Source organism: Bufo bufo, chromosome 2, assembly GCF_905171765.1.
Source record: "Bufo bufo chromosome 2, aBufBuf1.1, whole genome shotgun sequence".
NCBI lineage: Eukaryota > Metazoa > Chordata > Amphibia > Anura > Bufonidae > Bufo > Bufo bufo.
In genome coordinates, this window is record NC_053390.1 from 210,555,140 (window position 1) to 210,677,035 (window position 121,896).

The following is a 121,896-nucleotide window of genomic DNA, read 5'->3' on the forward strand; positions in this document are numbered from 1 at the left end:
GACGGCTGAGGGAACGCAGAGCCGAGAGAGTCTCAGGCTTCACACCCAACCCAAGACCGTCCAGCCAGGGTCCTGCTGTAGAGATGATGGAGATTGGGGCGATCCGAGGACCTCTGACCGAGAGAGAGAAAGCCAGGAGACGTAACCTTAACCTCTGTTTATACTGTGCATCTGCTGACCATACCGTTGACGGATGCCCCGCGATACGTAAGAAGTGCGAAGGTAAGAGCGGCACGTCTTGTACCTTAGGCAGTTCAAATAATAGTACTGGTGGTTACATATATACGTCTCTCACCTTACAGTGGGACCAAAACCGGATTATCGTTGAAGCCATGGTGGACACGGGAGCTTCGGGGAATTTTATCGACATGCATCTGGTTGAGCGAAATAAAATTCCCCACATGAGAAAAAACGTTCCTATATCCGTGAGTTTCATTGACGGTACCACGTCTAGTCCTATCCACAGTCAGACTCATCCCCTCATGATGACATGTGAAAATAACCACACAGAATTCTTATCCCTTGATATCATACACTCTCCATTGTTTCCCGTGATTCTTGGGTTGCCATGGTTGCAACTACACCAGCCAGCCCTCCTATGGAAACAGGGGAAAGTTCAGTTTACGTCACCTTATTGTATGGAGACCTGCTTTCCTCTCAAAACTCTCATGCACGTGGGAGTGAACCAGGTCCCCAGCCAATACGCGGACTTCGCTGAGGTATTCAGCGCAAAGATGGCGGAATCTCTTCCGCCCCATAGATCTTACGATTGCCCCATTGACTTGCTGCCGGGTAGTGAGATACCCACGGGTAGAATCTATCCATTGGCACAACCAGAACTTGTTCACCTCAAACAGTACCTAGAAGAGAACTTACGAAAAGGTTTTATTCAGCCTTCAACCTCCCCGGCAGCAGCAGGGATGTTCTTCGTGAGAAACAAAGACTCAAGCCTAAGGCCCATCATAGATTACAGAGCCTTGAACAAAGTAACAATCAAAAATCGCTACCCCCTGCCGCTAATATCCGAACTCATAGAAAGATTACAAACAGCAACAATCTACACCAAGTTGGACTTGAGAGGCGCATACAACTTAGTTAGGATCAGAAAGGGTGATGAGTGGAAGACAGCTTTCCGCTCTCGGTACGGACTCTTCGAGTATACAGTAATGCCTTTCGGGTTGTGCAACGCCCCTGCCACATTCCAAAATTTTATTAACGACATCTTTAGGGATCTACTGGACGTATGTGTAATCATCTATCTTGATGATATACTGGTGTATTCTGATAACTTACACGATCACAGGAAACATGTCCGTTGGATTCTTGCACGGTTAAGTGTCCATCGCTTATACGTCAAACAGGAAAAATGTGTATTCGAGACTACTTCTCTTCCCTTCCTCGGATACATAATCTCACCCAAAGGTATCCAGATGGATCACTCGAAAATCACTTGCATCCAAAATTGGCCGATTCCGGATTCCAGGAAAGCTCTTCAACGGTTCCTGGGGTTCTCAAACTTCTACAGGAAATTTATTAAAGATTTCTCCGCTACCACTAAACCACTAACTCGCTTAACTAGTGTCAACATGAAATTCGTTTGGTCCAAGGACGCCCAATCAGCGTTTGATTTATTAAAGAACAGGTTCACTATGGCACCGATACTGACTCTCCCAAATCCGAACCATCACTACGTGCTGGAAGTAGACGCATCCCAGGCAGCCATAGGAGCTGTTCTGTCCCAGCGAAGCTCCTTTTCAACTCCGTTACATCCTATCGGGTTCTACTCCCGGACGCTAAATACAGCCGAATTCAATTACCCCATAGGGGAAAAGGAACTCCTCGCCATAAAATGTTCCCTGGAAAATCGGAGGCATTTACTTGAAGGATCAATACACCCCATCACAATTTATACGGATCACCGTAATCTACAATACCTGAAAACCAATAAAACACTATCAGGACGTCAAGTACGGTGGAGTTTTTTTTTTGACAGGTTTAATTTCCAAATTACATACCGACCAGGCTCAAAAAATGGGAAGGCCGACGCCTTGTCACGACTGGCTGAAATTCGCACCACAGACACGGCCCCCACATGGATCATTCCACCGAAGAAACTCGTCCTTGCCACCATAACGTTGGAAACCCAGCTCAAGGATGCTCTAATTAATGACCATGCTAATACCCCCCCTGGTCCTTTGCAGAACCAACAGGGTCTCCTTTACAAGGACAGCCAACTGTACATACCACCCTCCCTCACCAATCAGGTGATCAAACTTTGCCATGATTTACCCCTCGCAGGACATCCCGGCATTGCTAAAACCACAACCCTGATACGCAGGAACTTCTGGTGGCCAAAGATGACCAAACAAATTGAGGAATACGTTTCCACGTGCGAGACCTGTGCCTCATGTAAAACTGACAGGAACCGACCTTATGGTCTCCTAATGAGTCTTCCCATCGCCAATAGACCCTGGGAATGGGTCTCGATGGATTTCATAGTTGAACTTCCCCTTTCCAGAGGAAACAACACCATCATGATGGTAGTGGATTTGCTGACTAAGATGGCACACTTCGTACCCCTCAAGAAGTTACCCTCCTCCAAGGAAAAGGCCGTGGTATTCCTGTCTAATATTACTAAGTTACATGGAATTCCTAGCCAGGTCATATCAGACAGGGGTTCGCAATTCGTATCCAAATTCTGGAGAGCACTTTGTTCCAGACTTCAAATCGACCACAGAATGTCTACCGCCTATCACCCCCAAACTAATGGGCAGACTGAAAGGGTGAATCAGTGTCTGGAACAGTTTCTCAGATGTCACTGCTCATTTCTCCAGGATGACTGGGAGGGCCTACTTCCTCTCGCTGAATTCGCCTATAATAATTCTACGAATTCCTCCACATTACATTCTCCATTCTTTGCTAATTACGGATTTCACCCTAGGTCTCTTCCTCAAACCAGCCTTCCCACAAACGTTCCAGCCACAGACGATTATCTGACTACTTTGCAAACTACCCTTAAGACGCTAAAAGACAGGGGGCGTGGCCTGACCGGCATGGAGTGAAGACGCAGGTCGCTTCAGCTCCGGCTTTATCCTGCTCATATCCTGACCATCCGCTCTGGTGGACCCTGTTTTTTTATCTAAAGACCCTCAGTGAGTCTCTGTGACTGTCCCCCCTAAGTTTTGTCTGACCCTGTGACCTGCGGCGGCTGCCGGACAATACCCTGGGGCCGGGCCTACATACCAGACGGCTTCCCTGCCTGCTGGCCGGATCTATCGGTGGGGGACCTGGTGAAAAGGGATTCCCTGCCATACTTATCTGCTCCGGAGGTCGAGAGGAGCCGGGAGGCTTAATCCGGTGGGTTCCTTGGCTTCTTCCCTGGCTGGACGGTGACCCGGCGTATCCTGCACGTTTGGCGCGGCGGGCGCCATCTTGGCCGCAGCGCTGAAGAAGGCGACACCTCTCCCTCTGTAGCCAGCGTTCCAGGTAGAGAATCTTCGCTGTTCCTGTACCACCATAGAGACTTACCTGGGGCGGTGTGACGCCGGTTGGGGTCACTGGGCCTACGCTATCCTCAGCGCTGAGAGGTACATCCTTTATACTAGGCCACAGGCGCTGTTTGCTGGAGTGCTGCTTTCTTCTCCCCCCCTTTTTTATAATATCAAAGCGAGGGGTGTACTGAAGATTTTATGGGCCGCAAAACGGGCACCTCAGGGCCTGCTATCCCTCCTAAGCTGATGCTCGACAATATGAGCCAAATAGATAGCCGCGATGCTGGGGCTTCTTCTGAACGTCCGGAGGTGGATCTTGCAAAAGTCATGGCGGCCATTACTAACTGCCAAACGACACTCACGGTCAAAATTGACCATGTACAGGCCGACCTAACTCTCCTCAGGCATGATATCGATAAGATCCGTGAGAGAACAACTGAGGTGGAGAGAAGGCTGGGAGAGGTGGAAGATACGGTTCAACGTGAAGATTCGGTGGTCCGTGCCTTGCAGAATCAAGTTAAAACCCTAGCGGCAAAAGTGGAAGACGCTGAAAATCGAAACAGGAGAAATAATATTAGGATTATGGGCTTACCGGAGAGGGCAGAGGGTCCGTCCCCTGAGGAATTTACGGAGCGCCTTATCAAACAAATCCTGAACCCAATCACCTTATCGGGGACTTTTGCAGTGGAGCGGGCGCACAGGATCCCTACTCGTCCTTTGCCCCCTGGAGCCCCGCCACGTCCTTTTATCTTTAAAGTGCTAAATTATAGGGATCGGGACGCTATTCTGGCTACGGCCCGTCGTATGAAGGACATTCATTTTGATAACGTCCGGATTTCCTTCTACCCGGACTTCTCTACAGAGTTGCAGAAACAACGCAGGCAATTCACAGCAGTGAGAGTTCGGTTGAGGGAGAAAGGCCTTGTCTACGCCATGATGTATCCAGCACGTCTCAGAGTCCAGGATGGAGAAGTGGTGAAATTTTTTGCCACCCCAGAGGAGGCGTCCGACTGGCTCGACCGCAGGGGCTGAGTATAATGGGACTTGTGTACTGAGAGTCTTATTTTATGTTCAGGATGGTCACTTTATATGTGGGAGCTGAATGTGCTAAAATTGTGCTGCCCTACTGCCTAGGTTCAGTTTTTGGGTTTACCTAGAGAGGTGGGTGGCAGCACGGGCCTCCCCGTCCTGATCTACTAGAGAGGAGATTGTTCATGGGTTATTTAAGCTTGAATAGGTTGGGGTTATCTGGGCAGGGTGGGGGGTTTTGCCCGCTGTTCTGGGCAGCTTGGGATGTTTTTACTGCATTCTTGATGTATGGGTATGACTGTGTGTATGTATGGCTTGGGTGGTGCATTTTCCTCGTATGGTATAATTTTGACACTCCGCCGTAATGGCTATCTGTCGGTTTGTCTCCTGGAATGTCAGGGGACTAAATGATAAAATTAAAAGATCTCTTGTCTTCAATTTTATAAAGAAGCATAACCCTGATATGTTGACTTTGCAGGAGACACATCTTCAGGGGCGGAAGCTGCTAGCGTTGAAGAAGCCTTGGGTGGGAGCAGCTTATCATTCGGTGTATAGTTCCAGAGCGAGAGGTGTGTCAATTCTGGTGGCGAGGTCCCTCCCCTTCCGTTCCTACTCTGTTCAGATTGACATGATGGGACGTTTGGTGATCCTACACGCTGCAATCAGAGGCATCGATTATCTTGTGATAGGAGTATATGTCCCCCCCCCCTTTTCAGAGGGATGTGTTGGATGAAATTATGAAACGAGTTGCAACGTTGCCTCCGGTGCCTCTGATTGTGCTTGGGGATTATAATGGATAGGCTTTGCCCTGGGGGGTCACATACTGAAGCGTTGAACTCCTGGGCAGAGGTATTTGCTCTTACAGAGGGATGGAGATATATGCACCCTGATATTCGGCAATACTCTTGCTATTCGGCTTCATATGCAGCGCTCTCCCGGATAGATTTAGTGTTTCTCAGTAAGGAACTGCTGCCCTCACTAGTGGCCACGGAATACTTGCCGAGAGGCATTTCTGACCATGCCCCCCTGTTGGTGGTTCTGAGACAACCGCTTGCACCTGCCGAAAGGCAATGGAGACTAAATAGTAAATGGCTTGAGGTGCTACCGGTGGCTTGGGCTGCGCAACAGGGGATGAAAGATTATTGGGAACTTAATGAGGGTTCTACTAACCCTCTCGTGGAGTGGGAGGCTTTTAAAGTTGTCCTGCGTGGTATGTTGATTCAGGCAATTGCATCTTACAGGAAGGAGCTGAGTGCCACCAGAACTAAACTAGAAGATGAGGTAGTGGGAAAGGAACAGGCTTTCATCTCAGACCCCAATGATGTGAACCGTGGTTTATGGGATGAGGCACAGAGGAATCTTACCCTGCATCTCACTGAGTATACACAGAAGAGGTTGCTGTTCCAGAGGCGCCTGGTCTTTGCAGATGGTGACAAAAATGGGAGTGCCTTGGCTTTCCTGGCTAGGACTGAGGCACCGCAGACGGTAGTTCCGCACATTACCTGTGGGGATGGCTTGAAGGTATATCGGCCGGCGGATATTTGTGAACAGTTTGTTCAGTTCTATACTGACCTGTACAGTTCTAAATCCGCCTCCTCCCCAGATGGGATCCGTTCATTCCTTCAATCCATCCCACTTACTCCTTTGGCTGCGGCTGATAGTAGATATCTAGGGAGACCTATTGATGATGGGGAGGTCAGGGCAGAAATCGAGGACATGGCACCTGGGAAGTCACCTGATCCGGACGCCTTCCCGATTGAATGGTACAGGTTAGACGTTAATTTGCATTCTGCACGTTTACTCAGGCTTTTTGACTATGCATGTGATTCCGGGATGGTTCCTTCTTCCTTTGGGGAGGCGACCATCGTGGTAATTCACAAAGTCGGAAAGCCTCCGGACCAGTGTGCATCATACAGGCCGATTTCCCTTCTAAACACGGACGCGAAAATCTTAGCCAAAGTCCTGGCTAGGCGTCTTAACGGGGTGATACTGTCCATTATTGACCCAGATCAATCTGGTTTTATGCCCGGGAAGACGACCGATATAAATCTTAGGAGATTATTTACTAACTTACAGGTCAGGCACGATAATGCAGGTTCAAGAGCCTTGGCGTCCCTGGATAATGAGAAGGCCTTTGACTCGGTGGAGTGGCATTTTATTTGGGAGACAATGTTCTGTCTGGGTTTCCCTTCCTCCTTTATCAAGTGGGTCCAATTGTTATATCAGACACCTATAGCACGGATTAGAGTGAATGGAGTTATATCCCGGCCCTTCAGGTTGTATAGAGGCACTAGACAAGGGTGTCCTTTATCCCCATTGTTGTTCGCCCTGATAATGGAACCGTTGACACAACTGATCAATAACAGCTCTCTGATAGAGGGGTGGACGGTGGCAGGGATTCAGGAGAAAGTATCACTATACGCGGATGACCTGTTAGTCTATTTGGCCGACCCTGGCCCCTCCCTAGAAACTCTGCTGGATGTGGTGAATGGTTATGGGAGGTACTCGGGATTACGGGTAAACTGGGCGAAGTCTAGTTTATGTATAATAGATGTAGATGAAGCTGTAGATATTTCCCCGGTATCTCCCCTGAGAGTAGTGGATATCTTTCTTTACCTAGGGATACATATTCATAGGGACCCTAGACAGTTTTGTCAATTGAACTTGAGGCCTACCATGGAATATGTCACGCGTAAGCTGGAGGCCTGGGAAAATCTTCCGCTGACCCTGGTGGGAAGAATTAACATTGTTAAGATGGTGTTGCTACCCAAACTTCTGTATATTTATAGAGCGGCGCCAGTAAGGATCCCTAAGTCCCACTTTGATATTTTGGATAGAACCTTGTCCCGTTTCCTGTGGCTCCATCGGTCCCCTAGACTGGCGAGAAAGACGCTGAAGGCCTCCTACGTACAGGGGGGTTTGCAGCTTCCAGATATGTATATTTATTACATAGCTACGCGCCTAATGTATGCATCTTGGTGGATTAGGGCAGATGCCAATAACCCCGCGGTGGTATTAGAGGCGGCGCTGGTTGGATCATATGAAGCTTTAACTAATCTGGTATACAGGAGGGGAAGACCCATAGGTCCTGGGATTTATACGGACTCTATGATGACAGTTAGCGAGGCTTGGGTGAGGTTTGTGGAGATACATATGGAGGGTTTGGAGGGGGATACCTGGTCCCCTTATATTCCACTATGGCGTAACAAGCTCCTTCCAGAGCTCTTGCACCTTTCCGATTTTGAATTCTGGCCTAGGAAGGGCCTTAAATATCTGACACAATTGTTTCATGAAGGGAGCTTCCGCTCCTTTGAGAGCCTGCGAGCGGAGTTCCAGCTGCCCCAGACGAGCTTTTACCGCTTCCTCCAACTGAGATATGCCTGTGAGAAACAATTTAAAGCCCTATCCTTAAATTTAGAGTGCGGCCCACTAGAGTCAGTAGCCAGGAGGAAAGTCCCATGTAAACCTATTTCTTCCTTTTATGCTGAAATTGTTAAAATGCAAGAATCTCCTATTAGACGATCCTTTGTTAAATGGGCTGAGGATATTCCCGAGTTTGAAGGTTCTCATTTGGAGGAGTGGCGTCTGAGATGGAGGACGTCGGTTATAAGTGCGAGAGATCAGCTCATTCAAGCGAAATGGATGCACAGAGTGTACTTGACCCCACTGCGTCTCTATCAGATGCGGCAGTTGCCGAATCCAGGATGTGATAGATGTGGGGAGGTGAGGGGCTCTTTCTTCCATATGGTGTGGCTCTGCCCGGTGATGAAGACATATTGGAAAGGAATTTGTAACTTTATTAATGTTAAGTTGGGGCTCCCAGGGATCTGTAATCCAGTAATATGCTTACTAGGTTTAGTTTCTGAAGTTACTCCTTCCAAATATAATAGAATACTGTTAAGATTGTTGATGTTCTATGGGAGGAAGAATATACTTTTGAACTGGAAACCGCCCAAGTGTCCTACAGTGAGCCAATGGGTAATCCTTATAAATAATGACCTGCAAATGTATAAATTGATATACGAGGCAAGGGGATTGACTGATCGATTTGATAATATCTGGGGCCTTTGGGTCCGGGCGGAGGGTACGACTTGAAGTCATTGACGATGGCGAATGTATCACCCATTGTATGTTTGTGTGAGTGTTTGTGTATGAGTGAGTTCTAGAAAAATCTTAATGACAACAGCGACACCTTGTATTAAAGTCATTTATATGTCTTTTATGGTCAAGATACATGTTAATGATGGACTTGCTGATGTGAGTGCATGTTTCATGGAAGATTGTGTCTTCTTTGTTCTCCCTCAGGGAGTGTTGTATTAAATGCAAAAATGTTAAATAAACACTATTAAAAAAAAAAAAAAAGACAACCTTCAACGGGCAAAGGAATGACAGAAGTTTTACTACGACCGTCGTAGGAGAGAAAATCCTCCCTACCAGGTCGGGGACTCGGTTTGGTTATCGACAAGAAACCTTCGGTTGGGGGTACCTTCCAAGAAATTGGGAAGACAATTCCTGGGTCCTTTTCCGATAGAAAGGATTATTAACCCCAACACGGTGAGACTCACCCTTCCTCCTCGATTACAGGTACATCCCACATTCCACGTGTCACTACTGAAGCCGTTTAGACCTAGACCGTTTCCATCAAATGATCCTCGACCCTTGCCCCCGATAGAGGTCCAAGGAGAAGAAGAATTTGAAGTTGAGCAGCTCCTTGATTCCAGAAGAAGACGGGGGAAGATCCAGTATCTCGTTAGATGGAAGGGGTATGGTCCCCAGGATGACTCTTGGGAAGATGTGCAAAACGTTCATGCTCCCAGACTCCAAAGATTGTTCCATAGAAGATTTCCCAACCGACCCTCTCCTAGTGGGGTACCCCGGAGGGGTCCCTTAAGGGGGGGGGGTACTGTAATAGTACACGGGATTGCGCTCCAGCCTGGATCGCAGCGGCTCCCTGTGACGATACGCTGGCTTGCACTCCAGCGTGGAACGCACCAGCCGTCTGCGATGATACGCTGGCTTGCGTTCCAGCGTGGAACGCAGCGACCGCCTGTGTAGTTACGCTGGCTTGCGCTCCAGCGTGGAACGCAGTGGCCCCCGGGCCGTCCTGTGACTCCGCCCACTTACCGTCCGGCTCTTAAATAGAAGACAGGTGCTAAGCAGGGTGTTCCACTAATGGAGTGCGCACCCTGCTAGCTCCATTGCATCTGAGGACTCTGTCCCCATATCCAGACCAGGATCCCTAACAACGTCGTGAAGGATTGCTTACCTTTTGCCACTGGCTTCCCACAGCTGGCTCCCAAGCCAGGAACAACTAACCGCAAGTATATGCCTGATACCTGTTTTGATTAATATCCTGGAACTCAGAGTGGGGTGGTTCCCTGCTGGTGAGAGGCGGTATTCCCAAACCAACTCTGAACTCAGGACATGCTATACTAACTCTGAACCTGTGGCATACTATATACTAAACTGAGGACATGCTATATACTAACTCTGAACCTGTGGCATACTATATACTAAACTGAGGACATGCTATATACTAACTCTGAACCTGTGGCATACTATATACAAAACTGAGGACATGCTACATACTAACTCTGAACCTATGGCATACTATATACTAACCTGAGGACATGCTATATACTAACTCTGAACTTATGACATACTATATACTAAACTGAGGACATGCTATATACTAACTCTGAACCTGTGGCATACTATATACTAAACTGAGGATGTGCTATATACTAACTCTGAACCTATGGCATACTATATACTAAACTGAGGACATGCTATATATTTACTTTGAACCTATCGCATACTAGATACTAACTCTGAACTGTGCACAAGCTTATACTATCTTGTGACTCCTGGATACTGGGAGATCTTCCTCTCCATCAGTAAAACTAACTAGATGGATAGCGGTAGATGATTTTGTTACCCCAAACTCTCCGCCCAAGACTGAGAGAGACGCCTGGGGTACATACTGAGTAACCGCGAATCCCACACCCAAAAACAAGGGCGGTAGGATAATAGTGGATGTCCATTGCTTCCGCAGTTGAGATCCTAACCGATCAACTAGGTGCGTGACAATATGCATGTCTTAAAAGCAGATATGTATCCAGAAAGGGATAGCGAAGCCGCAGCAGGGATATGTATCTCTCGTTATGCAGACTTCACTTTTCTAATGTGTATAGACATTTGAAGGGAAGAAGCCCAGTGCATTGCACTTAGTGCTCACAAACCGGCAAACACCCCCCTACACACTGAGAACACGTCTCCAAGCCCATGAGAAGGTTTTCATACTGACGGTTTTACCACTGGTCCCGATTCAACCCAAGTACCCTCTGCTAGAGCGTTCTTTGGTTAAATCCGACACAGGGAAACAGATGACAATATATAAAAACACACACACATCCTAAGATAAAATGTCTGCATAATAAAATTTCCACAACAGGCACAACTGTCTTCACCAATGGTTGGCCTATGTTGTGCCATGTGACTGTTCCCTATCAGCATCAATAGGAGCTGTCATTTCCCTTACTTTGTCTTGTAGCCATAGACTAAAGACCACAACACGCAGAAGGGTTAAAATAATGTGGCAACAGAAACTGGTCCTGAGGCAAACCGGATAAAGTTATTTAAAGGGAGTCGGTCCCCAGGAAATTCACTGTTAAATCAGACGCTGGATGTAATGCTGGGTGCAATCCACTCTGTGCACCCTTGTTCCTCCTGCTTCCTCTGTCCGCCTCTCCTTCTCCTCCTTAATTGAGAGTGCTCCGGCACAGTCATCTTGCCTGGCCCTGTTAATCGTGGGGAGGGAGGGATTGGCAGAGGAAGCACAATGGGCAAGGGTGCATAGAGTGACTTGGGTGGGCCCTCGGTCCACTTAAAGGGGTATTTCAGTTACAAGTCCTGTGGACAGAGGATAACTATATCAGTGTCCATTCCAAGCCTGACACTATTCAGACAGTGTGTGATAACTATGTGGACAGAATCCTGGGTTTAGTAATGAAGAGATGCAAGCTATATTATTGTGTTGCCATGTAGGCAGTACTACCAGCTGTCATAGAGACACCGAACATATAACACCAGCTGAAATACTTGACATACGATACATTTACATATAACTGAAATGTCTTTTTCTCTCCTCTTTAGAGTCAATTATACCGGTGCTGGATTTTGTAAGATTACCAGTGCTGCCATTCTGAATGTGCTTCAAGGACAACAGTTTCCCAACTATGTGGCCCAGTTTGGGAGTTCTCAGCCAGAGAACGTACTAGACTGGGTACCAATTAATACCATTACGACGAATCAAGCTGAGGTTCAGGTAACTTTACATTCCCTGTGTAAAATAGCATTGAATATTTATATGATAAATTTTTAAAATCAAACGTTTCAGCACATGAGTTCCGTTTACTAGAAAGAAAGAGATCTGTAATTCATGGCCGGACTGAGTCATTCGCAGTGGGAAACAGTGCATCTTTGCTTTTGCTAACAGACGTGGGAAATTCCTCCCCCTCTATGACATCCACATGTTCTACCTGGCCATATACACTGACAAAAAATATAAATGCAACACTTTCGGTTTTGCTCCCATTTTGCATGAGCTGAACTCAAAGATCTGAAACATTTTCTACATACACAAAGACCCATTACTCTCAAATATTGTTCATAAATCTGTGTAAATCTGTTAGTGAGCACTTCTCCTTTGCTGAGATAATCCATCCCACCTCCCAGGGGTGGCATATCAAGGTGCTGATTAGACAGCATGAATATTGCACAGGTGTGCCTTACGCTGTCACCATTAACGACTACACCCACTTCACACCTACTTTCTACTCAACCAATAGGCAGAGGTGGAATAGATATTCAGAATGAAGACATTACAACCCTGTGGTTTAATTGATTCATTGATTTTGATTTAAAGCCCTGCCTGGTGGAATAGGGAGAGATCTCTGCCTATTGGTTGAGTAGAAAGTAGGTGTGAAGTGGGTGTAGTCGTTAATGGTTAGCTATTGGTGGAATGACACCATGTGATTAGGGAAAAGGTTATGAATCAAGTTAAAAGAATATAGGAGGGATATTGGATATGATCTGTTCTGATGTTCTTATTTATTCATGTATGTTTTATAATTATTTGTGGTCCTAAGGAAGAATATGTAACATGTGCTAATGTATCAGAAGTTTTAAAGAATATAATTTATAGGGTGGGTGTTGCCTGCAAAGGAAGGGGAGGGGATGAAGATTAACCCTATATATAAAAGCAGTGTGTAGAGATAGGTGGCACGATCGCCCCTGAGGAAGCCTTATCGGGGAAACCTAGGTCGGGCATTGAATTTGATGGACCTGATGGACCTGATTGTATGATTTTATAAGGTGTGTTATTCATGATTTTATTGTGAGTATTTTAAAAAAAAGTTCCATTTACTCAACTGTGCGGCCCTTCACTATGTACCCGAAACTTTGATTCCGTAGGAAGGTTGCTTTAAGGAAAGGCTACTACCCATGGGACTAGGCCCTTTTCCATGTCAGTGTTACACAGAATTTTGCCATTTATTATGCACTGGTGACTTATGTGCATAACCTTGCATTCATCAGTCAGCAACCCATTCCCGGCCAAGGACGTATGCCATAGGTCCTGGCAGGGTGGTAATTCAGTAGCTGCTTCTCTAGCGATACCCGTTACACGCTTCAGTAATAGTGGTAACGATGATCACTAGAGAGGAATGTCTGATATATGGCTGACAGATGGAATAAAATATAATCAGTCAGAAAAGGAATTTTCTCTTATTGTCGCCATAATAGTTTTCTTTTACCATTTTTTTTTTAAAGAAAAGTACTCAACAGAAGTAATACAGGTTTTGTTTAGTTTTTTTGTGCCCATATTATGGATGTAACACCAGGACCACCCGCGGTTCACCAGCAACAGTGCTATGATGCTCAGACATGTTTTCGGATGAACTGCAGGAAGTTCAGGTGTTGTGTCCATAATAAGTAATAAAGCCCCTACACATTATACCCGTCTGAACGCGGCCTTAGTTAATGCATTATATGAGGTTCAGGGATTTATCTTTGTTACATATTTACATCGTTCCCAATACTTGCATGCAAAAAAAATGGTTGCTGCATTCCTGCTGGTTCTGCATTTCTTTCACACATGCAGCATTGAATGTTTGAATTCCTCACATCCTGACTATATTTTACTCTGCTAGAGTACGCATTTCAGTAGCCAATGTAATGTTTTGTCCAATTTTTGTTAATCATAGTTTGCTGCAAAGTTGCATGAAGGTTGTTGAGTGTATTCATTATTAGGATATTTTACACATAGTATATTTTTTGCTCTCAATAATTGTAGATTTTGGTAACCTACAAGCGGTTTTGTCGTATACAGTAATATATGGTCATGTGGATGATGACCGTATATTACATGGCCTCTGTACGAGTGTTTTTAAAGGGAACCTGTCACCATGAAAATGCAAATTAATCTGCAGGCAGTATGTTATAAAGGAGAAGCTGAGCAGATTGATATATACAGTAGTTTTGTATAATCTGTATTTCATTCATTTAAATTCCTCCTCATTCTGGGCTTTGAAGTCGAGGAGTCTGTCCTATCAGTGATTGACAGCCTTCCCTCTATGACTGTGTATACAGAGATAGCTGTCAATCACTGATAAGACCGCCTCCTTGACTTCAAAGCTTAGAATAGGCAGAAATTTAAATGTATAAATTATAAGTTTTACTGAATCTTTTCCCATTAAACTATATATCCGTCTGCTCAGCTCCTTCTGCTCGATAACACACTGCCTGCAGCTCAGCCAATGTTTAATGTGACAGGTTCCCTTTCAGAGCACAAGCTCTTGTTGATGTATATGAGATCTGCACACCTCAATCTGTTATTATTACAATGTATTTATGTGTAAACCTTTGTGTAACGGACATGTGGAAGCGGAAAGCACACGCATGACTTCCGTGTGCTTTCTTCATCCATGTTTCTGTTCCGCAAAATACAGAACATGTCCTATGCTTGTCTGCAAATTGAAGTCAATGGGTCTGCAACAAAATGCGGCATGCACACGGACCGCATCTGTATTGTGTGGATCCGTGAATTTTGGACTGCAAAACGGACACGATTGTGTGCATGAAGCCTCATTTGCAGTAAAGGCAACTAAAGTCCTGACCTAGTTACCAAATGGCTAAATAAGTACTAAAGGGATAGCACTAGTATGTTCTGGGCCAAGTATAACTTAATGTTTAGATTATTTATTAATATATTTAGGAAGTTTGTTTCTGGAAGTTATGTGGCACCTCTTTTTTATGTTGACCAATATAAGTGCACTTTTTAAAAACATTCTGAAAGTTACATTTTATTCTGGATTTTAAGGATATGTGCAAAATTCCAGTTTCTTTAAAGCTGGAAGTTAGGTGGACAAAATATGGGTCCTTGGTGAACCCACAGGCACAGATAGTGGATGTGGTGGAGAATATCGCCTATGCTTCTTTCCCTGTAAGTATCTGTAGCTCTTGATATATCAGATAAATATTTCACAGGACGCACAGACAGCTGATTATTCTAATGGTGAAGCAGAGACTGCCCGCTCCCAGCTTCACCATTCATAACTCCATCCAGCATGTAGAAGGGGCCCCCCCTGGCAATCTGTGTCTCACTGTCTTGAGTCTGAGGACGTGCTGTGCCGTCCACAGCTCTGAGCAGCAGGGCCTGGGCAGCCCGTCCTGAGCTGTATCTGTGATCGTCCTGCCTCCTGTGGCAGGCCTGTGCTGCTGAGCCTCTTCACTGCATCGGTAGCTCCGCCCCCGTCTAGTGATGGCGGTAGCTCCGTCCCCGTCTAGTGATGGCGGTAGCTCCGCCCCCGTCTAGTGATGGTGGTAGCCCCCATCGGTAGCTTCACCCACATCTGGTCCTCTCCTAGCTGTTCAGCACCTCAGAGTTGGTGCTTAATGTGTGAGGCCTGCAGCAAACCAGCAACTCAGGAGAAAGTGAGTAAGGACTGGAGGTGGCCCCTGTGCCCACTGTCCCTGCCAGACACTGAACTTGACACTTGGTATGTTATTTTTGTTACTCCACCCATCACCCCTGTCCCCCTGTGGCCCTCCTGTGACTGGCCCTGGCCCAAACTCATGTATTTTGCGGTCCGTGGATCGGCAAGATATGGATGTGGTCCATGTGCGATCCGCATATTTTTGCAGACCCATTGACTTAAATGGGTCTGCAGTCCGCATTTTGTAGAGAAGTATAGGACGTGTCACATTTTCTGTTTTGTGCAGAACGGACATACGGATATGGAAAGCATATAGAAGTAATTTGCTTACTGCATCCTTGTGTCTGTTCCCCAAAGGATAGAAAATGTGACATGTCCTATACTGGTCCCCAACATGCAGGCTAGTTAATGGGTCTGCAAAAAAAAGGTAGATGGCACATGGACGTCATCCGTAATTTGCAGATCACAAAATGCATATGGTTTGTGTCGTGTAAATTGGTTAAAAGTGTTGCTCAGACACTCAGGGGGTCATTTATTAAGACCAGCGTTTTAGACCTCGATCTTAATAACCCCTATATTTGGCGGTGCTTCCGCTGAAGTTATGGAGAGGCGCCGGCCTCTTCATAACTTTGGCGGATCCTCCGCCAGTTCTACATGTTATAGATGTCCCAGTTCTAGATGTAGATAATTTTCTACCCCTAAACCAGGCGTAGAAAATGGTGAATGAGACGGGCCTGTCGGCCCCTCCCCTTCCATGTCTACTCATTTAGACATGGCGTGAGCGGGGCAAAGTCGCAGATTGCGGCGACTGCACTTGAAATATAGGCGTATTTCGGGATAATAAATGACCCCCTCAGGTTCTTCTGATCAGACACGGAGAAATGGCAAAAACATTACCGACACCCAACAATTATCAAATCAGAAGGGTCCACGTACGATACTTGCTGAGCGTCGCATGGTTGCTTTGTCTGGTGTCGGCAGATGGCATGCACCGGTGTCCGTCCACGTGGGATGTCCGATTAAATCCTCTTTCAATAGCGAATTTTCCTACTGGATGCGATGTGTGCAGCAAATGCATATCATCCAGACTGAATCCAGACCCATTCATTTCAATGGGTCTGTGTGAGGGGGCACATATCAGGGCATAGTACTGTGAGGGGCACATATCTGGCATAACTACTGTGACAGGGCACAATGTGGATATTACTACTGTGTGCTGGCACAAATGGGCAATAATTACTGTGTGAGGGCATTAATATGGACCACAGGATCTGAACGGTCTCCACCATCTTTGATGCCCTTGATCACCCCTTCCTCCCGCTGAAGGATCGGGAGGAGCTGACAATCTGGTGTGCCTTCTGCTATCACACATCACTATGTATTAATCTTTGCCTATGGCCTATGTTTATTTCTGTATGTGTGGTTGCGGGGGGGGGGGGGGGGGGGGGCTAGGGGAAGGGGGCGGGGGCAGGCCCTCTGCTTTCTGTTTCCACCCCTAGGGGGCACATATCTAGATATAAGTACTGTGAAGGGGCACATATCTGGTCATAGCTACTGTGAAGGGGCACATATCTGGTATAACTACTGTGAGGGGCACATATCTGGTATAACTACTGTGAGTGGCACATATCTGGTATAACTACTGTGAGGGGCACATATCTGGTCATAGCTACTGTGAAGGGGCACATATCTGGTATAACTACTGTGAGGGGCACATATCTGGTATAACTACTGTGAGGGGCACATATCTGGTATAACTACTGTGAGGGGCACATATCTGGTATAACTACTGTGAGGGGCACATATCTGGTATAACTACTGTGAGGGGCACATATCTGGCATAGCTACTGTGAGGGGCACATATCTGGCATAGCTACTGTGAAGGGGCACATATCTGGTATAACTACTGTGAAGGGGCACATATCTGGGCATAACTACTGTGAGGGGCACATATCTTGATATAACTACTGTGAAAGGGGGCACATATCTGGGCATAAGTGCTGTGAAGGGGGCATAGAGTGGGCGTTACTACTATGTGCTGGCCTTGGGAGGAGTTAGAGGCGTGACCTAGTATGAAAAAAATATATAAACATATTGACCCATATTATCAAGATTTTTTTTATTTTGCACGTATATATTTATATCTGTATGTTGTTGGGGGTTTTTTTTGGGGGGGGGGGGGGGGGGGGGCAGGTACATACTTTGCACAGGGGTCCTCTGCTGTCTGTGTCCGCCCCTGGATCTCTTCCTCTGTGACTTTTGTAGATGTCTCACAGCCAGCAAGTCCTGGTTACAAAGCTCAGCCCATCATTGATGCAAAATTGCCCTTTGATTTCTTCCACCCATTCTTATAAATACACTGGTAAAACATTACTTGTTTATCTGGCTTACGTCTTCACATAATAATTGGCTCTGTAAATGATTGGGCAGTTTCTTGCCTTCTGGTGTTTTAACATTTCTGCAGTGAAACAGAATGAGGCAGATTTACCATTGAAAATGCACCAGTTTTTGGTGCAATTTGCACCAACTGGCTTTCATACTTTGAACTGCATTTATCAGACACTTTTCTAACCTTTTATGCTGAATGTGACAAAGGGGTGTGGCATATTAGAAATGGGAGTGGCTTAAGTGCGCCTCCATGCGCCAACTTATAAGTGGTGTAAATTTTAGGGCCCTTTACACTGCCCGATGTTTGGGCATATTGCTAATGTGCATTCGTACAAAAGCTTGTTAGCGATAATCTGCTGGTGTAAAGGTGCAGCCGATTACCCAATGAACGAGCTAAACATCTGGTAATAGGATCATTTGTGTGGACACCTAAATCATCGTTTGCGGACAGAAGATCGTTCCGTCTAAACAGCCTCTGCTGCCAGAAAACAATGGTTCTGTATGGGGACGAGTGATGACATTAGTCAGGGCCGGGCCGACACAGCCGGGCCGATTTTTTATCACTTACTTGCTGCCGGGCGCCCTCCCCTCCCCTCCCCAGCCAGTGTTCACTCTAAGCTGCGCTTGTAGATAGGAGCAGGAGGCTGCTGATTGGCCAGTATCAGCTAGCTGCCCTGCCATTGGTCCATCCTTTCACACCCCCTTCTCTCTGGAGCTGAACACAGCAGGAGGCAGGTGTTCTCACAGTGGATCATGTGACCATGAAGGAGCATGTGACCAGTGACATCACAGACCTCCTTCTAACAAATCCATTCTAGCATCTACCCAGCATGTATGGCAGGACTCTGCTGAGCAAAGACCATGTGCCCAGGTGAGGTGACCACAGAAGTGCCCTGGCATCTGTCTGCTGCTGGAAGCTCAATGTGGAGCTTTATGAATGTAAAAACTAATTCCCAAGAGGCTAAACAAAACCCTGCTTGTCTGCTTCTGACCCTAATCTTAACACATAACGTTCATTTGATTGCAATTTACCCTAACACCTAAAGGGATTTTTTTTAAAGCCTGCTGTTTCTCTAGAAGATGACCTTATGCTGATAGTAGTGTTAATAGAGTCTCAAAGGTCTGTAAAAATAGGGTAACTGCTTTTATAGACCCTTGAGACTCTATTAACACTACTATAAACATAAGGTCACCTAGAGAAAGAGCAAGTTTTTTAAATTATCTTTTTCCTTTAGGTGTTAAAACATAACTTATTTGATTGCTTGAACACCTAAAGGAAAACAAATTAAAAACCTGCTGTTTCTCAAGATGACCTTATGTTGATAGCAGTGGTAATAGAGTCTGAAAGGTCTATAGAAGCAGTTACCCTATTTTTACAGACCTTTGAGGCTCTATTAACACTACTATCAACATAAGGTCATCTAGATACACAGCAGGTTTTTAAAAAGATTTTTCCTTTAGGTGTTACAGCAATCAAATGAAAGTTATGTTTTAACACCTAAAGGAAAAACATAATTAAAAAAACCTGCTGTTTCTCTAAATGACCTGATGTTGATAGTAGTGTTAATAGAGTCTCAAAGGTTTGTAAAAATAGTGTACCTGCTTCTATAGACCTTTGAGACTCTATTACCACGACTTTTAGCATAAGATCATCTGGAGAAACATCAGGTTTTAAAAAAAATAAAAAAAAATCTTTAGGTGTTAGAGCAATCAAATGGAGGGGGAGAAATGTGACATGGGTGAGCTGAAGGGGGAGGGGGGGGGGTCGGGGGCGCCAAAATGTAGGTTCGCTTGTGTTGGTAAAAAACCTTGCACCGGCCCTGGGCGCAGGCAGGGGGGGGGGGGGGGGGGGCGCACTTGGGCAGCTCAGCCTCTGTTGGTGGTGGACCTTGTCCCAGCCCTGACATTAGTGATCGCTCCTCTCCGTACTGGGGAGGAGATCTCTGTATGTAAATGCATCAGTCTCCTTCACTGATGAGCAGGAGTTGCCAGGAAGGAACACTTACTTCCCGACAATCCTCGATACATCAGGCCATGTAAAGGGGCTTTTGGCCTAGTCTAAAGATATGACAGATTTATCATCAAGCATCAGTCAGTGTGATAAATCTGGAGCAGTTTAATGGTCCTTTCAGACGTAGAGATGATCTCGCAGATTATCAGGAACGAAGCAGACAATCCTGATATCTGTCAGATGATCGGTGATGATGAGGGTTTTATTTACATGCAACAATTACCTGTATCACTGTATGGGGACAAGCGATCAACATGTTAACTTTTCCCCATAGAGAATCATTTATTCCTGCACAGCAGATGGTTCTTAAAAGTCCCTTTTAGATGGGACGATACAGCAGGCGATTGTCGGCAAGACATGGTTCCTTCCGGGTGATCGCCTGCTCGTCAGCAATGGAGACCGCTGCTATTACATGCTGCCATCACTCATCCCCATACAGACTCACATCCCCATACACAGCACAATCTGCTGCCAGCAAATGGCGATTTTTGTGTCCGCACGAGCGTTTCACTCGTTCATCAGGTAATCAGTGGCACCTATAAACTGCCAGATAATCGCTATCAAGCGTTCCTCTGAACACTCATTAGCGATTATCTGGCAGATTCTAGGCCTGTGTAAAGGGCCCTTTATACAACAAGATCTACTGCACAGGAACGAGGATTTTCAGTGCCAGGAAAATAACAGGATCACCCAATGAACAAGTGTTTGCCTGTTCATCAGGTGACCGCCAGCACCTTTTACACAGGCAGATGATTGGGAACGAATGTTTATACAAATGCTCATCCCCAATCATTTGCCTGATAATCGGTCTGTGTAAAAGGACCTTAAAGAGGACCTTTCACCGATTCTTACCCTATGAACTAAGTATACAGACATGTGGAGCGGCGCCCGGGGATCTCTCTGCACTTACTATTATCCCCGGGCGCCGCTCTGTTCTCCTGCTATGCCCTCCGGTATCTCCGTTCCCTAAGTTATGGTAGGCGGAGTCTGCCCTAGCGCTGGCCAATCGCATTGCAGAGCTCACAGCCTGGGAGAAAATAACCTCCCAGGCTGTGAGCTCTGCGCTGCGATTGGCCAGCGCTAGGGCAGACTCCGCCTACCATAACTTAGGGACTGGTATCTCTGCCTACTATAACTTAGTGAGCGGAGATACCGGAGGGCATAGCAGGAGAACGGAGCGGCGCCCGGGGATAATAGTAAGTGCAGTGAGATCCCCGGGCGCCGCTCTACATGTCTGTATAGTTAGTTCATAGGGTAAGAATCGGTGAAAGGTCCTCTTTAAGACTGCCTGTCTGAGCTTACAGTGTCTTACTTTTAGACACTATTAGTAAATCCGCCCCAAAGTTTGCGGTATACACAAAAGTGATTTACAGGAACGTGAAACCTAGAAATAAATGGTAAAATAAACCACAGATAAACTTGCTACACAATCTGCAAAACTTTCCATATGTTCCTATGTTATGTCTTGTAGAAAACCTGCATTCAGTGGATTACTTTTAATTAACAGTGATTATTGGGCCTTTTATGGACAAATATCTGAAGATAGTTCTACAAAAAGACTTTGCACTGTTGAGAGTGAGGCCTAAGACCGCATTCACACAGTCAGTGTTTGGTCAGTGATTTCCATCAGTGATTGAGAGCCAGAAACAAGGAATGAGGCCTACACAGACATAAGGTATAAGGGAAAGATCTGCACCTGGTCTGTGTTCAGACCTGCACCTGGTTTTGGCTCAAAATCACTGATGGAAATCACTGACCAAACACTGACTGTGTGAAAGCAGCCCAATACACACATCAGTGATTTTCCAAACTGTTTGTGAGATAAACTCAGGTGTGGGTTAAAAACACAGAACAGATGCAAATCTTTCCATTCTATCTTCTTTGTGCAGGCTGGAAATCACTGACCAAAACACTGACGTGTGAACTAGGCCTTACTAGTCTTCTGGAAACGATAAAGAACCCGCACCTACCCTTTGCATTTGCTTGTTATAAATAACAGTTGGATAGACTCCAGTCCTGACATCATTCATGAAGAGTAGTGCAGACAAGGACCTGCCTGTAGATTAAGAATTTATTTTGTATCAGTCACTTCCATCTTAACCCCTTAGAGACCAGGGTAATTTTGGAGACTTTTTTTTTGGATGAGTAATACATTTTAATGGCACAATTTGGCGGCGTCTTACACAACTCTAAAAACATTATAGGGTGAAACAGAAAAAAAGGGCAATTCTGCCATTGTCTTTTAGGGTTTTTGTTTTTACGATGTTCATTGCGCAGTAAAAATCTGATGAAAAGCATATTCTGCAGGTCAGTACAATTATGGTGATACCAAATTTATATATTTGTTTATTAGGTTTTACTGCTTTTAAGGAATTAAAGGCAAGTGGCGTGGGGGAGGGGGGGCATGGCTAGCAGCCGACATGAGCGGACGCGTCTGAACATCGCTCCGGCTCCTGATCTGCATCCTGTTTAATCCTGCACGCGGACATCATCTAAAAAGTCCTCAGTACGGTGCAGAACAGCGGGGGAACTTACCGAACGTAACCATGAGCCCCAGCAAAGCACAAGCGGCGGTGGAGCGCTTAAAATAATATGCCCGACAAGATGCCCAAAATGGCGCCGATCCCGCTGCCACACCGCACGCTCAACACCCTCGCGGGCAAGCGGCTCAGCAGGCGAACACTGGAGAAGCAGAAGCGCCTGAACTCACTCTGAAAGAGGTATATGAACAGCTCATGTCTGCAATGCTGTCATGTCAGACCTCCGTCACTACAAAGATAGAGGAGGTGAGAGTGGATCTCTGCCTACTCAGGCAAGATGTACAGCAACTTAGAGAAAGGGTACGAGGTGCAGAGGAAGGAATCTCTGTTTTAGAAGACCTCACGCGACCCTTATCAGCAAAGATTTAAAATCTAGAGGGATCAGTTGCTCTATGGAGACAAAAGTGCGATGACTTGGAAAACCGTACCAGGAGAAATAATTTTCGCATACTGGGCATGCCTGAAAGAGCAGAGGGTTCTGATCCATCCACTTTCCTGGAGAATTGGTTTAAAGCTACTTTTTCGGAGGCGGCCTTCTCCATGGCGTACTCGGTAGAGAGAGCCCATAGGGTTCCGGCACGACCACCACCACCCGGTGCTTCTCATAGACCTCTACTGGCACGCATGTTGAATTGGAGAGATAGAGACCTTATTCTCAGCCAGGCAAGAATCAAGCACTCTATAATGTTTGAAAACGCAAATATTTCACTATTCCCCGATTTCTCGGCCGAACTTCAGAAAAAGAGGGCGACCTTTGTATCCGTAAAACTGCGTCTTCGTGACCTGAACTTACCATATGCAATGGCGTATCCGGCTCGCCTATGTGTGACGGAGGATGGGAAATCGCACTTCTTCAGTGACCCGAAAGAAGCAGATGACTGGGTGTCCAGGAAACTGCGCAGGACACCGCCGACCTGAAGTCACTGGACTTAATTATCCTTTCTTCTTTACCTTCATTTGACTTGAAGAAGAGGACTCTTCCATCAGAAGTTACTTACCGCTAGTTCCTTATTATAGTTAAAGGAAATCCGCCGATGCTGATTTTTTGAAACGTTATCCACGATCGGTTCAGAGTGAGTCGCAATGCCTTTGGCAGCAGCTACTAATAATTTGTCAGCTTAATGTATAACACACAAGGAGCCAGTCAGACGCCTGCATAGAGTTTGAACAACCTGAACTATGCAGGTCCCTGATCACATAGCTACAGGGAGATTTATCTCCCATTACTGTTGTTTCCATCACAATGTTATAATGTTTTGGATAAGGCAAGATGTAATAATAGAATGTACGTGAACACTAAGGTACACTCTCTGGAAAATCTAGGAGCAGGTTGCACTCACATAGTGTTAATGATGTATGAACATCCGGGAAAATATAGACTGACAGCACTATGGCCACCCTGAGTGTTATGTCCTGGAATGTGAGAGGGATGGGTAATCCGGGAAAAAGAATTGCAATATTCTCACATATCCGTAAATATAACCCGCATGTCCTCGGCCTACAAGAAACCCATTTGACAACAGACACAGCAGGCAGAATCAAAAAGCCTTGGGTACAATGGATGGGAAATGCCTTTGGTAACTCACACTCCAGAGGGGTTTCATTACTAGTGCACCGTACCATTAGATGGGAGCCTCATAATGTGGAGGTGGACCCAGAGGGAAAATATATTTTTGTTTTTGCCCATATAAACAGTGTCCCATATGTACTCTTGAACATATATTGTCCCCCTCCAGCTAATATCTCAGTCCTTCAGACCGCAGCAAGTTTTGTAGTTCAATATCCGCATGCCAGGCTGCTATGTATGGGAGACCTTAACCCTTTCATGACCAAGGGTCATTGATGCCCCAGTGTCCAGGTCAAAATTTACAAATCTGACATGCGTCACTTTATATGGTAATTGCTTTGGAACACTTTTATTTATCCAAGCCATTCTGAGATTGTTTTCTCGTGACATATTGTACTTCATGATAGTCATAAATTTGAGTCAATATATTTCACCTTTATTTATGAAAAAATCCCAAATTTATAAAAAAAAAAGAAAAATTCACAATTTTCAAAATTTCAATTTCTCTGCTTCTAAAACAGAAAGTCATACCTAATAAAATATTTACTACTTAACATTTCCCATATGTCTACTTTATGTTGGCATCGTTTTGGAAATGTCATTTTATTTTTTTAGGACGTTAGAAGGCTTAGAAGTTTAGAAGCAATTCTTCAAATTTTTAAGAAAATTTCCAAAACCCACTTTTTAAGTACCAGTTCAGGTCTGAAGTCACTTTGTGGGGCTTACATAGTGGAAACCCCCCATAAATGACCCCATTGTAGAAACTACACCCCTCAAGTTACTCAAAACAGATTTTACTAACTTTGTTAACCCTTTAGGTGTTCCACAAGAATTAAAGGAAAATGGAGATGAAATTTCAAAATTTCCCTTTTTTGGCAGATTTTCCATTTTATTACATTTTTTTCTTTAACACATTGAGGGTTAACAGCCAAACAAAACTCAACATTTATTACCCTGATTCTGCGGTTTACAGAAACACCCCACATGTGGTCATAAACTGATGTAAGGGCGCACGGCAGGGCGCAGAAGGAAAGGAACGCCGTATGGTTTTTGGAAGGCAGCTTTTGCTAAACTGGTTTTAGATGCCATGTCTCATTTAAAGCCCCCCTGAAGCACCCATACAGTAGAAACTCCCAAAAAGTGACCCTATTTTGGAAACTAGGGGATAAGGTGCCAGTTGTATTGGTACTATTTTGGGGTACATATGATTTTTAATTGCTCTATATTAAGTTTTTTGTGAGGCAAGGTAACTGAAAAATGGCTGTTTTGGCACAGTTTTTTTTTTTTACAAGATTCATCTGACAGGTTAGATCATGTGCTATTTTTATAGAGCAGGTTGTTACGGACGCAATGATATCAAATATGTCTACTTTCTTTGTTTGTTTGTTTCAGTTTTACATAATAAAGTAATTTTGAAAAAGAAATTATGTTTTTGTGTGTCCATTTTCTGAACGCCATATGTTTTTTATTTTTCTGCCGATCGTCTTGTGCAGGGGCTAGTTTTTTGCTGAAAGAGTTGAGGTTTTTATTGGTACCATTTTTGGGTACATAGGATTTTTTGATCATTCATTATTACACTTTATGGGGCAAGGTGTTTTGGAACAGTTTTTATTTATTTATTTTTACAGCGTTTATCTGAGGGGTTAGGTCATGTGACAGTTTTATAGAGCAGATCGTTACGGACGTGGCAATACCTAGGATGTATACTTTTTCTTATTTATTTAAGTTTTACACAATAATAGCATTTCTGAAACCCAAAAAATGATGTTTTAGTGTCTCCATAGTCTGAGAGCCATAGATTTTAAATTTTTTGGGCGATTGTCTTAAATAGGGTATCATTTTTTGCGGGATGGGGTAACGGTTTGATTGGTACTATTTTGGGGGTCATAACCCTTTTTGATCGCTTGCTGTTGCACTTTTTGTGATGTAAGGTGACAAAAATGGCTTTTTTTACACAGTTTTTTTTTTTTAATGGTGTTTATCGGACGGGGTCTATCATGTGATATATTTATAGAGACGGTCGTTACGGACGCGGTGATACCTAATATGTGTATTTTCTTTTCATTTTTTATAGGAAAAAGCTATTTATTTTTTTATTTTACATTTTTTTTTTTTTTTTTACTTTTATTATTTTCACTTTTTTTTTTATCAAGTCCCTCTTGGATCTTGAAGATCCAGTGGGGCTGATGGCTGTACTATACTTTGCAATGCTCTTGTACAGGGTGGGCCATTTATATGGATACACCTTAATAAAATGGGAATGGTTGGTGATATTAACTTCCTGTTTGTGGCACATTAGTATATGTGAGGGGGGAAACTTTTCAAGATGGGTGGTGACCATGGCAGCCATTTTGAAGTCGGCCATTTTGAATCCAACTTTTGTTTTTTCAATAGGAAGAGGGTCATGTGACACATCACACTTATTGGGAATTTCACAAGAAAAACAATGGTGTGCTTGGTTTTAACGTAACTTTATTCTTTCATGAGTTATTTACAAGTTTCTGACCACTTATAAAATGTGTTCAATGTGCTGCCCATTGTGTTGGATTGTCAATGCAACCCTCTTCTCCCACTCTTCACACACTGATAGCAACACCGCAGGAGAAATGCTAGCACAGGCTTCCAGTATCCATAGTTTCAGGTGCTGCACATCTCGTATCTTCACAGCATAGACGATTGCCTTCAGATGATACGAGATGTGCAGCACCTGAAACTACGGATACTGGAAGCCTGTGCTAGCATTTCTCCTGCGGTGTTGCTATCAGTGTGTGAAGAGTGGGAGAAAAGGGTTGCATTGACAATCCAACACAATGGGCAGCACATTGAACACATTTTGTAAGTGGTCAGAAACTTGTAAATAACTCATGAAAGAATAAAGTTACGTTAAAACCAAGCACACCATTGTTTTTCTTGTGAAATTCCCAATAAGTTTGATGTGTCAAATGACCCTCTTCCTATTGAAAAAACTAAAGTTGGATTCAAAATGGCCGACTTCAAAATGGCCGCCATGGTCACCACCCATCTTGAAAAGTTTCCCCCCTCACATATACTAATGTGCCACAAACAGGAAGTTAATATCACCAACCATTCCCATTTTATTAAGGTGTATCCATATAAATGGCCCACCCTGTATAATACAATCAGATGCCCTGTAGGTGGCAACAGCGGACGCTTTTGCAAAGCGTCCGGTTGCCATGGCAACCATCGGGCGCTGCAATCGCAGCGCAGCAGCCCCGATGGTGGAGAGAGGGAGCCCCCTCCCTCTATTAACCCCATGGATGCCGCTGCCGCGGCATCTATGGGGTTACAGCAGAGTGTTAGCCATGGGGGCAGCGCTGGAAAGGGGGGGGGGGGTCACGGCCAGCATTGAGGGAGCAGGAGGAATGTATGGGGCGGGGAAGGGGCGGACCGCAGGAGGCAGGAGATAAGCGCTTCAGCGGCAGGCGGACACAAGGGGGGGCTTGGAGGGGCACAGATGGGGGCACACATGGGGGGCACAGATCAGGGAGGGGGGGGCACGAGGACACATTACCTGATTTCAGGCTCTGATCTGCAGAGTGCAGATCAGAGCCTGAAACCGGCATTTTTTCACTGCCGCGATCCGATTGGTTAGTCTGCACAGACTAACCAATCGGATCGATTGTCAGCAAGGGGCCACTCTGATTGGTCCCTTGCCAGCATTACTGAACTGTATGCTGTTCGTGACAGGGGCTTTGCAGTGCTTGGATTAATGAGCTGCCATGACGTCTATACACGTGGTAGCTGCACGGGGTATGTGCAGCAATCACGTATATATACAGATTGCAGTCGGGAAGGGGTTAATATGGTAGTGAACAACCAATTAGATAGATTTTTTGCTGGGTCCACATCCTTTTCACATAACACAACCACCGCCTTATCTACTTGGATTGAGGAAATGGGATGGATGGACCTCTGGAGGGAAAAACATCCAGATCTTGTAGAGTACACATGTTTCACCCCCTCAACAGGGGCGTTATCACGAATAGATTATATGATAGGCACTCCCAACATTTATATGGACCTAACAGAAATCTTTTATGGCCCTCAAGGTACTTCAGACCACGCACCGGTGATAGCCAAATTGAATGTACCAAACACTACAGTCGTGGCCAAAAGTTTTGATAATTACATAAATATTGGAAATTGGAAAAGTTGCTGCTTAAGTTTTTAAAATAGCAATTTGCATATACTCCAGAATGTTATGAAGAGTGATCAGATGAATTGCATAGTCCTTCTTTGCCATGAAAATTAACTTAATCCCATAAAAACCTTTCCACTGCATTTCATTGCTGTCATTAAAGGACCTGCTGAGATCATTTCAGTGATCGTCTTGTTAACTCAGGTGAGAATGTTGACGAGCACAAGGCTGGAGATCATTATGTCAGGCTGATTGGGTTAAAATGGCAGACTTGACATGTTAAAAGGAGGGTGATGCTTGAAATCATTGTTATTCCATTGTTAACCATGGTGACCTGCAAAGAAAGGCGTGCAGCCATCATTGCGTTGCATAAAAATGGCTTCACAGGCAAGGATATTGTGGCTACTAAGATTGCACCTCAATCAACAATTTATAGGATCATCAAGAACTTCAAGGAAAGAGGTTCAATCTTGTTAAGAAGGCTTCAGGGCGTCCAAGAAAGTCCAGCAAGCGCCAGGATCGTCTCCTAAAGAGGATTCAGCTGCGGGATCGGAGTGCCACCAGTGCAGAGCTTGCTCAGGAATGGCAGCAGACAGGTGTGAGCGCATCTGCACGCACAGTGAGGCGAAGACTTTTGGAAGATGGCCTGATGTCAAGAAGGGGAGCAAAGAAGCCACTTCTCCCAAAAAAAAAGATCAGGGACAGATTGATCTTCTGCAGAAAGTATGGTGAATGGACTGCTGAGGACTGGGGCAAAGTCATATTCTCCAATAAAGCCTCTTTCCGATTGTTTGGGGCATCTGGAAAAAGGATTGTCCGGAGAAGAAAAGGTGAGCGCTACCATCAGTCCTGTGTCATGCCAACAGTAAAGCATCCTGAGACCATTCATGTGTGGGGTTGCTTCTCATCCAAGAGAGTGGGCTCACTCACAATTTTGCCCAAAAACAGAGCCATGAATAAAGAATGGTACCAAAACACCCTCCAACAGCAACTTCTTCCAACAATCCAACAACAGTTTGGTGAAGAACAATGCATTTTCCAGCACGATGGAGCACCGTGCCATAAGGCAAAAGTGATAACTAAGTGGCTCGGGGACCAAAACGTTGACATTTTGTGTCCATGGCCTGGAAACTCCCCAGATCTTAATCCCATTAAGAACTTGTGGTCAATCCTCAAGAGGCAGGTGGACAAACAAAAACCCACTAATTCTGACAAACTCCAAGAAGTGATTATGAAAGAATGGGTTGCTATCAGTCAGGAATTGGCCCAGAAGTTGATTGAGAGCATGCCCAGTCGAATTGCAGAGGTCCTGAAAAAGAAGGGCCAACACTTGTCACGAGGGTATCAAGAGCCACGTCTGACTCCGTTATACCCGGGGTCAGGAAGTCGCAGCGGGTGGCTGCGCGCTCTATATCTAAAGATCACGTTGTTTCTTAGTGATTGTTTTCTGTGTTTGCCTTGCTATCCTTTTTGTCTCTCTCAGGGATCCGTAGCTTCTCCTCCTCAGCTGTTTCTTGTCTGCCACTCCCTACCTCCTTATATTCTCCCCTCACACTTCTCTAGTTGCCAGTTATAGAGCTTCCTGCCTGGACATCTATACTGACCCACTGGAATGGTTAATCCTGGTTGTCGTTCCTGAGTGCTACCCTCCGGATCCCTGTTGGGCTTATTGTTGTCTCCTGTTGTCGCCCACCTGGGAATATATGTTGAGTCTGTGTTGTCTGTCCTCCCCTTGGTGTTTTCCCTTAGAGTTAGTGGTGCGGACTAGTGTTCCCATCGCCCTGTTCACTACCTAGGGCTCAGCTCAGGGAAAGCCAGGGCTTTAGGCACGTGATCGGCGTACGGGTGAGGAACCCGTCTAGGGACGTCAGGGCAGCCAGGTGCCAGCCGCCAGGTGAGTCAGGGGTCACCATCTTCCCTCTCACTTGGGCAGGGCCTTCCTCGTTCCCTCCCTCTGTGTCACGTATGTGATAGCCACGCCGACCGTGATAACACTGCAAATACTGACTCTTTGCATAAATGTCATGTAATTGTCGATAAAAGCCTTTAAAACGTATGAATTGCGTGTAATTATATTTCACTACATCACAGAAACAACTGAAACAAAGATCTAAAAGCAGTTTAGCAGCAAACTTTGTGATAACTAATATTTGTGTCATTCTCAAAACTTTTGGCCACGACTGTACATACTTCCAACCTAAAATGAGAATACACCCGTTTTGGCTCGCTATCATGACAAACAATGACAGAGTACCAGACCAACTTAGGGTGTTTCTAGAGTTACACGATGAAGAATCAAATACTCTGCTATTGTGGGACACTCTGAAAGCATATCTTAGAGGTTGTCTCAAATCCTAAATCTCATACATCAAAAAAGATACACAGCGGAAAGAGAAGGCACTGAGTATTAGTGTCAAGGAATCGGAAACCCGGTTCACCTCTGACCCTTCTGAGGCAAACTGGAGGGATTGGTTACAGAAGGGGAGATTATATATGATTCATCTTAAGGAAAAAAGTAGCTGTAAATTGTTCCTTATTAAACAGCAAGCATTTGAGATGTGAGATAAAGCTGGGAAGATCTAGTCCCATATTGTTAATATAAACATAGCTGTCCACCGGTTCTCCGTATACAAACCTTTGACGGTACCATACAAGAAAGTACAGAAGGTATAATGGCAGGTTTTCGTGCGTTTTACCAAGTCCTATACCAATCTAAAGTATGTTATTCAGACAATGACATAGCATTAGAAGAGATTCAAGAAGCTGTCAGAGGCTTAACAAATGGAAAGTCACCCGGGCCAGATGGGCTCCCCCTAGAAGTTTATTCTAAATATATAGATATTTTTGGACCACAATTATACGAGATGTACAGAGCGGCTCAACAAATAGGGGAGCTCCCAATTTCTCTATATGATGCTTCTTTAGTGGTACTGTTGAAACCAGACAAGAACCCACTGGATTGTGCGTCATATAGGCCCATATCCAATTTAAATCTAGACTACAAAGTGCTCACAAAAATCCTGGCCAACAGATTAAATAAAATAATACCCAACATCATTCATGAGGATCAGACTGGATTTATTCCAGGTCGCTTGACATCCAATAATAGTCGCAGAGCACAAATCATAGCACAAATAGGAGTACAAAACAGCAGACAATGGGCTATGGCATCATAAGATACGGCTAAAGCTTTTGATTCCTTAGAGTGGGGATTCTGAAAAGTTTTGGCTTTGGAACAGTGTTCCTTAAATAGATCCAAATAATATATAAGAAACCCAGGGCCCGTAGGTTTCTTCATTCTTGTATGTTCAAAGATTGCTTATTAATGCACCCAAATTGGGTATGTAATTGTTTACTTAAATGTACACATGCTGGATTTATAAATGTACTTATCCGAAAATCTTTAATAAAAACGACTTGATTTAAAAAAAAAAAAAAAAGAAACCCAGGGCCCATATACTGATAGATGGTAATGCCTCATCCTCTTTTCCACTGGAGCGGGGAACAAGGCAGGGATGCCCTCTCTCCCCCCTATTGTTTGCTATTGCCATAGAACACCTAGCCCTTAGAATACGTCCAGATCTTGTATTTCAGGGGGTGGCGATGGGGGAGAGGGAGGACAGAGTTGGTTTATATGCGGACGACCTTATATTATTCATGAGCGCAGTGGAGATCACATTACCAAGGGCAATAGATCTTATAGAGAAATTTGGACAATTCTCTGGATTACACATAAATTGGACTAAGTCGGCACTCATGCCTCTCTGGCAGACTACCTGGCCTGCGGTTTACCATAACCTTCGGGTAGTGGAGCACTTTAAATACTTAGGCATTTTTATTACTAAAGACCCGAAGGAATCTTACTTCCAAAACATTGCTCCTATAGAAACCATTTTCACCAATAAATTTAAGGTATGGAAGACCCTTTCCCTGTCAATAATGGGAAGAATAAACCTCATAAAAATTATCCTACTGCCTAAGGGGTTATACTTATTGGAATATACATGTACCCCGATATCCCACAGTTTCTTTGATCGCGTTTACTCCCTGATGGTTAACTTCGTCTGGGGGGATGCTAGACATAAACTTGCACTCACAACACTGCAAAGATCAAAACAACAAGGGGGAGCGGCATTACCAAACTTCCACTTATATTTTTTGGCGGATCAATTGAGATATTTATCTTCATGGGTTACAGGAGAGTCGCATCAGAATGCAGAATATTATCTACAATATTATCTAGGACTTTCCTCATTGTGGCCAGTCCTGGAGAATATCAGTTTAATCTCTGGGCGTGCGTTGCAGATACATAGGTTGGCTCACCAGGTGTGGAGGGATGCAAAACTCCATCAATACAAAGATTGGGCAGACGTGATACCACTATAGGATAATCCATTGTTCTCACATTTACAAAACATTGAAGGGATAAATATCTGGAAAGAGCATGGAATAACCACACTACGAGATATTTATCAAGATGGAGCTCTCCGATCCTTTTCTCAACTAAAGGAACAATTTGGATTGATACGCTCCAAATTTGTTTGATATTTACAAATAAGACATGCCATCAGGGAACAATTCAAGAACCGTGTAAGAGCTACAGTCAGGTCCATAAATATTGGGACATCGACATAATTCTAACATTTTTGGCTCTATACACCACCACAATGGATTTGAAATGAAACGAACAAGATGTGCTTTAACGGCAGACTGTCAGCTTTAACCCCTTAAGGACCAAGGACGTACCGGTACGCCCTATTTCCCGAGTCCTTAAGGACCAAGGACGTACCGGTACGTCCTAACTTTTAAATAGGCATTCCGGCGCCCCAGGGGTTAAACGGAACGGGATTTCGGCTGAAATCATTCAGCCGGCATCCTGTGACAACGCCAGGGGGGGTCATGTGACCCCCCCGTGTCGGCAATCGCAGCAAACCGCAGGTCAATTCAGACCTGCGGTTTGCTGCGCTTTTTGCAGTTTCTGATCCCCGCGGTCCCTGACCGCGGGGATCAGAAACTTTAGAGTCGCTAAAATCAATATTTTTCACCCCCCCCGAACCACCCGCCGGCATCAAATCGTGCAGGGGTGCAGGGGGGGGGGGTGAAAAATATTGATTTTAGCGACTCTAAAGTGTCGCAGGCGGTGGGGGCGTTGCGGGAGGCGGGCGGTGCGGCAGGCGGGATCGCGATCCCCCGCCCGCCTCCCCATGAATGATCGTTGGCTTCTAGTGGTCATACCAGTGTGCCAGCACATTGCTGGCACCCTGGTATAAACAGCTGACATCTGTGCAGATGTGCAGATGTCAGCCGTTTAACCCTTTCCATACCGCGGTCCGTACGGACCGCTGTATGGAAAAAGTTAACTGTCATCGGTCAGGGAGCTCCCTCCCTCTCCATCGGGGGGCTGCTGTGCCTTTGTAGCCCCCTGATGGAGAGGGAGAGAGCCCCGAGACAGCCCCCAGAGAGCCCCCCTCAGCCCTGTGCTTACCCTTCCCCGTCTGCGAAGTTGTGGCAGACGGGGAAGGTTCCCATGGCAACAGGATGCCTGCTCAGGCGTCCTGCTGTCCATGGTGCTGAACAGATCTATGCTAAAAGCAAAGATCTGTTCAGTGTAAGTAAAATACAGTACAGAACAATATATATTGTACTGTACTGTATTATACAGACATCAGACCCACTGGATTTTCAAGAACCAAGTGGGTCTGGGTCAAAAAAATGTAAAAAAAATTGAAAAAAGTTAAGATAAAAAAAAACATTTATCACTGAATAAAAAAAAAAAAAAAAAATACACTACACATATTAGATATCGCCGCGTCCGTAACGACCTGATCTATAAAACGGTCATGTTACTTTCCCCGCACGGTGAACGCCATAAAAATAAAAAAATAAAAACTTTGAGAAAATTGAAATTTTGCCCACCTTACTTCCCAAAAAAGGTAATAAAAGTGATCAAAAAAGTCGCAAGTATGCCAAAATAGTACCAATCAAACCGTCATCTCATCCCGCAAAAAATGAGACCCTACTCAAGATAATCGCCCAAAAACTGAAAAAACTATGGCTCTTAGACTATGGAAACACTAAAACATGATTTTTTTTTGTTTCACAAATGAAATCATTGTGTAAAACTTACATAAATAAAAAAAAGTATACATGGGGGGCGGAGCCTGGCTGTGTAGCGTGATGGCTGCAAGTTGCTGAGCTCCTCATCCTTACCGGTGAATTAACCCTTATAATACGCTAACAGCACCGCTCTGATGGGCAAAACGGGCAAGGATCGATCCAGGGATCAAGCGGATCCTACTCCTGTGAAATCCAGACAGCCCGACATGGATCAATTCCTTAAAAAACATGCAAAGCTTCGGTCGGCTGAGACCCCCAAGATGGCGCCCGCTTCGGCCCAGGCATCTGACATGGAGGAAGACACAGATGGCGGCAGTGTCTCAGATGCCTCGACTTATAAATCTAGGAAGCAGAGGGGCTCATTTACTAAAGCGGCACTCCTGGAGGTGCTGAATTCGGCACTAGCCCCTATCAAGAGGGACCTGTCCGAAATTAAAGAAGACCTCCGGAGCATGGGTCACCGGGTGTCAGACCTGGAAGGCGCGCAGGAGGCAGCTCTCCGGAGGGAAGAGAAAACCTATAAAGCACTCAGTTCCCACACTGACCTGCTTAACGAGGCGCTCCTGAGGGTCGAGGACCAGGAGAATCGGAGCCGCAGGAGGAATCTGAGGATTCGCGGGCTCCCAGAATCTTTTGCTAGTGAAGCGCTGGAGAAAGTGGCGCATGAGATATTCGCCGACCTGCTGGGCCCTGAGAGAGCGGATCGTGTAATCATAGAAAGGATCCACCGGGCGCTGAGGCCTAAGCCTAAGAATACTGATCCCCCGCGTGATGTCATCTGCGGCCTCCTCAGTTTCATCGATACCGCAGCGCTAATGAGAGCCGGCAGGGAAACAGATCGTCTGCAATATGGAGGTGCGCCGATCATGTTTTTTCAGGACCTGGCCCCGTCCACCTTAGCTAAGCGGCGCATCCTCAAGCCGCTTCTGGATGCGCTCAGAGCAGCAAACACCCCGTTCCGGTGGCTATACCCGTTTGGGATCGCGGTCATCAGAAACGGACGCCAGATATCCATCCGATCGCCAAAAGATCTGCAGGCTAGCTGGGCTCAGCTGGGGGTAAGCCCGATCGAGATCCCCTCATGGATGCCGGCCGACATGGCGGACCCACCTCTCCCGCCACCCCAGGCTACTGAATGGCGCCCTGTGTTTAATAGAAAGTCGCCCAAGGCTAGGGCTGAGAAGGCTGATCACCCTCCTACCTGAATATGGAGATCTCTTAGGGGACCTTTGTTCTGTTTCCTGTTCTAATCGGTGTGCCTGGGACTTACTGCCTTATGGTGAAGTGCCCTGGAGCTTACCTTTTGCCTAAAGGCTTTTGGCCTGATGTCAGGTCAGTTATGTCCACCTGTTGTGGAGAAGATAGTTCCGGTGTGCAGCTGAAGGATACCCAGTGCCAGACTTTCTTATGGTTCACTTAAAGCTTTGGACCTTGCCTAATCTTTGTTCCTTGTTCTTTGTTTATTTTCTAATATGCAGGGGTTAACCCGGTATTACCTCTGGGTCGCCTCCTTTTCCCTGTGAGATGGCCAGTATTTGGCCCTCTGTAGCTCTGCGGGACCCCCCACCTGATAGACCCCGGCTGGTTGCCGTGATGAGAAAGGGTCGTATTGTCAGGTGCTCAGTAGAGCTCCCTGTGCAAATTGTATTTGCACCATTGTTATGTGGCTTAGGGCTCTTTCACACCTGCGTTATTGTCTTCCGGCATAGAGTTCCGTCGTCGGGGCTCTATGCCGGAAGAATCCTGATCAGGATTATCCTAATGCATTCTGAATGGAGAGAAATCCGTTCAGGATGCATCAGGATGTCTTCAGTTCCGGTACGGAACGTTTGTTGGCCGGAGAAAATACCGCAGCATGCTGCGCTTTTTGCTCCGGCCAAAAATCCGGAACACTTGCCGCAAGGCCGGATCCGGAATTAATGCCCATTGGAAGGCATTGATCCGGATCCGGCCTTAAGCTAAACGTCGTTTCGGCGCATTGCCGGAGCCGACATTTAGCTTTTTCAGAGTGGTTACCATGGCTGCCGGGACGCTAAAGTCCTTACAGCCATGGTAAAGTGTAGTGGGGAGCGGGGAGCAGTGTACTTACCGTCCGTGCGGCTCCCCGGGCGCTCCAGAGTGACGTCAGGGCGCCCCAAGCGCATGGATCACGTGATCGCATGGATCACGTCATCCATGCGCATGGGGCGCTCTGACGTCATTCTGGAGCGCCCCGGGAGCCGCACGGACTGTAAGTATACTGCTCCCCCGCTCCCCGCTCCTACTATGGCAACCAGGACTTTAATAGCGTCCTGGGTGCCATAGTAACACTGAAAGCATTTGGAAGACGGTTCCGTCTTCAAATGCTTTCAGTACACTTGCGTTTTTCCGGATCCGGAGTGTAATTCCGGCAAGTGGAGTACACGCCGGATCCGGACAACGCAAGTGTGAAAGAGGCCTTACCTGTTTGTCTCCCCTCCTTTCCTCGTGTGCCTCCCTCCCTCCCCCTTCCCCTCCATCAGATGTCATATATTGCATTTTCAGATGCTGATTGCTTATTTTCTATTTCAGAATGTCGTCTATTGTGATTTCTTCATTTAACGCCCGGGGAATGAACGAGCCTTGCAAGCGGTCCCAAATCCTGGCCCTTTTGCAGAGGGATAAAGTGTCTATAGCATTCTTCCAGGAAACCCACTTCCGAGAGGGTAAGATCCCCAAATTGCCCCCCAAGAGATTTTCCCAATGGTTCCATAGCACGTATAGTTCGGCTAGCAGGGGTGTCAGCATAGCGATCCACAAGCAGCTCCCCTTTAAGCAGTCTGCCGTCTCTGCAGACCCTGAGGGTCGTTACCTGTTTGTTAAGGGCACTATCGCTGACACTCCTGTTACCCTGGCAACTGTATATGCTCCCAACAGAGGGCAGGTTGCTTGGCTCGTTCAGACCCTAGGCCTACTATCCTCCTTTAAGGAGGGAATGGTTATTCTGGGAGGTGACCTTAATGCTACCCTTGATCCTGCATTAGATTCTTCTAATGGGAAGTCTGCCATTACACATGCCCGTTTGCGGCGCCTTAAACTGGCCCTACAGAGGTTAGGGGTTCTAGATATCTGGCGCACCACAAACCCTACTGGTAGGGATTTTTCCTTTTATTCAGCTGCCAAACTATCTTACCATAGACTAGACTATTTATTTTTATCCAAATCCTGGGCTAACAGAGTTATCAATTCCCACATAGGGAACATCACCCTGTCTGACCACGCTCCGGTATTTTTGAGCGTGTCCCTGCTGGACCTCCCAAAGAGGGAATGGAATTGGCGCATTAATGAGACCATTATCTCTGACCCCTCCCATGCTGCTAAATTATCTTCTATCATAACGGATTTCTTCACATCTAATACTTCAGGCCCTGACGCTCCCTCCCCTTCCATTATTTGGGAAACCCATAAAGCGGTCCTGAGAGGAGAACTAATAGCCTTAGGTGCACATATTAAAAAAACAACGGAATCAGGCTGTGGCGACACTTCTTTCCCAGATTCAGGCTCTAGAGCTAACGCACAAATCCTCCCAGGCCCTTAGCTGTGCCTTGGAGCTCTCAGAAGCCCGTACTAAGCTCAAGAACCTGCTAAATGTCACGTCAGCTAAGCTTTTACTTAGAGCCAAATTCCGCTCATATGCGCACGGGGATAAAGGGAATAGGCTAATGTCCGCTTTAGTTAAGAAACAAAAAACTGACTCCTTTATTGCTGCAGTTAAAGATGACAAAGGCGTCCTTCATAAAGGGACTGCAGACATAGCAAAGTCCTTTTGTGCCTTCTATAGGGACCTATACAACCTTAAAACACCAGATAATATGTCACCAGCTCAACTAGGTGAGGCAACTGAGAAGTTCCTCTCCTCCCTCCAGTTACCTACTATTACCCCAGCTCAGTCAGCCCAGCTCTTATCTCCTATCACAGACGATGAAATTGGTAAGGTTCTCTCCTCCATACCCTCAGGGAAAAGCCCAGGCCCTGATGGTTTTACCATCTCTTATTACAAAACCTTTAAGCAGACCCTAATTCCCCATTTTAATACCTTATGTAACCACTTACTCCAAGGGGGCTCCCTCCCTCCCCAATCACTTTCAGCCCATATTACGGTAATCCACAAGGAAAATAAGGACCCCCTAAATTGCGGGAGTTACCGTCCTATCTCGCTTCTAAATACGGATGTGAAGTGGTGGGCCAAAATTTTGGCTCAACGGATTCAGTCGGTTCTCCCTGGCATTATCAACGAGGAGCAGGTGGGGTTCGTCTCTGGCAGACAGGGGAGTGAGAATACGGTCCGGGTCATACAATTGATCACGCATGCTCGTCAGCACTCAATACCTTTAGCTCTTCTCAGTACAGATGCAGAAAAGGCCTTTGACAGGATCAGCTGGCAATTTATGTCTCGGGCACTGTCGAAGTTTGGCCTTCCGGACCAGTTCATCCAATCCGTTTTCTCACTTTATTCGCTTCCCTCTGCCAGAATACGGATTAATGGAACACTCTCTCCAGCTTTTCCCATTACTAATGGGACGAGGCAGGGGTGCCCACTCTCACCTGCCCTCTTTGTTATTGTCATGGAGACCCTGCTGGCCAGGATCAGGCAAGATCCGGACATTAAGGGGATCACCTTGGGGTCGCATACCCATCTAACGGCCGCTTTTGCAGACGACCTTTTGGTCATAACGTCCAACCCTCTAACTTCTTTCCCCAGACTTCAAGCCCTTTTTGAAGAATATGGAGCGGTCTCAAATTTTAAGATCAACTATACTAAGTCACAGGCCCTGAATATTTCTTGCCCATCTGCTACTGTAAACACGCTTAAAGGTTCCGCTGCTTTTTCATGGGCCAATAAGTCAATCCCTTTTCTAGGTACCCATGTCTCAGCAAAACCAGAAGATCTTTTTGAGTTAAATTATGTCCCTTTAATGAAATCCATTAGAGCACACTTACACTCTCTAAAACTTCCGTTTATCTCTTGGATTGGGCGGAAAAACTTCATTAAAGCTTTTATTGTCCCCAGACTGCTCTACCTCATTCAAACACTCCCTATCTGGTTACCCCATTCCTTCTTTGTGGAGGTCCGCAGGGTCATCTCAACCTTTGTTTGGTCTGGTAAGTCTCCCAGGTTAGCTTATGCCACTCTCACTCGGGAGAGGAGGTTGGGAGGCTTTGGCCTACCCGACATCTACCTCTACTATAAAGCATCAATGCTGAACAGAGCTTTGAGTCTCATCTCTTGGCGCCCTCTCGGCCTTGTCTCCCGACTGGAGTGTGACTTGCTTTCATATAGGGACAAGTTAGTTCTATGGGGCGTACGCAAATGTACTGCTAATAATAAGTTTACCTCGCCCTTATGGAAGGGTCTGTTACTGGAATGGACTAAACTTTATAGGTCCTCGACCCTTAGGTTCCCAAGCTTGAGTCTCCCCTTAGAGCTGCTGCAGGCATATGTTCACCCTACCACCTCTGATGCAACAGGAATTTGGGCTTTACTATCTAACTTTAAACTGAAAGACATCATAACTGCATCAGGTGCCTTAAATTGGAGTAAAATATATGAAATCCCTAGGGTTCAGGGAGCCTCCTTCCTAGCGCTTATGGCTTTTAAGAAAGATTTGGCGCTTTTGGAATCTTTTCCCAGGCCTACGGTAGATCCCTCTTGGTTGGAGGAGAAAATCTCTAACGCCCTTCGCCCCAAGAAACCTCTCTCCACATTCTACAGGGAGCTACTCTCCTCCGCACCTCCAGATCTGTGGTTCCTTGCAGCCTGGGAGAAGGAGCTGTCCCTGTCCCTGTCAGAACCTGAAAAAGCCTTCATCCTCACACACTCACATGGTTTCAACCGTTGTATTAGAATACAGGCAAACTCTTATAAATTACTTACAAGATGGTATAAGACACCGGAATTCCTTCACAAGCTTAATCCCGCTATCCCAAACAGTTGCTGGAGGTGTGGAGGAGATATTGGTTCTTTATCTCACATTTGGTGGAGCTGCGAGAAAATAAAACCGTTTTGGGTTGAAGTAGAAGCAGCTATAAACAGGATATGTAATAGCCAGATTACCTTAGATGCAAAACTCCTGCTGCTCTGGTGTCCAAATGGCACGCTAACCCCCTCAAAGTATAATCTACAAACCATGCTTATCACAGCAGCTCGACTGCTGATCCCTCTATTGTGGAAAAGTGAACCAGCTCCCTCGTTCTTGATGTGGACGGAAAAAATTGACCAACTATATCGGTTTGAAGAATTAGCCCATTGGGAAAATCACTCTAGAGCAGTTTTTGTAAAACTATGGTCTCCTTGGAAGCTATACCGCAAATTCTAGGCTTAGACATGTCTTGACTTAAGATTTTGATTGGCATCCAACTCTCCCCCTCCCCTCTCTCTCCCAACCCACCTTCCTTTGTCTTGTTAGCCCCCCCCCTCGTCAGATATTTGTTTACATATGTCACTTTATCATTTGAAGTCGTGTATGCAATCATCTTGAATATATTGTGTTTGCTGATTATGCACTTATCCAGCTGCGTCTGGACACAAGATGTATGACTTTCTACATGACTGTGTATTTTTCTCAAATAAAAAGAAATTTGATAAAGAAAAAAAAAAAAAAAAAAAAAAAGTATACATATTAGGTATCGCCACGTCCGTATCGACCGGCTCTATAAAAATATCACATGACCTAACCCCTCAGGTGACCACCGTAAAAAAATAAAAATAAAAACAGTGTAAAAAAAGCCATTTTTTGCCATCTTACATCACAAAAAGTGTAATAGCAAGCGATCAAAAAGTCATATGCACCCGAAAATAGTCCCAATCAAACCGTCATCTCATCCTGCAAAAAATGAGACCCTACTCAAGATAATCGCCCAAAAACTGAAAAAACTATGGCTCTTAGACTATGGAGACACTAAAACATTTTTTTGGTTTTAAAAATGAAGTTATTGTATAAAACTTACATAAATAAAAAAAATTGTATACATATTAGGTATCGCCGCGTCCGTGACAACCTGCTCTATAAAATTACCACATGATCTAACCTGTCAGATGAATTTTGTAAATAACAAAAAAAAAAAACGTGCCAAAAAAGCTATTTCTTGTTACCTTGCTGCACAAAAAGTGTAATATAGAGCAACCAAAAATCATATGTACCCTAAACTAGTACCAACAAAACTGCCACCCTATCCCGTAGTTTCTAAAATGGAGTCACTTTTTTGGAGTTTCTACTCTAGGGGTGCATCAGGGGGGCTTCAAATGGGACATGGTGTCAAAAAACCAGTCCAGCAAAATCTGCCTTCCAAAAACCGTATGGCATTCCTTTCCTTCTGCGCCCTGCTGTGTGCCCGTACAGCTGTTTACGACCACATATGGGGTGTTTCTGTAAACTACAGAATCAGGGCCATGAATAATGAGTTTTTTTTGGCTGTTAACCCTTGCTTTGTAACTGGAAAAAAAATATTAAAATGGAAAATCTGCCAAAAATTTGAAATTTTGAAAAATTGTGTCTCTATTTACCATTAAATCTTGTGCAACACCTAAAGGGTTAACAAAGTTTGTAAAATCAGTTTTGAATACCTTGAGGGGTGTAGTTTCTTAGATGGGGGTCACTTTTATGGAGTTTCTACTCCAGGGGTGCATCAGGGGGGCTTCAAATGGGACATTGTGTCAAAAAAACAGTCCAGCAAAATTAGCCCTCCAAAAACCAAACGGCGCACCTTTCACTCTACGCCCCGCTGTGTGCCCGTACAGTAGTTTACAGCCACATATGGGGTGTTTCTGTAAACAGCAGAGTCAGGGCAATAAAGATACAGTCTTGTTTGGCTGTTAACCCTTGCTTTGTTAGTGGAAAAAATGGGTTAAAATTGAAAATTAGGCAAAAAAATGAAATTCTAAAATTTCATCCCCATTTGCCAATAACTCTTGTGCAACACCTAAAGGGTTAACAAAGTTTGTAAAATCAGTTTTGAATACCTTGAGGGGTGTAGTTTCTTAGATGGGGTCACTTTTAGGGAGTTTCTCCTCTAGGGGTGCATCAGGGGGCTTCAAATGGGACATGGTGTAAATAAACCAGTCCATAAAAATCAGCCTTCCAAAAACCAAACTGCGCACCTTTCACTCTACGCCCCGCTGTGTGGCCGTACAGTAGTTTACGGCCACATATTGGGTGTTTCTGTAAACGGCAGAGTCAGGGCAATAAAGATGAAAAATTAGACAAAAAAATGAAATTCTCAAATTTCCTCCCCATTTGCCAATAACTCTTGTGCAACACCTAAAGGGTTAACAATGCATGCAAAATCAGTTTTGAATACCTTGAGGGGTGTAGTTTCTTAGATGGGGTAATTTTTGGGTGGTTTCTATTATGTAAGCCTCGCAAATCGACTTCAGACCTGAACTGGTCCCTAAAAATTGAGTTTTTGTAAATTTCTGAAAAATTTCAAGATTTGCTTCTAAACTTCTAAGCCTTATAACATCCCCAAAAAATAAAATATCATTCCCAAAATAATTCAAACATGAAGTAGACATATGGGGAATGTAAAGAAATCACAATTTTTTGGGGTATTACTATGTATTACAGAAGTAGAGAAACTGAAACTTTGAAATATGCAAATTTTTCCAAATTTTTGGTAAATTAGGTATTTTTTGTGCAAAAAAATAAAATAATTTTTGACTTCATTTTACCAGTGTCATGAAGTACAATATGTGACGAAAAAACAATCTCAGAATGGCCTGGATAAGTCAAAGCGTTTTAAAGTTATTAGCACTTAAAGTGACACTGGTCAGATTTCCCAAAAATGGCCTGGTCCTTAAGGTAAAAATGAGCCCGGTCCCTAAGGGGTTAATTTGAGGGTATTTAATCCAAATCAGGTGAACGGTGTAGGAATTACAACAGTTTGCATATGTGCCTCATTTTATTACTAAAGACCCGAAGGAATCTTACTTCCAAATATTGCTCCTATAGAAACCATTTTCACCAATAAATTTAAGGTATGGAAGACCCTTTCCCTGTCAATAATGGGAAGAATAAACCTCATAAAAATTATCCTACTGCCTAAGGGGTTATGCTTATTGGAATATACATGTACCCCGATATCCCACAGTTTCTTTGATCGCGTTTACTCCCTGATGGTTAACTTCGTCTGGGGGGATGCTAGACATAAACTTGCACTCACAACACTGCAAAGATCAAAACAACAAGGAGGAGCGGCATTACCAAACTTCCACTTCTATTTTTTGGCGGGTCAATTGAGATATTTATCTTCATGGGTTACAGTAGAGTCGCATCAGAATGCAGAATATTATCTACAATATTATCTAGGACTTTACAAGGGACCAAAAGTAATGGGACAATTGGCTTCTCAGCTGTTCAATGGCCAGGTGTGTGTTATTTCCTCATTATCCCAATTACAATGAGCAGATAAAAGGTCCAGAGTTCATTTCAAGTGTGATATTTGCATTTAGAATCTGTTGCTGACAACTCTCAAAATGAGATCAAAAGAGCTGTCACTATCAGTGAAGCAAGCCATCATTAGGCTGAAAAAACAAAACAAACCCACCAGAGAGATAGCAAAAACATTAGGCATGGCCAAAACAACTGTTTGGAACATTCTTAAAAAGAAGGTCAGCAACACCAAAAGACCCGGAAGACCACGGAAAACAACTGTGGTGGATGACCGAAGAATTCTTGCCCTGGTGAAGAAAACACTCTTCACAACAGTTGGCCAGATCAAGAACACTCTTCAGGAGGTAGGTGTATGTGTGTCAAAGTCAACAATCAAGAGAAGACTTCACCAGAGTGAACACATTGGGTTCACCACAAGATGTAAACCATTGGTGAGCCTCAAAAACAGAAAGGCCAGATTAGAGTTTGCCAAATGACATCTAAAAAAGCCTTCACGGTTCTGGAACAGCATCCTATGGACAGATGAGACCAAGATCAACTTGTACCAGAGTGATGGGAAGAGAAGAGTATGGAGAAGGTAAGGAACTGCTCATGATCCTAAGCATACCACCTCATCAGTGAAGCATGGTGGTGGTAGTGTCATGGCGTGGGCATGTATGGCTGCCAATAGAACTGGTTTTCTTGTATTTATTAATGATGTGGCTGCTGACAAAAGCAGCAGGATGAATTCTGAAGTGTTTCGGGCAATATTATCTGCTCATATTCAGCCAAATGCTTCAGAACTCATTGGACGGCGCTTCACAGTGCAGATGGACAATGACCCAAAGCATACTGCAAAAGCAACCAAAGAGTTTTTTAAGGGAAAGAAGTGGAATGTTCTGCAATGGCCAAGTCAATCACCTGACCTGAATCCGATTGAGCATGCATTTCACTTGCTGAAGACAAAACTGAAGGGAAAATGCCCCAAGAACAAGCAGAAACTGAAGACAGTTGCAGTAGAGACCTGGCAGAGCATCACCAGGGAGGAAACCCAGCGTCTGGTGATGTCTATGCCTTCCAGACTTCAGGCTGTAATTGACTGCAAAGGATTTGTAACCAAGTAATAAAAAGTGAAAGTTTGATTTATGATTATTATTTTGTCCCATTACTTTTGGTCCCTCAACAAGTGGGAGGCACCTATGCAAACTGTTGTAATTCCTACACCGTTCACCTGATTTGGATGTAAATACCCTCAAATTAAAGCTGACAGTCTGCAGTTAAAGCACATCTTGTTTGTTTAATTTCAAATCCATTGTGGTGGTGTATAGAGCCAAAAATGTTATAACTGTGTCGATGTCCCAATATTTATGGACCTGGCTGTATATCCTCATACCCATTAATAGGAATTATTAAGTCACAGGGACCCAAAGGAATAATTTCTGCACTTTATACACACCTTTTGGGGAATCACATGTCGTCACAACCACTGATGGCTGAAACTAGATGGAGGGGGGACATTCCTCATCTTACTGCAGAAGACTGGTCAGAGGCACTAGAGGCCACTACAAAAGTCTCACCCTCTATAAACAATAGACTCATACAATTATTTATACTGCAAAGGAGTTATTTAACTCCCACCAGGCTGCGTAAGATGGGCAGGATGTCTCACTCCAGGTGTCTTAGATGCGCACACGCAAATGATGATTTTTGGCATATGATGTGGGATTGTAGTTATATCAGATTGTATTGGCAGGCAGTGCTTGATGTACTCTCAACCATGGGCTTAGGACCTATACCATTGTGCCCCAAGGTGTGCTTATTGGGCATATTAGGAGGACGGGTGGACACACTACAATAAAATATTTTTGGGAGAAACCCTGTTCCTAGCTCGACAGGTTATAGCTCTTAAATGGATGGCAGACGACCTGCCTACAATAGGGCTTTGGAAAAAGTTAGTAAATCAAGTGATACCTATAGAGCATGTGATGTTTATACATAGAAAATGTCCTCAAAAATTTCTGAAAGTATGGGGCACTTGGTGTGAACGCCATTGACACTGCCTAACAGTATCTCAATACCTGATATTTAGCCCTATAGTAAAAAAAAGACAGCCAATACACTCCTTTGTAGCATTCACCTGCTTTATTGTATTGTATTTGTACTGCATAAAATGAACAATGATGCTCTTATACATATACATATTTATCATTGACTGTGGAATAACTATTGTTCACGTCCTTCATGTATAGTATATTGACAATATTGTACGATTCTATATGTACTGATGCCTTGACTTGTTACTTTTCAATAAAACGAGTTTAAAAAAGCAAGTGGCGTATCTTCAATGAAGGCAGACCACAGACTGCTATAGAGCGGGCGGGTAGGGGGGGGGGGTCGCATTGCAAAGACATTATAATAGCTTCTGTTGCACTGTATAAATTCTTATGAATTGAGCTCCCCCTGGTGGTAGCTTCAGGCATCCAGCTTTGTAATATGTGAAGTGAAGCTTGAGAATTTATCAATGTATTTGTAGTTGTCTGCTGTAGGGACTCGTTAAGGGTCTATTCATACATCCGTAGTGTATTGCGGATCCGCAATACACCCGGCCGGCACCCCCCATAGAACTGCCTATTCTTGTCCGCAATTGCAGACAAGAATAGGACATGTTCTATTTTTTGCGGAGCCGCGGACCGGAAGTTTGGGGCCGCAGCACGGAAATGCGGATGCGGACAGCACACTGTGTGCTGTCCGCATCTTTTCTGTCCCCATAGAGAATGAACGGGTCTGCACCGTTCCGCAAAATTGCGGAACGGATGCGGACCCATTTGCGGATGTGTGAATGGAGCCTTAATGTATTACTGCACTAATGCTCTTAGATAAGACAGATATGATTGCATAACTGGTCAGACTGGACTCACATGACACAGCAGCCTATAATCAAAAGGTTTAAATTGTATGGATACAATAGAGCTGGGAGGGAACAAATGGCATTGCTAGAATATTGCTGGAGAGCTAGCATACGTATTAAAAACAATGCTAGAGTACTAAGTGTTTGCTATAGGCAACACTTCCATGGATTTCAACCCGGTTTCATCAAAGAGTGAGTAGCAGCATAATATCTGACCTGAAAGTACTCTCCGAAGCCAAGAAAAGAAAGTAAGAAAACAAATTCTATCATGCTTCATTTTATTCCAATAATAATAAAATAATTGATATTTTCATACTTAATTTTGAATGTGATTAACGATGTATGTTTTATACTGTCAGAGATTAAACAGTAACAAATTACCTAAAATCTTTCTTTGCACTGCACTCGTGCTACACAAACACAACCTCTATTAAAAAAATCTTTCAAAATAGATATTTTCAAGGAAAGTAACAATCCACTTATTAATTTCAAGCAGTGGCTGGGTTGTAAGGCTCGGGGAATATGTTGTTTTGCAGTAATATAGTCTGGAGTCTTGAAATCTCTTGTTCCTGGAAAATATAAGAATATCTATTTAGATTGAACTCTTAGATGGGATCAAATCAAGAGTCAGTGCAATTATTAGTACAGAAAATAAGATTCCCATTCCATTACACGGCCCCCCTAACAAATCCGGTCACTACTTTCAATTAAGCAACATCACATTTTTATTTTCCGACTGTTAAAAACAAATAGTGAAATATTTTCTAATCTGCTTTTACTTTCTGACTGTAGTTTTTCTTTTATTCCGTTTCTTGAACATGATTATGGGGGCAGCCATATTGCCCTAGCTGCTGTTAACAGCATTTTTAGAGAGATGCTTTAGAACAGCGAACATGGGCCATAAACACAATGGACAGGAGGGGACTTCACTGACTTCTATGGGAGCGTTTTCTAGGCATGCTCTGTGACCTGTGCAGAGGTCATTGTACAAGTAGTAGATAAACATTGTTCATCACCTACTGCGAATAGAGGATCCTGCATTACATATACATACAAGTAATATCTGTCGTTGTTATCCTGCCTGTGATGATGGACTACTGAAGTGAACCAAGACGTGGTTCCTATTAGTAGGCTTAGTGGTCAGTGCAAAAACAGCAGGATTTTTTCAAACACAGTGACATGGAAATTAAACATTTTTAAAGAATTTTTTATGTTATTTTTAACAAAATCTTGATGTAAGTAAATGTTCCTTTTCTGAAGACACATTCCCTTTAAACTAGTGCTAGTCTTTATTGTGCTACAGACAGACCATTACTTAGGCCTCTTTCACACGGGCGTTGCGGGAAAAGGTGCGGGTGCGTTGTGGGAACATGCACGATTTTTCCGCGTGAGTGCAAAACATTGTAATGCGTTTTGCACTCGCGTGAGAAAAATTGCGCATGTTTGGTACCCAAACCCGAACTTCTTCACAGAAGTTCGGGCTTGGGATCGGTGTTCTGTAGATTGTATTATTTTCCCTTATAACATGGTTATAAGGGAAAATAATAGCATTCTTAATACAGAATGCATAGTACAATAGGGCTGGAGGGGTTAAAAAAAATAAAAATAATTAAACTTACCTTAATCCACTTGCTCGTGCAGCCCAGCATCTCTTCTGTCTTCTTTTTTGCTGTGTGCAGGAAAAGGACCTGTGGTGACGTCACTCCGGTCATCACATGCTCCATCACATGATCCATCACCATGGTAAAAGATCATGTGACGGACCATGTGATGACCGGAGTGACGTCACCACAGGTCCTTTTCCTGCACACAGCAAAAAAGAAGACAGAAGAGATGCGGGCTGCGCGAGCAAGTGGATTAAGGTGAGTTTAATTTTAATTTTAATTTTTTTTAACCCCTCCAGCCCTATTGTACTATGCATTCTGTATTAAGAATGCTATTATTTTCCCTTATAACCATGTTATAAGGGAAAATAATAATGATCGGGTCCCCATCCCTATCATGACCTAGCAACCGTGCGTGAAAATCGCACCGCATCCGCACTTGGTTGCGGATGCTTGCGATTTTCACGCAACCCCATTCATTTCTATGGGGCCTGCGTTACGTGAAAAACGCACAAAGAGGAGCATGCTGCGATTTTCACGCAACGCACAAGTGATGCGTGAAAATCACCGCTCGTGTGCACAGCCCCATAGAAATGAATGGGTCAGGATTCAGTGCGGGTACAATGCGTTCAACTCACACATCGCATCCGCGCGGAATACTCGCCTGTGTGAAAGAGGCCTTAGTGATGTTATAACAACAAGAACTTTACACAATAACATGTTTTCCCTTTGTACTAATTGTCTGTAAATATGTTCACACTTTGTCCAGTAAATAAATATTCTTCTGTACGTGCAGGAAATTCTTTTAAATAATACAATATCCAATACTCACCTGTTTAACCCCTTATTGGCATCCTCTGTACATGTATAGTTCTCTAACTAGGTTTAAAGAGTAAAGGCTACTTTCACACCAGCGTTGTTGCTGGATCCTTCATCAGCAAAAACGCTTCTGTTCTGATTATACAACCGTCTGCATCTGTTGTGAACGGATCCGGTTATATTATCTTCAAAATAGCCAAGACGGATCCGTCATGAACTCCATTGAAAGTCAATGGGGGGGGGGACGGATCCGTTTTCTATTGTCAGAGAAAACGGATCCGTCCCCATTGACTTACATTGTGTGTCAGGACGGACGTGTCTTGCTCTGCATCACATGGCAGACAGAAAAATGGGGACGCAAGCAAACGGAACAGAATGCATTCTGGTGCACTCCGTTTCGTTCAGTTCAGTTTTGTCCCCATTGACAATGAATGGGGACAAAACTGAAGCGTTTTCCCCCGCTATTGAGATCCTATGATGGATCTCAATAGCAGAAAGGGAAAGAGCAAGTGTGAAAGTAGCCTAACTAAACTTTTATACAACTTGCTTTTAAACTCTCCTAAATAGGACCAAAATAATTTTTGTAATATACCTTATTAATGATTTTGTTTTGCAACTTAAAAAGGTACCAAAGTTCATGATAGCACCGCTTCTTAAAATCATCATTCCCATACAGCGCTGGCTTGTCAGCGCTGTACAGTGTACAGATTTTTGCTGCTGTGGAGAACTCTGCACAGGAGGGAGCGCAGATCGCTGTCCTGCCTGCGCTCCCCCGAAGCTAATTCTGGCACAGCACATCGCTACCCTGTGCCCTATACCGATGTGCTCTGCCTGGTTTTAGCTGATTGGAGCAGGCTCCTGCCTGTGCAGGCGCTCCTCTCAGCTCAAGCCTCTCATACCGATTATAGGGCAGCCATCTTGCCTGAGCTGCTGTTAACAGCATTTAGAGATATGCTTTATGACAGCCACATGGGCCATATACACACTGGACAGGAGGGGACTAGTTGACTTCTATGGGAGAGTTTTCTAGGCACGCTCTGCGAGGTGTTGATGTATTAAGGGTACGTGATATTACTATTTTATAGCTTTCTTGTGTATATATATTGCGTTTTGCAGCCCATAGACTTCTATTATGACGGAATGAATAACGGAAGGCATTCCGTTATGCATTCTGTCATAGAATTACGTTATGGTCCGTGGTAACAGAATCCATAACGCAATTCACCTTTTACCAGTAAACAAAGCGTAAATGAATTTCATAATATGAAATTCGCTCATCTCTACTTATATTGTGTTCTTGCACACACACACACACACACGATAATAATGGTACCTTTTTTGTTTTGGTCCGATTCTGTAAAGCTGAAGAAACAACGTTATAATAGTATGCAAATGAGGGCTCGCTGTAAGTCCCTAGGCGTTTTGCTCGCCTATCTCCTCCACAGTGTATCGTCTGGCCAGCCCTTTCATAATATGTGTGCACAGTTCACGGTCCAGCCCAGGCATGCGCATTCCGATAACCACTGAGAGCATAGCTTTGTTTGCAGCAGTGTGCATGCATCGACTACTGGCAAAGAAGGAAGCGGCTGAGCGGGAAGAGAGAGGGCTGGCCAGGCGATACATTGGGGAGGAGTTAGGCATGCAAAACGCCTAGGGGTCTTGCAGGGGCGTAGCAAGAGGTGCAGACGGGGCATGTGCTCTCCTTGCCTGGGCTGTCAGTTTAGGTGGACGGACATGTATTGGTAGGTTTGCAGTTGTGCTGTACTCCGGCCATTTTCAGATGGTGGATTAAACAGTACTAAGTGAGATATTCAGAGCTTGAAATATTTTTTTATAACCTAACCCTGCTTTACACTTCTCTACAACTTTATCCCTGACCTATCTGGTGTGTTCCTTGGGTTTTTTATGTTGTTTGATCACTAATGTTCACTAACAAACTTCTGGGGCCTTCACAGAACAGTTGTAGTTAGGGCTCGTTCACATAAACATTTTTTGCGTTCCGTATATAGGCCGTTTTTTGCGTTCCGTATACGGAACTATTCATTTCAATGGTTCCGCAAAAAAACTGAATGTACTCCAGATGCATTCCGTTTCCGTATTTCCGTTTTTCCGTTCCGTTGAAAGATAGAACATGTCCTATTATTGCCCGCAAATCACGTTCCGTCGCTCCATTCAAGTCAATGGGTCCGCAAAAAAAATAGAAACACATACGGAATGTACTCCGTATGTCTCCTGTATCCATTCTATTTTTGCAGAACCATCTATTGAAAATTTTACGCCAAGCCCAATTTTTTCTATGTAATTAATGTATACTGTATATGCCGAACAGAAAAACGGAACGGAAACACTACTGAAAAAAACCCAGATCCGGGAAAAACGGCCCGCAAAAAACTGAAAAAGACATACGGTCGTGTGAACGAGCCCTTAGGCTGAGACTTCTGAAGGCAATTGGTCACACTGGATTTTATTTAGGGGTATCAGAGGAACAGGGAACTAAACATGCATGCATGCCACACTTTTCAGATTTTTATTTATTAAAAGTTTTGAAATTTTGCTACTTTGTGTTGGTCTATCACATAAAATCCCAATTAAATACGTTTGTATTAAATACGTTTGTAAGTTTGTGGGTGTAATGTGAAAAAATGTGGATAAGTTCAAAGGGTATGAATACTTTTTCAAGGCACAGAATATTTGGATTATTTCTCGGGGCTGATACCTAATTTTCTCATAGGTGTTATTCATTTTTAAATATTTTATTCCTGTATGTATAAATAAAGATTTTTTTTCTATACGTTGGGCTGTAATGACTCTTGTTTGTTGGTTTTCCTATCCTGTGATATTCGATATTGCTTTTGAGGGGGTTTCACTGGAATGTATTTTGAGCCTTTGTTCCTCTGTTTACTGTATTGGTGCTTATTAGCTGGTAATATATTACAGTACCGAGTTGCCATATACAAATCCGCACGTAAAATACGTGTGCACGTGGCCTTTAAGAACCGCTTTGCAGATGGCATGGGCAGCATAACAGCAATCAATGGGTTGAATGGTTGTAGTCAAAAGTGAAATTCTGGATATGATTTATCCAAAGCCATAAATCACCATGTATAATAGTATTAGAAGACAAAAAAAAAAAAAGTTTATAACAATTTACAAATATTAAGTCGCTCCGGTGCCTTCAATTGGATGGCACTAATTTTTGTCACAAATCTATTGCTATAGTGTTTCATTTCAGTACCGGGTGGAGATGAACAGTACCTGCTGGGTGCACTGCTGCTCTAGCTGCGAGACTCTGGCTAATAGGGTCTCCTGTTTCTCCTTTAACTTGTGGATCTTTTCATCTGCTCTGCTCTTTACAGACAAAATGGCACCTGTAAAAACAACCAGAAAGTAATCCTTACTCATACACAGTCTAGCAGACTCTCGCAAAATGCTTTATTACCATGACTCTTAGGCCTCATGCACACAACCGTATTTTGTTTCCGTGTACGATCCGTTTTTTTGCGGATAGGGTGCGGACCCATTCATTTCAATAGGTCCGCAAAAAACGCGGACAGCACACCGTGCTCTGCAAAAAAAATAGTGCATGTCCTATTTTTTTCTAGTTTGCGGACAAGGATAGGCATTAATACAATGGATCCGCAAAAAAAACAGACGCCATACGGAACGTCATCTGATTTTTTGCGGATCCGCAAATTGCGGACTGCAAAACACATACGGTCGTGTGCATGTAGCCTTAATAAGGAGGAACTGTGCTACAGCTACCACTGGTGATTACTAGCGGCTGCTTACTGCTGGTGCTCACCTTTCTTACTTCTTGCATCATGGACATCACAATGCTCCACATTTACAAGTGTGTGATATGTTCCAGCTTGAAAAAATACTCTTTGGTAGCTTGAAAGGTTACCTTTGTGATGTACATGATGCACATTTTTTGGACTGGATTAATACAATTTACACATATTGAAGCCATACAACCATTAAGTGCTGTCATTCATTGGAATACAATATCACAGAAACCCGGCAGCGGATTGATAAGAAGATGAGCGCCCATAAAAGCATTGGGTTGAGTGTAGTTGCCCCTTGGAGATGAACACCAGCTCACATATGTTATGGTTAAAGACCTCCATGCTCTTACAGTAATTTCCCGGTCCAGCTCAAATTAACCTTCATAACATACTGTGGCAAAGAGATCCATTGTCTCACTACTCTTAGAATATATTCTGCAGTTCCGTTACTTTTTTTGTAAATGTGGCAATCGGGCAGAATATACACTTAGGGTCCATTCACACGGATCCGCTAAACACGGACACTGGCAATGTGCATTCTGCAATTTGTGGACCGCACATCGCCGGCACTATAATAGAAAATGCAATTGCGGACAAGATTATGACACGGATACGGAATTGCATGGATACGGAAACACGGATGCGGAATTGCAAATGCGAATGCGGACAGCACATTCCGGCCCCATTGAAAATGAATGGGTCTGCACCGGTTCCGCAAAATTGCGGAACGGATGCGGACCCATTTTGCGGACGTGTGAATGGTCCATTCACACGTCCACAAAATGTATCCGCATCTGTTCCGCAATTTTGCAGAACCGGTGCAGATCACCACAACTGGGTTTTGGCTCAATCTCTGCCACGCCGGCTCTGCAGGTCCTGGGTCTCCCCATGTCAAAATATGGTTGGATGACATGTCACCGTTGCAGCCAGTGATTGGTAGTAGCGGTCATGTGCCCCAAATACAATCGGATATTGATGAGGAGATACTTGGGACATGCAGAATCGTCAGGGCAGCGATGGAGACAAATCCCAGTGGCAAGGTTCAGGTAAGTATGATCACCACCGTAGGTCCAGCTTTTTTTTTACGTCGACAGTCATATAAGATTGACAATCAATATAAGATTGATTTTTTTGTGGATCAAGTATTTTTATGGCACCAGGTAACAATCAAAATATACTGAAAAATAGAAAATAAATGCATTGAGAAAAATCCCTCATCAGATTATGGAGCTGTGTGAGGTTTTTTTTTTTTTTTTTTGCAGAGCAAGCTGTAGTTTTCATAGGTACCATTTTGGGGTACATACAACTTTTTGATCATTTTTATAGAATTTTTTTTTAGTAGGTGATGTGACCAAAAAACAGCAATTTTGTCATCTGTTTACAGTTTCACAATATTTTAATAGTTCAGATTTTCACAGATACAAATTAATTATTATATTATTTAGGGTTGTACATTTTAATATTTAGCTTTTATATAATAAAATCAGAATTTTTAATTTTTTTATTTAAAATATTTATTGGTGGTTTGTATTCTAAAAAATGTATTCAAACTTTTTTTTGGTCACCCTAGGGGACATGAACATGCGAAAGTATGTATAGTACACTGCAATACTTCTGTGGGGATCACCCTAAGGCTACTTTCACACTTGCGTTTTGGGTGGATCCGTCATGGATCTACAAAAACAGATCCGTTACAATAATACAACCGCATGCATCCGTCATGAACAGATCCGTTTGTATTATCTGTAACATAGCCAAGACGGATCCGTCATGAACTCCATTGAAAGTCAATGGGGGACGGATCCATTTTCTTTTGTGTCAGATTGTGTCCGAGAAAACTGATCCCTCCCCATTGACTTACATTGTGTGCCAGGACGGATCCGTTTCGCTCAGTTTAGTCAAGCGGACAGCAACATGCTGCAGGCAGCTTTTTGGTGTCCGCCTCCAGAGCGGAATGGAGACTGATCGGAGGCATATTGATGCATTCTGAGCGGATCCTTTTCCATTCAGAATGCATTAGGGCAAAAGTTATCCATTTTGGACCGCTGGTGAGAGCCCAAGATGGATCTGACAAACGAAAAGCCAAAACGCGACTGTGAAAGTAGCCTAAGGTGACAGAGGGAGCCCCCATCCAACTATTTAGGTGCCGCAGTTGCTTTTGGTTGGTATGCTGCTGAGGACTGATTGGCTGCAGCAGTCATGTGCCATCTACCTGCACATCTTCGCTGCCTTCTGTAAACAACCAGTGGCAGGAGGACTGGACCAGCGCAGGAGAAAGAAGTATGTGTAGAATCCGTTTTTACTGTACAACATTTACGAGCATGTCTGAGATCTTTTTATTATCTTGAACAAACCCTTAAGGGTACAGCTACATGTGTCGAGCAAGTCGCAGACAAGTTGCATGACACAAAAATATGTGCAACTTGCCTGCACTTCCTGTCATGTGACATATATTTTCAGACTGTGATTTAGGTGTGAAAACAGAGCCAAGTCACAGGTGAGTCGCCTGTCACGTGCATCTCCCATGAGGGTCAATGGAGGAAAAGTCACACGCGACTTGCAACACAAAATCCGATAAGTCTGGATTTATTGTGACACCATTGACAAACATTACATGAAATTATCAGCACCCTTAAGATGGCAAATAAACATGTCAATAAGAATATATTGTAAGGGACATAGTTACCATTGACAATTCTGGCCACTCTCCAAAGTCTGAGTAAAATCAACAACCCGACTGCGTTGAAGATATCTTCCCGGGTTATATAGACCACGTCGATGATAAATGATATTATAACAATAACTGCATCAAACACCTCAAACTTGTGGTGGAAAAACTCCAGTCGAAAAGCATATAGTTTACCAAGAATTTCCAGCAAAAAGAAGGACAATACAGAAAGGCTCAAACAATGGAATATCTGGTGAAGAGGTAAAATAACAAGAAACACATGTTTATTCAGAAGCACTTTATTTATATATATATATATATATATACTCATATATGGGGAGATTTATCAAACTGGTGTAAAGTAGAACTGGCTTAGTTGCCCATAGCAACTAATCAGGTTCCACCTTTCATTTTCCAAAGGAACTGTCAAAAATGAAAGGTGGAATCTGATTGGTTGCTATGGTCAACTACACCAGTTCTACTTTACACTAGTTTGATAAATGACCCCAATAGTTTTTAAATCTTACTTCTATGCTGAAATATAAATCTTGCAATTGCAGGCTCAAAGCCTAAGGTTGCATGACTAAGCCATTCTGATTTCTGTAAGGTACAACAATGTCATGGAGATCATAAAGGGGTTTATAGATAAAGTTAAAACAAGGCACTTACTAATGTATTGTGATTGTCCATGTTGCTTTCTTTGCTGGCATGATTCATTTTTACATCACATTATTGTTTCCATGGTTACGACCACCCTGCACTCCATCAGTGGTGGTCGTGCTTGCACACTATATAAAATAGCGTCAGCCTCCATGGTGCCAGGTGTAGCTGGCCAGCTAAGACCTGTCCTAGGCTGCTAGTATAGCTTATATGTGTATATACACTGCGTGCAGAATTATTAGGCAAATGAGTATTTTGACCACATCATCCTCTTTATGCATGTTGTCTTACTCCAAGCTGTATAGGCTCGAAAGCCTACTACCAATTAAGCATATTAGGTGATGTGCATCTCTGTAATGAGAAGGGGTGTGGTCTAATGACATCAACACCCTATATCAGGTGTGCATAATTATTAGGCAACTTCCTTTCCTTTGGCAAAATGGGTCAAAAGAAGGACTTGACAGGCTCAGAAAAGTCAAAAATAGTGAGATATCTTGCAGAGGGATGCAGCACTCTTAAAATTGCAAAGCTTCTGAAGCGTGATCATCGAACAATCAAGCGTTTCATTCAAAATTGTCAACAGGGTCGCAAGAAGCGTGTGGAAAAACCAAGGCGCAAAATAACTGCCCATGAACTGAGAAAAGTCAAGCGTGCAGCTGCCAAGATGCCACTTGCCACCAGTTTGGCCATATTTCAGAGCTGCAACATCACTGGAGTGCCCAAAAGCACAAGGTGTGCAATACTCAGAGACATGGCCAAGGTAAGAAAGGCTGAAAGACGACCACCACTGAACAAGACACACAAGCTGAAACGTCAAGACTGGGCCAAGAAATATCTCAAGACTGATTTTTCTAAGGTTTTATGGACTGATGAAATGAGAGTGAGTCTTGATGGGCCAGATGGATCGGCCCGTGACTGGATTGGTAAAGGGCAGAGAGCTCCAGTCCGACTCAGACGCCAGCAAGGTGGAGGTGGAGTACTGGTTTGGGCTGGTATCATCAAAGATGAGCTTGTGGGGCCTTTTCGGGTTGAGGATGGAGTCAAGCTTAACTCCCAGTCCTACTGCCAGTTTCTGGAAGACACCTTCTTCAAGCAGTGGTACAGGAAGAAGTCTGCATCCTTCAAGAAAAACATGATTTTCATGCAGGACAATGCTCCATCACACGCGTCCAAGTACTCCACAGCGTGGCTGGCAAGAAAGGGTATAAAAGAAGAAAATCTAATGACATGGCCTCCTTGTTCACCTGATCTGAACCCCATTGAGAACCTGTGGTCCATCATCAAATGTGAGATTTACAAGGAGGGAAAACAGTACACCTCTCTGAACATTGTCTGGGAGGCTGTGGTTGCTGCTGCACGCAATGTTGATGGTGAACAGATCAAAACACTGACAGAATCCATGGATGGCAGGCTTTTGAGTGTCCTTGCAAAGAAAGGTGGCTATATTGGTCACTGATTTGTTTTTGTTTTGTTTTTGAATGTCAGAAATGTATATTTGTGAATGTTGAGATGTTATATTGGTTTCACTGGTAAAAATAAATAATTGAAATGGGTATATATTTGTTTTTTGTTAAGTTGCCTAATAATTATGCACAGTAATAGTCACCTGCACACACAGATATCCCCCTAAAATAGCTAAAACTAAAAACAAACTAAAAACTACTTCCAAAAATATTCAGCTTTGATATTAATGAGTTTTTTGGGTTCATTGAGAACATGGTTGTTGTTCAATAATAAAATTAATCCTCAAAAATACAACTTGCCTAATAATTCTGCACTCCCTGTAGGTGGACCTGCTAATAACCTTAAAGGGCTTCTGTCACCCCATTAAACCGTTTTTTTTTTTCTTTACTAATAATCCCTACACTGCGATCTCAGCATACATAAGCTAATTAATGATTTTCGTTCAGTAGAATTTGCTAAAAATCGATTTTTATAATATGTAAATTACCTTGCTACCAGGAAGTAGGGCGGCTACTTGCTGGTAGCAGCCGCATCCTCCGATCCTAATGACGCCCCCTCCGCTTGTTGATTGACAGGGCCAGGGAACGGAATAGTTCTCTGCTGGCCCTGCCTGTTTTCATTCAATATCTGGCGCCTGCGCCGCGGCCGTACCTATCTTCAATCTGCGCAGGCGCACTGAGAGGCGGCCACTCACTCGGCCGCTCCATCCTCAATGCGCCTGCGCCGGGTGTAGATGTGACATCATCGGCGCAGGCGCATTGAGGATGGAGCGGCCGAGTAAGTGGCCGCCTCTCAGTGCGCCTGCGCAGATTGTAGATAGGTACGGCCGCGGCGCAGGCGCCAGATATTGAATGAAAACAGGCAGGGCCAGCAGAGAACTATTCCGTTCCCTGGCCCTGTCAATCAACAAGCAGAGGGGGCGTCATTAGGATCGGAGGATGCGGCTGCTACCAGCAAGTAGCCGCCCTACTTGCTGGTAGCAAGGTAATTTACATATTACAGGGAGTGCAGAATTATTAGGCAAGTTGTATTTTTGAGGATTAATTTTATTATTGAACAACAACCATGTTCTCAATAAACCCCAAAAACTTATTAATATCAAAGCTGAATATTTTTGGAAGTAGTTTTTAGTTTTAGCTATTTTAGGGGGATATCTGTGTGTGCAGGTGACTATTACTGTGCATAATTATTAGGCAACTTAACAAAAAACAAATATATACCCATTTCAATTATTTATTTTTACCAGTGAAACCAATATAACATCTCAACATTCTCAAATATACATTTCTGACATTCAAAAACAAAACAAAAACAAATCAGTGACCAATATAGCCACCTTTCTTTGCAAGGACACTCAAAAGCCTGCCATCCATGGATTCTGTCAGTGTTTTGATCTGTTCACCATCAACATTGCGTGCAGCAGCAACCACAGCCTCCCAGACACTGTTCAGAGAGGTGTACTGTTTTCCCTCCTTGTAAATCTCACATTTGATGATGGACCACAGGTTCTCAATGGGGTTCAGATCAGGTGAACAAGGAGGCCATGTCATTAGATTTTCTTCTTTTATACCCTTACTTGCCAGCCACGCTGTGTAGTACTTGGACGCGTGTGATGGAGCATTGTCCTGCATGAAAATCATGTTTTTCTTGAAGGATGCAGACTTCTTCCTGTACCATGCTTGAAGAAGGTGTCTTCCAGAAACTGGCAGTAGGACTGGGAGTTAAGCTTGACTCCATCCTCAACCCGAAAAGGCCCCACAAGCTCATCTTTGATGATACCAGCCCAAACCAGTACTCCACCTCCACCTTGCTGGCGTCTGAGTCGGACTGGAGCTCTCTGCCCTTTACCAATCCAGCCACGGGCCCATCCATCTGGCCCATCAAGACTCACTCTCATTTCATCAGTCCATAAAACCTTAGAAAAATCAGTCTTGAGATATTTCTTGGCCTAGTCTTGACGTTTCATCTTGTGTGTCTTGTTCAGTGGTGGTCGTCTTAGAGCCTTTCTTACCTTGGCCATGTCTCTGAGTATTGCACACCTTGTGCTTTTGGGCACTCCAGTGATGTTGCAGCTCTGAAATATGGCCAAACTGGTGGCAAGTGGCATCTTGGCAGCTGCACGCTTGACTTTTCTCAGTTCATGGGCAGTTATTTTGCGCCTTGGTTTTTCCACACGCTTCTTGCGACCCTGTTGACTATTTTGAATGAAACGCTTGATTGTTCGATGATCACGCTTCAGAAGCTTTGCAATTTTAAGAGTGCTGCATCCCTCTGCAAGATATCTCACTATTTTTGACTTTTCTGAGCCTGTCAAGTCCTTCTTTTGACCCATTTTGCCAAAGGAAAGGAAGTTGCCTAATAATTATGCACACCTGATATAGGGTGTTGATGTCATTAGACCACACCCCTTCTCATTACAGAGATGCACATCACCTAATATGCTTAATTGGTAGTAGGCTTTCGAGCCTATACAGCTTGGAGTAAGACAACATGCATAAAGAGGATGATGTGGTCAAAATACTCATTTGCCTAATAATTCTGCACGCATTGTATAAAAATCAATTTTTAGCTAATTCTACTGAACGAAAATCATTAATTAGCTTATGTATGCTGAGATCGCAGTGTAGAGATTATTAGTAAAGAAAAAAAATCAGTTCCTATGTTTATATGTTAAAGACAAAAGCAGAGTTATTTACTGTGACATCATGTTTTGGATGTCATATAACTGTTATATTTTGTGTTCACAGAAGCAGAAAAAGATAATATGCCTTTAAGATTCATTTTCATGTAAGGTAAGCTCAGTGACACAGCAGAAACAACAGAAAGCATAGTGTTAATCTGTTGTTGCTGGGCAGAAGTCTAGACCAATCACAGCCAGCTTTTCACACAGCAAGAGTTTTCACCAAGCACAGCCAGCCTTACACACAGCCTGTCTGGGAATTCCCCTAGCAGGAGCTGCTGAAATCATTACTCACCAGAGAGAGGAGCTGAACAGACACACAGTTACAGTCAGAGTCCAGTTTTATGGGAACAAGAGGCCAAATTAGGTATTTAGAACAGTTATATAATGTTCATATTGTTAGTATTGTGATTAGAGCTGTATACTGAACCAGTTATATATGTGTTTACTTACAGTTCCACCAAATTGAAAGCATACCAACCAGATTCCATACAAATTGCATACAAACTGCGAACTGCTCATACCAGATCATAAGCAATTGCAAACTGCAAACCAAGTTGAGCAAGCAAAACTATTAGTTAGACCTCAGATATACCTCTCAGAGAGATCATAAAGTGCTTAAATAACTTAAAGTGAGAGTACAGATACTCAAGAGAGAAATATATCCACCATTTTATGTTGAATGACAAAATTGAACAGTTGAACCACCATCTTAATCATACCACTATTTTGTGATATCTTTTCAACACGTGTTATGTACATGGACTATCTGCTGCGGAGGCGGCAGTGTTATATATGAAGAAAAGTTGAAGTTAATAAAGAAGTTATTTGAAGCATTTGGTGTGCTCTTTAAACCTACTATTTCCATAGAACGGCACTAGAGGAATTACAGAGTAATAGACAATCTGGTAAGACTAAAAGTCAGAGATATCAAAATTCTTCTAATGCCACAGCGCAAAAAGCACTTCATAGTGCTGCGCCAGCCACACCCGGGACTGTTGGAGTGCATATAGACTGGTGCTTTTTCCTATAGTGTGCAAGGATTACAGGATGGTTGTACTCATGGAAACAAGCTGTGTATAATGTGATGGAAAAATTAATCCAGCCAGCAAAGGAGACAATATGGACAATCACAATACATTGGTAAGTAGCCTGTATTAAAGGGGCTCTGCAGCCTTTTTTTTTTACTGATGATCTATCCATCTGATCAGCTGTTTGAGGAGGCAGCATCGCTGGCAGTAGCGATGGGGCCTTCTCGTTTCCCGCACACCCAGTGACGTCACGACTAGTATTACTGGCCTGAGCGCAGCTAAGCCCCGTTCACTTCAATGGCCGCTGCCTCCTCAAACAGCTGATCGTTGCGAGTCCCGGAACCCCGTGGATCAAATGCTGATAATCTATCCAGAGGATACATGATCAGTAAGAAAAAGCTGTAGAACCCATTTAATTTTCCCTACATGACAAATGCCATTTAGGGTCCATTCACACATCTGTAGTGTATTGCAGATCCGCAATACACCCGTCCGGCACGCCCATAGAACTGCCTATTCTTGTCCGCAATTGTGGACAAGAATAGTACATGTTATATTATTTTCCGGAGCCGCGGACTGAAAGATCGGGTGCCCGCTCCGGAAATGCGGATGCGGACAGCACACTGTGTGCTGTCCGCATCCATTCCTGCCCTATAGAGAATTAATGGGTCCGCACCCGTTCCGCAGAATTGCGGAACGGCTGCGGACACATTCACGGACGTGTGAATGGACCCTTAAGTGGGTTAAAATTACCATCTACATCTATGCCCCACACATATACACTACGTGCAGAATTATTAGGCAAATGAGTATTTTGACCACATCATCCTCTTTATGCATGTTGTCTTACTCCAAGCTGTATAGGCTCGAAAGCCTACTACCAATTAAGCATATTAGGTGATGTGCATCTCTGTAATGAGAAGGGGTGTGGTCTAATGACATCAACACCCTATATCAGGTGTGCATAATTATTAGGCAACTTCCTTTCCTTTGGCAAAATGGGTCAAAAGAAGGGCTTGACAGGCTCAGAAAAGTCAAAAATAGTGAGATATCTTGCAGAGGGATGCAGCACTCTTAAAATTGGAAAGCTTCTGAAGCGTGATCATCGAACAATCAAGCGTTTCATTCAAAATAGTCAACAGGGTCGCAAGAAGCGTGTGGAAAAACCAAGGCGCAAAATAACTGGCCATGAACTGAGAAAAGTCAAGCGCGCAGCTGCCAAGATGCCACTTGCCACCAGTTTGGCCATATTTCAGAGCTGCAACATCACTGGAGTGCCCAAAAGCACAAGGTGTGCAATACTCAGAGACATGGCCAAGGTAAGAAAGGCTGAAAGACGACCACCACTGAACAAGACACACAAGCTGAAACGTCAAGACTGGGCCAAGAAACATCTTAAGACTGATTTTTCTAAGGTTTTATGGACTGATGAAATGAGAATGAGTCTTGATGGGCCAGATGGATGGGCCCGTGGCTGGATTGGTAAAGGGCAGAGAGCTCCAGTCCGACTCAGACGCCAGCAAGGTGGAGGTGGAGTACTGGTTTGGGCTGGTATCATCAAAGATGAGCTTGTGGGGCCTTTTCGGGTTGAGGATGGAGTCAAGCTCAACTCCCAGTCCTACTGCCAGTTTCTGGAAGATACCTTCTTCAAGCAGTGGTACAGGAAGAAGTCTGCATCCTTCAAGAAAAACATGATTTTCATGCAGGACAATGCTCCATCACACGCGTCCAAGTACTCCACAGCGTGGCTGGCAAGAAAGGGTATAAAAGAAGAAAATCTAATGACATGGCCTCCTTGTTCACCTGATCTGAACCCCATTGAGAACCTGTGGTCCATCATCAAATGTGAGATTTACAAGGAGGGAAAACAGTACACCTCTCTGAACAGTGTCTGGGAGGCTGTGGTTGCTGCTGCACGCAATGTTGATGGTGAACAGATCAAAACACTGACAGAATTCATGGATGGCAGGCTTTTGAGTGTCCTTGCAAAGAAAGGTGGCTATATTGGTCACTGATTTGTTTTTGTTTTTTTTTGAATGTCAGAAATGTATATTTGTGAATGTTGAGATGTTATATTAGTTTCACTGGTAAAAATAAATAATTGAAATGGGTATATATTTGTTTTTTGTTAAGTTGCCTAATAATTATGCACAGTAATAGTCACCTGCACACACAGATATCCCCCTAAAATAGCTAAAACTAAAAACAAACTAAAAACTACTTCCAAAAATATTCAGCTTTGATATTAATGAGTTTTTTGGGTTCATTGAGAACATGGTTGTTGTTCAATAATAAAATTAATCCTCAAAAATACAACTTGCCTAATAATTCTGCACTCCCTGTAGTATATACAAATTTGCCAGTAGCATCAAATCATATGTAGGCATTTTTTACATTTAATGTACTGTATATTAAATATTACAGTGGTTTTCCAGTCTTTTCATATTGATGGGCTATCCTAAAGATAGGCCATGAGTTCGACACCCCCGCACCCCCCGCCAGTCAGCTGTTTTGCAGTATCTCTGGCACCATAAGTTGGCACCAACTGTATGTAGTGGACAGAGACAATTACTGCAGCACTACTTCCATGGGAGCAGCGCTGATGTAAACAGCTGTGTCTACTGCACACAATGGATGGAGTTGTAGTTCCTGCCACACAACTGATCAGTGGGGGTGGCGACTACCTGACAATCACATGTTGATGGCCTATCCTCAGAATATAAAAGGATCAAAATTCTCCATGTTAAGCAATGTTAAGGCTGCTTTTTTTTTTTTTGCACCCATATTATGGTTGCAGCACCTGGACCTCCTGCAGTTGGAGCACCATAGCAGCCAATGATACTCTAACTCCAGTTCTGATGAACTAATAGAGGTCCAGAGGTTGTGTCCATAGTACAGGTGCAAAAATACCTGTAATCATGATCATCTTAAAACGGCTTTAAACAACAGTTGCAATTATCTGATAACAGACTTATGTGGTGGGCTTCTAAAGTGCCCACATATCTTAAATCTGTCATCACCATTGTAGGCAAATACTTTGCAGACTATATAGCCTCCCATAGTTGGCAGACCTGACTGGCCAAGATGTCAGCCGTTTTACTGTTAATACCTAATTAGCTATAGGCTCCTATTTACAGTAGAGACATCAGTGACACGGACATCATGTGAAGTAGACTTTTTTGTCTTTTCTCTAAGAGTTAGCAATTAGACGTTTGAAAATAAAGTTGAGCGGTCTTAGAAGTTGTTGTACAATAAAGTCTGTTCTTACCTCTGGTACAATGTGGTCAACTTTGTTATGTAATAATTCCAAGTCTAAAAGTACCTCAATAAGAACAAATATAGCATCCAGAATAACCAGGCACACAATGACAATCTGTAAAAACAATCATGAAATAGCATGGAAGGATGGATACCATTTCATTACAGTGCAAAAGGGAAAATAAAAAAGGCAGCAAATAGCCAATTAATGTAAAGTATAAGGCTACATTACCTGGAAATCATCTAAAATAACATCAAGACTTACAGTATGTGTTATATCAGGAAATAGTCTACAAATTAGATTTGTAAGCAGATGGTAACAAGTCTTTACAGAAAGTACCTGAAACTTGTGGCAACTAAGGAGCCACCTTAGATTATCTCTGAAGGAGTTTGAAGAGGTAATTGAATCGGGCGTCTTCTGAGGCTCTTCTTCTGGCTGCTTCTCCTCATCCACGTTCTGCTGCCTTTCATTTTGTTTGTCACCCACAGAGGTAAAATGCTTCAGGTACTTGGACATGGTTGTCAGCAGCTAAATGTTCATCACTCTGAACAGTAGGACTCACCTGATGCAAGGTTACACCAATCTAAGATCTGGGAGAGAAGAATGTCCACATTTACAAAACACAGGGCCAGATTTATCATTAGAAAAAAACACAAATGCAATAGCACTCTGCAACCAGCACTCCGCCCTGCGCCCAGCAACCAGATTTATCATTAGCTCAAGTCAGAATAATGGAGTGAAAAAGTCGCAAAAAAATGCGCAAACGCTAAAACTGCGCACAAATTTGCGACTTTTTTCTGCTCTGCACTATGCTCGCCAGTTTTCTGAAAGTGGGCATGTTTTCTTATGTAAATGAATCTCTAGACATATTTACTATTGGGACTATTTAAAAAGTCGCAAAAAAATGCGCAAATTCACTCCAGTGAGGACCATGCTTATCTTATGAGACTTTTTAATAGAACGTGCGACTTTTTCGTAAAGATGTGCGACTTTTGTAAAGCTGCTTACTGACTAAATAAACTACTACCGTCAAACCACATTTATTACAGTCTTAAAGGGCCGATCATAAATCTGACTTGGCTAAAACTGACTTTAGCCATATGTGAAAGTGGAGTGAGCTGTCAGAGTAATGATAAATCTGGCCCACAGTCTTTTGAGAAACAAAACGTGGGTGGGTTATGAAGCACAAAGTAATTTCAAGCTCATCTATAGAAACATTCTGAATAAATACAACATTTTTTTTAAAATTTAGTTTCTATTGAAGAACATTCCTGGTGGAATAGTGGAAATAAATGTACATGTACAGTAATCTAAAATGTACAGTGTATGAGATTAGGATCAATATCTAAGATTTCTTTACTGCACATAAAGTCCTGTACGTGGAGCTTGGAACCCCAACTCAGGGGTGGGATTCAAATTTTTAACAGATTCCCTACTCAACGGCGGACATGTGGTGTCATGACTAGGGGTGAGCGAACCCGAACTGTATAGTTCGGGTTCGTACCGAATTTTGGGGTGTTCGTGACACGGACCCGAACCCGAACATTTACGTAAAAGTCCGGGTTCGGTGTTCGGCGCTTTCTTGGCGCTTTTTGAAAGGCTGCAAAGCAGCCAATCAACAAGCGTCATACTACTTGCCCCAAGAGGCCATCACAGCCATGCCTACTATTGGCATGGCTGTGATTGGCCAGTGCAGCATGTGACCCAGCCTCTATTTAAGCTGGAGTCACGTAGCGTCGCACGTCACTCTGCTCTGATCAGTGTAGGGAGAGGATGCAGCTGCTGCTGTTAGGGCCAGATTAGGCAGGGATTTACTCATCAAAAACACTTACTGAAGTGATCGATCTACAGCTGTGTATGATTCAACTTCTGCTAGTTAATTGCTCACTGTTTTTAGGCTGCCCAGAGCGTTTTTTTCTGTCACTTTTTTCTGGGGTGATCAGCGGCCATTTTGTGTCTTGTGGTGCTCCAGCACAAGCTGCCACCAAGTCCATTTAACCATCAATAGTGTGTGTTTTTTTTTGCTATATCCTACATCAGGGGCTTGGCTGTGCTTGCTATTTTATTGAGGGGTGAAATACAATTGCCAAAATAGCAGTACCTTAAATCTGGTGTTTCAGCTGTGGCTAGCTGTAACGGAACTCCTAGCACCCCGACCGGGTACCTCCGTCGATAGATGCTCCTAGTGCTTCCAGAGGACTCCAAGCACTCCACTTGACACCGTACGCACTGCAGACCCCACGAACCGCCGCAGCTTGGTTGGGGTCTCACCGTCCTCCACCCACGCTGGACCCAAGACCGGGCTTCAGCTCCCAGTGAGTGAACCTCTCCTACATCCAGAGAGCAGGAACCATGAACAAGCTCTTACAAGAGCTTATACTCAGGGGAGTATTGTGATATAGCAATCCCCAAGAGTGTAGTTATTCCATCCCCCAAACATGAGCCAAGACTTCATGAAGGTATAAAACAGGAACACTTTATTGAGGACTACCCGCCCGTATTTATGCAGGTCCCCATCTGGTGGACACGCCCCGAGGGGACCAGAAGGAAGACTGTGACACAGGACAGATACGTAGCACTCAGGATACACAGACATAACACATCCCCACAATGCATCAAGGTTTCCTCCTCTCTGCCCTGGAGACACCCGAGGAGCAATTCAATTATCTCTCAGGACAAAGGGAAATCGCCAATACACATGTGGAGACAACAGGACAGAAATCACCACCCAAACACCCAATGTCACACCCCCACAGCAAACACAGACATTTAACATAGCCCCAGATAGCTCAAGTCTGAGTGCATATTATTAGGTGAATGGCACTCAGAATACACGAATACAATAAAATTAGCTATCTGGGTACCCTCACATAACAAAATACAATTCCAAAGACAGATTTAAGCTGTGCGGCCGGTCTGTCTTCTCCTTTAAAGTTAGTATGGGCCATAATCCTGAGGCAAGAGGCTGGTAAACAGGCCTCTCCAAAACCCAGTGGCGAGGTTGGTTTTGCCACACATCTCCCCCTCCCAGGGAAGACTAACCAGATACCTGACCTCACGGTCAGTACCTGAGTTAGTCTGGCAGTCCACCCACAACCCAATACTGGACCTGTTGAATTTTGGGGCCTGGCTCTGTTCTGTATGTCCCCAGCTGTTGAGGGGGCATCTGCTACTCCTTGCTTACTTGTTGCTCTCTAGCTTGGAGCTGTAGGTACTTGGTGGGCAGAGGCCGACTGCGCTCTGCCCAGATGCCAGCTCTTCCACTGGGGTAGCCTGTGGGAAGTCCGGCTCTGGAGAAGAGGATAGGGGAGGACAGAGGCCGACTGCGCTCTGCCCAGATGCCAGCGCTTCCGCTGGGGTAGCCTGTGGAAAGTCAGCCTCTGGAGAAGAGGATAGAGGAGGGCAAAGGCCAACTGCGCCCTGCCCAGATGCCAGCTCTTCCGCTAGGGTAGCCTGTGGGATGTCCGGCTCTGGAGAAGAGGATAGGGGAGGCCAGAGGCCGACTGCGCTCTGCCCAGATGCCAGCTCTTCCGCTGGGATGTGGTCAGGGAATCCTATCCCCAGGACCTTGTTGCAGATCGGCTGTGGAGAAGAGGATAGGGGAGGGCAGAGGCTGACTGTGCTCTGCCCAGATGCAAGCTCTTCTGCTGGGGTAGCCTGTGGGGAGTCAGGCACTGGATAAGAGGATAGGGGAGGCCAGAGGCCAACTGCGCTCTGCCCAGATGCCAGCTCTTCCGCTGGGATGTGGTCAGGGAATCCTATCCCCAGGACCTTGTTGCAGATCGGCTGTGGAGAGGAGGAATCGCTTACCTCCTCCTCCTGGCATTCTTGCAGGGTTGGTGGGGGATCTGCACCATCAGAGTTAGGGGTGCTGTCCCCCTGTGGTTGGGGAGAGAGATCAGTGGGTATCGCAGGCTCATCCCCTGCCCCCAGAACTCGGTTGGGAAGTAGCTGGGAAGGGGAGGGCTCGCTTACCTCCTCCTCCTGGTATCCCTGCAGAGATGGCTGGGGATCTGGACCGACCGTCCAGCATCCCTGTAGGACTGGTAGAGAGACCTCGGTCCCATCTCCACCTGCCATCAGTGGGTCCTCCCAGGACCAGTCTGTGAGGTCCCTCAACATTTGCGAGTAAGGACCATCTGCGTCCACACCTGGCAACTCCGGCTGCTGTTGAGGGTCTGGGCCAGCTGCCCAGCATCCCGGTGGAGAGACCTCGGTCCCGTCTCCACCTGCCTGTTGTGGTTCCTTACAGGACCAGTCTATGAGGACCCCTACTTCGGGTTCCTCTGGCCGCCTCAGGGGGAGACTGCTAACCTCCTCGGATGCAGCCTCTGCTCGGCTGCTGTAACACTGCTGTAACACTCCTTCCGCTGGGCAATTTCTCTCTCTTTCGCCAGTCGGAATTCTCGTTCCATCCTTGCGTGTCGCTTGGCTGTGACCTGGTTCCAGATGGCCTGGTATATATCCATGGACACATTATCTCCATACTGGGCCACTCGCTGCCTCACCTCGGCCAGCCAGTCATCTTCAGAGCCTTCCATACTTGTCTGCTCCAAGTCGCTGGATACCTCTGCTCCCAGGGGCGCTGCACGAGTGCTAGCGTTGCCCTCAATTTGTAACTCCACACGTTACCAGTGTCTCTGAGCTGCTTCTCCTCGCACTAGGACGCCATCCCACTGCTTGCCACCAATGTAACGGAACTCCTAGCACCCCGACCGGGTACTTCCGTTGATAGATGCTCCTAGTGCTTCCAGAGGACTCCAAGCACTCCACTTGACACCTCAGGGGAGTATTGTGATATAGCAATCCCCAAGAGTGTAGTTATTCCATCCCCCAAACATGAGCCAAGACTTCATGAAGGTATAAAACAGGAACACTTTATTGAGGGCTACCCGCCCGTATTTATGCAGGTCCCCATCTAGTGGACACGCCCCTAGGGGACCAGAAGGAAGACTGTGACACAGGACAGATACGTAGCACTCAGGATACACAGACACAACACATCCCCACAATGCATCATGGTTTCCTCCTCTCTGCCCTGGAGACACCCGAGGAGCAATTCAATTATCTCTCAGGACAACGGGAAATCGCCAATACACATGTGGAGACAACAGGACAGAAATCACCACCCAAACACCCAATGTCACACCCCCACAGCAAACACAGACATTTAACATAGCCCCAGATAGCTCAAGTCTGAGTGCATATCATTAGGTGAATGGCACTCAGAATACACAAATACAATAAAATTAGCTATCTGGGTACCCTCACATAACAAAATACAATTCCAAAGACAGATTTAAGCTGTGCGGCCGGTCTGTCTTCTCCTTTAAAGTTAGTATGGGCCATAATCCTGAGGCAAGAGGCTGGTAAACAGGCCTCTCTAAAACCCAGTGGCGAGGTTGGTTTCGCCACACTAGCCAATTGTAATACTGTCTGCTGTCTGGCAAAGGATATATATTTTTTCTGGGTTGAAATACAATTCCCAAATTAGCCATTCCCTAAATCAGTGGTTTCTGCTGTAGCAGGCCAAGTTTAAATCTATCCATAAAAGGGTATATTACTGTCACGCCCATAGTTATGGTCGTGACTCCTTATCCGCATGCAGTTGCCTGCGGTTTTGGTTTTGTTGTCAACCACATGGTGAGGGCTGCTTGTATGTTGCCTCACGTTGTCACTGGCAACATGTTGGTATTTGGCAGCATAGCAGCCTGAGCTGTTGCTAGGCAGCTTGCTGTCAAGTGCATGCGGTTTCACCTGGCAACCTCTCTTTTTATGTGTGCACTTTCCGGGTTTGTTTGTGCACGAGGTTGTGTATGTGTGCACTGTGACTCTTCCCTTCACTTGTGGCTGCCCATGGCAACGTGTGGTGTAGTGTACATGTGGTGGCAGTGTCTCGGCCTTCTGGCTATTCCCTAGGACATGGTTGCCACGCATGTCATTGCCGGCGGTAACAGCTGCAGTGTGATGTTTGATTGTTCACTTCCCCCTTAAGTGGCTTTTTCCCTTGCCTGGTGTAGGAAGGGTTAACTCCCTTCTTAGTCTGTGAACACTGGGTATGTGTGTGGGTGTGGCCGCTTGGGCTATTTAGCTCCTGCTGGATGCCTGTAACTGGGGGGTACTTCAGCCATGGTTAGCTGGAGGCATCCTCCTGGTTATATTCCATCTGCCAGTGAGGGCCACCCTTGTGGTCATAAACTTTATGTCTGATGTTAGATGATGTCTTTATGGTCTATCTGTTTATTGCAGCTTATGGTCCTGGTTTCCTGTGTGATGTGTGTTGTGTGCTCTGTCCGTTTGTGTTGTTGTGGACAGCAGCACTTGTACATGGGTTCCAGGCTTTGTGTCTGTGGCAGGTAGGTGTTCTTGTTTCATTTACCTGCCATTGCCATAAGCTGTTTATGTTCCCCTTTCATTGCAGCTTGGCCTGTGAGACTCCTGTTCGTCCGCACCTTGGAGGAACAGGTCGTCTTACCCTGCTCTTAGTTCAGGGCCACCCTGAGGGCTAGTAGGGACCCCAAGGTTTCCGGTGTATGAGCCCTCCCACCATCAGGGTTGGCTCATACAGAGAAAAGAGAGGTCTCAGAAGCAATGGAGATCCTTTTAAAAGCTTCTTCTTTATTTCTCATACAAACAGCAGACACAGCCACATGGTACACGGAATGCAATGCGTTGACGCGTTTCGGGTACTAGACACTTAGTCGTAACGGTGCTTCATAGTGAGACCCCACATTTTATAGGAGTATGTTGTCCAGCCCTCCAAATTTTCAAAGACAGGGCAACCAACTCCATTGGAGGTCTCACTATGCGTCACACCTTTCTTACAACCTACTAATCACATGTTAAATGAGTTGCACACTGTGCGGGAGCGCTCGCTCCAATTAACCCTTTGGGAACCAAATCCCATATTCCAAACACATACAAGGAACAGACAGAAACCGCACAGTGTGAACAGCATACTTCATATAGCAACTTGTAAAAACATAAATTGCAAAGCCCATATGGCCCTATACATTGCCGCGGGCTGCAGATCTGGAAGATTACATATGTATTCTATTTTTAATTGTTACATATTAATATATAAGCAAGAAATGAAAAACACTAGTTTGTAGCGAATTAGTTCATATTATTAGTGAATGGCCATCAGTTAATTACATGCATAGTGTGTGATACACGGCGTGCGGTAATCCCAACTGGATTGCGCCCTTAGGAACCGCAATCCCAGCCTCCCAAGCCAAGGCAGGGAAAGGGGAAAACCGCACGGTGTGGATGGCGCACTACATCTAGACAATGGAAACATAAATATGAAAAATGTAAAAGTGGGCGCAAAATATAGATAACAAAACCAGCATCACCACATAACTCTCCAATAGTTGCATGTTGGAGGGATTACATATATTATATAACAGATGATTACTGCAATGCTACCAGTGGTCACTTTGATTTTGACATGTGCTCTCATCACTGATATAAATACATTAGTTCTTTTTTCAGATTCAAACCATTTGGAACTCTGGTATTGAGTCTGAAAATCCAGAAAGCTTCTCGTAGGCGGAGTTTTTTACGGTGATCTCCCCCTCTCCTAGGTGCAAAGACCCTCTCTATTGCAAAGGCTTTGAGTGTTTTAACCTGGCTAGCATGCATTTGTATGAAGTGTCTCGCTGCATTGGAGATGTTCAGAGCGTTCGGGTTGTGGATGTAATTCAAATGCTCCAGGAGTCGGTTCTTAAATTGTACTCCCTACATACATCAGATCACAGTCAGTGCACCGTATAATGTAGACCACCCCTTCAGTGTTGCAATTAATGTAACTTTGGATGGGAAAACTGAAGGAATGGTCTGACTTATCAAAGGACTTCAAGGGGATGACATAGCTGCAACTTTTACATGGGTTACTCCCACATCTGGAGAAACCCCTGTAATTGAGCCAGCTAGGATTAATGTTGGCTCCCTTTTTGTTGGTAGTGAAGAGGGATGGAGACAGCGAGCAGGACAACGTAGTCGCCCTCCTAGGAACAATTCTACAGCCTGATTTCAAGGCATTGTATAGAATCTCATCATCATACAAGATAGGGAGGCATCGCTTAATTGTAGCGCTGATTTCATTAAATTCCCTGCTGTATGTAAGAGATAACGTAGGGGTGTTGTCCTGGTCACTGTCTCCATGAACCCTCACACTCGCTGCAGCCGTGTTGGATTCCCTGCGGTCCTTGGCTTTTCCAAAAAGCATTTCCCGTCTATTTTTATGTAGTGCAATACCTCTGCCTCTTTGAATCATCCAGTCAGGATAATTTCGGGCCTTTAGCCTTTTTTTTTTTTTTTTATAATATCTTTTTATTAAGTTTGTGAGAATCCATACAATTGTACATCAAATTACACATGTCAAGCAATTTGGAGTCATTACATTTTCCTCCATACAGCATTGCATTACATCAATCATAGTATAATAAAGTTCAGTCAAAATAATATCTCTGGAATCTCAATTTCTTTTTTTTCTCCCTCCCCATAAATCAGACTTTCACATAACTGACGAACCTCCTGGTCTCCACCCCCCCCCCCCCACCAACTTATGAAGATCTGTTATCCCAGATATATTTCAAGGATACCCTATTCGCAATAGAGGTGACTCATGGTAAGTTAACCTCCTCTTTCTAACAGTAGTTACACTTGGCCTCCTAACGAGTCTGGAAATAACGGCTGAATTTTATCCGGATGTTCCCAATGGACCCAGATCCCCTTTCAGTTCTTCTTTAAGATACCAAGTTGTCAATCTGAATGGGCTCATTATTCTCATGTACTCTGAGCACGGTACATATGCCAAAATAAACCGTTTCCATGTTTGAAATAAGCGCTGTCCAAGCGTCTCTTTGCAGTTCAGCGCTTCCAACCATTCCAGATGGAATAGGTTGCGCATTTGGGCTACCACCATAACTTGCGTTGGGATTTCAGTTGATAGCCATAGCTGCAACAAGCATCTTTTGGCTACCATGAACAGTTTATGGCCTACCAGTGGTATTTTAGAAAACTCACCTCCTTTCTTCTCTGAGGCCTGGTTAACTGTTTGGTTCACCACATCACTATGTAGTATTGCCACTGATGGCGTGATTGCCGCTCGTATTGTACTAATCCTACCCAACATCTGACTAATTTCCTCACAGTATCTGTTTAGTTTCAAACATTTCCATAGACCATGGTATAAATCTGTCTTAGGGGTGTCACATTTAGGGCATGCGATAATCCTACCTGGGTTAGCTGGGGAACTAGGAATGTCGAACCCATAAATAGCATGGTGTAGAATTTTTATGTGGGTTTCTCTCCACTTTTCATTTATTATGGCCTTACGCATTGCTGAGATTCCTGACCAGACCGTCTCATGTATCTCCAGTATCTCCAGTTTTTCACCCCATTTTTTAAATATTCCCTTAGGATCTTTAGCTCTCCACGTGGTGTAACAGTGACAATGACCTCTTTGTTTTGACACTTAGAAACCAGTCAAAGTCATTGGATCTCCATTCCCTCGATAGGTCTCTAGATAAGTTCCTACAATAACTTTTAACTTGGGAATATGGCATGAATGAGGAATTTCCGAACGCTAATTTACTTTTTAATTCCTGCCAAGTCGCCCACCATCCCTCAGATTCATGGAACATATCACCTAGTTTATTTATCCCCTTGAGGGCCCATTCTCTAAAAAATACACTATCTCTGCCTGGTAAGAAAGATGGGTTTCCACGTAAAGGGAGGTGTTTAGATATCTGGTATGGGAGATGAAAATGAGTTCTGAGGGCCTTCCAGGCTATTGTTGTATCTCTTACTACTAGAGAGGACTTGATGTGTGTAGGCAGATTGGGTCTTTTTGCATGCCGCAGAGCCACCAGGTCCCAGGGCAGCATCAGCTCCCGCTCCAGGACTAGGTTAGAATAAAGACTTGTGCCATTTACCCAGTCCAGGATGTGTCTGCTTATGCAGGTCAAGTTATAGCCTCTGATGTCTGGAAAGTTCAAACCTCCCTCCTCCTTCCTTAGTTTTAACTTGTCCAGAGAGATTCTGGGCCTTTTTCCCTGCCAGATAAAACGGATAAATCTACTTTCCAGTAATTGGATATCAGCATGACGAATAAGTAGAGGGATAGTCTGGAGTGGATAAAGAAGCTTGGACATACTCATCATCTTAATGAGGTGACATCTACCAACCAGGTTTAATGGCAGTCCCTGCCACCTATCCAGCTCTTGTACTATTTTTGCTATGAGAGGGGGGAAGTTTAGGGTGTATAAAGAGTGTGGGTCCCTGCCAATGCTTATACCCAAATACTTGATACTTCCTTGTGCTTTAGATATGCTCAGATGCTTAGGTATCTGATAACCCCCCGTATCTGTCTGGGATAGAGCCAGCAGCTCACATTTTGATGCGTTCAGTCTATATCCTGAATAAGATCCGAAGTGGTTCAGAGCATGGAAAATTTGCTCTATATGTTTATTTGGGTTGGCTATGAATAGCATTATATCATCTGCGAATAATGCGACTTTTAGCTGCCTGGTGCCTATCATTATTCCTTCATATAAATCTGAATGGCATAAAAATCTGGCTAAAGGTTCTATGGAAAGGTTAAACAACAGGGGTGATAGGGGGCACCCCTGACGTGTCCCCTTTTGGAGATAAAAGGGTTTGGACAAGAAACCCGGGGTATAAATGCGTGCCCTAGGGAGTCTATACAGTTGTGTAAGGAATATCCTGAAGGTACCTGAGAATCCCATCCTATCCAGCACTGCTTCCAGCCATGCCCACCTTACATTGTCAAAGGCTTTCTCAGCATCCAAGGTGAGCATGGCTGGAGCCTCCCCAGATCGTGGTTGATGGCGAACCCTGTCCAGGACCGTCAACACAGTACGGATATTTGTTACCGCTGAACGGCCCTGCACAAACCCCACCTGTTCTTTACCAATGAGTGAAGGTAATATGGTCGCCAAACGGTCCGCAAAAATTTTGGAAAGTATCTTGGTGTCCACATTTATTAGTGAAATCGGTCTGTATGACCCTGGTAATAAGAGGTCTTTACCTGGTTTGGGAAGTAATTTGATATAGGAGATATTCTCCTTGTCTCCTTCCCCTTAAGTACTTCATTGTACCATTTTAATAGGACTGGGGATATCTGCCCTAACAGTGCTTTGTAGTATTCCCCGGGATAGCCATCCGGGCCGGGTGCTTTAGAATTGCCTAACTTTTTGATGACTGCTTGAAGTTCTTCAAGTCCTATTTCCCTATTAAGATATTGCAGTTGTTCTGCACTGAGACCTGGTAGTTTCACTTTATCCAAGAGGGAGTCTGCAAGATCAGGTTTAGTACCATCTTGATATAGTTTTTCATAGTATTCACCTAACATTGTGTTTATCTTGGAAGGGTCAGTGACTACACGCCCTTTCTTTTCCTTAAGTCCAGATATGAACTGAGGGGGTCGCCTGCCTTTTGCAAGATTCGCCATTAGGCGACCAGACTTATTCCCAAATTTATGCAATGTGACTGTTAGATTTGTATTATTTAGTAACTCTCTATTCTTTTCATTGGTCTCAAAGGCAACCCTGGCTTCCAGCCATTTCTGTCTATTAAGGGTAGTAGGATTACTCCTATACTCCTGACAAGAGCTTCGTACTAGCTGGCTCGTTTGCTCAAATCTTGTTTGAGTACGTTTCCGAAGCCCAAACACATAACTCATAATTTTACCCCGGATGACCGCTTTGGAGGCGTTCCACAACAACTCCGGTGAATCTGCATGCTCCTGGTTATCACCAGAGTACTCCTCCCACCATGCTATCAATTTATTGGTAAAGTCCTCGCTCGCTATCAAATTTGAAGGAAATCTCCATAAATAGTCAGGTCCCTTGGGGTATGTATCTCTTATCTGTATCCAGACTGGGGAGTGATCTGATATCACCAGGTCGCCAATGTCAGCCTTTTCCACCCTTCCCATCAAGTCAGGGCTAATCAGAGTATAGTCAATACGTGACCATGAATCCTGCGGATGAGAATAAAAGGAATAAGATCTATCATCAGGGTGTAATTGGCGCCATGGATCTACCAAACCCACCCCTTCCATTATCCTACCCAGTGCTCTATCATGTTTGTTCGTAACTGCTTTTGGGGAACTTCCACGCTGCCTGTCCTCCTCGTCTCTTACCACTGAATTAAAATCTCCCCCCACTATTTTATATGTGCAGGGGTCAGATATTAGTTTGGTTTCTAGATTTTTTAAAAAATTCTCATTATTTTTATTGGGGCCATAAACATTATAAATACTATAATGGGTTCCTTGGATTGCAATCTGGACTTGGATGAGTCGTCCCTCGCTATCCGATGTTGATCCCAGCACTTGGCAATTCAGATTTTTGTTAATTAGGATTAGTACTCCGGCTTTTTTGGCAACCGAAGCCGAACCATACACTTTCCCTACCCACAATTTATTCATTCTTGCAAAATCGCCCTCTGCGAGGTGCGTCTCCTGAAGTAGTACAATATCTGGGTTAGCTCTCTTCAGGTGGCGCAACACCATCCATCTCTTGTGGGGTGACCTTAGGCCTTTAATATTCCAGGACATAACCTTCATATTCCAGTCACTTCAAGTGCTATATTGTAGTAGACGGGAAGACTCTAAATCCTTGCCACCTATTCGACTAGAATAAGGCTACTTGAAAAATAGGACAACAAATCTCCAGCTATTAAATTAAATTAAAATAAACTGAAATCCCTCCCCCCCCCCTTCAAATATTAACTTTAGAACGTAATATGCCAACACCTTAGGCAAAATTAATCTCTCCTTCCACCTTTCTTTCCCCTTACTTCTTGGAGCTTCCTTTTTTCTGAGCTGCCAGGACCTTCCCACCCCTCACCTCTTCTTTCTATGATTGCTATTACATCATAGTACATCTCCTTCCTCGTGATGGTAACAGCCCGTACAACCCCCTCAAATGCTAAAACTAAGCACATTAGAAACATGTTAGTGCCAGTAATAATAGTAATAACAATAATAACATCGCCCTCTGCATTGCACCTATCAGCCGTATTTGGGCAAGCATAGCATTTCAAATAACCACATCATGCTGAATTTGAGTCCTTAGCTGACACGAGATAAACGGCCTCTTCCAGGGGGTTGCTCTCCTCCTCTGCGGACTCTTTCTCTCCGGGGTGAATATTTCACATCAGGGCTGGTTGGTCTCCCCCTTAGCTTAGATCTCCCCCCGCCTCGGTCAGCCAGATCTCGTACGTCTTCCTCGGTCAGTAGGTCTTGCAAAGACTCCGCCGCTACGGAGGGATCACCGAATACAGCAGAAGTTCCATCTGGCATGGCCACTCTCAGGGTAGCCGGATATTGTAATTGAAACTTGATTTGCCGGCGGTACAAAGCCGAACAATGTCCGCTGAACTCCCTCCTTTGTTTTGCTACTAGAGCAGAGTAATCTGCAAATAACAGTATGACCTGTCCCTTGATCTTTAAGAGGCCTCTCCTGGTTCTGTAGGCCCTAAGTATCGCCTCCTTGTCACAGTAGTCCAGGTACCGCATGATGACTGGTCGGGGCCTCTGCTGTATGTTACTATTGGTCTGGTTAGGAGAACCATGTAGGTCCGGTGGCGGTCCGACCCGATGTGCACGTTCAACCTTGCCATCTAGCCCCAGGGCCCGTGGTAGATCGATTTCACAGATCTCCTTAAGGGTTTGCGCCTTCACCCCCTCAGGTAGTCCCAGAAGTCTCAGGTTGTTCCGCCTGGAACGGTTCTCTAGGTCCTCAAGGCGATCTCTCAAAATGATATTATGGTTCTGCAACTCCTGGATCGCTTGGTTGGATTTGGAGTTCTCCTCTTCTAGCGAGGTACATCTCTGCTCTAGATCTACTAGGCATGTTTCGTGCTGCGCCACCGTCTCATGTAGCTGCTGTAGGGACATCGCCAGCGTTTTAGAGAGCGTCTCCTTTATATCTGGCGCCAAATGTCTGGCGACTTCTATGGCCAGCGATTTATAGTTTATTGTGGCCAGATCCGATGGGTCATCGGGCTGCGAATGTGGTAGGGCATCGATGACGCTTTCAACTGCGCTCGACGGGGACACAGGGTTCAGGCCCTCCATCTTGTCAGGTATGCTGGTATCGGCCTGTGTATCGGCCTGTGCAGCGCCGCTACGTACTTGTTTTTTGCCACTCCGGAGCAGGTATCTGTCCATGGACCTCGTGCCAGGACGGTATGGAGAGGTCAGGGTACTGTCCCGACCCTCGCTCTGCCGGTATATAGCGTCCGGAGCTCGTTGTAGGTGAGGGATGGTCGGAGCTCACTTACTCCGCGTCCTCCATCTCAGCGCCGGAACTGGAAGTCCTTTAGCCTTTTATCTACCTTGCTGAATTCCTCTTCCAATAATTCTGGTGAACTGCAATTTCTTGCAGTCCGTATATATTCCCCCACGGGAATCGCCCTGATGGTATGCAAAGGATGATGACTCCTGGCATTCAGGATCGAGTTACCAGCTATATCCTTTCTATAGGTTCGGGTGTGCACCACCTTCCCTGGACTGCCGTGGAGTGTCAAGTCCAGAAAATTAATATGGGATTCATCCACAGTGCACGTAAAGCGCAGGTTGTAATCATTACCATTAAGGTAAACCTGGAGGTCCGGGACGGCAGACACATCGCCCGCCCATACCATGAGCAGGTCATCGATGTATCTGCCGTACCAGACCAATCCAGGCCCAAAAGGATTATCCAAACTGTAAATGAATTTTTCCTCCCAATAGGCCATAGTCAAATTCGCCAATGACGGCGAGAATTTGGCCCCCATTGACACTCCACGGGTCTGCAGGTAATGCACACCATCAAACATAAAATAATTGTGGGTCAATAAAAAAGCAGTGACCTCACAAGCATAATCTATATAGCTGGAACTAAATCCCGTGTGCCTATGGAGATGATATTCCATGGCCAGCAGGGCGACCCCGTGGGGGATAGAAGGATACAGGGCAATGACGTCTGCCGCAATCCATTTAAAATTACTTTCCCATTTGAAACTGAACATGGCTCTCAAGACGTCCGCTGTATCCTTAAGGAACCCCGGTGTGCGCCTGACTAGTGGCTGTAGAATAATATCCAGCCAACTACCCAGGCGCTCAGTGAGGGACCCCATACCAGATACTATAGGGTGGAGGGATGGGGGGTGGACACCCTTGTGGATTTTGGGCAGAGCATGCATAATAGGGGTGACAGGCGCATCCACGCACAAGTATCTATATTCTGTTTCATTGAATATACCCATATCTCTGCCTTTTTGTATTAGTGACATATAGCCATCTTTATATTCCTTCAATGGGTCTCTCTCTAGTCTCCTGTACGTGGATGCGTCGGCCAACATATCCCACATCTGGCTGCCATATATCTTTTTGTCCATGATGACCACCGCCCCCCCCCCCCTTATCCGCCATTTTGATAATGATTTTGTCACACTGATGTAACTCCTGGAGGGCCCGAATTTGTGAGTGGGTAAGATTTTCAGGACTTCTCACGTCCTTGCTATCTTTTTGAATTCCACCCAACTCCTTCTCCAACACCTCCTGGAATACATCCATGCTACCAGTGCGTGACATCACAGGGTAGAATCTGGCATTACGGGTATGAAATTTAGTCCCAGTTTGGGCTACCTCCACGATTCCCTGCTCCTCCTGAAGCCCCGCCAAGCAGCACAGAGACACTTGTTCTTTGAACAGTAAATCTTAATATACATTCTCATTATAGGTCTGTGACTGATTGGGCGGGGGGTCAGGAGGAGCCGGGATATCATGGAAATGCTGTGATACCGTGATATTGCGCACAAATTTGTTAATGTCCAACAGGGTAGAAAACATATCAAAATGTGCAGAGGGCACAAAATTTAGGCCAAGAGACAGTACATATTCTTGATCTTTACTCAATATAATGCTAGATAAATTCACAACATTTAACTGATCGCTACTCACTTCTGTTTTGTCTGAAGCCGGGTGGATCTTGGATGTTGCTGTCTGGTGCCTCCGTCCGGCCCTGGTTCTGCGTTTTTTGAAATATTGGACGCATCTCTCTTGTCCTTCTCCGATTTAGATTTTTTTTAGTAGGAGGCTTTATTTCCCCCCTCTTCAGGTGAGAGAGGCAGAGCGGAAGCACCAGACCCCAGCTCCAACATCCCGGCTGTATGAGAGTAATCAGACACCTCTGTATCAGAGGAAAAGCTAACTCTAGATACTCTTTTATGTAATTTCACTTTCTTGCGACTTTTGAGGATGGACTTCGGCGTGGAATAAATATTATCCCGTCTCCCCCATTCATAGACTTGATTGCTTGTATAATCATGCAGGTCACGCTGGTATTTTACATGTTTGTACTCCATGATAGTGTCCTCTAATTTATTGATGGAAACCTTTATTTGTTCCTCCATGGATATGTAATCTACATTTGTGCTAAACTTTGCCAGCGATTCTCTGCAAAGTTGAATGTCCCGCTGTAAACCAATTAGTTTATCATTCTCAGCATCAATAATAAGCTTCATTAATTTCAGTGAACAGTCAGACAGGATACTATTCCATTCGCATACGAAGTCCTCCGAAAAGACTGTAGTGGGTATCTTCTTGATCCGCAGACCACGTGGGATCATGCTTTTTTCCATGTATTTGGTGAGTGTGGTACAATCCCACCAGACACGAGTTTCCTGGCCCAAAAGCCGTTCCAGATTATTCATTTTACTTTTTAAGTCCAAATCACTGGGACCAGCCAAATCCCCGGCTGAGAAAACTGAGTCTGCTTTTGACTGACGATCCGGCAAGGTAAGAAAGGCCATAATTGGACAGGTGTGTCCGTGTACCATTCAGTGGTATTCTGCAGAATAAATATTCAGGTGAAGAGCCAAAGGTAATAATATCTCATCGGGAACCGGGGGTATCGCACGGAAACACCACTTGGTAAAATGCAAAAGAACAAGTGTCTCTGTGCTGCTTGGCGGGGCTTCAGGAGGAGCAGGGAATCGTGGAGGTAGCCCAAACTGGGACTAAATTTCATACCCGTAATGCCAGATTCTACCCTGTGATGTCGCGCACTGCTAGCATGGATGTATTCCAGGAGGTGTTGGAGAAGGAGTTGGGTGGAATTCAAAAAGATAGCAAGGACGTGAGAAGTCCTGAAAATCTTACCCACTCACAAATTCGGGCCCTCCAGGAGTTACATCAGTGTGACAAAATCATTATCAAAATGGCGGATAAGGGGGGGGGGGGGGGCGGTGGTCATCATGGACAAAGAGATATATGGCAGCCAGATGTGGGATATGTTGGCCGACGCATCCACGTACAGGAGACTAGAGAGAGACCCATTGAAGGAATATAAAGATGGCTATATGTCACTAATACAAAAAGGCAGAGATATGGGTATATTCAATGAAACAGAATATAGATACTTGTGCGTGGATGCGCCTGTCACCCCTATTATGCATGCTCTGCCCAAAATCCACAAGGGTGTCCACCCCCCCCCCTCCGCCCTATAGTATCTGGTATGGGGTCCCTCACTGAGCGCCTGGGTAGTTGGCTGGATATTATTCTCCAGCCACTAGTCAGGTGCACACCGGGGTTCCTTAAGGATACAGCGGACGTCTTGAGAGCCATGTTCAGTTTCAAATGGGAAAGTAATTTTAAATGGATTGCGGCAGACGTCATTGCCCTGTATCCTTCTATCCCCCACGGGGTCGCCCTGCTGGCCATGGAATATCATCTCCATAGGCACACAGGATTTAGTTCCAGCTATATAGATTATGCTTGTGAGGTCACTGCTTTTTTATTGACCCACAATTATTTTATGTTTGACAGTGTGCATTACCTGCAGACCCGTGGAGTGTCAATGGGGGCCAAATTCTCGCCGTTATTGGCGAATTTGACTATGGCCTATTGGGAGGAAAAATTCATTTACAGTTTGGATAATCCTTTTGGGCCTGGATTGGTCTGGTACGGCAGATACATCGATGACCTGCTCATGGTATGGGCGGGCGATGTGTCTGCCGTCCCGGACCTCCAGGTTTACCTTAATGGTAATGATTACAACCTGCGCTTTACGTGCACTGTGGATGAATCCCATATTAATTTTCTGGACTTGACACTCCACGGCAGTCCAGGGGAGGTGGTGCACACCCGAACCTATAGAAAGGATATAGCTGGTAACTCGATCCTGAATGCCAGGAGTCATCATCCTTTGCATACCATCAGGGCGATTCCCGTGGGGGAATATATACGGACTGCAAGAAATTGCAGTTCACCAGAATTATTGGAAGAGGAATTCAGAAAGGTAGATAAAAGGCTAAAGGCCCGAAATTATCCTGACTGGATGATTCAAAGAGGCAGAGGTATTGCACTACATAAAAATAGACGGGAAATGCTTTTTGGAAAAGCCAAGGACCGGGAATCCAACACGGCTGCAGCGAGTGTGAGGGTTCATGGAGACAGTGACCAGGACAACACCCCTACATTATCTCTTACATACAGCAGGGAATTTAATGAAATCAGCGCTACAATTAAGCGATGCCTCCCTATCTTGTATGATGATGAGATTCTATACAATGCCTTGAAATCAGGCTGTAGAATTGTTCCTAGGAGGGCGACTACGTTGTCCTGCTCGCTGTCTCCATCCCTCTTCACTACCAACAAAAAGGGAGCCAACATTAATCCTAGCTGGCTCAATTACAGGGGTTTCTCCAGATGTGGGAGTAACCCATGTAAAAGTTGCAGCTATGTCATCCCCTTGAAGTCCTTTGATAAGTCAGACCATTCCTTCAGTTTTCCCATCCAAAGTTACATTAATTGCAACACTGAAGGGGTGGTCTACATTATGCGGTGCACTGACTGTGATCTGATGTATGTCGGGAGTACGATTCGTAAATTTAAGAACCGACTCCTGGAGCATTTGAATTACATCCACAACCCGAACGCTCTGAACATCTCCAATGCAGCGAGACACTTCATACAAATGCATGCTCGCCAGGTTAAAACACTCAAAGCCTTTGCAATAGAGAGGGTCTTTGCACCTAGGAGAGGGGGAGATCACCGTAAAAAACTCCGCCTACGAGAAGCTTTCTGGATTTTCAGACTCAATACCAGAGTTCCAAATGGTTTGAATCTGAAAAAAGAACTAATGTATTTATATCAGTGATGAGAGCACATGTCAAAATCAAAGTGACCACTGGTAGCATTGCAGTAATCATCTGTTATATAATATATGTAATCCCTCCAACATGCAACTATTGGAGAGTTATGTGGTGATGCTGGTTTTGTTATCTATATTTTGCGCCCACTTTTACATTTTTCATATTTATGTTTCCATTGTCTAGATGTAGTGCGCCATCCACACCGTGCGGTTTTTCCCTTTCCCTGCCTTGGCTTGGGAGGCTGGGATTGCGGTTCCTAAGGGCGCAATCCAGTTGGGATTACCGCACGCCGTGTATCACACACTATGCATGTAATTAACTGATGGCCATTCACTAATAATATGAACTAATTCGCTACAAACTAGTGTTTTTCATTTCTTGCTTATATATTAATATGTAACAATTAAAAATAGAATACATATGTAATCTTCCAGATCTGCAGCCCGCGGCAATGTATAGGGCCATATGGGCTTTGCAATTTATGTTTTTACAAGTTGCTATATGAAGTATGCTGTTCACACTGTGCGGTTTCTGTCTGTTCCTTGTATGTGTTTGGAATATGGGATTTAGTTCCCAAAGGGTTAATTGGAGCGAGCGCTCCCGCACAGTGTGCAACTCATTTAACATGTGATTAGCAGGTTGTAAGAAAGGTGTGACGCATAGTGAGACATCCAATGGAGTTGGTTGCCCTGTCTTTGAAAATTTGGAGGGCTGGACAACATACTCCTATAAAATGTGGGGTCTCACTATGAAGCACGGTTACGACTAAGGGTCTAGTACCCGAAACGGGTCAACGCATTGCATTCCGTGTACCATGTGGCTGTGTCTGCTGTTTGTATGAGAAATAAAGAAGAAGCTTTTAAAAGGATCTCCATTGCTTCTGAGACCTCTCTTTTCTATGTAACTTGCAACCTGCAGTGGGGACACACCCCTAGGGTTTCTGGAGTCGGGACTATTCTACGACCGGGAAGGTGAGCTGGATAAAGTTTCTTTTGCATTTGGCTCATACAGCTAGGAGTCAGGGTCAGAATTAGGGACGTAATAGGAGGTGACCTGCTCCCTGATCCTGTGGTCCTGGCCGAGCAGCGACCAAACATCTTCTGGCATCGCACGACTGAGGGTTTCCCCCATCCTCAGCCGTGACAATTACATTGAAGGTGCTGATAGGGTCATTCTCAATAACTTCACACGCTACTGTGCATCTCCAAGTGTAATTCTGTCCGTAAAGGGATACCTGTCATGCATCCAGGGCCTAAAAGTAGGCCTACAATTTATATTCAGCTAAATCCGAGGTTACTGCTGTGGCTGGTCAAGTTATTTAGTGTCCGTCAAAGCACAGTTTTTGTTCTGGGTTGAATTTCAATTCCCAAATTAGCAATTCCATAAATCAGTGGTTTCTGCTGTAGCAGGCCAAGTTTAAATCTATCCATAAAAGGGTATTGTGACAGATCCATCTGTATAGACCTATATTGCTGGTTCGTCTGTTTGCCTTAATTTCGCTGGATTTCCTGCCCGTATGCCCCTGTTCGTGTGTTTCCCCAAATACTGATTGGAACTACTGAACGGACGGCCACCCAGGAGAAGAGTGTGCTGCTAGTTAACCCAAATGGCCTCATTGTTCACAAAGGACTTAAACTAACTTGAACTCCTGGTCTAATGCGTGCCATTTTGGGATGTTAAATGTCTGTGTATTGAAAAGGGTTGTGACATTGTATGTTTAAATGGTGATGTCTGTTCTGTTGTCCCCACATGTGTATTGTGGTTACCCTCTGTCTTGAGAGATAATGGGATTACTCCTCGGGTCTCCAGGGCAGAGAGGAGGAGACCATGATGCATTGTGGGGGATGTATTGTCTCTGTAGTGCTGCATGTCTGTCCTGGGTCAGTCTCCATTCTGGTCCCCTAGGGGCGTGTCCACCAGATGGAGACCTGCATAAATACGGGCGGGTAGCCCTCAATAAAATTGATTCCTGTTTGACTTTCAAGACGGAGCTTGGTCTCGTTTGTGGAGGGATTTATTATTGGGACAGCGCTTTCGTATATTGCTAGCTGTGGAAGGAGTTCGACTGAATTGCTGATCGGGAGTTGCCACTTCGTATGCTCCATTCGGGAGTTTGACGATCGGCTGGATTAAGAACTGCATTTCTGGAGAAAGGGGCTTATTCACTAAACGGCGGCTTCATCTACCTGGCGGTGAGTGTCGTAACAATTGGTGGCAAGCAACGGGATGAATCCCACCGCCCAGAAGGCCAGCTACAAATCCCAGGGTGGAAATGCAGTATGAGGAATTAAGACGTGCTACCCTTAAAGATATATTGGAACGCAGAGGACGATCAGCGAGTAATCTCAAGAAGAGAGAGATTATTTCTATATTATTGGAGATGGATGGAGCACAGGGAACGGAGAGAGCTAATGTGCCTGGCATACTGGATTTAACACCCGAGGAGGTACAATTTAACCGGGCAGTCCAGATAAGGCTGGCACACTTTGGCCCCAACCCTGCAGCAGATATTGTGATCCAGGTGCAAGCAGCAGTAGCAGCACAACAGGCGCTCCAGGGAAGAGGAGCTGCAGCAGCAGAGGTACCCCATAATAATAATGGAAGGAGAAAGGTACCTTTTGCTGCATTTAGACATTTTGTGGAAACAGAGGGAGAGATTGACGGGTTCCTGGCCGATTTTGAAAGGCAGTGTGCCTTACACCAGGTACCCACAGAGGAATGGGTCACTATCCTCTCTGGGAAATTATCCGGCCGGGCCAGTGAGGCTTTTCGGGCCATCCCAGAGGAGGAACTTACAAGTTACCGGGCAGTAAAAGATGCCCTTTTAGCCAGATACGCTGTCACCCCTGAGGCGTACCGGCGGCGATTCCGGGACACTAACAAGCAGGCTGGCGATTCTTATGTGGAGTGGGCATGCAGGGTACACCGCACCGCAGCCCACTGGATGGCAGGGTGTCAAGCAGTAACTGGGGAAGAGGTGCTGCAAGTATTTTTGTTGGAGCACTGCTTTGATCGGTTACCTGCAGGAGTCAGAGAGTGGGTTAGGGACCGCAAACCCGCTACCTTACCTGAAGCTGCTCGTCTGGCCGATGAATACACAGATGCACGAAGGCTAGACCAGACAGCAGCCAAGGTCCCTACCCGAGTGGAGTACAAACCGGCAGCACCTCCAACCACTACTGTGTATCACCCCCCAGCACAACGCACCCCCACAATACCACCAGCGAACAATTATGTTCAGCCAGCTCGGTTCAACGCCCGGGATTACTCTCAGCCTATCCGGTGCTATGGGTGCAAACAGTTGGGGCACAAGAGACCGGAGTGCCCATGGAACTATACCAACCAAGCGCAGTCGTGGAGAAAACCAGCCGGCGGACATCAGCAGCCACCCCAGTCTTCCGCTCACTGTCTTGAGCAGGAGGAATTTTGGGGTATACTACATGAGGCAGATCCAGTACAAGCAGCCCAGCAGGATAACCGGCAGCAGCACAGGCAGACCGTTAGACTAAATGGCAAAGTGGTCACTGGTCTGAGAGACACCGGAGCCACTATGACCCTGCTCCAAAAGAACCTTGTTTCGGAACACCAACACACTGGAAATACTGTGGCAGTGAGGGTGGCAGGAGGCGCCGTGTTCCGTCTACCTGTTGCCCAGGTTCATTTGGATTGGGGAGTGGGCTCTGGACATGTGAATGTGGGGGTTATGAAAGACTTGCCTGCTGATGTCTTGCTCGGGAATGACCTGGCCCCTTTGGTTTCTGCTTATGCTCCAATGGGACCTGCTGATGTCAACCCAGTGACTACCCGGGCCCAGACTCGTGCTGCTGGAACCAGCCCACCTGCTGATGAGACCCAGGTAAGACCCGATTCCCCGACTGATACCCTAGGACAGACCTTTGCTAGCTGGGATTCCCCAGAGGAGTTTGGGAGGGAAACTCAGGCAGATCCGACTCTCCAGAAGTATAGAGACAGAGCAGATACTGGAGAGGTAGGAGTCGATGGGGAGCGGTATGAATGGGTGGGGGACAGGTTATATAGGATCCCTAAACCGTCCCAGAAAAGTGTTGCCCATCCGCCGAATCGACAGCTGGTGGTGCCCGCAAAATACCGGCAGGAGATTCTGCGGATAGGGCATGATGTTCCATTAGCCGGACATCTAGGGTCCCGCCGCACAGCCTATAGGATCATGCAGAACTTCTTTTGGGCAAATTTTAATCAGGCTGTGCGGATATATTGCAGTACGTGTGACACTTGTCAACGGGTAGGAAAGCGGGGGGACCACCCAAGAGCTAGGCTTATGTCTATGCCTATCATTGGGAGCCCTTTGCCCGCATAGCCGTTGACATTGTGGGTCCACTGGCCAGGGCTAGTCCATTCGGTAAGAAGTATATTCTCACCGTGGTGGACTATGCCACTCGCTATCCAGAGGCAGTAGCGCTGTCTAATATAGAGGCAGAGACAGTTGCTGATGCCCTGGTTAGAATTTTTACTAGGGTCGGGTTCCCTAAGGAGATTCTCTCTGACCAGGGAACCCAATTTACCGCTGTGCTCACCCAGCAACTGTGGAGGGTGTGCGGCATTAAACCGATACTTAGTTCCCCGTACCATCCACAGACTAACGGCCTCTGCGAGCGATTTAACGGCACCCTCAAACAGATGTTGAGGACCTTTTCTGACACTTGCAGAGACTGGGAGCGATTCCTGCCTCATCTGTTGTTTTCTTACAGAGAGGTGCCCCAGGAATCTACTGGGTTCTCCCCCTTTGAGTTGCTCTATGGGAGGAGGGTCCGCGGACCCCTAGATCTCATTAGAGGCCACTGGGAGGGGGAGACAGAGCAGGAAGGGACCCCCATAGTACCGTATGTCCTGGAACTCCTGGACCGCATGGAGAAACTGTCCCTGATGGTAAGAGAGAATCTCCAGGTGGCCCAGGGGAGACAGAAGAGATGGTACGATCGGGGTGCCCGGCAGCGAGTCTTCCAGGTTGGGCAGAAAGTGCTAGTGCTCAAACCTGTGAAGGCGAACAAGATGCAAGCATCTTGGCAGGGCCCGTATAAGGTGGTAGCTCAGGTGTGTGATACTACCTACCTCATAGCCAGCTGTTCAGATGAGAGGATCCAGCGATCCTTTCATGTGAACATGCTAAAGGAGTATCAGGAGAGACCGGAGGATGTCGCTGCAGTATGTGCCCCTGCTGCAGACGATACAGAGAGTTTACCCTTACCCGATTTGTTAGAGAGGGACTCCCAGACTGACCTTACTAGTCTTGTACAGCTAGGGGATAGATTAAGCCCCACAGAGAAGGGACAGGCAAGACAGCTTCTGTGGGAGATGAAAAGAAAGATCCCAGCAGACGAGTCTTCAATGCTTGCAAAGTTTTAATGCCTGTAACAATAGTCCATCAAAGGGACGCGTTTCGGCTCAATTGCCTTTCTCAACAAACAGATAAATATACATGTTCAACAACTCATATATATGCGTATCAATGATTGAGGAAAGGAAAATCACAGTGATGTGAACGCCCATAATAGGGGCGGTGTATACATGATCACATGGTAACAGAATCAGGGTGGTCAATCAGGAAATCAAAAAGCACAATAGGGAACAAAATACATGTGAATCGTAATGGAAATGAAACAATGTTGTTAAATACCAATACAGCTGAGGAACTCCTTCATCTATGTGGTAGATGTCTGGAAAAAATATAATAATACAAAAAAAGAGATTATAAAAGTCAATAGAACTGGACCAAAATGGACAGAAAAATTAGCACTACAAATAGTCAGATATGCATAATTTCATAGTCGCGGTTGAGGCCTCTCGGATATAGGGTATCAAGGGTATGAATCCAGTACGCCTCCCGACGCAAAAGTAATTTTTTAATGTCGCCACCCCGTCTGGGTCTAGAGATCTGCTCTATCACCTGAAATTTTAATTGAGCGACTGTGTGATGAAACTTATCAAAATGGGAGGGGACTGGTAAAAGCAAGTTTTTAGTCCTGATAGTGGATTTATGTTTTCCAATGCGGTCTTTGACACTCTGCATGGTTTCCCCAATGTAAAGTAACCCACAAGGACATTTTATTAGATATATAACGTTGGCTGATTCACAAGTGAAAAAGCCATCAACTGCATATGCACGTCCAGTATGTGGGTGGTAAAAATTGGGCCCTTTGATGACATTAGAGCACTGGAAACAATGAAGACATGGAAACGTACCCTTGCGCTGTGTGGCCAGGACCCCCTGTTTAAGGGTACCACGAGTACTTCCAATATCCGCTCGTACTAACTTATCCCTGTAACTAGGGTTTTTCTTGTTACAGATGAGGGGCGGATTTTGGAATTCCTTAATTTGAGGGTATGCTTTACTTAATAAACACCAATGTTTTTTAACGATGTTATCTAATTTGGAATTAAATGGATGGAATTTATGAATCAGTGCCACTCTTAGACTTTTATCTTGTTTATTCTCAGAGCTACGGGGAAAATCCAACTCATTTATGGTGTTAGTTAGAATGGATGACGGGTACCCTCTTTCTTCAAATCTTGTAGTCATCTCATCTATTCTATGACCCAGTACTGAGGGGTCAGAAACAATACGTCTGACCCTCTGATACTGGGATTTTGGAATAGCTTTTTTTAAAGCAGGCGGATGGGCGCTGGTAAAGTGCAAGATACTGTTTCTGTCTGTCTCCTTTCGAAATAAATCAGTTGACAAATTGCCTTTCACATCCTTGATAACCCTAGTATCCAAGAAGCTGACCATCCGACTATCACTTGTGACTGTAAATTGTAGATTAGTACATGCTTGGTTCAGGTATGAAACGAATACCGCGAGGGTCTCCTGAGACCCCGCCCATATGCAAAAAATGTCGTCAATAAATCTTTTCCACACTAAAATGTGGTTATGATACCACTGACTGCTGTATACAACGTTATCCTCAAATTGAGACATGTATGCATTTGCATAGGGCGGGGCCACATTAGACCCCATCGCGGTCCCCCGCTTTTGTAAATAGTAAGAATCCTCGAACATAAAATAGTTCTCATATAGGACGAGGTGAAGCAGCTCTTCAAAAAATTCTCGCTCTATAGGGGAGTAATTACTCTTTTCTAGGAATAACCTGACGGCCTGTATACCTCCACGGTGTTCTATGGAGGTGTACAGGCTGACCACATCAATCGTAACCAGTAAACTGTCCAGAGGAACTGGGCCCAATTGTGCAATAGTGTGCAAGAAGTCCTGTGTGTCTGCCAGGTATGATGGAATACCTCTAATTAAAGGTGTAAGGACTTTCTCAAGCACTATTGCCAAGGGAGACAAAATGGAACCCACCGAGGCCACAATGGGGCGACCAGGGGGATCATTCAAAGTTTTATGTACTTTAGGAAGTACATAAAAAACCGGTGTTATCGGTGTTTGGTTAATCAGGAAAGTGTGCATATTCTTATCCAAAACACCCAATGCAGCAAAGTGATCCACAACTTTCATTATTTTACGTTTTATACCAAAAACAGGATCAGAGTTTAACATTTCGTATGTATCAAAGTCTGAAAGTTGACGATGTACCTCCGCCACATATTTTGTTCTGTCCATCAGGACAATAGCGCCCCCTTTGTCTGCTGGCTTTAAAACAATTCTTTTGTCTTCCATTAATGTTTTAATCGCCAACTTTTCCTCTGGTGTCACGTTAGATGTGAACCGCATTTCACCCCTCTTAATGCCATCTATGTGAGTTTTAATGTCTCTATAGACCAATTCAATATAGGTCTCAACAGGATGATAAAATTTGGGGGGCATGAATTTACTCGGGTTCTTCAGACCTAGATCAATCAAACGTAAATTTGGTCTTTCATCATCACCCGAACTAATAATCCTGTCACCTTTGTCCAGAAAATGGGCTCTTAAGCGTAATTTACGAAAAAACTGGTTTAAATCAACGTCAAACTGAAAAGTGTCAAAGGAAGTTGAAGGACTAAAGGAAAGCATTTGCAAGCATTGAAGACTCGTCTGCTGGGATCTTTCTTTTCATCACACGTGGTAATTATCCTATCCCGTGCGGCGAGCACCTCAGCGTGTGCCGGCCAAACTCCTTGCTAGCTTCTGTGGGAGAAGCAGGCGACGTTCTCCCAAGAGCCTGGCTACACTACCCTAACTGTACATAAGATAGAGACCCCTGGACAGAACCCCCTGCGACAGCCCCCTTACCGTATCCCTGAAGCAGTCCGAGAAGAAATGCGGAAGGAGATACAGGAGATGACCCAGCTTGGGGTCATCGAACACTCCGATAGTCCTTGGGCTTCGCCTGTAGTCCTGGTGACTAAGAAAGATGGGACCACGCGGTTCTGTGTAGACTACAGGCGGCTCAACGAGCGGACCACCACTGACGCCTACCCGATGCCCCGGGTAGACGAATTATTAGATCGTATTGCCAGGGGACGCTATCTGACCACCATAGACCTGTGTAAAGGCTATTGGCAGATTCCCCTGGCCGAGGATGCTATCCCCAAGTCGGCCTTCATCACCCCATTTGGCTTGTACCAATTTAAGGTCATGCCATTTGGGATGAAGAATGCCCCGGCTACCTTTCAGCGTATGGTGGATAGACTTCTCGATGGATTCCAGGAATTTGCGTGTGCATACCTGGATGACATTGCGATCTACAGTGGGTCCTGGGAGGAACACCTAGTACATATAGGGGTAGTTTTGGACAAAATTCGGGCTGCTGGCCTGACATTGAAGCCAGAGAAGTGCCATCTAGGCATGGCTGAAGTGCAATACCTGGGTCACAGAGTGGGGTGTGGGAGCCAGAGACCGGAGCCGGCTAAGATAGAGGCAGTAGCTAACTGGCCCACACCTGTCACTAAGACCCAGGTGTTAGCCTTCCTAGGGACAGCAGGGTATTACAGACGCTTTGTCCCAGACTACAGCACTATTGCTAAGCCCCTGACTGACCTGACTAAGAAAAATCTCCCTAAGCAGGTCCTGTGGTCTCCGGCTTGTGAAGCTGCGTTTCAAGCACTCAAACAGGCTCTTGTAAATGCCCCTGTCCTGGCTGCCCCAGTCCCTTACAAACGTTTTCTCGTCCATACAGATGCTTCCATGTATGGACTGGGGGCTGTTCTGAGCCAGGTCGGGGAAGATGGAGGAGAGCACCCTGTCGCATATCTCAGTAGAAAGCTGTTACCCCGAGAAGTGAGTTATGCGGCAGTGGAGAAGGAATGCTTGGCCCTGGTCTGGGCATTGAAAAAGTTAAGCCCTTATTTGTATGGACAGGAATTTTCCCTTGTGACGGACCACAATCCCCTTGTCTGGCTTAACCGGGTCTCAGGAGACAATGGTAGACTGCTGCGGTGGAGTTTAGCTTTACAACCGTATAACTTCACCATCAGCTACCGACCCGGTAAGCAGAATGGGAATGCAGATGGATTGTCCCGGCAAACCGACGTTCTTGCTACCTCCTAGTCCGGTCATCCCCAAGTTGACCCGCTAAAGGGTCAAGCCGGGTCTGCCGGAGTGTCCCACAAGGGGGGAGCCGTGTGACAGATCCATCTGTATAGACCTATATTGCTGGTTCGTCTGTTTGCCTTAATTTCGCTGGATTTCCTGCCCGTATGCCCCTGTTCGTGTGTTTCCCCAAATACCGATTGGAACTACTGAACGGACGGCCACCCAGGAGAAGAGTGTGCTGCTAGTTAACCCAAATGGCCTCATTGTTCACAAAGGACTTAAACTAACTTGAACTCCTGGTCTAATGCGTGCCATTTTGGGATGTTAAATGTCTGTGTATTGAAAAGGGTTGTGACATTGTATGTTTAAATGGTGATGTCTGTTCTGTTGTCCCCACATGTGTATTGTGGTTACCCTCTGTCTTGAGAGATAATGGGATTACTCCTCGGGTCTCCAGGGCAGAGAGGAGGAGACCATGATGCATTGTGGGGGATGTATTGTCTCTGTAGTGCTGCATGTCTGTCCTGGGTCAGTCTCCATTCTGGTCCCCTAGGGGCGTGTCCACCAGATGGAGACCTGCATAAATACGGGCGGGTAGCCCTCAATAAAATTGATTCCTGTTTGACTTTCAAGACGGAGCTTGGTCTCGTTTGTGGAGGGATTTATTATTGGGACAGCGCTTTCGTATATTGCTAGCTGTGGAAGGAGTTCGACTGAATTGCTGATCGGGAGTTGCCACTTCGTATGCTCCATTCGGGAGTTTGACGATCGGCTGGATTAAGAACTGCATTTCTGGAGAAAGGGGCTTATTCACTAAACGGCGGCTTCATCTACCTGGCGGTGAGTGTCGTAACAGGTATATTACATTGAAGGTGCTGATAGGGTCATCCTCAATAACTTCACAAGCTACCGTGCATTTCCAAGTCTAATTCTGTCCGTAAAAGGGATACCTGTCATCCAGGGCCTAAATACTAGGCCTACAATTTATATTCAGCTAAATCTGTGGTTACTGCTGTGCCTGTATTAGTGTAATACGGTACCTAAATAGATAGTGTTAGGTGCCTGTAAAAAAGGCCTGAATTTGAATTCAATACATTGGGCCAAATAATTTTTTTCTTATTGTGGTGAACGGTAACAATGAGGAAAACATCTAGTAAGGGACGCGGACATGGTCGTGGTGGTGTTAGTGGACCCTCTGGTGCTGGGAGAGGACGTGGCCGTTCTGCCACAGCCACATGTCCTAGTGTACCAACTACCTCAGGTCCCAGTAGCCGCCAGAATTTACAGCGATATTTGGTGGGGCCCAATGCCGTTCTAAGGATGGTAAGGCCTGAGCAGGTACAGGAATTAGTCAATTGGGTGGCCGACAGTGGATCCAGCACGTTCACATTATCTCCCACCCAGTCTTCTGCAGAAAGCGCACAGATGGCGCCTGAAAACCAAGCCCATCAGTCTGTCACATCACCCCCATGCATATCAGGGAAACTGTCTGAGCCTCAAGTTATGCAGCAGTCTCTTATGCTGTTTGAAGACTCTGCTGGCAGGGTTTCCCAAGGGCATCCACCTAGCCCTTCCCAAGCGGTGGAAGACATAGAATGCACTGACGCACAACCACTTATGTTTCCTGATGATGAGGACATGGGAATACCACCTAAGCACGTCTCTGATGATGACGAAACACAGATGCCAACTGCTGCGTCTTTCTGCAGTGTGCAGACTGAACAGGAGGTCAGGGAGGAAGACTGGGTGGAAGACGATGCAGGGGACGATGAGGTCATAGACCCCACATGGAATGAAGGTCGTGCCACTGACTTTCAGAGTTCAGAGGAAGAGGCAGTGGTGAGACCGAGCCAACAGCGTAGCAAAAGAGGGAGCAGGGGGCAAAAGCAGAACACCCGCCACCAAGAGAGTTCGCCTGCTACTGGCCACCGCCACCTGGGGCTGAGGACCCCAAAGGCAGCTTCAAGGAGTTCCTTGGCGTGGCAGTTCTTTAAACAATGTGCTGACGACAAGACCCGAGTGGTTTGCACGCTGTCTCATCAGAGCCTGAAGCGAGGCATTAACGTTCTGAACCTTAGCACAACCTGCATGACCAGGCATCTGCATGCAAAACATGAACTGCAGTGGAGAAAACACCTTAAAAACAAGGAACTCACTCAGGCTCCCCCTGCTACCTCTTCTGCTGCTGCCGCCTCGGCCTCTTCCTCCGCCTCGGGAGGAACGTTGGCACCTGCCGCCCAGCAAACAGAGGATGTACCACCAACACCACCACCTCCGTCACCAAGCATCTCCACCATGTCACACGGCAGCGTTCAGCTCTCAATCTCACAAACATTTGAGAGAAAGCGTAAATTCCCACCTAGCCACCCTCGATCCCTGGCCCTGAATGCCAGCATTTCTAAACTACTGGCCTATGAAATGCTGTCATTCAGGCTGGTGGACACAGACAGCTTCAAACAGCTCATGTCGCTTGCTGTCCCACAGTATGTTGTTCCCAGCCGCCACTACTTCTCCAAGAGAGCCGTGCCTTCCCTGCACAGCCAAGTATCCGATAAAATCAAGTGTGCACTGCGCAACGCCATCTGTGGCAAGGTCCACCTAACCACAGATACGTGGACCAGTAAGCACGGCCAGGGACGCTATATCTCCCTAACTGCACACTGGGTAAAGTAGTGGCGGCTGGGCCCCAGACGAAGAGCTCTTTGGCGCACGTCCTTCCGCCACCAAGGATCGCAGGGCAACATTTTTTGCCTCCTGTAGCCTCCTCCTCCTACTCGGCTTCCTCCTCCTCTTCTTCCACCTGCTTATCCAGTCAGCCACACACCTTCACCACCAACTTCAGCACAGCCCGGGGTAAACGTCAGCAGGCCATTCTGGAACTCATATGTTTGGGGGACAGGCCCCACACCGCGCAGGAGTTGTGGCGGGGTATTGAACAACAGACCAACGAGTGGTTTCTGCCGGTGAGCCTCAAGCCCGGCCTGGTGGTGTGCGATAATGGGCGAAATCTCGTCGCAGCTCTCGGACTAGCCGGTTTGACGCACATCCCTTGCCTGGCGCATGTGCTGAATTTGGTGGTGCAGAAGTTCATTCACAACTACCCTGACATGTCAGAGCTGCTGCATAAAGTGCGGGCCGTCTGTGCGCGCTTCCGGCGTTCACATACTGCCGCTGCTCGCCTGTCTGCGCTACAGCGTAACTTCGGCCTTCCCGCTCACCGCCTCATATGCGACATGCCCACCAGGTGGAACTCCACCTTGCACATGCTGGACAGACTGTGCGAGCAGCAGCAGGCCATAGTGGAGTTTCAGCTGCAGCAGGCACGGGTCAGTTGTACTGTGGAACAGCACCACTTCACCACCAATGACTGGGCCTCCATGCGAGACCTGTCTGCCCTGTTGCGCTGTTTCGAGTACTCCACCAACATGGCCAGTGGCAATGACGCTGTTATCAGCGTTACAATACCACTTCCATGTCTCCTTGAGAAAACACTTAGGGCGATGATGGAAGAGGAGGTGGCCCAGGAGGAGGAGGAGGAGGAAGAGGGGTCATTTTTAGCACTTTCAGGCCAGTCTCTTAGAAGTGACTCAGAGGGAGTTTTTTTGCAACAGCAGAGGCCAGGTACAAATGTGGCCAGACAGGGCCCACTACTGGAGGACGAGGAGGACGAGGAGGACGAGGAGGAGGTGGAGGAGGAGGAGGAGGATTAAGCATTTTCACAGCGGGGTGGCACCCAACGCAGCTGGGGCCCATCACTGGTTCGTGGCTATGGGGAAACGCAGGAAGATGACGATACGCCTCCCACAGAGGACAGCTTGTCCTTACCTCTGGGCAGCCTGGCATACATGCTGCAGTGCCTGCGCAACGACAGCAGAGTTGCCCACATTTTAACGTGTGCGGACTACTGGGTTGCCACCCTGCTGGATCCCCGGTACAAAGACAATGTGCCCACCTTACTTCCTGCACTGGAGCGTGATAGGAAGATGCGCGAGTACAAGCGCAGGTTGGTAGACGCGCTACTGAGAGCATTCCCAAATGTCACAGGGGAGCAAGTGGAAGCCCAAGGCGAAGGCAGAGGAGGAGCAAGAGGTCGCCAACGCAGCTGTGTCACGGCCAGCTCCTCTGAGGGCAGGGTTAGCATGGCAGAGATGTGGAAAAGTTTTGTCACCACGCCACAGCTAACTGCACCACCACCTGATACGGAACGTGTTAGCAGGAGGCAACATTTCACTAACATGGTGGAACAGTACGTGTGCACACCCCTCTACGTACTGACTGATGGTTCGGCCCCATTCAACTTCTGGGTCTCCAAATTGTCCACGTGGCCAGAGCTAGCCTTTTATGCCTTGGAGGTGCTGGCCTGCCCAGCGGCCAGCGTTTTGTCTGAACGTGTATTCAGCACGGCAGGGGCGTCATTACAGACAAACGCAGCCGCCTGTCTACAGCCAATGTGGACAAGCTGACGTTCAGAAAAATTAACCAGGCATTGATCCCACAGGACCTGTCCATCCCTTGTGCAGATTAGACATTTATAACTACCTCCCCTTAACCATATATTTTTGTACTCCAGGGCACTTCCTCATTCAATCCTCTTTTTTAAATTTTACCATTATATTGCGGGGTAACCCAAAGTTGAATGAACCTCTCCTCTGTCTGGGTGCCGGGGCCTAAAAATATCTGACAGTGGCCTGTTCCAGTGGTGGGTGACATGAAGCCTGATTCTCTGCTACGGGACCTCTCTCCTCTGTCTGGGTGCAGGGGCCTAAAAATATCTGACAGTGGCCTGTTCCAGTGGTGGGTGACATGAAGCCTGATTCTCTGCTATGGGACCTCTCTCCTCTATCTGGGTGCAGGGGCCTAAAAATATCTGACAGTGGCCTGTTCCAGTGGTGGGTGACATGAAGCCTGATTCTCTGCTATGACATGAAGCCTGAATCTCTGCTATGGGACCTCTCTCCTCTGTCTGGGTGCCGGAGCCTAAAAATATCTGACAATGGCCAGTTCCAGTGGTGGGTGACATGAAGCCTGATTCTCTGCTATGACATGAAGCCTGAATCTCTGCTATGCGACCTCTCTCCTCTGTCTGGGTGCCGGGGCCTAAAAATATCTGACAATGGCCTGTTCCAGTGGTGGGTGACGTGAAGCCTGATTCTCTGCTATGACATGAAGCCTGATTCTCTGCTATGGGACCTCTCTCCTCTGTCTGGGTGCCGGGGCCTAAAAATATCTGACAATGGCCTGTTCCAGTGGTGAGTGAAGTGAAGCCTGAATCTCTGCTATGGGACCTCTCTCCTCTATCTGGGTGCCGGGGCCTAAAAATATCTGACAGTGGCCTGTTCCAGTGGTGGGTGACATGAAGCCTGATTCTCTGCTATGACATGAAGCCTGAATCTCTGCTATGGGACCTCTCTCCTCTGTCTGGGTGCCGGGGCCTAAAAATATCTGACAGTGGCCTGTTCCAGTGGTGGGTGACATGAAGCCTGATTCTCTGCTATGACATGAAGCCTGATTATCTGCAATGGGACCTCTCTCCTCTGTCTGGGTGCAGGGATCTAAAAATATCTGACAGTGGCCTGTTCCAGTGGTGGGTGACATGAAGCCTGATTCTCTGCTATGGGACCTCTCTCCTCTGTCTAGGTGCAGGGGCCTAAAAATATCTGACAATGGCCTGTTCCAGTGGTGGGTGACATGAAGCCTGATTCTCTGCTATGACATGAAGCCTGAATCTCTGCTATGGGGCCTCTCTCCTCTGTCTGGGTGCCGGGGCCTAAAAATATCTGACAGTGGCCTGTTCCAGTGGTGGGTGACATGAAGCCTGATTCTCTGCTATGACATGAAGCCTGATTCTCTGCTATGGGACCTCTCTCCTCTGTCTGGGTGCCGGGGGCTAAAAATATCTGACAGTGGCCTGTTCCAGTGGTGGGTGACATGAAGCCTGATTCTCTGCTATGACATGAAGCCTGAATCTCTGCTATGGGACCTCTCTCCTCTGTCTGGGTGCCAGAGCCTAAAAATATCTGACAATGGCCTGTTCCAGTGGTGGGTGACATGAAGCCTGATTCTCTGCTATGACATGAAGCCTGAATCTCTGCTATGGGACCTCTCTCCTCTGTCTGGGTGCCGGGGCCTAAAAATATCTGACAATGGCCTGTTCCAGTGGTGGGTGACGTGAAGCCTGATTCTCTGCTATGGGAGCTCTCTCCTCTGTCTGGGTGCCGGGGCCTAAAAATATCTGACAATGGCCTGTTCCAGTGGTGAGTGACGTGAAGCCTGAATCTCTGCTATGGGACCTCTCTCCTCTGTCTGGGTGCCGGGGCCTAAAAATATCTGACAATGGCCTGTTCCAGTGGTGGGTGACGTGAAGCCTGATTCTCTGCTATGACATGAAGCCTGATTCTCTGCTATGGAACCTCTCTCCTCTGTCTGGGTGCCGGGGCCTAAAAATATCTGACAGTGGCCTGTTCCAGTGGTGGGTGACATGAAGCCTGAATCTCTGCTATGGGACCTCTCTCCTCTGTCTGGGTGCCAGAGCCTAAAAATATCTGACAATGGCCTGTTCCAGTGGTGGGTGACATGAAGCCTGATTCTCTGCTATGACATGAAGCCTGAATCTCTGCTATGGGACCTCTCTCCTCTGTCTGGGTGCCGGGGCCTAAAAATATCTGACAGTGGCCTGTTCCAGTGGTGGGTGACATGAAGCCTGATTCTCTGCTATGACATGAAGCCTGAATCTCTGCTATGGGACCTCTCTCCTCTGTCTGGGTGCCGGGGCCTAAAAATATCTGACAGTGGCCTGTTCCAGTGGTGGGTGACATGAAGCCTGATTCTCTGCTATGACATGAAGCCTGATTATCTGCAATGGGACCTCTCTCCTCTGTCTGGGTGCAGGGATCTAAAAATATCTGACAGTGGCCTGTTCCAGTGGTGGGTGACATGAAGCCTGATTCTCTGCTATGGGACCTCTCTCCTCTGTCTGGGTGCCGGGGCCTAAAAATATCTGACAATGGCCTGTTCCAGTGGTGGGTGACATGAAGCCTGATTCTCTGCTATGACATGAAGCCTGAATCTCTGCTATGGGGCCTCTTTCCTCTGTCTGAGTGCCGGGGCCTAAAAATATCTAACTGTGGCCTGTTCCAGTGGTGGGTGACATGAAGCCTGATTCTCTGCTATGACATGAAGCCTGATTCTCTGCTATGGGACCTCTCTCCTCTGTCTGGGTGCCGGGGCCTAAAAATATCTGACAGTGGCCTGTTCCAGTGGTGGGTGACATGAAGCCTGATTCTCTGCTATGACATGAAGCCTGAATCTCTGCTATGGGACCTCTCTCCTCTGTCTGGGTGCCAGAGCCTAAAAATATCTGACAATGGCCTGTTCCAGTGGTGGGTGACATGAAGCCTGATTCTCTGCTATGACATGAAGCCTGAATCTCTGCTATGGGACCTCTCTCCTCTGTCTGGGTGCCGGGGCCTAAAAATATCTGACAATGGCCTGTTCCAGTGGTGGGTGACGTGAAGCCTGATTCTCTGCTATGGGAGCTCTCTCCTCTGTCTGGGTGCCGGGGCCTAAAAATATCTGACAATGGCCTGTTCCAGTGGTGAGTGACGTGAAGCCTGAATCTCTGCTATGGGACCTCTCTCCTCTGTCTGGGTGCCGGGGCCTAAAAATATCTGACAATGGCCTGTTCCAGTGGTGGGTGACATGAAGCCTGATTCTCTGCTATGACATGAAGCCTGATTCTCTGCTATGGAACCTCTCTCCTCTGTCTGGGTGCCGGGGCCTAAAAATATCTGACAGTGGCCTGTTCCAGTGGTGGGTGACATGAAGCCTGAATCTCTGCTATGGGACCTCTCTCCTCTGTCTGGGTGCCAGAGCCTAAAAATATCTGACAATGGCCTGTTCCAGTGGTGGGTGACATGAAGCCTGATTCTCTGCTATGACATGAAGCCTGAATCTCTGCTATGGGACCTCTCTCCTCTGTCTGGGTGCCGGGGCCTAAAAATATCTGACAGTGGCCTGTTCCAGTGGTGGGTGACATGAAGCCTGATTCTCTGCTATGACATGAAGCCTGAATCTCTGCTATGGGACCTCTCTCCTCTGTCTGGGTGCCGGGGCCTAAAAATATCTGACAGTGGCCTGTTCCAGTGGTGGGTGACATGAAGCCTGATTCTCTGCTATGACATGAAGCCTGATTATCTGCAATGGGACCTCTCTCCTCTGTCTGGGTGCAGGGATCTAAAAATATCTGACAGTGGCCTGTTCCAGTGGTGGGTGACATGAAGCCTGATTCTCTGCTATGGGACCTCTCTCCTCTGTCTAGGTGCAGGGGCCTAAAAATATCTGACAATGGCCTGTTCCAGTGGTGGGTGACATGAAGCCTGATTCTCTGCTATGACATGAAGCCTGAATCTCTGCTATGGGGCCTCTCTCCTCTGTCTGAGTGCCGGGGCCTAAAAATATCTGACAGTGGCCTGTTCCAGTGGTGGGTGACATGAAGCCTGATTCTCTGCTATGACATGAAGCCTGATTCTCTGCTATGGGACCTCTCTCCTCTGTCTGGGTGCCGGGGGCTAAAAATATCTGACAGTGGCCTGTTCCAGTGGTGGGTGACATGAAGCCTGATTCTCTGCTATGACATGAAGCCTGAATCTCTGCTATGGGACCTCTCTCCTCTGTCTGGGTGCCAGAGCCTAAAAATATCTGACAATGGCCTGTTCCAGTGGTGGGTGACATGAAGCCTGATTCTCTGCTATGACATGAAGCCTGAATCTCTGCTATGGGACCTCTCTCCTCTGTCTGGGTGCCGGGGCCTAAAAATATCTGACAATGGCCTGTTCCAGTGGTGGGTGACGTGAAGCCTGATTCTCTGCTATGACTTGAAGCCTGATTCTCTGCTATGGGAGCTCTCTCCTCTGTCTGGGTGCCGGGGCCTAAAAATATCTGACAATGGCCTGTTCCAGTGGTGAGTGACGTGAAGCCTGAATCTCTGCTATGGGACCTCTCTCCTCTGTCTGGGTGCCGAGGCCTAAAAATATCTGACAATGGCCTGTTCCAGTGGTGGGTGACGTGAAGCCTGATTCTCTGCTATGACATGAAGCCTGATTCTCTGCTATGGAACCTCTCTCCTCTGTCTGGGTGCCGGGGCCTAAAAATATCTGACAGTGGCCTGTTCCAGTGGTGGGTGACATGAAGCCTGAATCTCTGCTATGGGACCTCTCTCCTCTGTCTGGGTGCCGGGGCCTAAAAATATCTGACAATGGCCTGTTCCAGTGGTGGGTGACATGAAGCCTGATTCTCTGCTATGGGACCTCTCTCCAATTGATATTGGTTAATTTTTTTATTTATTTTTATTCATTTCCCTATCCACATTTGTTTGAAGGGGATTTACCTACATTTTACTGCCTTTTGCAGCCCTCTAGCACTTTCCTGAGCTATTTTACAGCCTTTTTAGTGCCGAAAAGTTCGGGTCCCCATTGACTTCAATGGGGTTTGGGTTCGGGGCGAAGTTCGGATCCCGAACCCGAACATTTTAGGGAAGTTCGGCAGAACTTCTCGAACCCGAACATCCAGGTCTTCGCTCAACTCTAGTCATGACACATGCTTACATATACATACACCATATATATGCAACACACTATATATACACTACACACATACCACCCAACTTTTAAAAAGTCTAAGGAGCTAAAGTATGTAATCATCTGCAGCTGCCTCTGTAATTTTAACAATCGGATCTGGAGAACCTGAGGTAACTGGCTGAATCCCATGCCTGGTCCGACTCCTGCCACTCCCTCCGATTAGCTGTTTTCTCACTGGAAACAACATAATGGACGGAAGGCTCCATTTACTTTGTTAGTGGCCATGCTGCGTTACTGTAGCTCTAGTCCTATTCACTTGGAGCTTAGCTGCAGCAAGCCAGCATGGCCACTACACAGTGGATGGAGCTGTCTGCTTTTGACTCAGTTGACTCGATGTTATTTCCAATGCCAGTGGCTGCCAAAAAAGACCGACTGATAGTGATAGACCCCCAGTGATCTGATGTTGATAGGTCATCAGTACCTAGACGCACCCTTTAAATGAATACAAATAAAATAATCACAGAAATACGTCTTCTCTTTCAGATTGATCTTCTGCATCAGCAATGAATGGGTAATACATATGGAAGAAAATGATGTCACTAATAACCAACCAGCTTGAATATGGACAAATATCTGAAGATAGTTCTACAAAAAGACTTTGCACTGTTGAGAGTGAGGCCTAAGACCGCATTCACACAGTTAGTGTTTGGTCAGTGATTTCCATCAGTGATTGAGAGCCAGAAACCAGGAATGAGGCCTACACAGACATAAGATATAAGGGAAAGATCTGCACCTGATCTGTGTTCAGACCTGCGCCTGGTTTTGGCTCAAAATCACTGATGGAAATCACTTACCAAACACTGACTGTGTGAAAGCAGCCCAATTCACACATCAGTGATTTTCATAACTGATTGTGAGATAAAATCAGGTGCAGGTTAAAAACACAGAACAGATGCAAATCTTTCCATTCTATCTTCTTTGTGCAGGCTGGAAATCACTGACCAAAACACTGACGTGTGAACTAGGCCTTACTAGTCTTCTGGAAACGATAAAGAACCCGCACCTACCCTTTGCATTTGCTTGTTATAAATAACAGTTGGATAGACTCCAGTCCTGACATCATTCATGAAGAGTAGTGCAGACAAGGACCTGCTTGTAGATTAAGAATTTATTTTGTATCAGTCACTTCCATCTTAACCCCTTAGAGGCCATGGTAATTTTGGAGACTTTTTTTGGATGAGTAATACATTTTTATGGCACAATTTGGCGTCTTACACAACTCTAAAAACATTATATGGTGAAACAGAAATAAGGGCAATTCTGCCATTGTCTTTAGGGTTTTTGTTTTTACGATGTTCATTGCGCAGTAAAAATGAGCTAAAAAGCATATTCTGCAGGTCAGTACAATTATGGTGTCACCAAATGTATATATTTGTTTATTAGGATTTACTGCTTTTAAGGAATTAAAAGCAAGTGGCGTACCTTCAATGAAGACAGACCGCGTTGCAAAGACATTATAATAGCTTTTGTTGCACTGTATAAGTTCCTATGAATTGAGCGCCCCCAGCCAGCTTTGTAATATGTGAAGTGAAGCTGGAGAATTTATCAATGTATTTGTAGTTGTCTGCTGTGACTACATTGAGGAGTTTGTTGTTTGGGATAAGCACCATGTTTTTGAAACGTCTTTTCCGCTTTTTCTGAAGCAGAAGTCGGATAAAATGGGTGAGGCCAGGGTGTGGCCAGCCATGAGTGAGTGAGGATGCGCTCTGCCAGAGCTCTGCCGCATCTCTGGCGAATTTTCCCCACACCAGCTGCTTCCAAATGGGAAAAACCTTAAAGAAGGGTAGAGCGCAACCACCGGCTCCCCTGACGTCCTCTCAAGGCGACATCCCCAGCTTCTTTACACGGCAATCCGCCTCACCAGGTTCCGCTCTTCACAGCCACGTCATGCGCTCCCAAGATGGCGCCGTCGCCCGTGCAACCTTTAGAAGTGCTACAAGAGGCACCTGGGAGCCCTGCTTCACACTCAGGCAGGCGCCCTTTCATCGTCGGTGCCCTCCATCCTTGCCTCTGCTGACTCCCAGGCACGACTCTGCAGCCCAGACCGGACCCTTCTGGCTACTCCTATATCGCGCTCCCCACATGCGCACACTGACCCTGCCACCATACACCTGCTGGAACCTCTGCAACGCCATCGGTCATTGGTGCATACCAGGTCAGTCCTGGGGACTCATCCCTCTCCTCACAGACTGCAGCTCCACATACTGCTAGCCCTGCCACTTTAATGGCTCTTGCTCCAGGACCCCCAGTTAACCCCTTCTAGCCCAGTGAAAATTCGCCCATAGTTCCCATCGTGCCAAACAACTTAGGCACACATCAGGAGCTCCTCTGTGGCAATCTATTGCCACACCCGGGCCCTCATCTCCAGGGACGGACCTCGGACCGTCATCAAGGGTCCCCCACCCGACCCACGCCTCATGTCTCCTCTCTTTCCACTGAGCAGGACCCTCTTCGCCCCCCTTCTCACTCTCCCAGACCCTCTCTGGCGTCCTCCCCACACTGGTCCACAGGATCTTCCTGGGACGATTCTCATCCACAGTCCCCTAGAGCACACTCTCTTGACCCTGCAGCCCAGCCCCTTCAGGGACTCTCCCTGCACCCCTCTTTGAGACTTGCACCCTCCGAAGACTGATTTTATGAGAATTCCAGACCGTCAAACATGGCAGATTTGCGTACACTTATCTGCTCTTTACCTTCTAAAGCGGATCTGTTCATTAGGGTGTTTCATTTTTCCAAAGATGTGATTTTCATATTACTTTGCTTACGCACCGAGTCTCAGTGATGTAAAAGATATATATGCCAAATTTCAAGAAGATTAGATAATATTTAGAGGTTGCACACATTGATCACTTTTATTACTACTCTCACTCCTGTACCTAAGAGGTTGGTCTAAAAACAACTTCAGTTTCAGGATCCCAGGGGCTCTGCATCAAGCAAGGTGGATGGTAAAGGAAATATATGCACTTAAAATTGTCCTCTTCACTAAACAATTGAATATTCTTCAACGAGAATTAAAAGGAATGACATGGGTTGCACATTTTGTCAGCCTTATATACTTGTGTTCAAAATTATTCAACCCCCAATGCTGTAAAGGGTTTTAGGGAATAGTGTACATTTGTAATTGTGTTCAGAATGAAATCTTACAAGGACTTTTTAAAGAACCAAATGCAACTAAAATGACATCAATTGTTTTTGTAATACAGTATTAAATGTTTTTTTTTGTGATTTCTTCATTGACACAATTATTCAACCCCTTAAAGACTACCACTCTTAAGAACAGAGGTTCATTCAAGTGTTTTCGATCAGGTATTGAAAACACCTGTGGATGTCAAGGAGAAGCAATCAAGCATAATAAGCACCAATTAGGCAGATTTAAAAGGACTGTGATACTCAGCTCCTTCTAGACATTTACTGGTGTGTTTACAAACATGGTGAAGTCAAGAGAATGGTCCAGGAAGACAAGAGAAGAGGGGATTTCTCTTCACAGGAAGGGCAATGGCTATAAGAAGATTGGAAAGATGTTAAACATACCAAGAGACACCATAGGAAGCATCATTCGCAAATTGAAGGCAAAGGGCACTGTTGAAACGCTACCTGGTCGTGGCAGAAAGAAGATGCTGACTTCGACTGCTGTGCGCTACCTGAAGCACAAAGTGGAGAAAAGTCCCCGTGTGACTGCTGAGGAACTGAAAAAAGATTTGTCAGATGTGGGTACTGAAGTTTCAGCTCAGACAATAAGGCGCACACTGCGTAATTAAGGCCTCCATGCCAGAACTCCCAGGCGCACCCCCTTGCTGTCTCCAAAGAATAAGAAGAGTCGACTGCAGTATGCCAAAAGTCATGTGGACAAACCACAAAAGTGTTCTGTGGACTGATGAAACAAAATTAGAACTGTTTGGGCCCATGGATCAACGCTATGTTTGGAGGAGGAAGAACAAGGCCTATGAAGAAAAGAACACCTTGTCTACTGTGAAGCATGGCGGGAGGTCAATCATGCTTTGGGGCTGTTTTGCTTCTACAGGTACAGGGAAGCTTCAGCGTGTGCAAGGTACCATGAATTCTCTTCAGTACTAGGAGATATTGGATGAAAATGTGATGCAGTCCGTCACAAACCTGAGGCTTGGGAGACGTTGGACCTTTCAACAGGACAATGATCCCAAGCATACCTCCAAGTCCACTAGAGCATGGTTGCAGATTAAAGGCTGGAACATTTTGAAGTGGCCATCGCAGTCACCAGACTTAAATCCGATTGAGAACGTCTGGTGGGACTTAAAGAAAGCAGTTGCAGCGCGCAAGCCTAAGAATGTGACTGAACTGGAGGCTTTTGCCCATGAAGAATGGGCGAAGATACCCTTAGATCGCTGCAAGACACTTGTGTCAAGCTATGCTTCACGTTTAAAAGCTGTTATAACTGGAAAAGGATGTTGTACTAAGTACTAAGATTGAATGTCACTTGGGGGTTGAATAAAACTGATAATGATGTGAGCACAGAAAATACATTTGTGGTTATTTCATTATAAATGTTATGTTATATTTGTCTGACTTACAAGTGCCTCTTTGATTTAATTGTAAACAAGATGACTGAAATGATCAAAATCAATGTCAAACTGGCCAAAACACTCAATTTCAGTGGGGGTTGAATAATTTTGAACACAACTGTATGTTCACTTTTTGTACGAGGCAATTGTAAGTCGATGGGCTCCAAAGAATGATTTGGATATGCTACAGCTTCTGAGCACTTACCCAGATGAAGACGTCAAAAAAGTGCTCTCACAGTTGCTAAGAGATACCTTTGGTATCTGTTAGAAACAAACGTAGGATTGGCTTTTTTTGGACGAACGTATTACTCAGGCTGTTAAGGAAAATATGGCTACAATTTTCGAAACCAAACCTACAAAGAAAAAGTAAATGAAGCGATTAGAGGGTAGAAACCTAGTTTTTCAAGGAAAAGACATGAGCCATTTGGTTACTAATAAAACAAAGACGTTCTTTGAATTGTTTAGAATCCACAACGTGACAGAATACTGCAGTGATTCTCTAAGAAGCCATGTGAATGCTCTTAAGGTAGCCAATGATACCGCAGATAGAGGAATTGCTCTGATAAAAAAGTTTAAAGAATCTGTCAGGGACGAACAACAAAAACAATTCTTGTTGAGGGTAGTCGAGCATCACAGAAAAGTCGTCATCAAGCTAACAAAAGAAGGGATTGCATCGTTCAAAGTTCCACACGTTTTGCCTATCATACTACCTATTAATCTTAGTGTCTAGTTTTAATATTATTTTAAGTTTGTGGTTTCTAGTTTCCCAATAAAAGTAATTAACATTGAAAAATCATATTTTTTGCCTACTTTTACAAAACTGATCAAAGTGTGCAACCTCTAAATATTATTCAATCTTCTTGAAATTTGGCATATATATTTTACCTCACTGAGACTTGGGGCATAAGCAAAGTCTGCAAAAATTTTACATTTTATTTTTTCCAATTACAAAATGAAACACCCTACTGTCCAGCTTTGCTACCAACATCCTACAAGAATGTAAAAAGGAATTCTCCCAGGTCCGCTCTGAGCTAGCTGTGCTTGACAATGGAATTAATTCTGCTACACAGGACCATGCAAACCTGGCCGCCACTGTCCAAGCTCTACAAGAAAAGGCCCAAGCTCACGACGATCAACTTTACGCTCTACAACAACACCTAGACTATATAGAAAACCGCAGTCGTCGATTAGAGGTCTTCCGGAATCAATAACGACGGTGGATCTTGTACCCACGATCGTGAGGATATTTAATGGAATCCTAGGACGCCTTCCGAACTCCCATATAGAGATTGACAGAGCACATAGGGCTCTTAGGCCTCCTAACCCTGATGGTGCCAGACCAAGACACGTTATTTGCCGAATTCAGTTCTACGTCATTAAAGAGCAAATCTTAAACAATGCTCGACAATCCTCTCCCATGTCCCATGAAGGGGCCCCCATTATGTTACTACAGGACCTTTCACTCCACACCCTGTTTCATTACTGGACCTCCTCAGGAATTGTGAAATTCCCTGTCGAGCTGGGTCCCTGGCCTTCCATTTCACAGCCAGCTCCAACAACGCGGAAACAGCCTTGTCCACCGCAAGCCGCGTGCACAGAGTCTCCTGGACCGAGCAAGCCAACCCCTCGTGGACGACGAAGGCGACTATCAGCTGGGCCCCACCGAGGTTCCTCATTCAACTCCGTCACCTGAAAACCACCTGCTGCTCCTAATTGGGACTGTTGATTTGTAACCACTGCAGCTCTTCTCTTTTCGCCTTGTATCTTTTCGCTTCTTCTACTCCCTCTTAAAAGTTGGTGATAAAGATCTGATAGGTTACCTTGACAAGGAATGTAGGGGGCCTGCTCTTCTCTGGCTGTTACTGCCCCCCAATAGTCTGAGACACTATCCCAGGGCTGTTTAGACCCTGGTGACTGTCTCTCCAGACCGTTTGGTCACACTAATTACCCACCTCCTCTCTTCATTCTCTCCTTGTGGTTGTTTCTTTTTCTATAATTTTTTTCTTGTTCTCTATTTGCTTTCCCAGACTCTTGTTCCTGGTGTTTCCCCCCCAGGTATGACATCACTCAAGATAGTGTCCTTTAATGCAAAAGGCGTTAACACCCCTGAGAAGAGAATCCAAGTACTTCATCACTTACACCGCCAAAAAGTACATATTGTTTGTTTTCAGGAAACACACTACAAGGAGGGTAGTGTTCCTGGCATCCGTTATCGGCACTACACCACTTGGCACCTCGCAAATAACCCGGGGAACAAAACAAAATGAGTAGCCATAGCGATCCATAAATCCTTACCTCATCAGGTGCTAATTTGTACTGCTGATCCTGGGGCCAAGTACCTGAAACTTACGCTTTTGATTGGTGGTCGTGAATTCACATTTCTTAACGCTTACGCCCCCAATCAGAACCAGGCCTCATTTATATTAGACTTAATCTAACCCTGGACCCCACGCTTGATAACTCAACTGGACGCACTTCCCTTCCCTACTCGACAATTAAAAGGGTCAAAAGAGCACTACTCCAGCTACAATTATATAAATCATGGCGCCTCCAGCATCCGGCGGACAAGGACTACACCTTCTATTCTGCCCCCCACTCCTCCTATAGCCGCATAGATTACATCTTACTTCAACAATCGGCCCTTTCATTTCTGTAGTCTACACAAATAAGCAATATTCTGTGGTCAGACCATGCTCCGGTATTCTGCTCCTTAAACCTCCCCTTCCTCGCAAAAAAAACGCGAGTGGACCTGGCGCCTGAATGAGTCTCTCCTTCTTGATTCGGTATGTGCTGCGAACCTTGCCACAACCATCACTAACTTTCTTTCTGATCACAGCGCAGACCCTACTCCTCTTCCACTTCTATGGGAAGCCTTGAAATCTTTCCTGCGCGGTGTTCTAATCAAACACAGCTCCCGTCTCAAGAGGGAGAAAGCACATTCCCTTAAACGTGCGCTACAGAAAGTTTCCTCCATGGAGCTTGCCTAAAAGCGAGCACTACCCTTGTCGACTCGTCATGATCTTCATAATGCACGTTTAGACGCTAAACGCCTCCTAGAGACGTCTTACAAGCGCATGATTCACCTGTGTCATAGCAAATTCTACGAATATGGAAACAAGAGTGGGCTTTTGCTGGCAAGGGCTCTCAGGGGGCAATTAGCCACTTCACACATCCCTGCCATTAAAACCGAATGGTACAGAAATTGCTTCCCATTTTCCCTCTTTCTACTCTGAGCTCTACAACTTGCCCAGCTCCCCCCTAACACAACCTGACTGTGCGCCTGAATCCCTCTCTCAGCCCCATAGGCTATCTGATTTGGAGTCTGCTAGCCTAGAAGCGCCATTCACAGAAGGCGAACTCCAAGCGGTCCTCAAGTCTCTGCCGGGGGGCAAGATGGGTTCACGGCCAGGTTTTATCAATCCTTCTTGACTTCTCTCTCCCCTTTCTTGCTTCGGGTCTTTAATATGGTGTCCCCTGGGCTTCCCTTCCTGGGACAGACCACTGAGGCTCATATTGCTGTCATCCCAAAACCTGGTAAGGACCCACATATATGTGCTAGCTATCACCCCATTTCTCTCCTAAATGTTGATCTTAAAATATTTGCCAAACTATTAGCAAATAGACTGAATGTCTTTTTACCCTAAATTATCCACCCTGACCAGGTTGGGTTCATGCCGGGGCGGGAGGCTCGGGATAACACCCTTAAAACAATGGACATCATCCACCACGCAAACACAAACAAGATCCCTCTCATGATCCTGTCCTTAGATGCTGAAAAGGCCTTTGACCGCATCTCCTGGCACTCTATCCGTGCTGCCCTCTCTCATTTGGGTGTAGGTCCAGGATTTATGTCAAAGATCTTCAGTATGTACCAACTACCCTCGGCACGAGTCAAGGTTTATGGTACTCTCTCCCCTTCCTTTCCCATCCACAGCGGGACGAGACAAGGCTGCCCTTTGTCTCCTCTGCTTTACGTCCTAGTTATGGAGCATCTAATGTCCTCTATAGGCCAATCCAGACATATACCTGGAGTAACAATTGGCGATCACAAATACAAATGTGCAGCCTTTGCAGATGATCTTCTGCTCTATACAACTAATCCCCAAATTTCCCTGCCAGCCTTGCTCCGTGAGGTCTCCCGCTTTAGCGATTGGACCAACTTCAAAATCAACATGACTAAATCTGAGGCCCTAAACATCTCCCTACTCACCACCTTGGTTGCATCTCTCAAGACCCCCTTCCCTTTTACCTGGCCACCGAATGGGATAACATACCTAGGTATAAAAATCGCCGCTGACCTGTCGCGACTCTATAGATTAACTTCACCACCCTTCTCCAACAATTCCAGAGGTACATGGTTTTATGTACATGGTTTTATGTACAAAGTTCCAAAAGGGACGCAAGACATTACATTGCCACCAAATATGGATCATAGTTCCTTCTTCTGCGTGACATCTCCAGCAGTGGTCAGACACTGTAGGAAACCACTTATGGAGAAGCGCAGGCACCCTGTAGCACCTAGATAGGATTTTATAACTTGTTTCTTGGGCCTTAGTTGAGACCAGCAGTGATGGCCAGTTCGCAGTGTTCCCCAGCGAACACATGCGGGCTGCCATCTTAACTCACAAGTCCGGCGATGCACAGGTAAGCCCTTACCTGTGCCTGTGCCGCAAGCCGGTCTTAAACAAATGTGGTCACCGGGGGCAGGCAGTTCCGAGAACAGCCCGATAAAGGCCCCCGGCGGCTGTTCTCGGAACTGCCTGCTCCCGGTGACTGCATTTGTTTCAGACCGGCTTGCGGCACAGGCACAGGTAAGGGCTTACCTGTGCATCACCGGACTTGTGAGTTAAGATGGCAGCCCGCATGTGTTCGCTGGCGAACACTGCGAACTTGCCTTCACTGCCAATACCGCTTGTAGATCTGACACAGGGTTTTCCATAAATAAAAGAATATCATCAGCGAAAAAAATAGCTTTCAGTTCAGAGTTCCCTATTCTAATAGCCTTAAAAATCCCATCAGAGTTCAAGAGACGAACCAGTGGCTCCACAGCCAGATCGAACAGCAAGGGTGATAAGGGACAACCCTGCCTGGTTCCCCTATATAAGCTAAAAGGGTCATAAAAAAAGCCCTGCATGCCTATCCTGGCCATAGGAGTTATGTATTTTATCGAAGGCTTTCTCAGCATCCAGGGGGACTAGGGAGGGTGCCGACCCATCTCCCTTTCTCCGGCCCACCTCATCTAAGGCCACCAAGACCCGACGTATGTTAGTGACCGCTGAACGATTTCTTATGAAACCAACCTGTAGGGGGCTGATCAGACTCGGGATGATGCGTGCTAATCTGTTAGCCATAAGTTTCGAGAGGATTTTAACATCCTGATTAATGAGAGAAATCGGTCTGTACGACGCGGGGTCCTCAGCTGGCTTACCCTCCTTAGGGAGCATGCATATATGCGCCATGTTCATTTGGGTGGATAGTCTTCCCCCTTGTAGGAGAACATTCCCCAACTTGGATAATACAGGTGAAATTTGTACTTTTAGAGCTTTGTAGAAGTCACCTGAATAACCGTCGGATCCTGGCGCCTTATTCCCAGGTAATTGTGATATCGTACTCAGTATTTCCCCTTCCGTGATGGGCATATTGAGCTGGGCCAGATCCTCTTGCGTTATTTTCGGGAGATTTAAGCCATCTAGGAAGCTGGGTTCTGTCACTATACTATCGGATGGTTTACTATACAGGTCAGAATAGTAACTTCTAAAGATTTTCAAGATGTCGGGGGGCTGGGACCTCAAAATTCCTGCAGAATCTCATAGATGAGTGATTGGGGTTGTCTGTCTACGCCCCTTAGCCAAATTGGCCAAGAGTCTACCGGCCTTGTTGCCAAACTTGTGTAGCTCCAATTACCACCTGGCTTTATGGAAACTCCTTTCTCAATGCCCAAAACTCAAAATCTCTTTTAGCTGCAATCCATTTGTCTTTGGTTTCTATTGTTTGAGACTGTAACAACTCTGGACTTCTTGGCTACTCTTAACGAACTGTATCTTCATAGCTCTCTTGAGACCTGTTATGTATGCTATCAACCTGCCTCTTAGAACAGACTTGCCCGCTTCCCAGAAAAGTAGAGGGTCAGTTTCATGCTCCTGATTGAGAGTGCTATATTCCAGCCACCAACCCCGTAGTAGTTCTACAAAAGTCTCGTCATCTGCTAGAAAAGACGGGAATTTCCAGATTCGTTCTGCTCCTCTCGGTTCCACATCCGCCAATGTCAAAACCACTGGTGAATGGTCCGAGATCACTAAATTTTCAATGGCTACATCACAACTCTGGAGAGAAGTTCTGGTTTAGCAAACCAGTAGTCTATGCGAGACCATGAATTTTGTGCATGGGAGAAGTGGGTAAAATCTCGGTCATCAGGATGCGAGATCCGCCAGGCATCCACCACTGCAATGTCCTCTGTGTGTCTTTTCTTATCTTTGAGTTAATTTACCAGTTGTTATATTTCATGTCTACTTAATTGTTATTGTCCGCGCTGTTGCGTGGCTTATCATTCTTTGAGCACCATATGTTATACGTGCTCCTCCATAATGTATATTCATTATAAGCCTGTGTCACTTGCTTTTGAAAAGAATATGTTACATTGAAAACACTGATTGAGTAAAATGCTGAGGGTGACATTTTTCGTAATTAAAATTACTTCTGCTTAATAAAATAAATTGTAAAACTCGTCAGAAATCTAGGCCACTGCTTTGGATTCTGCTTTGCTTGGGAGTGATTGATGCAGGTCCACTGAGAAACAAGTTTTTTTATGACTGTGTCACCATATTCTGATATCCATAACTTTTCTATTTTTCCATCAATGGAGGTGTGTGGAGGCTCATGTGATGTGGGGTGAGCTGCAGTTTGTTTTTTATATCGTATTGAGGTACATGCAACTTTAATAATTTTTTATTTTTGGGAGGAGGTGTGATCACAAAACGGCAGTTCTTACATTGTGATTTTTTTACAGCGTTCATGCAGCATATATAACATATTTTAGTAGTTCTTTATGGTTTATTTTTAATATGATAAATGGGGAAGGAGGTTGAATTTTTAACATTTGCGGGTTTTATATATATAATTTTTTTTAAATTGAAACTTTTCTTTCTAAGTCCCCCTATGGGATTTGAATATTTCATCACTTGTACTATACACTGCAATACTTCTGTGTAGTGATTTTACTGGCATTCTATCAGGACGGTTAACATGGCAAGCCTAGGAGCCCCCAGTTGCCATGACAACTGCTCAGGACTCGTCAATCATGTTGGGGGGGGGGGGGGGAAGGTTGAGAGGACTGAGTGTGCCACCTCCCTCTCCATTGACCATGGCATCGGAGGAGTTAAACAACTGGGATCAGCGTTATGTCTGATCTTGGCCTCTGCAGGAGCGTGATTGCTATGCAAAACAGCCGACATCCTCAATGTAGCTTGCAGGCTTAGCTCCTTAGACTAATTACCTGGATCCCCATGTCGCTAATTGGTCCCCACATGGTCCCCTATACATGGCATAAACATAAGCTGCACCACATTTATCACAGTGGCTCAGGCTGGATGATATATTTGGTGCAGGGATGGATGCTCTTGTCTAAATGTATACACTGGAGATCCTGCACACAGCACTCACAGATGGTATAGACAGGGAGAGTCAGGGGAGTTTAGTAACTCTGCAACTAATGGTGACTTTACATGGCACAATTTTCTGACTAATTATTGGGAACAAATGCTCGATAATTGGCCTGTGTAAAACTGCTGCCGATCACCTGATGAACAAGCAAAACATTTTTTCACACCTCAATAATTGTTTCTGGGCAGCAGATTATGCTTTGTAAACAGCACTATACTGCCCAGAAACAATGAATTAGCTTCTGAGGATGAGCGATCGTAGTAGCCATCTTTTGTCCTCATACAGTGGAGGTGATTGCTGCATGTGAATGCAGCTCTTCACCTCCACTGATGAGCAGGCGGTTATTGGGAAGGAACGCTTCCTTCCCAATAATTGTCTGCTTGCTTGATGTGTATCAGTGCACTTTAATCATAGTAGGATTCCTGTGGATATTTTATGAATGCATTGTGCTTCCAGGGTAAATACACCTACAATATTTAAAGTGACACTCAGTTTCCCAATTTGGGATAGAGCTCTAGAGGAAATACCTCCTCCTTCACAATAACAGCATACATAAGATCTGGACAATACTTGAAGTTTCTGGTGTGATTTATACTATCGACTATATATTATTGAATGGTATCGAATATTTTATCATCAAATATTTTACCATTTAATACATCGAATATTTTTCTATCGATTATTATCGATTATATCTACCATAGTATATGTGATTGTATTTGTTGTATGTTATTGCTTTAGTATACTGTTTTTATAATTTTATTACTTGAATTTTATGGGGATTTATTAATAAATATTTTCTGCATATGTCAATTTGGTTGCCAAGTGTACGAGTGCCCGCTCATTTTCCTATTGCTACATAGTAGGGACTTGTTTAATGTATTACTGCACTAATGCTCTTAGATAAGACAGATACGATTGCATAATTGGTCAGACTGGACTCACATGACACAGCAGCCTATAATCAAAAGGTTCAAATTGTATGGATGCAATAGAGCTGGGATGGAACAATTGACATTGCTAGAATATTACTGGAGAGTTAGCATACGTATTAAAAGCAATGCTGGAGTACTAAGTGTTTGCTATAGGCAACACTTCCATGGGTTTTAACCCGGTTTCCGTTGCTACAGGACAATGTAAGTGCTGTATATGTTCATATTGTGGTGACAGACTCCATTTAAACATTAACAAATTACATAAAATCTTAAATTTCTTTGCACTGCACTTATGTTACATAAACACAACCTCTATTAAAAAAAAATCTTTCGAAATAGTTATTTCAAGGAAAGTAACAATCCACTAATTAATTTCAAGTAGTGGGGGAGGCCGAGTCTAGCAGCCGAGCCGGTTGCACGCAACTCCGTGAGCTTTGCCGCAGGCCTAGCTAGAGCAGGCAAATTGAAGTTCTTATCAAAGTAGTCATGGGCAAACTCACCAGAAAAAGAAGCAAAGAAACCCCTGGTCGACCGAAATCTAATTCCAGTAAGAGCGATATGGACAGATATCTAGGCTGTTTCCTGCAGCTTGATCCTTCCTGAAGGCGGAATGTATGACTGCACATTTAGATGATGATGCCCACTGTGCTTTCAGTGCAGACACACACCCAGCAGTTCTTGTTGTGTAGTAAATAAACTATAAGATGCAGGTAGGAATTGAAGGGAAAGGTCTTCTAGGAGTGATCCAAAGTCCTAGTTTACACAGCTTGAAATTGCTCCATAGTTATGACGTGAGGCCACAAAGGTTATTAAATAAAGGTAAGATCACTTCTATAAATGCACTCATATTTCTGTCCATTTATTAAAGGAGTATTCCGGTTTCATAATATTGATGACCTCAGGATAGGTTATCAATTGTACATCAGTGGTCCGACTGCCGGCACCCCCGCCGATTAGCTGTTTAAAGGTAATTACAGATCCATCTCTCATTCAAGTGAATGGGATGAAAAGCTGTAACTCCGCACCGCCACTACAATGTAGACTGCTTGCAGGGTGCTACCATTCCCATCAGCACTAGTTGGACAGTGTCGGGCTGTTTAGGGACACGCCCCTTTGACAAGGGGCATGGTAACACCCAGTTGTCAATTTAATCATTATTTACTAGGAGGAATAACAGAGAAAGAAGAAAAGGTGCTGCAGATTTGTTGGTTGTCCGCTTTTTTACTATTGATGACCTGAAACAAAATCACAGAAATATTGTGGCAAATATGGGGGAACTGCTCAAACCCCAAACACTGTAGCGTGTTTCTCATTGGGGGAGCAGTCCCACCGCATGTGGACCGCAGCAAACGACCATCCCCAGCAAAAAATGCGTACAATGGAGGATGCCGGCGCGGTCCACATGCACCACAAAGGCATCCTACATAAAACGGAGCATTGTGTGGATGAAAATATAATTATATAAATCACAGAAAAAAATGCACCAAACGGATATGCCACTGACTATACTAGCTAGTCATACAAGCAGATATTAAAAGCTGAGACTTTTGCCAATATATTCCTGTCAGGAACACATCGGAGCCCATCATGCACCACGTCACGGTCACTCAGCATGGCAAGGTGTCCTACCACTACGCTAACTATGGTGTGAACTCGGTCTGAAGGTGATGAAATCCAGCTCACAGCCAAGCTTCCACACAACCGCATAGCAGGACAACTAATGCAATGTGAATAAAGCAAGACTGTAAGCCGCACCCATATCAGACCGTGTGATGGAGGTTACCAGGTGCAAAAGAATGTTAAATGCCAGGTGAAGGCACATGGGATTATAAATCATATGAATGTACCATAAGATTACTTACACATCTCCAACTCTTATAAATAATAATAAAACACGTGGACACAAATATTTTTGGTGGAATAAATTAGGCCACGGCCGGCTTTATTAAAGATTAACTTAATCCAAAATTCAACTGTATCAATATAAACCAATAACTTCATAAACAAATAATTAGACCAGCCATAAGCTCGGCCTAAACTTCAGACTTAACTCGTCCGCTCACCAATTCAGTGAGCGACTTTACACCCTCCTTCTAATAAAGCAGCCGTGACAAACAAAACAAACTTTCAACAGAGAAGGGCGGGCGGGGGCAGCACCTCCTCCAGACGCTGATGAGATGACAGCCTAACACTGCCTGCTACCGCTACTATATAGCCCTAACCAAGGGAGGCCCTGAAACTGTCCCACCAATGAACTAACTGTTGCTGGGCATCCCAGGCTACCCTGCCCAGCAACACTACCCCATAGGTCACTTAATGACCCAATAATTTACCTCTGCCCCAAACCCCCCAGCAACTAACTATATTTAGCTCACCTATACACACTTTTAGGCAGGAAAATTTCCCGCCACAACTATACCCAAGCTAATGGGATGATTATAATCCCATGTGGATCCCTCTATATAATTCCGGGATCCATACATGGGATTATAAATCATATGAATGTACCATAAGATTACTTACACATCTCCAACTCTTATAAATAATAATAAAACACGTGGACACAAATATTTTTGGTGGAATAAATTAGGCCACGGCCGGCTTTATTAAAGATTAACTTAATCCAAAATTCAACTGTATCGATATAAACCAATAACTTCATAAACAAATAATTAGACCAGCCATAAGCTCGGCCTAAACTTCAGACTTAACTTGTCCGCTCACCAATTCAGTGAGCGACTTTATACCCACCGGACCATGCCGGCTAACCAGGCGGCATGGGCCCCACCCCACCCATAACTATCTCAATTATAGCTTGCATGTCCAAATTGAAAATGTCCAAACCGATCTCTGACAAATGAATCTTGTCCGAAAAATAAAGGCCGGGCAAACCACCTTCAAGGTCCACGTGTCGAAAAGAAAACCCCCAGATTAATGGCATAAAACGAGCCATAATTCTATTCAAACGTATCCTAATCTTATCCAAATATTTAAAATTGGAACAGGATAACCAAAGTAAACGTGGAATCATCTCCGAAAAAACTAAACGGGCATCAGGGAACAATCGCCTAGCCCTTACCATAGTACGCTTCATACAAAAGGCCAACTCAATGGTACCAAATTTGCCCACATCATTGGCCCCCGCATGAAAAATTATTACATCAGGATCAGGGTATAAATCACACATTTCCAACAGTACATCCATCAAACCTTCCCAACGAAGACCCCTGACTCCATTCCAGTATATTCGAACCGTATCTGTGGACCAAGATAGGTTATCACCGTACAATCTTTTTTCAGCTCTGCGATGGGCCCAATACACGAAAGAATGGCCAACAATCCATACGGTGAGACCTGCGAAAACTATAATATAAAGATCATCAGATCACAGAAATATCAGGACGAACATACATTTTAAAACAATTAGACGACCATCTTCCAATCCGTTTAATCACTGACGCACTCAAACCCGACCGAGCCGCCGCAGTGGCGGCTCCAATCCGGAAAGAATGCGACGTAATCCGGACACCATCTAAACCCAATTCCTTTAAACATTTTTTTAGCACGGACCTAAATTGATATTGCGTTAAAGGAGAAGCGTTTGCATGCACAAAGAAAGCATTACCACCCCTTGGTCTGCGAAGCCAATACTGAGAAATCATACTCACCGGACAAATACCACCCGACCCAACTCTGTTCACACGGATCCAGGTACCCTTACCTGACTGATCCATCTTTGACGTCGGAAGAAAGAACAAAACATAATTAACATGAACATGGACATGTTTCAAGGCCAAACCCAAACCTGCCTCACTATTTCTTGGAAACAACTCACTAATTCTAAAAGCACCAAAAAACATACAACAAAACGCGGTGGAAAATAGCAACTCTTCAAAACTATCAAAACAAACTAAAGAAGTAGCATGACATAACGATCCTAACAGCGTGGGAGAAATTGGACATCTATTGTCAGGAGAACAATTACCACGTTTGTAACCTTTTAACATCTGCTTAATCAAGAAATAATCTAACAAAGAAGGAGAACCTAAAACCCGAAGAAAAAAGGAAACACCTGACAAAACCCTTAAAACGGTAGAGTAAGCCAGACCCTGCCTAAACAATGCCACACAAAATGCTAAAGAAGCAACCTCGCCACCACCATGAGAAGACCAACCTCTATCAGCTGTAAAACTGCACCACCTAAACCACGAACGGCTATAATCCGACCAGGTCGCCGGAGCCACAGAAGACTGTAAGTAAGACATACCTAGGACCAAATCATATTCCACAGGTACGCAGGGCACGATTCCCCTTTCAGATCGGCCCCTTCTGCCAACTGTCGGAATGTCTGAAACTGAAAACGGGAAAGCGAATCAGCAATTGAATTATCTATTCCAGGGATATGGCGAGCTTTCAACCAAATATTTAATCTTAAACAGAGAAGAACCAGATGATGTAACAATTTAACTACTAACGGACATTTTGATGATAAACAATTAACTGCAAATAAAACACCCTTATTGTCAGTATGCAAAATAATTCTCTTATTGGAAAAACAACTCCCCCATAAAACTAGCGAAACCACAACAGGAAACAGCTCTAACAAAACAATATTCTTAGTCACCCCATTCAAAATCCAAGCAGGATGCCATTTTGCTGCACACCAATGTCCGTTCCAATATGCACCAAAACCGCAAGAACCAGCAGCATCCGTAAACAAATCCATAGAAGAAGCTAAAACAAAATCTTCCTGCCAATACGACCTGCCATTAGATAGCTGAAAGAATTCCAACCAAATCATAAAATCTTCTTTAACCTCCCTAGATAAACTAACATGAAAACCCGGGTTCCTCAGCCCAGAAATCTTTGCAGACTATTGCCGACAAAACACCCGGCCCATCGGCATAATCCTACTGGCAAAAGCTAACATACCCAAAACCGACTGAATCTCCTTCACCTTAGCTGTACGCTTACTAAGCAATGAAGATAATGCCATACAGATTTTTGACACTTTTTGTGACGGAAGACAAAATTCGCCTTTCACAGAATCTATGACAATCCCCAAATATTCCAAACAATTAGTAGGGTACACTGTCTTATCCTCGGCTAACGGAACACCAAACTCAGAACAAACTGCAAAAAAGGATTCCAAACTTTCTAAGCATGCTGAAGACTCCGCTGGACCAATGAACAGGAAATCGTCCAAATAGTGCGTCAACGCACCCCGCATACACCTGACTGCTACTACCCATTCAATAAACGAGGAAAAAACTTCAAAATAGAAACAAGACAAAGAACAACCCATTGGAATACAATTATCAAAATAAAATAAACCCTGAAAATGAAAACCAAGTGAGTTAAAACAAGAAGGATGTACAGGTAACAGGCAAAAGGCGGACTGAACGTCCGCCTTTCCCATCAAAGCACCTTTACCAAAACTACGTATCAGGTCTATTGCTGAATCAAATGTGGCATACTTGACCGAACACAATGCTTTATCAATCTCATCATTTAAGGATGCACCATAAGGAAATGACAAATGATGAATCAATCGAAAAGCATTGGGTTCTTTCTTTGGAACAACTCCTAATGGAGAAAGACGAAAATTGGCAAAAGGCGGAGAGGAAAAAGGACCAGCGATCCTGCCTAACTCCAGCTCCTTTGCCAATTTATCCCTCACAACCACAGGAAATTGGTCAACTGAAGACAAATTATTCCCCCATTCACAACCTACACCAGAAAACGATGGCAACTGAAAACCCAAAGCAAAACCGTCAAGTAGCAGCTCCGCCATCTTGCAATTTGGGTAACGTTCTAACCAAGGACGCATGGTCACCAGATTTACTGGCGTCCATGCTCTTTGCAATAAACTCTTTTGTGGATGGCATGGTAGGCATGTTAGCTCTTTTATAACAGCGAACCATCGGGTGACTGCCCCC

At 45.2% G+C, this 121,896-nt stretch overlaps 1 protein-coding gene across 2 annotated transcripts; it reads right to left on the reverse strand.

The window, feature by feature from the left end:
- Positions 1 to 46,803: 46,803 nt before the first annotated feature.
- LOC120988564 (voltage-gated hydrogen channel 1-like) lies at positions 46,804 to 116,564 on the reverse strand. Of its 2 annotated transcripts, none has more exons than XM_040416088.1 (6): positions 116,458 to 116,564; positions 64,903 to 65,153; positions 64,573 to 64,677; positions 55,488 to 55,719; positions 52,272 to 52,384; positions 46,804 to 47,162 (listed from the first exon to the last, which is right to left on the reverse strand). In XM_040416088.1, exons 2-6 carry the CDS (start codon positions 65,077 to 65,079, stop codon positions 47,082 to 47,084), a joined length of 708 nt encoding a protein of 235 aa, XP_040272022.1. In that variant the 5' UTR covers positions 65,080 to 65,153; positions 116,458 to 116,564; the 3' UTR covers positions 46,804 to 47,081. The 2 variants fall into 2 exon arrangements, with proteins under 2 accessions (XP_040272022.1, XP_040272023.1); XM_040416089.1 differs by lacking the exon at positions 116,458 to 116,564 and adding an exon at positions 114,856 to 114,941.
- Between the last annotated feature and the right edge of the window lie 5,332 nt (positions 116,565 to 121,896).

Coding starts and splice junctions, on each gene's coding strand:
- LOC120988564 (XM_040416088.1), bottom strand. CDS start 65,079: ATGTCCAAGTACCTGAAGCATTTTACCTCTGTGGGTGACAAACAAAAT. Junction 52,385..55,487: donor AGTGGCCAGAATTGTCAATG/GTAACTATGTCC, acceptor TTGTTTTTACAG/GTGCCATTTTGTCTGTAAAG. Junction 47,163..52,271: donor AGCAGCAGTGCACCCAGCAG/GTACTGTTCATC, acceptor TATATTTTCCAG/GAACAAGAGATTTCAAGACT.